Here is a 140,755-nt window from a genome sequence, read left to right as displayed (position 1 = left end):
ACGTGATGATCGGAAGCTATGTTGGAGTTCTTAGATGATGTTATTAGATTCAAGGTGGTTCATGATATTACTACAGAGTATATGTTTGCAGCAAATACAAGTGAGAGTTATGTAAGTTTATAGCATTGGGCTTGTCTTCCTTTTGGTAGACTGGGCATACATTAGCAAAGTTCAAGAAATTGGTTGCATCAGATCCGCCAGGAATAACATCTGGCTCACTTCAATCGACTTCGTCTCATCATGGTGCCTAATATTGAATAACCAGGAAAGTATTGTAAAAATATGATGCACAATACAAGTTGGTCTAGTAATTTAATACTAAGTTCAGATGATGAACGGCAATAGGAACCAACTACGAGAGAATCGTCTATATATATTTTTGCTTATACGATTTCTGTATTGGCATTCAAGTCTTGGACATATACTGATTTAAATTTGCTGTTAATGGCGATCAGGATACATCCATGGTCTCGTCGTGTTTATTGGGATGTCTGTCCTATATATGCACTACGAATTTTGTGGTGTCAAATAATTCGTCAGAGGAGGTTGATGGTGACATCCATATTTCAATTCCGATAATTAAATTGAGTTTGCCTTTTCCTATAATGAGATCAAGTTGGGGTTTGTTGTTTCGACTGAAAGTTGATGGTCAGGATATGAAGTTTGCATGATTGGTACTCTTTGTGGATTGAGAGGTGTTGTCCATGGATACTCGACTCGGTATGGGTGAGGAGCTGGACATTGATACCCCTGGGCCATTGATACCCAGGTGAGAGAATGAGTTCTGGAAAGGTAGATGGGAAAGTGTATCTGATTATGAATAGTGAATCGGTGGACATACAACAAATGAAACCGTGCCATCTTATGATACTGCTAAGTAAATTGCAGATATGTGACTACATACCTTGGCAGCCTATGTGGTGTCATGTATTACATGTGTCAATTCAACTTCTTTACAAGACCCACAAGGCCTCCTTAGTGTTCTGGGGCCTGGGTTCAATCTGATTGCTAATGAAGATTTCCAGTAGGAGATTCTTCACAGGACAGTTTAGCTTGTTTGAACCAGTAATATACATAGACCAGGTGGTCGGTAGAGATAACACTTGTGTACGACATCAAACTATTGAGTCTAGTCCCGTTCGGACTGTGCTGTATGAAGCCAACTTTCATTCATTGAACAGGAATGAATGCAAAAATTGCAATCTGTTGATATGAATGTTGTTCTTAATGACCTTATCGTGATAATCGGACGTAACAAAATAATAAAACAAACTCTTTTGGTCCATTTTCCCCCCTTTTTGACAGGCTTCGTTAATTCCATCTTCTGGAATTTGCTTTCCTACAAGAAAAGTTCTGTCAGTGAATATGTTCCGATCAATAATGAGGCGTAACTGATAAATCAAGGATTCAAGTTTATTCTAATTCGATAACAAATGTCTGCCACGGATGTCTGTCAATTTTGGTATCCGTGCAATTGCTTGTCTTAATTTTTGTCAACCGTATCCAGACTTGGTACAGGCGTTGCTTTCGTGGATATTCAAGGAATTGTCAAAATAACATTGATTTTCTATTTATAATAATTACTGAAGTAGCCGGAACTTTTAATAAGAAAAAGCAATACGAGACCAAAGATTTTTGGAACAGAAACTGATAGTGATCTTAACCTTGTACTCGATATTCTTGAGGACCCTAGGAAACTAATATTCTATATGCAATAACTTATTTCTAGTCAAAGCTCAACACATTTGACAAGCAGGTAAACCAGCCAAAATTAAACGATATACTATGGTTTTGGAATTCTAAGAAGGCGGCCTATAATATACATTAGAAATTTTGTAAGACCAAATGGGTTAAAGGGTCTATATGATGAATTGGTAATCTTTACCAAATACAAGCTTTGGTTTTATAACAAACTACTTGGTATTGATAATCAAATATATTTCTAACTGCCGCTTCAAAAAAATTCAACCAACTTTGTTGATGGAAGGAATAAAATAATACAACTAACTGAGAAAAATGGCAATAGATAGAGATATGATGTATGGATTTAACCAGAGATGGGTTTTCCCCTTAAGTTAACATGTGATGAAATGATAATGAACGAGTGAAGGAAGTGAAAGAGGCCTCCAACGAGAGGTTCTAACGTGGACGAGGAGTGAACCCAGCTCGGGTCCCAACATTAGCATCTCTCCAAATACCGGGAAAATAAACCAATTTGAATCCTGAAAAAAAAACAGGCGATGCTAAAGCAGCACGAAACTAGTTTCAAATCATGAAAACAATCCCCTCGACAGCAACTGCAGTCTCTTGTGTATTTATGATTTCGGTTATGTTCCACTGTCGCATTGGCGTTCCAGCCAAGCGCAGAGCGACAGTGCACCTAGCGAAAAACTACCATGCGCAATGATAACAGCGACAATGCACCATGCGAGCATCGTCAGTGCGTCATGTAACGAAAGTACCTCGGTTAATGCAACAAGATTTCGTCGCATAACGCGCTGTCGCTCTTTTTATATAACCATCTATTCATTAACAATAAATTTGATTATTCATGAATATCATGGTGCTTTTTGCTGTGTTCTGTTTCGTGTTTGGTGTTTATTGGTCAAAGGCTGAATACCAACACATGGATAGGGCTGCCGACTGCAATCCATATGCTAGCCCCAACACAACGCATAATTTTTCAATTTTAACAATGTTCAAAATCACCAGATTACACGAAGTTTTTCAGGTGCATTAAGAACTTGGCCTCTGTTTTTTCTTTTAGCAGTGACTTTGAACTTAAGAACTTCAATTTTAGTTCAGAAATTTTGGCCTGTATCTGAAGTTTTAAGTAAAAACAAACTTCAGAACCTTGATGTCCTGTTAAGTATACATGATTTTAAATCGGCTGAGTTAATCTGTGACTTGATTGTTAAAAATGATATATATTTTTTATAATTCAAGGAAAGAGAATGCAGTCCATGTGCCAAGGGTGAAGACAACAGGGCATGGAAAGAAATCCTTCAGGTTTGAAACAGCCAAGGTGTGCAACAGCCTGCCGAATGAGTTAAGAGAATCACAGAACTTCAATATGGTGAACGCCTGTGATGGTCAAATTACTAGTAGTCCAGTCAATTTAGGGCTTAACTCGGACATAAATGCAAAAGAATTTATTTTTATCGTTGTGCGTGTTATGACAGAAAAAAGTCGACCAAAAACAACTTTTGGGAATATTGGTTTTGCCCTAACAAGGCGAAGAAGAAAAGAAAAACGCTTTCTTGGATAATACTATATATTGGAAATGACTATACATCTATATATGTATAATACAGATTAGGGGGGAAAATATGTCAGGAACTATTACACCAAATAAATATTGCTAAAAAGCATTCAAATGTTGAACATATTGACTGAAATTGTAATTGTATTTTGGTAGACTTTCCCTCTTATGAAGTACATGTAGGTACCGACCAACCAAGAAATAAATTTTGTTGCAATAATGTCCCGCTTTGTGCTTTATTTTGAGTAAATTGTCTGCCCAAAATCTGTAGGTGCAAATTGTGCTTCGATATGCCTTTTTGGTTTTGCTTGAATTACCTGGTTTAAATACCATGTTTGCTTTCAATTCCTAGAGATTTTTTGTTCTGTCTGCGTTTTTAATTTTTTATCTCTCTGTATTATGAACCGAATATAATAAGCATTACCTCATTACTGCATCTGTTTAATTTGATCAAGTTGAGTTTAATGTTAAGATATAATTCTATACATTGAAACCTCTATAAACCGAACACGCCTGGGACGTGAATATTTGTTCGGTTTGGAGAAGTTGATCGAAATTACCGGTCGAATTCAGGATATACTTGGTCGGACGTGTTTTATTCATTGGGATATGCTTTCCTGTTGCATCGCTTTTATCTATTGTTATACACTGTAATAATTTAACTTAATACATCAGTTATTCGTTTATTTTTTAATTAATAACATGTCTGCATGCCATTGTCGCAACAATAGCTCTACAGAGCTGACGTTTACAGTATTGTTATAGCATATATTTTAAGCAAATATTATCTTTTATCTATCAATGCTAAGTGCTGAAAAACGTACACTGTTTAACATAGGGGTCCTGATGAACAACACCAGATTTCTGAAATAATCTCAAAGATGACAGGATATGCAGATTCCTTGACGAGAAAATCTTTAGCTTCCAAAACATTGGTCTCCGTTGACGATGTCGACATCTTACAGAACAAGATCCTAGAGTGATATTGGCGCCGATCATTGGCTTTTTATTGGTTCTATGTAAGACTGATATTTTGTTTAGTTTTCCCTTCTTTCTCCCCTTATTTGATAATACGGATGACCTTCATATAAAATTTAAGAATATCACTCTGAGAAATAGTGATTATAATGGGCTTATCAGATGGTGAGCTAAAACTAAGCATTTGGTTTCAAGAGATGACAGATACTACAGGAATGTTTTGTTCGGCATCGTGATCTCAATGCGAAATATTCTATATCCGTGGGTGATATAAGTTAGACAAGGCGCTTGTTCGTATGCCTGGCGCCGGTTTCATCAACGTTTCTCAACCTTAAAATTGTGTTTATATGAAAGCATTATTAATTATAAGGGGGAAAATAGTTAAAGAACTTTCCTTAAATTCTATACTGCTTTCATTTGAGATTTGTTTCTTGTAACTGCGACTAAACCCGCATTTGACCTAGATTTGTATGCACTGGTGGGTTGGCTTTGTTTTATATTGTTTAACGTCCTATCAACAGCTAGGGTAATTTAGGAGGGTCTCCTCTGTGTGCGAGATGCATGCGTATAGTGTATATGCGTGTTTTGGGAAGGAGGGGTCCAGTTATTTAATACGAGCGCCGTAGGCGCGAGCCGATTTTTTTTTTTTTTTTTTTTGCCGGGTCTGGGGGCCAGCACCTGAAAATATATCACATTTGCAATCATTCGGGATCAGGCACGGATCCAGGATTTTCGAAAGTGGGGTCCTATAATTTAGTGATAATGCGAGCGCCGTAGGCCGTAGGTCCTGACCCCCCTCCCCCTTCCTGGATCCGCTAGTAGGTATATTCGTGTTTGCCTCCTTGTGTAAACACGAAACTGATGTCAACTTTATAGTGCCGACCACATCCAGCAGGACTCATCACCCGGTTACATATTACTAGCGACGGGCAAACCAATCGTCTCACTTCGAATATGCTGTGCGTTAAGCGGGTGTCGTCGATGAAAGAGAAGACGCTTGCCCTTCTGATCTATTTTCTTTATAGTCTCCCTGCAAATTTTGTTCGCATTTTGTCCTCGTTTCATCTATTTAGGGTTTATTTATGGTTTCGTTTGCATTCTTTGTACATATTCCATGTGGTTACCTACTTGGAATGGCCATTGTGTGACATCCATTAGGTACAATATATCACTGGTGTGACGCCTCTTTCAACGTCATCAGGTGGTATCTCTCAGCAGCTTTCGCCAAACGTCTAAGGGTTGCTCTTTCTGCGACTCCTACCGTCTACAGCATCATCCAACAATAAACTCTCTGCAGTCCACCTCCAATGGGAAGAGCCATTCAGTCCAACCTTTGTTACTAAACTTTGCCTTCACCTCGTCTTCTTCTTTGCATGGTCCTGCTCTATTTGGACTACTGTGCTGACATCATGTTGCCAGGCCTCAGCGTTGTCGCAAAGTCTGGGAAGACAAGTTTTCTGTCCAGGTCCACCTTCATCTCCCATGATTGGTCTCTGTCCAAGATAGAAGAGTTCTTTATCGATTTTCCCCTGCTTGACTGTCCTGGTGTGCGGTTCGTCCTCTTCTTTCGTCTTTCCGCCTCCTAGGATGTCGGCCAATACTTCAGTACTTTATCTTATCTCCATTGCTATCTTGCATCCGGACCCCACTGGTTGCAGTCTACAGCTCGGACCCTCAGGGTTACGGGAGTGTCTAATACCGATCTTAGGATGAACGAGATCCTGAAGAGCCCTCTATTCTCCACAATTCTGCCCATGTAAGCTTTCTCATCTAGAGGTTTCCTCTCGTCCATGCACCATGCTTGCCCAGTTCAACAGATTTCTGATTTCGTCTCTCCTCTTCCTTCTGAACTATCTGCAGTCGCTCGCGAGTGTGTGCCTTTTACCACTGCTGAAAGTGTGAACAGCCGACTCCATATATTCCGACGAATGTGTTCCCAATTATGTTCCTCCGTTCTAGCATAATCTTCGCTTCGGTAGTGATCTTTAACCATTTCACAAATCAAGTGTTGATATCCAAATTTGTTTTTTCAATGCAAACTCGTGTTCAATAAATACGAATAAAAGCAACGATAAATGTATGAGTAGTTCAATGCAAATGAACATGTGCTCCAAGTAAGAAGCTCCAGTAATAACGAGTGCAGATCAGACTCCTAACATTTTGTTTGACATAGGCCAGCAGTTACCTACTTTTTGATACATCAGTGCATACCAGCCTCAACTTGCTGAACCAATGCCCGAAGTATGAAGCTTCAGTAGAGATACAGTCGAGACAATTTTCTCTTTGATGTTTGGTTTGTTTTGTTTAACGTCCTATTAACAGCCAGGGTCATTTAAGCACGTGCCAGGTTTCGGAGGTGGAGGAAAGCAAAGTACCCGGAGAAAAACCACTGGCCTACAGTCAGTACCTGGTAACTGCCCCACATAGGTTTCGAACACGCAACACTGAGGTGGAGGGCTAGTGATAAAGTGTCGGGACACCTTAACCACTTTTCTTTGATGTAGGTCAGTGCTTACTCTTGGTATACGACTCACTACCTCACCTAGAACCTACATTAGAAGTATGAAGTGACGCACTTTTCTGTAGGGCCGTAAGACCTGTCGCACCACCTCACCTTGGTGAATCCTTGTATGAAGTATCAGTGACAAGTAGTGTAGAAGATAAGCCAGGACAAGATAAAATGCAAAAGAACAGCTGGACAAAAATGCAAAAACTAGTCCCCTGGTTCCTTGTGGGGGAGTAATGTAAAGGTATTTTTGTCCCTATGTGGTTGGAATGCACACTAGCAAGAGATGATGGTTTAAAATGTATGAAGTTTCAGGACAATCAGATAATTTTTAAACATAGCAACAATGGCCTCATTGTGACCCCTAGTAGATGAAACTGGAACTTGAAAAAGAGATGATGGTTGAGTGTATGGTATAAAGTTTTAGGACTATCAGATATTCGATTTGTCAAATTATTTTTAGATTTTTTCTCTCTTTATTTTGTAACCGTATTCAATGTATAAAGGAGTGAAATTGTTGAATTCTATTGTGCTCTAATGATTTGTGGCAGACGATCTGGTACAATGTTCTTCGAAGCACTATATTATTGGTCATTTTTGCTTTGGTTTGACTGTCCATCAGACATGCTATCCTCCAATTCAATTGCTGATATTCCTCAAGTACAATTGATTTCTTTACACAATGTATATCGGGATCGAAAATTAATTGGGACACAGACAAAATACAAGTTTGCCAGCTCACTTTCAACAAGTTTAATGTCCACAGAAGACACAGCACTTCCAGTGTATACCCATCCCTCCCATCTGTCAGTATAAATAAGTTCATATTGCAGACATCTATCACTTGAAGATGCTTCCTTGAAGGCATTTTTTTCCGTCAACGTTATCAGCCATGTCAAAGTAATCTTGCACCAATTTCTTTGTTTTCCCATCATTGGGGTCGAGTTTTTTCCATGTGTATGATTCATAATCCACCTTCCAGTCCTCACAGAGCTGTTAATCAAAGGCAAAAAAAATCATGAAAAGCCAAGACAAAAAAAGTTTTATGTCAAGCTGATCAATTTCATGCAAATCACCTGTAGTCTTATGATAGACCAAAAATTGTATCAAGTTATACTCGGATTCAAACTTTCATAGGCTAAAAATTGTGATTGGAACTATATTTTGTGCATACACAATTGGAATTCAATATGACTCTGACAGGAATTGATGTACCTAGTGAAATGTGAAATTCTGATCATTTACAATCATCAGCTCTTAAACCGACTTACTATCCAATATTCATTTCATTAACTTATCAACTCACCTCAAAAGCAAGATTGCTTCCCCTCCAAAACCAAATTCCTGTTATATTGTGATCTTTAGCGTCCCCTAAAATGCACATGCTTCCAAAAGAATTCTTGCGCATTTTGTCAATTCTCTGGAAAAATCCTGAAAGTAAATGAAAACACATCAATGCAAAATTCACTGTAGAAAAATACTGATATCCTATTAACCAAATGAATCAAAACAAGCATTTTCAAATCAAAATGGCAACAAAATTATCATGACACATCACCATGCACATTTGCTATCCTAAATATAACATTTACATTGGCTGAAGAGCTAACTCACAATGAGCTATAGCTGGTCAATCAACTCCTGCTTAATTAAATTAGGGTTCACCTGGAGTTCTTGTTTGGGATCAATGCTGATTATTTGTGGCGATACATGTACTTACAAACGACATTAATTAAGCTTGTCAACTTCATGATCTAAACAGCACCAGATATAATGTCAGGAAATGTTACCTTATACACCTGGCATATAAAAGGGCAACTGGAATGAATTGCACTGCAAACTTTGGCCAAGGAGTACAAATGATTATATTAATAACAAGACTAGCTCCCTGTTGAAAGCTTTAAAGATTCTGCCAAAGTTCTGGATTTATCAAAGGTGCTACCTAGTGATGGGCTAACTGGCCCCGTCAGGATACAACAAACACAATCTAGCTAGTCTTGGGCTAATTGCCTGCAGTAGGATACATTGTAAGGAAGATTCCCACATAGTGCTTAGGATTTTGAATTTATGTATCATGATCTTGATGGCACAATGAAGTATCAATATTTCATTAATTAATCGCTTGATATGAAAGGTGCTACATTTCAGATGAAGATTACCTAGTAATTGTGATGGATAGAAAGCAATGGGCTATTTCAGATGAAGATTACCTAGTAATTGTGATGGATAGAAAGCAATGGGCTATTGTATATTTTTTAAACAAAACAGTACCTAAGCTTTTATCATCCTCTGAAAATTTGATCTTTAATTGTATATTATTTATAAATTTAAAGTGGATAAATAATTGCATCTTAAAGAAATTCTGTGCTGTTGACAAACTAGATGGTAAAAGTTTGTTGCATCTTGATTAGGACAATTAGCCCACCCCTAGCTAGATTGTATGAGTTTGTTGCACCTGGCCAATTATCAAGACCGAACAAAATTAATTACTTTGTTCTCAGTCAAATTCATTTTAATGGCAGAAATGAGTTGGGTTTTTTTTAATGATTTTTTTCAATGAAAATCGTTTTTGTCTTTTTTCTCTCACTCTGTTATAAATTAATATATATATCTTCATAATTAAGCACAACTAGTTATTAGCTAATAAAAACAGTTTATTTTACTTTTGAAATTGGTGTTTTCTACCCCAATAAGTGCCGTTCTCTGTGCAATCTTCTGCCATTAAAGCGAAGTAAATAAATCCTGATCATTGACATGCTAACTTTATCTGTCCTACATTCAAATGTGTTTGTGACTAACCAGTATCACTGACATGTGGGCTGATTTTTTAGTTTTTTCTTTTTCTTTTAATTGGGATGACACATTCCCGTTTTTATCATCTTTAAACATATTAAAGTATAAAATTGCAATATAGTCATTTGAAGAAGGAAGCAATAATAAACAAAAAATATTGACATCCATATGTTCACATGTTGATTTTTGAGTGGGAAAAAACTGCATTTTACATTGATATTACCATAGTGGTGCTGACCAAAGCCATCTAGTATTTGAAATTCTTACAATTGTCAAATATGTCTTAATAACTGTTTCCATAAAATATTGTGCATTATACTACATTCATGTTGGTATGTGAACATGTGAACATATAAGGATGGTTTCCAGATATGATTATATTAAGGATTTTTCAATGATGTATTCAGTTAGTTTTGAGACTAGTTTTTTTTCATTTATTATCCTTTTTAGCACTTACCTCTGATAAGATTTGAGGTCATGAAAACCTGTCCAAGTTCATCTTTGTAATTATATTCACAAAACCAAATGGACATGCTTGCAGCATCAAAGTGTTTCCAGAAATATGGCAATGCTTCTTTTAGTGTGTCTTTGTTGGAATATTCTCTTTTGAATTCATCATAGTTGAAAGCTCTGTAAAGAATTTAAAGAAATGTTTACCTTCAATATTCTCCAGCCACATTCTTTTATGTATATATTTACAATCCACCAATATATCACTATGCATTATATAGAGGATTTTACACGAGTGGCTGTCTAGTATGTCATTTATGGAATTTATTAAATGAGTTCAATAACTTGCTATGCTACGAGCCTTTAACGACATATTAAATTACATAGCCACAAGTGTTCAAAGATTTTATGTTTATCGCACAACTCTTATTTATGAAAATATAAGAAAAACATTCAAATTTAATGCTACTTTAAGACAAATTTTGACTCAGCAGGTACTTTTTCTCCATTAAGATAATTGTGTTGTGACATCATATATTTATTGTGATGTCAATGAAATAACTCCAAATGGACATTAATAAAGAACTTACCCCTTAGGACATTCGGCCCAGGGGTCCTTCTTTTCCTTGGGTAGTTGTGGTATATCCTCCTCATCTGCTTCTGCTTCCTCCTTCTGTACAATTTCAAAAAGCTCATTTCAATTCCGTATCATTTTTTTTCCAAAGCAAATTATACATTTCATTTGATCATTTCTTCATTATAGTTGAAATACAGACTGCCATTTATAGCATCATATCAAAGTTGATCTTATCTAGGAATAGGGCATTTCCCTTACAGCTATTCCAGATGTTTTTGTAAAAGACTTTCATTTTAACGTTAAAATTTAGGATTCTTTAAATGTTAATTAGACAAAATAACAACCTCAGGCAGATTTTCTTTGTTGTTGAATTATATTTTTTGTTTTCCATTTTTGAGTTTTAAAAACGGACAGCAATCATTAATTTATTCCCAATAGCTGAGAAGCACCAAACGGCCACCTTGATGTGCAAAAGTCTGTATGTATCATAAATACTCTCGGCAGTTAACTGGTGTTGGTTGAAATCAAAATTCTAATTATTGAAGATAACAAGATTTGCTAGAAAACAACATTGCTCATCGACTGGGTTAAAATTTAGAATTAGTTGTTTAAAGGTAGGTCAAGGTCATGGTTAGCAGGTCCGCACATGCAGTAACAATGGAAAGGTGTTGCCACAAGGAACATGCTTGTGAAATATCTAACAAACCTTTTCTTTCTTTGCCTGTTCCTTTTTGGGCTGTTCCTTCTTGGACTTGCCTTCCTTCTTACCACCACCGTGGAGCTCTGCGTATTTCTTCCCTATAAAAGAGAAAAGTATTGACTATACAATCATAACCACTGACAACTATTTTAACAAATAACTTAAAAGGCAAGTAAAAGACACAAATATTAATTATTAATCCAGCATATTGGCTGGTCTAGACAGGGTGTCGCACTTCTCAGGCTTTTTGTCAATCCAGCAAGTAAACCAACTAGAACTGATCCATGTTTGAGGACTTTTTCTCTCACTTGTTTCAGAAAGGGCCTTTTTTGTCTCATTTTGGAAGAAAATTGGTGAATTGGAAAAGATTTTTTCAGGAGTTAACTGCAAATTTTGTGAATTTGGCTTTAATATGAAATAATTTCAATTGGGAATGGGGCCCATTAACGGCCCCAAAAGCCCCCAATAAAAGCCCTGTCTTTTGATAATGATACAAATTCACAATATATCTTTTATCTAATAGTAAACATACCATCAGCCTCCTTCATTTTGGAACAGAGGGAAAATGATCCGATGATGGACTTGAATTGTGGTTGGTTGATGAGGGTGTTGAACCATCTGTTCACGTTGCCAAATGAACCTCGGAATGATGGATCCATCACCTATGGATTCACAAGAATAAAATTTAATTGGTTTCATTGGTTACTTAAAAACAATTTATATATGTTTTACTAAATCAAATTCATACAAGAAAGTGATTAATAATGAAATAAATACAAGTGATTACTCACATTTTGGTAAGCTAGCATAAGGTTACATGCAAGACTGATGTCGGCTTGGGAGATGCGCTCTCCAACAAGGTAGGTCCTTGTCCTCAAATAATTATTGAGCACAGTCATAGATTTCTTCATCTGCTCTTTTGCCTTTTCAGACTCCTAAAACAAACAATAAAGGTTCAATAGACATGGTTATTTTCAAATAACCCATGTTTATACTTTTTCCAAAAAGAAGTTGGTATTAAGCCTAAGTTCTCAAAAATCACAAGATTTTACAACCGTCACCTCTGTAAGTGGGTCAACGTAAGATTTTTTAACGAACCCGACAGCCTGTAATCCCATCATGCTACTAGCCAGATACCATGAACATAGCCCTGAAGTTAGTCTGTATGTTTTAACAATGACCCCTGTGACCTTTGAAGTAAAAACAACTTTTAACGAATTGGATAGCCCTTGGTTAATCTTATCACATTGCTTTTAATAAAGTTTATTCTGATATTCAATTTACCTGTTTGTTATATGGTGTGATCCCCAAAGCAGGGAACACCCAGGTGCACGACGCTGGGTAAACTTCATTGTCACCAAAGTTAATCCATTGCTGGATCAGGGCCTGGTCACGTGTGTTACTTCCCTGGAGCTGAGCATTTCCAACTGTAAACACAAAACAGACTTCCATGATAACCAGGCAGTCCTTTCCAATCTTCAAAAAAGTCTTACTTTGGAATTTTTGTTCAATTTTTACATGGTTGCAACATTTAACATAATTCATTATAAAGGGATTCAGAAGTATAATATCTAATTAGATCTAGAGCATACAAAATTTATGTAAATATCTTTTCATAAAAGTGCAGACAAAAGTTTGTCATAATACGGTGTCTTAAAAGAAATGCATTGATCAACCTCAATCATGTGCTCAACGTATAACCACAGAGGTGTATTTTCAGGGGGAGATTCAATCCTAAATACATATCCAATAAGTTAACAGGCTAAAGTAGTTACTAAGTACATGGTTTGAAAAACATCACTAGATTGCATTATGTATATCATAGACATGATGTAAAGTTGTAATTAAACTACTTACTAAAAAAATTTCTGTATAAATGTACTTTTGAAATTCTTTTATTTTCATTTAAAAGGTAAAATTTATTACATATCAATCAAACGTATTTTCTTTTTTTAATTTCTGGCTGTCAGACAAATAGTGGTAAGCAACACAATTTTTTATGCATTACTTGTACAAATTCTATAATGTCTGTTTACTTTACCTCCATTTCTTACACGCAAGTCTAGCAAGGACAAACATGCCTTTGATGGAGGAATAGCATTTCAGTTCTTTAGTGTTCTCGTAGCAAATATCTTCAATAATGATAGAATCAATGATTTTTGCCATAAAATTGCATACAAAAGTGTGTCATATAACTGTGTCTTAAAAGAAATACATTGATCAATCTCAATCATGTGCTCAACGTTTAACCACCAAGTTTATTTTCAGGGGGTGATTCAGTCCTAAATACATATCCAGTGTAAAGTTAACTGCTCTATCCTTCAGTCAATGAGTGTATTCTATCTCTACTTTCAGGAAGTGATTTAATTCTCAATACATATCCAGTAAGTTGACAGTAGTTACTAGGTACATGATTTGAAAAACATTACTAGTTTTTTTTATATATATATCATGTTAAGTTGTAAATAAACTACTTACTACAAAATTTTCTATATAAATGCACCGTTGAAATTCTTTAATTTTCATTTAAAAGGTAAAATTTATTAGCATATCAATCAAGCGTATCTTCTTTTTTTAATTTCCGACTGTCAAACAAATAGTGGTAAGTAACACAATTTGTTATGTATTACTTGTACAAATTCTATAATGTCTGTTTACTTTACCTCCATTTCTTACACGCAAGTCTAGCAAGGACAAACATGCCTTTGATGGAGGAATAGCATTTCGGTTCTTTAGTGTTCTCATTGCAAATATTTCAATATTGAACGACAGCATCAATGATTTTTTTCTAGTGTTCAGTGAAATTTTTGCACTACACCTTTAACTGTCTATTATTTTAGCATGGTACAATTGTTATATGAACAAATATGAAAACTACACAGGAAAAAAAGCTTCATTCAAATCACCAATGCCATTTTCATCATGAAGGATGAAAATTACAGGAACTCCGTCAAGAAATATACCCGGTACATTTTTTTCATAATTCTAAAACTCAAGCTCATCCCCCCCCCCCCCCCCCCCCCCCCCCCCCCCAAGACTCATTCCAAATGATTTTTAGCTTTTTTTAAAAATCATTCTCCTTCATTTTTGTTTAGTTTGCAAGTATAAATTTTATAAATTGTATATATTGTAAAGATATGTCAGACCTCTTGTGCCAAGTAACACAAATAAATGCATTACTCTTCATTCAAAATTAATTAGTCTTTTCAATTTACCTCCATTTCTTACACATCAGTCTAGTGAAGACAAACATGCCTTTGATGGAGAAATAAATGTAAAATTCAAACAGGTGTCTTTCTTCTTGCATTAATTGAAAATAGTTACAGATCATCTTTTTTTTATGCTCCTGAAATAGGGTTTCACAAGGTGTTTTAGAATATATAGAACTTTGGAATGAGCTTCTTTGAAGCCTTAATCTTGACCAACTGGGGGCAAATTATGTATCTTACCATATTGAGCAATAGCATTGCTTTCGAAGACGTAGTCACCATTGCTACTCTCAAAGGCTGGAACCTGGAAAATACAGCATAAACAGATTTTCAGAGAGTGAATGAATAATTCAAAATCAATACAATTTTTTTTCTGCTACTACTGAAGTGTCCAATGTAGTGAGGATACTTACCGTATACTAAACTGAAATTCACACACTTAAGGTGTTTTTATGTATTTAAATGCTTCTATCATGTTCATTTCAAATAAAGAAAAATGACATTATGCAAATGCTACCTTTCATGCATGTAACCCTGTATTCATTTTCTTCGAATTTGAAGACAGATTTACTATCGATTATCAGACGTATTAATGTGAACAATTAAAAAATATACAGCTTATTACTTCTGCTTGTCATGTCATATAATAAAGTATACAACATTTTCTCTTCCTTTTGTGTTATTTTTGCACTTCGTACTTTGAATTAAACCAATAAATGCCCATCTTGTATTGTTTTATTTATAATTATATGTAATATATGAAATTATGTGTTGATCGACGTAACCAATGGAAATCTGATGTGAATGACAGCGAACTCATGTAGACAGTAAACCAGTAAGCAGATCTAGACACAATTGGCAAATTGCCTTTTTCATGTTAAAGTTTGATCTATCATGACGGTTTACCCATGCCTTCCTTTTACCTAAACGAAAAGTACTTCCATGCTCTGGACTTGCTTGGCCTGGATGCAGATACAGGTCCTTGCTAGTTATAGCTGCCATTTTGAATGCATACATTCTTGTGGCAATGTTTTCGTACTTATTTTACAATTGTAACCTAAATGTGTTGGAAACCATCATTTCCGTTTGAAGCATTATATATAAGAAGTCTGCATTTCGTTTTGTTTGTCTATATCATCAAAATTAATTTATTATTACAAGGTGGACTGAAAAGTGTGAAACTTACTAAGTCTGTTTGATCAATTTCGACTATAGAACACCACTAGTGCTTTATATATCCAATTAGAACGACAAAATGATTGCCAATACTCAATAGTATGGTGTTGAACAGATGTAAAGTGCTATGTTCCCTTCCAACGCTGAGAAAAAATGTCCTGTGCCCAGGGCCTATAGATTTGGTCCCTGATCTTCCAAGTGCAAAATTTTCACCTTTTTCGTAGAGTAATTAAAATTACAACTTAATCAATTTAAAGACTGGCTACTGTTGTAGCAGAAAGACATTTACTTAAACACTAAAGTAATTAAGCGCCACATGATTTTTCATTAAAATAGTACCTATTGAGAGAATTTGAGACAAACAGTGTGGAATCAAGATCAGTCATATGCATACATAACTTTAACTGAAAAAAGTTTCGGTACCAATTAAAACTTTTTATATACTAATTATTCAATATAGTAACAAGGTTTTCAATATATGTCTATGATGGCTTATAGCTAGAGACCAATATTATTATACCCATATGTCGTCATCTTGAAAGTGACAGTTCTGAAGTTTAGTTTGGACGATATATATACATGTCAGAATATAAACTTTAATGACATTTATGATGAATTCATAAACAACTAAATAGTGAAACTCTTGTCTCAATATCACTTTCTAGTTTCTACCGAGAAATAGTAACGAAACAAGTTGTTCAATACCGCCCTTCAATACACTTTATACGTTTCAACATCTGACGATCTATCCGACATTACAGCGTCGAATACTGAGAAGATATATCTGTCATACAAACCTTTCCCAGGGGAAATTTCTCCAAAAACTGCTTTGTAGTATTGGTTTCTCCCAATTTGAATGCAGGGGAGACCGTAACTTTTGCACCGCTGTATTTGGCAGCGATTAGTGCCTTGTAAGCACGAAAGTTTTCGGGGTACGTGTACAGAGTCTGAAATAAAAGAGTACAAAATAATGATAAAAACCTGTTACTCAAACATTTATTCTTTATTTCTGAAATATGCTGTACTATAAATATCAAGATTGTCTCGTTATTTGGTCGATTGCATGTCGATTGCCACGATTACATACCCCAGTCGCCATTGCACCGGTAGAAAGAGGAAGCGGTAGACTACATCCTGTTTGACTTGCGCAGACTGCAACATTCTATGAGTAGAACCCGGATGTTGGTGTCTGGGCCCAGGGAATCGCAATATATTTTACCTGTCGTAGTAGACACAGCAAGCCACAAAAATGGTAAGATAAGGTTGCTTTTGGACTCAAAGATGGTTCTCATTGCAAAACATAGGCGTACAGTTAATCATATGCGAAATTGTATGCATATCATGTGTGTATGTGAACCGAAATAAGACCAAAAGGTTCCGTTATCAGATTGGAACCGAATCAACTTGTTCATAATCAGTACCGTAGCTCACTCGAGTTGCATATCTAGTTTCTGTAGCTAAGGCTAGTTTAGTGCCCCGAATCAGTTAAACATAAATTCATAGTGATGTCAGAGCTATATCCTTAGTTAAATCAATATACAAATCCTTATAAGTGCCATTTTGTAATACCCACAATACTTCAGCAGCTGTACTCAGCAATGCCATATTATAAAGCCTATAATTAATTAGTATAATATACTGTATTACATAGTGAAGGATCACTTAAAATAGTTATCCTTTTATGACTAAATTTCTGCTATATCGTTGCTCTAATAAAACCTCTGAGCTAATTGGATATAAATTTGAAATGCTAAGTTACTGTATTGGTTTAACATAATAATTTATAAAAACGATGAATGTATATCAACTTGAGGGTGGGATTATATAGTGAGACTGAAGGCTGTCCTCCAAAAAGAGATATTTTACCCCCACCCCCTATGAGAAAAAAACCTCTTTAGAACTGATGACTTGAAAGATAATCAGGGTTACTGGTATGTGCAACCGATAACCAACTGAAAGTGGTTCTGATTTCAATCACTAATCAACTTTATTGGTGAGATTAGATCACCATAATAATTAAGTCATTTTATATCATGATTATATTTTTATGCTCAAACAAGTCACACAGTGGTATATTTCATTCTTCTCCTTGGTGTATTATTTGAAATTAGTTGATAAGAACACATATATTTTTAGCGAATTAAGACGTTAATCATGCCATTGAGAACTAAACCATGTAAATGTGTTTTTTCCTAACATTCTCCCCTTTGGGCTATTCTTAAATTGTATAACATGACAGTGTTCAGTAAAAAAAATAAAGTAAGCAATCAAAATGTAGGGTCGGTCAGGAAACCTTAAACACACATATATTTTTTTTTGTCTTATGATGCTCATTATATATACTATATTATAGATGAAAATTGCAAGGACTGGAAATTATTTCTATAATTACGAACATTTGTATTTTATTTTTCTTCATTGTCAACTTCATTGTCAAGCAAATATCAGTTTGATTCAGTTGATTCTGAAGCTGGCCATGGATAATTAATCTTTAATATTGGACTGATTCCAACCACTTATAGTGCACCGATGGATCGCGGTCACTTTCACTATGATACCAATATCGATCCAAATGCAATTTTACGATACCTATATCGATCCTGTGTCTTGCTCTTGTTGTTTATCTGTTTAATACATAAATGTATTTTCTTCGGAAAGACTTGAATTCAAATAAAAGACATTTGTCAAAAACGAAAGTGTTATCGATTTCCGGGAAACCGGAGCGCTACTCTGAAAGTGAAAGCAGTTAAATGATTAGTTGAGGCCGGCTGCAGTAGGCCAATCAGAATGCGTTTGACAAATACTCGTTCACAACAAACCAAACATTATGGCGAACAACTGGGTAGCTTTGAAATCGCCTCTCGGATCAAAATCTGATGTATGGAAAACGTTTGGCCTTCCAGTGTTTGAAAATGACAATTAAACTTGCATTTACTACAAAAGGTACTTTGTTTTTTATTAAAACAAATAATGTATAATGTTTAAATATTGTTTCTCTATGTATAGTGGTATGTATCGGATCGTAGCTCTAGTATCGTGATACGTATCGGATCAGGGCATCACTGTATCGTCCCAGCCCTAAATTGTCTACTAGCTAGTAGCTGGATGCTACCTCATCAATTTCTGAAGAGATCTCTACTAATCTGATTTTTTTTTTTTTAGTATTTTATATATACTTAAGTACAAAACATTGTACATAATCAGTTTATTGACATGTTTCTTTCTTTTCAGGGAAATGAAAATTCTTTGCCCATGGAGTTATGCTCAAATTGTAAGTACACATGCTATTTCTGTATATTCCTTGCACAAAATAATTGAGTGTTAAGACTAAACATTTAATACAAACAGTTGCATTGGATTCCATAGATCTAGAATTATAGTGAGACTGCCCTGAACAATTTGTGCAGATATAAACCTAGAAAATATATACAGTACCAGGGTATTTGTTTTTTGTAATTAATTGTATTGGTCAGTTAAAGGTGTGAAAATGTTCTTTTTGATATATTGCATGACATTTATAGATGTTTATCTAGAGGAAAAAGCTAAATTATCAATATGGTAAAAGATAAATATTATATCTCCTTTGAATGAAGAGAGAGATTTCATATCGATACTGGTTCTTCAATCCTTGAAATTGGTTCTTAACTCACAAAAATTAATCATAAACATAAACATCATAAACAGCTTTTTCTGTTTCTTCTTCAAATATGAATCATAATTTACACATTACATAAATATAAATGCTTCAATTACAGACAAAGTATTATGAAATTAGATACAGGTAAATTACAGTGAGCTTGACATCAAGGTCAAGGTTAAGTAATTATAAGTGCAAAATATTCTTAGGACACCATTTTCATAAGCAGTTAGTTTACTTTCAAACTTCTATATACATACATGAATCTTAATCAAACATTCATCATTCAGACACGGAATGAAGAGCACTGAAATAAGGAAATGTACACTGACCTCAACCTTAGGTCTTAGGTCATATTAATGCAACTTTTTTAGGACAATCTTGTTTGGTGGCAAATAATTTCTGAACTAGTATATATGTTTTGATGAAAATTTAAGCATACCTTCAAACAAATTTGTTATGACATTCACTACAAAGTCATACATTCACTACAAAGTCAAAGGTCATAATAGTTTGTAAAAATCTTCTTGATAATAACAAAATTTTCCCTTCTATAATGTTTGACCCATTTAAGTGCCTTATCAAAGGTCAAATTAATGTCTCTTCTCTGGTAAAAAAATCTTAAAACATACAATTATATTTAAAAAAAACAATGTTGATTTTTTAAAATTAAAACGAGAAGTCTCTTGACGAAAAGGCACGGTAAATGAGTCAAATATTTTTGTCAATTTTAGATATTTTAAGAGATAAATGTTTTAATTAATTTTATATTATGAACTTAATGGAAATGCTACAAACAAGTGCAGTCAAGGTCAGAAAAAACGATTTTCTAGTTTTTAATTGGTTTTGTATTTGCAGTTGATCCAGATGAGATTAAGAGATTAGGCAAACGTTTTCGTAAGCTTGATTTGGATAACTCTGGTTCCCTGAGTGTAGATGAGTTTATGACTTTACCAGAACTACAACAAAATCCACTGGTACAACGAGTGATAGACATATTTGATACTGATGGCAACGGGGAAGTAGATTTCAAAGGTGAGAATGATTTGATGTGATTGGATGAATTCACTGTTTGTCAAGATTTATTTATGTATAGCTACTTGTTTGTTTTTTTGGTGTTATTGTGCTTGGATTGTACGAATGTATTAATACGAACATAATGCTACATTAAAGGTTTAATCAACTGACCTAAATGGTAAATTGATCTTTGTCATTATGTATTTTGTCACCCTGATTGTATTTGTAGTGTGTGAACATATGACATCATTTCATGCCATTTATTTAAGCATTGATTATAAAAATGTCACTTCATGTTTTGTATAGTTAGTATTGTGTTTTTAAAGAAAACATGTTTCTGTTTCAGAATTCATTGAGGGTGTATCTCAATTTAGTGTAAAAGGAGACAAACTATCTAAATTAAGATGTAAGTAAAAAGTTTTCATTTATGCTTCATCACTTTTAAGTATATATTATATGTTTTTCCCAACATTTAATTTAATAGATTGTAGGATGAACAAAAAAATTGACAGTAACTTCATTTGCTTCAAATTTCATTGTTGAATTATGAAAGGTTCATATTTACAGTTGCTAATGGTTATGTCTTTCAGTTGCATTTAAAATCTATGACATGGACAAGGATGGGTATATTTCCAATGGAGAACTGTTTCAAGTACTAAAGATGATGGTAGGCAACAACCTAAAAGACACGCAGCTTCAGCAGATAGTGGATAAGACCATCATCCATGCAGATGCTGATGGAGATGGAAAAATTTCTTTTGAAGAATTTTGTGCTGTAAGTTTGTTTTTCTGTAATTCCGCAACTGTAATCATTCAGTAATTGGGTTTTTATTGTGGTGACAATAAAAAATATAATATTTTCCTGTTCATATATATATATATATATATATATATATATATGGATGGTCTTTGCCCCCTGTATTGCTGCTTCGATTCCGAATCTGTGGACATACTGCATAATGTTGTCTCTCAAGTTGAAATGCCTCTTAACTTGAAGACTAGCATTTAAAAGCAATTATATAGTCAATATCGTACATTAATGTGAAACTGTTTGAATGAGTCTTAATTACTCAAAGTAAGATAGCAAAATTTAAAAACAAGCCAAGGATGTAGTTCCCATCTATAGAATTATTTCAAGTTCGACTGTACATATACATATTGACAGGATCTTGTGTTCAGTAGCTGTTAAATACTTATACCTATCTTTCTTTATCATTGCAGGTTGTAGGAAATATGGATGTCCACAAGAAAATGGTGGTAGATGTATAGTCTTGTCAAGTCAACATTTAAGACATTTTCATTTTAACTTATTTCCATGACATTGCAATTATTATAATGCTGCAGATGAATCCATCGATTTTCAAACTTTGTTCCCAGTTTGTTTATTGTTCTGAGTATTGGTGTGCGAGTCATGCTGTTAAAAAACGCTGATTCAGTGTCTTGTCTGAGGTCTCTGCTACTTTTATTTGTATACCAAAGAACTTTTATTGTATTGAAAAACTTGCATATAAATTACATATTGATAGAACAAACAAGTTAAGAAATGTTGTTGAATGAAAAATTGATGTAAAAAATTCCCATTTGAACAGAAAGGATGTGTGGTGTATTTGACATTGATCAGTATATAGCCTATTAGCCTTTGATTTTATCTTATCATAGATCAAAAATTTTGTTATATATGGTTTGTATTAAATATTTCATTGTTTGATCCCAAACTGAGATACATATATTCTGATCGGGGTATGATTCCCCAAAGATGACTGACCTCAATCTACCAGCATGTGTTTACGTGAGTTATTTTAGTGAGAGTAATATTGGAGGGTTTGATTTAGTTATGGACATTTCATTAGTCTGCAATATATAATTCTCAGACAAGACTTGAACCATTGACTAGTTCAATATGCCCCTTTTTATAGGGCATTTTATAACTTTAAAGATATTATCCAAAAATAAGTAAACCTGTATGGATTACAAGCACTGCTCAATCTATTATTACAAACTTGATGTTTGCAGTTGTTTTACTTATTTGACTTTTTTTTCGCCTGTCTTTCCAACATAGTTGTACCAAACAAATATTTGACATCCTCGCATAATGGTCACGCCATAAAATGGGGGGATAACCCATTTAGTGTTAGTCAGTATTGCTAGGAACCACCAAGACATCAGAAGACTTGTGCTGATTTGAACACTGTCATTCCTTGTAATTGTGTGCTTTTCTAACAGTGTCTTAGACTGATTTTACGTGTTGTAAAATTTGATCCTTAACCAGTTCCTTCAAGTGTTTTTGCCATTTTAACAAGAAATGACTTATTAAATTGCATGTTTCCTTGTCTATCATTGATTTAACAGAATTGCTGACAGCTTCAAAACTCACTTCAATATACCTGGTGTAAGCAGTATGCAAAGCTGAATTTTTGGAAGCAAATTAAATTATTGTAAAATATTCAAATTCAATATCTGTCTGTCAGTGATCTGTAGACAGACTGTAAGCATTGAATTTAAAATTTGACAAGATGAAATCACTGTCAGTTATATTAGAATATATGTCAATACTGTAAAGAAATATACCTGTACATTGTATTGTGTATAGGTAAAGGGTATTCTGACAAATGTATGTCAATACTGTAAAGAAAGTTAGCTTTTAGCACTCTACATGGTGGGCTTGAAGTGAGGGTAAAATTATATTTATATATATAATAGATATATATACATACAAACTATTTATGCTGTCAAAACAGTACTACAATTATGTATGGGAGTGAATTTTATTGTCTGTTAAATTTTTGTTCTTTTTTTATTTATTACTTATGAAATTGACTTTCATGTGTTTTAATGTTACAAATCTGTTTGGATTGTTACCGTTTTCTTGTTTTGTGTATTCATTTGTTTTGTATGATAAGATTATACCCTTTTTAAGACATTAAAGGTTTGATATATAAGTTATATATACCAGGTACACACTGTCATACACTGTTGCTGTGCCAATCATATAGTGCCACTTTGCATGATCAGAAAGAAGATAGATCCAGCTTGTATAGTTTTAGTACTTGCAAAATATATGGTAGCTGATTAAATCCAGTTTGAACAAAATCATATGGTAAATATCTTGTTTGATTATTTTGAAAAAGTAGATAAATATCACAGCATTTGTATATAGCTGTCCTTATTAAATAGGTTCTCTTAAATATAAATATATTGATGTCATTTTTAGGGAAAATTCCAATGATTTACGAACCCTACAATTTCACTGTAGTTAGGATACCAATACGAACAAAGGCATTATTATCAAGGCTATCACTACCTATACATTTGACCTATATTTCATTTGAAACTGTTAGACTGGTAAGGGCAGGGTTGTATATAATAGAACTTACTTTCGTGTCTAATGCAATGTTTAGTGCACCTCGATCAAGACATAGTCAGGATTTCAGCCGAGAAGATGTCGTGACTAGAAATCATCAAGAGTGTCTTTATCATATGGGATTTATTAAAACAAGTTCAATAATTTGATATGTGACAAGCCTGTAGGTAGGTGACATGTCAAATTGAATAATTTCCTTATGACATAGTCATAAGTGTAAGATTCTATTTATCGCATACACACTCATATTTACCAGTTCAAGAATTTAGTGGGAAACCTCAAATCAATTTCTCTATATATATTTGACTGGTCCTACTTGCATATCTTACAAATTTTCATCTAGTAATTGTGATCAGCATGTTGGCCCTAGTGCTAATCATCAAAAGGGGTCAAATGAGACCTTGAGGAGTTATTTCAAAATTTCACCTTATGTGCATATAGGTTGTATTTTCGAGGTGTGATTCTAGCCTATAAACTTCTCAGTGAGTTAGATAGTGACCAGGTAACATAGACTAGCAATTGTATCATCATATGCATGACTAATCATAAAAAAAAGAATATGACAATTTTCCGTTAAAAATGAGCTGAAACTGTTTTCCTTGTCTAATTTGGTACACGTTTATCACACAGCAGTGTGAAGAACTATCATACACATCTTACTAGTCATCAGTGATGCTTTATAAAATGCAGAGCTAAGCAACAACAGATAACCAATACCTCAAGTACTCTAGTATCCTGATCGGTCATCTTCATGTGTTATTTTTCACAGCTTGTATAAATTTTTTGGTATGTACCTTGTGTTGTATAATGATATATATCTCATGATCAAAACTGATTTTCTGCTTACAACTTCACAGCTTATATTTTTTGCTGCAGTTTGATTTAGTTTTCAACCCTGCTATTATTTTTTGCCACCAATTGTTTATTAATAAACAACAAACTAAACCACCAATTACACTTTTTGTACCTCGAGTGCCTCTTCATCTCGTTCGTCCTATACCTATTATTTGTCACTCCGAGTATGCCAATAAATATGTGGAATGATGACATCACCGTTAATTTTGAAAATTTGATCTGCTAGGAACAAAAGATCTGACACAAATTTAAATACTTTATATATCAAAACAAACTGATAATTCTGTACTTGAAACTTTGGATTTGGTTGAGGCGTCTGTTTATTGTTGCTTGAAACTTAATTTCTTTGTGGTTGGTTTTTGTTGTACGTATTTATTTCTTGTGCTTGTTTCTTGTCATATATCATTTTACGAAGTATGCATCAAAATTCCTAGTATCAATCCTGAAAAATATATGTTGTCATTTGAATTTGAATGACAGAATGTGCAGCTATAGTGCAATACCATACTTGATATGAAGAAAAAGGGCCAGCGGTTCTTGTTCACCTCCAATCAGATTCATGACAATTTATGGTATGCAAAATTTTCATATTTAATTTTCTTTCAAAGATACTGAATTTTATCAATATATGCTCCATCTGATATCAAAATTCAAACTCTTCCGACGAGAAACATAGACCTACGGTACTTTTAAAATTTAACTACCGATCAGAATTTTAACAACTCCTTGATACTGATGGAAGTGTTGACAATCAGTCACAGTTGACTAAAGTTTGGCTACTGTCCATGAAACTGAATTAACTAATAAAATCTGTTGAAGATGCTACAAATAGTTGTCAGTCAGTTGTAGTTAGAGACAAATTTCTGTAACCTTTCAACTATCAACTGGAGCATATATGCAGGTATAGGTTTTACAACACCCCAAACATTACTTAACATATATACTCTGTTTTGATTTTCACAAATAATTTAAGTGAGTTATTCAAAATTGACAGGACTATTACTTATATACTCATGGTTCCTGTCGTTGACCATTGAAGTAATGCTGAATAGAATCGATAACATGTAAGCAGCACCTGTTTGAGAATAGATTAATTTTCTTTATTTTAAGAATGCTTAAAGCAATGTCATCATAAACAATTATGGCCTGAAATTTTGTACTTAAAGATTTTTTACTTCTTGCATGTATTACAGTTGTAGTTTTCTACAACAGTAAAGCTTACTTGAAAGTGTATCTCACAAGGGACAGTCCCACAACTCAAGTATTTGTAGATGTTTCAGTATTCTTTTGCACCATACTCTGGTCTTTCTCAGGTTTGATAATATGTATAACGCTCCAACCTTACTGACATGCAGTGTTCTGAGGCATTCCATTTGTGCATACATCTCTGTCGTCATGTTGTAGTGGTATCAAGTAGAAGCCTACTGATGTATCGGTAACTTCATCAGTTTTATTAGGTCCGTATTATATAGACAGACCTTTTTCTTTTTGGTAAGTGTGTTTGAATGTATATATAAGACATGTAGTGTCATTTTGTCTGCCCCATGTCTCAAATGGTTTTCTCTCTTCTTAATGATATTTAATATTACAGCATACGCATTTTTGATAGAATCTTGTTTCGCTGCGGCTCTCTCGTCAAGGTTCATCAATATTTATTTTTCGCATTGCCATTCTATTAGTATGTAATTGTTATACGAATAATTGCTATCGCCTATAAAATTGTGGGTTTTTTTTCTAAACAATTTAAATGTTTGTGTGTTAACATAACTACTAACCCTTACAGTTTGCATTTAGTTGATATCAGTTGCTGAGATAGAATGCCACTGTGGAAAACCTACCAAGAAATACTACTACATAATTGTGGGTATCAAACTACCCGATACCTGTGGTCATCCTCCAGTGAAAGATGAACCTGTGGTGACGGTACCACCTATACTTGATTGTTGAGAACTTATTTCAATATACGCTATTGCAGTGAAGAAATTTTTTTAATTAAATATCTTAAATTTAAAAAAGTATATCAAAAATAAGTCTGATTTACTAACACTTTTGTGGCAAAATCTAATTGTTAAAGTTTGACTAAAATACAGTTTTGCCTCACTACTGCAAGTCTTCATCTTACTTCTGAACTATGAAGAAATGCAAAAAAAAAAAAAAAAAAAAAAAATTCTACCAAAGAATTAGAATCTAAAGAGAAAACTAGCGTTAAATATTTCAATTTTATGTATGTACAATCTTTATCAAATGTTTTTCATATATAGTTATAGGAATTAAAGGAGGAATACCCGAGTGGTGGTCACGGATTACTTTGACTCACGAAGAATATATCTAGAACATTTTGCATTCTTCACTAAAGGAATGTATCTGTTCTGTTAGAAATATGTATTACCAAGCAGATCATATTGTACTCCATTCTTTAAAACAAAACATAAGATATCAAAGACATTGTGGGTTATGGAACATAGTAACCAATGACAGCTAAGGTTACAGAACATTGTAACCAATGACATCTAAGGTTACAGAACATAGTAACCAATGACAGCTAAGGTTACAAACTCATGTTTTGTACCAGCAATATCAGTATATCATTCAATGTCTTTAACCTTGAAGTCAGTAAAAATTTGTTTTGGTTCTTTTGGAATTTGATATTGTATGTTGAATGTGTTGTTGTAACCCATAATATTATATATATATATATAAACAAATTTCCCCCTTAAATATTTGAAATTGAATAAACATTGAATACTTGACATCTGTTTCCTATCATTTTTAGCTCACCTGCCCTTAGGGCAGGTGAGCTTATGCCGTGGCGCGGCGTCCGTCGTCCGTCCAGGTGTCCGGCGTCAACTTTTCCATTCAAGCAACTTCTTCTCAATAACCAAAAGGCCCAGACACCTAATATTGGGCCTGTAGCATGCTGGGGTGAAGGGCTACCAAGTTTGTTCAAATGAATAAAGTTGACCTTCATTCAAGGTCACAGGGGTCAAAAAGGCTAAAATCTTTAAACGACTTCTTCTCAATAAACAAAAGGTCCAGAGACCTAATATTTGGCCTGTAGCTTGCTGGGGTGAAGGGCTCCCTAGTTTGTTCAAATGAATGACCTTGACCTTCATTCAAGGTCACAGGAGTCAAAAAGGCTAAAATCTTTAAACGACTTCTTCTCAATAACCAACATTCCCAGGGAGTTGATATTGGGTCTGTAGCATGCTGGGGTAAAGGGCTACCTAGTTTGTTCAAATGAATGACCTTGACCTTCATTCAAGGTCACAGGGGCCAAAAAGGCTAAAATGTTTAAAACGACTTCTTCTCAATAACCAAGAGTCCCAGGGAGTTGATATTGGGTCTGTAGCATGCTGCGGTAAAGGGCTACCTAGTTTGTTCAATTGAATGACCTGGACCTTCATTCAAAGTCACAGCGGTCAAAAAGGCTAAAATCTTTAAATGACTTCTCAATAACCAACAGTCCCAGAGACCTAATATTTAGCCTGTAGCATGCTGGGGTGAAGGGCTAACAAGTTTGTTCAAATGAATGACCTTGACCTTCATTCAAGGTCACAGGAGTCAAAAAGGCTAAAATCTTTGAACGACTTCTTCTCAATAACCAAGAGTCCCAGGGAGTTGATATTGGGTCTGTAAAATGCTGGGATAAAGGGCTACAAAATTTGTTCAAATGAATGACCTTGACCTTCATTCAAGGTCACAGGAGTCAAAAAGGCTAAAATCTTTAAACGACTTCTTAATAACCAAGAGTCCCAGAGACCTAATATTTGGCCTGTAGCATGCTGGGGTTAAGGGCTCTCTAGTTTGTTCAAATGAATGAGCTTGACCTTCATTCAAGGTCACAGGAGTCAAAAAGGCTAAAATCTTTAAACGACTTCCTCTCAATAACCAAGCATCCCAGGGACTTGATATTAGGTCTAGCATGCTGGGGGGGAAGTGCTACCAACTTTGTTCAAATGAATGACCTTGACCTTCAAGGTCATGTCGATCAAGTATGCTTAAATCTTTAAATGACTTTTAGTGAATAGCCAAAGTGCAGAGAGACATTATATTGGTGCTGTAGCATGCTTTCAAATAACTGCAGGATCCATATATGAAAAGATCACTGCATTGCAGGTGAGCGATTTGGGTCCCATTGGGCCCCTTGTTGCTTTATACAGTACATACTTTCAAACTGCCATACCTATTTTTCGAGGTATACCAATTTAACACAAACTCCTTGGGATTTATTTCCCAGAAGAAAGGAGATCATATGCAAAGCAAGTGCAAATTCTGTCATGCACAAAATCTTAATCCAGAGAATTTCTGATATTATAGCATATTATACTCTTTTTAAATCATTTCTCAACACTTTTCAGCAAATAATGATTCCCTGCCAAATGTGAAATTTTATACAAAAGATGTACAGTAGGACACATTTATTTTTTTTTAATCAAAGTAAGGCAAATATCAAAAGGAATTACTTATGACATATATTTTGGTTGACTAAAGCTAGCTTATGATGTTCCAGTGACAAGTGGTAGGAAATTAAGCCGGGACAATATTTTTTCTTTCGTTGAGGTCAAGGGTGACCTACTTTTGGTATAGGTATGGATATATGACACACTGCCTCCCTTAGGTGAATCCATGCCCAAAGTTTAAAGTGAGTCCTGTGACAAGTAGTGTAGGAAATAGAATCCAGACAAGAAAGTGCTGAAGGATAGAACGATGTATGGACACAAAAGTAACATACACAAACAGGTAATAGATTTTATTTTTTATGGAGACATGTTAAAACACCAGGAATATTATACTGTTATAATCACAGATTTCAAACTGCCAATCTGATGGTCAGAGAACAATGTTATCGGTGAGATCATATAAATCACATTGACAATGTGATTATTGTACTTTATTGTTATTATGAATATAATGTATGGATAACAAAGAACTTTAATATAGGTAGGTACATGCATAAAAAGCACCATTTCTTAAAAGATATGTATTTCAGTTGCATTGTACAGTATCATTTAATATAACTGCAATGTTCCATGTTTGTAATGGTTTTCTTCACCATTTGATACAGTCTATATTGTAGTTATTTAAAAAACAATATGGCAATTTTGAATACAAATTTAAATACATTCACTAATAAAGTTTCTAATTTCAGAAAAAAGGCAGTATTTTTAACATAATATTGTAGCATTTGACCTACAGATCATGTAAATAAAGGATATGTCAGACATATGTTTATTGCCAATCTGTTAATTTGTCCAACTGTTGTCAATTGGCAGATAACGTTGACTCAAACATGTTTTTATTCCATCAGCTCTTTATGCCAATATTCTGGATAAAGTCTTTCAGGAGAATGTTCTGGATCATAAAAATATACACTTTAACTGTATAGGCTAAGATGCTACAAATGAAGAAATCTGTCTCATTTCTCAATCTAAAATATCACAATTCAAATAATCTTGTGTTATAGTGATATAACACATTTACCTTTGTTATCAGTATGTGATAAACAGAGTATCAAACTCTGTATTACAATCCCAGTCTACTCGCTTCAAAAGGTCTAACATCTTATCAATAATCATAGACTGAAGATTCTGTTTTAAAACAATCAATTAGAATTTAATTTCCATCTTTCAATCAACATGAGAAACATGTAGTGTAATGCATGCATGATTTTAATAATCAAAATCAAATTTAAATTTAATTTTCAATCAATTTGACATAATTCCTATGCTAATTGATGAATAAAAAGTTTGTGTTATTAACAAGTTTCGATATATTTTTAAAAACAAATGTTCATATCAACACCATAACGACAAGTTGGCTCCTTTGCAATTGTAAGGACAAATGGGGCATACAGATTAAATTTTACATTATCTCCTTTAAAAACAAGGAACCGTATTCAATGTTCAAAATCTAACAACAAACAAACAGGTTCAAGCAGAGACATGTACATGTATATCAGACATACACGTCTTTGGTTCAAGGCAGACACATATTTATTATCTACATAGGAGCAAGGCAGAAATTTATCACTAAAATAAAATAATTCTAAGACCCTATTGCTGTGGACCTTGCCCCTGGGATGCATCTATTCAATAAAGTATAACTATTAAGTAAACAATATGAGCAAAAATTCTAAGTAAGTTGGCGCTTGAATTAACAGTGAACAAAAACTTGTGTGAAATAAATTCTGAATAACAATTAAATCAAAACATTTCTAGTTTATAAAATAATTTAAGACGGTATATCTGACAAAATATCCCATCTCTTAAAATACATTTTATCCGAAGCATATACCTGCGTTTAAAACACATACAGATAAAAAACAAATGATGCTGGTTATCAACTCTTACACAAGTAAATGCCTTTTTTGTCACCCGAGACAAAATCTTGTGTTACCTATTGCAATCACCTTTGACCAGCATCCATCAATTACCATTTTCAACTTCAACTGTATAACAAAGAAGGCTAGAGTCATTATATTGGGCCAGTAATATGCTGGAATGAAGAGCTGCCAAGTTTGTTAAAATAAATGACTACTTTCAAGGTCAAACGTGTTCAAATGTGTCATTTATTTAATTGCCTTTTCCTCGATGACCAAGAGGCCTAGGGTCATGACAAACCTTGATCTACACAGGGACTTGGCACGAATTTCGAACCCACAATCAATATTACATGTATCATACACTGTAGTAATACACATAATACAGACCAATCAGAACTCCTTGGGCCTCTCTGGCCACCTCTCTTGAAAGATTACCCGAGATCTTCTGATTGAATACAGACATGGGTTGGGAATGCAGTTATATAAAACATTGATTTTCCATTTCTGATGAGATAGTGAAACATAACTGATTTATTATTTCTTAATATGATGACCTGCTTTTATTAAGTTGATATAAAAGTTTTGGCCACATGATAGATTTTTCTTTTCAAACCATTGGAAATGGCACTCTTTTTTTTTTACTATTATGTATTCTGTATATGACAATTAAAATATTGCCATCATCTTTCTGTATAGAGAGTAGGCTTAACCTGAACATCAGCTTATAAATGGAAACTTTATACATTTCACAACCATTTAGAAACAAGTTATATCAACTTATGATAATCACTATCGTTGGCCCGAAAGGAAGCGTGGATGGGGTCTTTTGGTGGGAGGAAACCGGGATACCCAGAAAAAACCACATATCTGCTTACATACCTCGTAACATATGGCAAGTTTGAAATTCACTGCAGTACAAAATGATGTACAAGATGCACGTATATGAAAAATGTGCTTCATCTTGATGTAATTTGTTTTATCCATAAAATATATATACAAAAATGGAGAACTATGCTACATAGTACCAGCAGATATAGAAATGTTTAGTTAATGTGTACAGAGCAACAAACAAAGTGTAAAGTGATATCAAACAAGACAACATTGAACACAAACTTATTGTAGTAAAGATATAATGTAGCATCCTTTTTAAAACTAACAGTTTCCATTACCAAAAATTCATTAAAAAAAAACCCGTTACTATAAAAGCGGACTAAGTTCTGTGACTATGAATTAAGTAAAGTTTATAATCATACACCAGTAAGAATCACAGGAAAATCTTACATAATTACAATCAGAATTATGTTTTAAACCGATTAAAGAGGCTTGCCCGCAGAGAGATCAGAAAAATTGGCTAATAGAAAAAGATTTTTTACACATGACAGATTGTTGGAATTGTTGAGTTTTTCATTTTATTTTCCGTATAAAACGCTGAAAAGTGATATTAAAACCTCATTTTTAAATATTATTTATTTAATCGTAACCCGCAATAAGTCTAATTTGATTGACACATCAAAGAAACAAGCACGTGCACAGTGCCGCACAGTGATAACTTCAAAGGCAGCGGCGATTTACAAAGAAGATTTGCCGTTATATTCCATACATTTCCCTCTCAGGTTGAGTTTTAAAACGTCTTTTAAATACATATTCTGTAATTGTTTTCAAGAAATAAAGTCGGAAAGCCTCTAATTTTGTCACATAGAAACGTGTACTGAAGTTTATTTAGTGATCGGAGATGTGCCGTTTACCGGTCCGTCTGCGGGTAAGCCTCTTTAATTTCTACTTAGTATAAAAAGAATGGTAGCTGTTATAAGACTGTGTATAATCCTAGCAGTACAGCAAGTAGTATCTACCCAAAACTTTAAATTACAAAAATGAAAGTTCAAGTATCAGAAGTACTTGTTTGGTACCTGAATGTTACTGTGTCTAACAGGAATATACTTGGACTCCAAATACTTAACTGTAGTTGCCAATGGTCTAGGGGAGATAATTAAAATTGTATATCAATAAAACTTCATTATATTGCTTGCTTACCGACTAAAAATATAGTTAGTGGTAGTTTAAGTCACTATTGTTAAAGGAAACATAGAATTACAAAGTAGAATAGCTCCCTCCTAGATTCCTTCTATTAAGTTCACAGGCTGTTCTAGGTGTTATGAACATTCTTATTGAACTCTAGTTTTACCGTTCACACAAAAATCAAAATTTCATCATTATTCAAATACATTTTTGTATATACAGGTACATTTTGGAATAATTAAATCAAACAAAACAGATGAGTAAAAAAGTCATACTTCTTTTTCAAATATTACAAACAGACATTTGGTATCGACTACATAATTATCACTTGATGCATCTTTGTATCATCTTCATATTTTGTATATCTATATAACTGATACTTAATAAATCATAATTTATGTCTCAATCACTGGATTTCCTCTACAGTAATAATGCACTAGTTTCTTCTGCTATATATAGGTCTCTCCCAAAAGAAATACATGTGTTTCTGCTTACCCTTTGGACCTGTACATATAGGTTAGGCCTAAACAAAATAAATGTTTCCGCTAACACTATGGACCTATATATAGGTCAGGCCTAAAAAACAATACTTGTGTTTCTGCTAACCCAATGGACCTGTATTTAGGTCAGGCCTAAAAAATACCTGTGTTTCCACTAATACTTTGGACCTATATATAAATGTCAGGCCTTAAAAACAATCCTTGTGTTTGTGCTAACCCTAAAGATTTCATATTTTTGTGTCTACCCTGATGTTTTTTAGGCCAATTTCAATGAAGAACTATTAAAAGTTAAGATTGCTTGTCTATATAACCTTAGTAAAAACCATTAAAAAATCAAACATTTTCCCACCTACCTACCCTATTTATTTCTGGTACGTTAGTGGAAGCACATGTATTATTTTCCATAGGCCTTATAGGACACAACAAATATGGAACCAATTAGACAAACATTGTGTACATGTAAATGATTATAAAATAAATACAGGGAACAAAAAAATGTAAAACTGGGACTATCACTTGAACAGATGCAAGACATCATGATTAAAAGAAAGATAATACTTGTGCTATAATAGGTATATATATAGATACATGTATCACAAAATTACAGAAAATATTTAAATATATGATTTGACTTCAAATTACCTTTTTTGCAAGGATGTGAATGAATAAGACATAATTATGATGATTGCAATCATCATACATTTCTGTTGAACTAATTTTTTGTTATGACTTATTTAAAGTTTGATTTTTTATTTTAATTTATTCTAATGGAATTGATTTTTTTTTAAATTGTGATCAAGTTGAACAATTAATCAGTGTTTGAATAATTTTCAAGATACAAGGTATTTGAAAATGTGATAAACTGCTTGTGCAAATTACGCTTGTATTATAAAAACATAAACTTCATGAAATAGAAGTGATTTATGCTTACTAGTAATTTAAAACAAACCACCAGTATATCTCATAAATAATGTTGCAGAAATACATAAACCACACATAAAGCTTTCGATCAGTTTCTCATAAATCAAGTACTGTTCACTTTCTTATTCATTTCTGCAATACTTATAAGCAGGGCTCAATGTGGCGCCTATTTTAGTGGCCATGGCACCTTAAATTCAATATTTACGACCAGTTATTGACCTATAAGGTGCCTGCATGGCCACTAAAAAAATTATGTAAATTAGTGATTTGGTTTATCTTTCAAGGGTTACAGTTAGAGATGTTAAACTGATCTAAAGAATTAAGAGGTTTTTTTTTTATAACTTACGACAACTAGACCAGGTGACTAATTTTTCCAAGTGACACCTAGATTTTATGACTTGGTAGCCAAAAGAGGAATTTCAGTTAAGTTTTGCTTTGTTTTAACTTCAAAATCCATAAAAGATTAAGTGCAATTTAGAAATAATAATAAAACATAATGGATATGTGCAAGATATTGAAAATGCAAATACAGTTTATCAAATGTATCAATAAGAATGCAAGAAGAGACAGATATTGACTGCTGTACTGGTTAAAACTGTATGCATAGCAAAATCCAATTTCCCAATCAATTTTGAATTTCAAATTTTCTAAATACATTATATTAATAAAAACCTAACAGGTGTTTCAATGATAAAAATGCACAAAGTTGAATTTGCTGGTATTAGAAACTGGGAAATATGGAGTTCATGGAAATGTATGGAGTATTAATATGTTGGAAAAATTAGTGGCCTTAATAACAATTATCTGCAAATTACAGAAAATTTGGAAAATAATATTCTAAACAAAGTTACACGTTTTGTATTAAATTAATTTCTTCTTCTTTTTTCTTTTTTTTTCAAATGTTACAAATCTGCATTTCAATTATGCGAATGAAGTTTTCTTATCAAGAAATTACCGAAATATATCCAATTAATTTTGTAGATTGTAAATGAAATATTTGTAAGAATCATTCTACTTGTACTATTAATCCAGCAGAAGAAATATTATCCCCTCCCCCTGCTGTCTGTTTGACATTTGTACAGACTAACACAGGGGCAATACAAATCTGGTAGTCATCCTCCTCCCAGCATGACACCGGGCGATCCTCTTGCATGGCTATCCGCTGGGCTGATGACATCGTACTCGTGGAGAAAGACTCATCCATTATAAGTCGAGCCTTCATCAAATCCACAACCTTTGAATCACAGACATGACGGTATGCTGTCAGAGAAGCTTTGGCGGCTGCAGCCATTGTGTTTCTCCAAGCCGACCCTTTGGTTGTAAGTATGGCCTGGTATGCCAGTGTATGTACATGGAGACGTGTTAGTTTACGCTTTCCATCAATTTCTTCTGTGTTCTTTAATTTTTTGTAGATCAATCGCATTTCATCAAGCGTGGATGCTACTCTTGGATAGGCATCTGCCACCAGAGAAATGTTGCCATTGGTCAACATACTGACTAGGTTTGGTAACTCTTGTTCATTCATCCCAAGAGAATCAGAATAAGGAACTACATTGTCTAAAATCTCCTGCATCAGGGTTGCATCAGAAAATGAAGCCATCTCAAAATGGATGCTTGTTTTCTTAGGTGTTTTTATCAGCATATTCTTTAGCTTATCAAGACGTTCCAATCTTTCTCCTGAAAAACAAAAAAAAATGCCAATTTCATTGAATAATACATGTATATCGGGTATACATCTAAACATTTTATCACTCAAAGTTTCTTAAGGATCATTACATTTTGCAGCTGATTTGAGATTCACATTTCTTCTCTGAACATTGCCATGTGTCAGATCTAAGAGACATTTTCTTGTCTGTTAGCCATATAGATTTAGTCACAAATAGTCTACTGTAAAATAACATTTACTCAAGAACCGACACCTAATGTCATCATCATCATTAAACTAAATCAGAATTGAAGAGAGTTCTTTTATTTTTAAAGATTTTTGAAATAAAATAAAAGAACATGTACAAAAGCCATTTAAAATTAACTACATCTCACTACAATATCTTTAAAAATAAATTCTTAAATAGAGATATGGTTGATATTTTTTTCTTATGCATTTCATTTAATATTTTACTATACAGCACCTTCTTTGAAAGGGAAGTTGTCCATCATTTGCAGTCCACCGATGACTAGAACAGATGGATCAAAGTTTGGTAGTTCCTTCTCCAATGCTTCTAATGTCTCCAGGTAAGGGTTACTATTATCACTGTGTACAATCAGCCTACAGAAAAAACACCAGGAAACTAAGTTAGTACGGTAGATCAGAACATGATTTTGTATGGTACATATAAAGCAGTCGATGCATGTCATGGCATGGTAGACAGAGCTCTAAGAGAAACAAGTAATAACATTACTTAGGAGAACTGTCTGTTTCTATCGATGGGTTGATATAGCTCTATCCTCGCATATTATCTATAGTTATAATATGGATTCCCCTTTTATTACAAGGGGCTTAAATCTCAATGTTTCTATATCCATGAACACAATAATAAGTAAGACATAAAATTCTCTGATATTTACCTGTTAGCACGAGGTGCCCGATATTCTCCCCAGGCTTCACCTGTCTTATATTCTAACAACAAGTGGATGTCATTCTCCTCCAATACATCACCTACAACTGTCAGTAAATAAAAAATCTTAGGAAAGTTGACTTACAAACCAAGACAAATTCTATGGGGTCATGATTAAAGTAGGAATATTATCATGATAATTACTAAAGTAAAGGTGCTGAATTTCTTTATATTTCTTACAAGACTTCAGTCTTTATATACATGTACATGTTTCATTTGTTGTTGATCTTTTATTCTATCAATATGTCACTATAGATGGTTTTGTATTTTCAACACTGATTGAAGGATCTTTAATTAACCAAATCTGTGGTAAAATGTGTAGCATTTATCAGTTAGAATCAATAGTATCCCATAAAATATCTAAATAACCTGTTCTATTTACAGGAAATGTTCTGACTCGGTCTCCTTGAGGAAAGATTGTCTACCTAGAAGATCTATATCAAGGCCATTCTGACTGTATGTCAAACCAAGTACACATGTACCTTTATCTCTTTTAAGCCTAAAAACTATGCTAAAAGCAAAAGTCTAGTGTACATAAAAGAAACTTCAGCACATATTCAAACATTACCCAATTAAATAGTTATTACACAATCAAAGATCTAGGCACATAAATGATTTGGTGATTCCATATTTAATCATAAAATATCTATAATATTAATTATTCTTAGTTTATGTTTTAAAAATGTTACAACTGTTCATTATCTTAATTATGAAAGAATACTTTTAAAGCTGCATACTCCCAAATAAGCTAAAATTCTAGTTGCACCAAGTATTAATGGCAATCCAAGATGCTCATTCACGCTCTCCTAACATTAAAATGACCATTGGACTGGACGCTTGACCGGGGGAATCCTTGAAACATCAGTGTATAAAAATAACTTGTCGCATTTATTTTTATGGTGAGATTTGGAACATATCGAGTACATGTATACATAAACTTGCCATTTTGTGATAATCCGCCAATTACATTGTGGTACTAATTTGCAAAGAAACTTGGTCCATTGGACCCAGTTATTATTTTGGGGAATTTCCCATATACATGTACTTTCATAAATATACATTTTCCTCCAATTTTGGATTTAGGATAATTTGTTAGGTATATATTAAGTCTGAAAACTGTAAAGAGGTCAAAATGTAAACATTTATAAACATTTCTTTGGGAGTATGTGTCTTTAAAAAGACACTTTCTATGCATTTTATATAAGGATCATAATAAATGAGTGATTGAAATTTAAACACCACAAATAGTTTTTGCCTACTCTTAACATTGTCTGGCATGGTGTTGATGAGATCTTTTGCAAATCTTGCACCCAACAAGACGTCTGCACCCATGTTTGCTAAACGGCGTGCCATCACTGGAGCATTTCCACCCAGGAAAACACGGTTCCCTGGTAAAGTCTTAGATGTGTCTGTCAGTTCTTTGAAAAGGGTATCATTGCTGACATATCGCCTGAAGAAAAAAATAAAGACATGTGTCATAAAAGGAATTTAATGAACAAAGCAACATCAAGTTCAGAGTTCACAATTACTGGATACTCCAACCAAGGAAAATGCTTGCATTTGCAGGGGTATTAAAATGAGGTGTCTGGTTCAAAACTATTCAAGATAATGAGCCAAAACCCTCATATAAATCTCAACCATGAACTCTGGTTATGCCTTTGGCTAGAAGGGTCCTTGGATTACATTTTGAAATTTCATTTTTCTATTGCCATGGAGAGTAAAAATCAAACCTCATTGGTCCCGGGGTTTTCTTTGTTTCAAATGGAAAACCATTTTTGCTGTCTCTACAAAACTTTGATAAGGAATATAATACATAATACTGACACATAGCCTACATACGATCAATACACGACACCTGTGACACTGGGATACAACTTACTCTGCTGCCGCACCGTGCTCGAAGAAGTAGGCTAACAATTGTGACAGCTCTTCCTCTGTATCCACGGAGTCGTGATGCATTGGTTTGGATGGAGGCTGGATATCTAGCTTCTTAAATAACGGCATTGCTTCTACAAGAATATCCTGACAGCCTCCGAATCCCAACGCTACACGACTTCCAACGAGGGCCACTTTTTTCTCGGCTCGCAGGAGGCCTGACAAAACTTGATACAGTCGATTCTGGTCTCCCTCGCCCGGTTGTGGTTTTGGTTCTTTGCCATACTTTTGAACATACAGATAAGCCAATAATACCGCTAACACCGATATAATCGTTCCTGTCCTGAGAGAAATCATTTTTGTCAGAAATGTCCTCTATCACTGTCTATGAGCTGGCTGTCAAACACGTCGACCTCCTTCTTGACCCGGAAGTTGTTGTCAGGTGCGTTCCATACAGAACTAAAGTTTAAGGATGCACCTTCTAATCGAAGCGAAGGTCGATACAGTGGTTATTTTGTTGTATTTCTGAAATATTCAGACTTGTTTTTGCAAAATACTCGCTTGAAATTGGCTATTTATGCACATATTCTCCGATAACAGCAGAAAAAGCTTAAAATTGCGTTGAGCAGCCCTTTTAAAATGGCGCCGTCAAGTTGAACGAGTAACTTAACGTCAAACAGATACGAATTATGCTACTATATAAATCCCGCACTTAGCAAAAACAACATTGAATGGTTTCCCGTTTAATATTTATGTTTCACTCGTATGACAGAATATTTCGATATTTTCACTTGTGTAGTACTCGTGAAAATATCGATATTCTGTCATACTCGTAAAATATATGTTATATTAAACGGGAAACCATTCAATCACAGTAATCACAGTATGACATCGAGGTAAGATCGCCATGTCATTACAGAATGAGGTTTATCAAATAGAAGGTTATCGACTTCGGATTGGTTGTTTCTTCACTAAATAGATATACATATGGTAATGCACATTTTGTACACTTGAAATAATGTGCACTTATTTACACATACTATTTACACTTGATATATATGTATCTTGACAGTTCCTGGTGTAGAACTTTTCTTTGAATTAAAAACACATTTTCACACATTTCAGTCATTTGTTCTAGTAAGAAAAATCAAGCTGATTGATAAAATAATTTCAAAAGCGGCACTGCAATCACTTTATAAGAATGAAGGTATAAACTTCCGTGGATGGTCCTTCCAATGTTTGTTCAATCTATCCTTGAAGCAATTGACACTGGGGGCTGAAACTACATGTTCAGGTAGAGCATTCAATGGCTTTATAACTCGGTTGCTGAAATAACTGGACACAAGATGTTTCTAACAGGGTCTCTTGAACAACTTTTTCGAATGACCTCTCGTTGCTCTATAGTCACATAGCCTAAATATTTTTTCCCGGTCCAGAACATCAATATTGTTCAGAATTTTGAACACTTCCAGCATGTCGGCCCTTTCGCGACGGTATTCTAGAGTTGGTAAACCAAGTGCTAACAGCCTCTCTGGATATGATTTATCTCGAAGTGATGGTACACGTTTGGTAGATCTACGCTGAATGCTCTCAATTGCTATTTTGTCTTTAACATAGAGTGGTGACCAGATTACAGAAGCATATTCCAGGTGCGGTCTGACAAGGGATTTGTAGAGTCTTACAAAGATATCTTGGCTCATGTAGGTAAAACTTCTGAATATTATTCCAACTATCTGATTGGCCTTGTTAGCGGTTTTCTGTATGTGGGTGTTGAAATTGAGGTTCCTATCAATGTAGACACCTAGATCTTTTTCGCTGTCTACTTCCTCCAGGATATGATCAGTTCCGCTTTGATTTATTTTATAGCTCGTTAATTTTTCTCTGGGCCCCATTTCCATATGTTTGCATTTCTCTGTATTCAGAGACATTAGCCAATCTTCAGACCATCGACACATGATGTCAATATTGCTTTGTAGATGATCCCTTTCTTCTTGGGTAGAGTTTCTGCTGTACAGCTTGGCATCATCTGCAAACAATTTTGTTGTACAGTTTAACATCTCGGGTAGATCGTTGATATAAATCAGGAACATTATCGGCCCGATAACGCTTCCCTGGGGGACTCCTCTATTAATTGCATTTTTATCATTTTGACATTTGGCATAATTAATACATTGATGCTCCTTCCATAAGATATCAAGAAAATGATCCTTAAAATGTATTGCTACATGAAGTCAAAACCTTACCCATAAAAGTGATAATAGCATGCAAAAACAGTTTCTAATTTTGCAACAATGAATGCTCTGGCCAGCCGTTTGGGATTTTACCCATTTAATTCAGATATCTTTATTTCAATTGGAAATCTCTCTATCAATTGATATAATACCGATATATGTACTTTAGATAAAGATATCTGTATTTAGGTAGCCCTATGAAATACTATATTTTCTATCAAATATGTTTTGAAATAAAGATATAATTATTTAAATTTAAAGATATATCATATATCTCTATTTTGAATACATGTATCTCTAATTATTAAATGAATAGAGATCTATATCTTTACTTAAATTCAGATATCTGAATTACATGTATACGTTACATACGTAAAAAATCAAATTATCTGCCGAGTCTGTTTTGTGCAGTTGGAATTTTCGTAAATATTTTATGTCTCTTTGTTTAACACTATATGAACACGATCGATTCATGCATATGACTGACATCAAAAGATACATATTAAATAGATTTCGTGATCATCCATTTTTTCTCCACGTTGAGTTACTTTAAACTTAAAGATCGAAAAATATATTCGAATGCGCCTACACGAAAAAAGAAAAACAACAAAAACGAAAGAATCGCGTGATTATTTTCAACCAAGTAGAAAATATTTTCTGTAGTTAAAATGGAAAAATATTTTTCGTTTAGAAAATGAAGCCCAATATCAGGGATCAATTATTTACTGGGAAAAAACAACGATATCACAAAATATAAACCGGAAGTAAAATGTTTGTGACCGCGGGAAATATGGCCGAATTGACGTGCAGTCAAGAATAAAAATGAACTGAAGAAAATTTTGCTTTATTGGTAAGACATTAACACGAAATAGAGTCAAGCCAATTTGTTGAAGCTCGTGGCATTACTCCTGTTTTATATATGAAATATGAGACCATTTTCTTTACATCTAATCCCCCTGCTTTATGTTATTTTTTCTTCCTGACCTGTCCATGAGGTTTGGATATTATTTGCATGCATGGCGAGTCGGTGACTGCAAAAGGTTATGTCAATTTAGAGCAACGACCACCACACTTGTGATATTCAGCTTTTATTATAATATCACGCAACTGAATCTTGATTGACAGAAAACAGTATGATTTGCCCTGATACCATTACCCTCTGTCTCAAATATACAAACATACATGTGCTATGGGTTAGACAATCAAGCCAGTACAACACACCTCTTAATTTAGAAGTTGCTCTTACTCTGATGCATGTCTTGATACCGTTTAGATAGTTCAGATAGGTTTGAATATTTCCAGTAGTATTTGTCTAGGTTTGTGCCATATATATCGATGTTTAATACCCTACTGGCTTCACACTGAAGTCATCTATCTGTAATCACACCCATCTGTATGATTACTGTTTATGATGGATATGTAAGTAACATCATTTACAAGGTCTGCAATATAATCAACATAAGCTGTTGAATTTTTATTACAATACTGCTACAGGAACAAATATTGTTTTGAATGTTGGAGGAAAATTCACATAGGAAAACCAATGTACCATCAGGTGGAAATCAACTAACCAAACAGATATCCTCTGCTCCCAGTGCATCTCATACCCATGTTCTTGGGGAGAGTGGTTTGAAGCTCACAGTTGATTGCACTCATCATGACGGTACAGTATATATGCATTGTACCTGGTACTGTCAACACGTCATGTTAGTGATCATGGCTTCTGAGGCACCCATTATGTTTATATTACAGGTAGAGTCCAGCCAAGCCGTCACCCTGGATGCAGATGATATGATTGCGGCCTGTTTTACCCAGGATTTTGTGCCCTTTGGAAGGGAGTACAGTCGGCGGCATCCTGGGACATTCCAACTGCAGGTCCAAAACACTGTCAGTGCCGAACATGGGGTGCCACTCCTCAAGTCTTTCCGGGACATCTCCATACAGGAACATAACAAGGTACAAAGGCTACAAATCCTTACAGTTAAACAGATTTCAAAATCATATGATAACAGATTTTCTGTTAACTTTTGTAGAAGTAGACATACACATGTTTGGATTTATCAATAATGTTCAGAAATGTTGTGAATTAGATCCGGTTAATTAGTTGTCTTGGTTCAGTTGGTGTTACTGCATGCTTGTCATCTTCTTGAAATTTGATAAGTTTCTGAAAGGTATATTTATAGACCTCAATTAGACGAACAAATAACCTTAAGCCCTGTCTTTTGGACTATTCATATTTTAAAATTATGATCAATGAAGAAGATTTACTGAAAATTTATGTCTAAATTTAAAGGGATGGAAAAAATAACTGTCTTTTATTGGGGTAGGGAAATGACATTTCACATGCGCTATGATGCCACTCACAATAGCGTAGCATCATCATTTTATGTAGGGCAACCATGTCACAAATTGATGATAGTGCAATGAAAAAGTCTCACAGCACTTAACAATTTGCTGTGTATGTGAGAACATGGGCCTGTACTGTGGACAGGGATATCTCAACCTGAGTGTAAGAGTTTGGCTGTCCATGGAACAGGCCATGTAAGATTCTTTTATTTTCACATACTTCACAGGGGGCTAAAGACAGCTGGCATGCGCTATATGATGCTGCTCATAATTATAATAACGTAACATCATCATTTTACGTTGAGTAACCATATCGTAAATGATGACGTCATTTATTTTGACACACATTCCGAGGAGCATTGCAGGTGGCGCAATGAAAAATTTAAATAAAAACTTATTTGCATGCAAGTATGTGAGAAAAATAATCAAACATGGGTCTGTTCTGTGAACAAGGATATCTGAACCCTTGTGTAAGAGTGTGGCTGGCCAGCACTCGGCAAGCCTCGTGCTGACTGACCAAACTCTTACACTCAGGTTCAGATATTCCTGAATAGACCCATGTAAGATTCTATTAGTCACTGCTACTTACCAGGCACATGTAGTTTGTGTCCTCCAAAACAAGTACTGTTGATTGTAGTGGTGATGAATACTTTCCTTGTATTTACAGAAGGAGCAATGGCTATTCCACCAGATTCCCCATGAGGTAAACCAAGACTTGTGTGATGAAGAGTTGTACTTCAGTGGCAACACTGTTGTCTGGAGCAAGGGGGGACAAAATGCTTCACGATCCATTGTCAAAACATTCACCGTGGACACACCAGTAGTACAGGTAATATCAGGTGGCCACTTTGTGGATGGTGGAATTTTATTTCCAGTTGGAAATGAAAAATAACATTGACATAGAATACCACCTTTAACTGTAATGACAACATTATTCTTAAGTTTTAGGTCTTAGTAAAAAAAAAATGTCATGGGAATTTTTGAGGTTATGTATATTTTTAGCTCACCTAGTCTGAAAGACCAAGATGGGCTTATGCCATACCGTGGTGTCCATCGTTGGTCGTCTGTCGGTCAGCAATATAATTGACTTCATCTTTATGGCCACAGATCGGAATTCGACCAAATTTGTTCAGAAGCATACTTATAGGGTGTGGAAATTTGTGGGGCTGACTTTTTCCGTGGAAAGTATTCTATCACTTATGTTTAATGGCTTGCTGATAGAAGACGTAAAAAACTCTATTTTTCAGGCCTTATGGAGTAACTTCATCCTGCCTGCTTCAGGGGTTCCAGAAGAGACTTCTAGTTTCAGTCCACAAGGTGGAGTCTTATGTATCATTTTTCGAACATTGAATTGACAAAAACATCATTATAAAGAATCCATGATGTAAGACGTATTTAACTCTCAGAGTCTATCTCACTATTTTTTTTATTATTACCGCATTTTTTTTTTTTTTTTTTCAATTTTACTTTTCATTATCAATGTTAACAATCAACATGACTGCAAACGAACCAAATTAACAATATTGCCTTAATGTCCTTGGAGATTTCTATTAGCCTGTTTGTTTAATATTTGGTTTCTGGAGTCCCAAAAGTAATTTGTTGTTTTGTTGTCTCCAAAGCAGGTGAGCTACAGAGTGGTGTTTGTGTGGTGGAGTCGGGGTCGATCAGCTTCTTTGTAGAGAAGGGTGGAGAGTACAACATTGCTCTTCCATTCCAGGTAGGTGTCTCTCATATTGCTCATCCTTCCACACTGTTTCTGCAGCAAGGTATCATAATAATAATACTTTTAATATTTTCCTACTGCTATTTAGTATTTTACAAATAGTTTGTGTTAAGTGATTTCTACTAGAAATATATGCTATGCTATAGTCTTTGGCATGCCAGGAAATTTTCAACATCTTGGCTAAAAATGAAAATGAAAAAAAAAGAAAAACAAAGTGCCGACAAAAATCATTGGAAGGTTTTTAATTTATTTGGTGTATAATCTGAAGCTAATTCAACACATGTTATAATCCTTTTATATCTTCTGGAAAGAACATGAGCATACCAGAAATGTCTGTTTTGTAATTGGACTTGGATCCCTGAGATTCATTTTGCTGTTGGTAAATTGAACTATTATTGTGGTTTGTTGATATTTAAAGGTGGCTAGTACATGGATGATTGAGAATGGACTTCTGTTTGAGAGGACTGTATCACCCACAGAAATAGCTACTGGCAAAAGGTAATGACAGCACAGTGAAATGCCGTATGGGTGTGTTATTTCTAGAAAGGTTGTGACATTTTTTAGTGTTTAGAGGGTTTGGGAGGAGTGAACATTCATCACAAAAACGAAATAATAATTATGGGTTTAACTTTTTAATGAAATTTCTCCAAATGATTTCTTCCTTTGTATTTGTGTTTTTTAGGAATTCCCCCAGTCAGACAACAGTTTTCAGCATGTTACACCCATTAGACGAGGTCGCTCCTGTCATTACAAAAACATCAAGTAAGTTCTGCGTATAGTAGCACCCATTCTATCACCATAATCACCAGGTTTAATACGAAATTCAGAAAACAGATATAGACTAGTGTTTAATTTGAAGTTCTGTGATTAAATCATTTTGTATTGTATTGAGGTGTAAGAGACATAAGGTCTGATACTAAATAGGGTACACTATTTAATGACAAAAAAAGGTGGTATATTCAGTGATGAATATAGTGAATTCGATGATGGATCAGTGCAGTGGCCTTAATTTTAATTCCCAATTAATTTTAACATGCAATAGCTAAATTTGTACAGAATATAAACATTTACTGCTAAATAAGTTTTATAAAGCCAAACTCAGTGCAGTTGATAACTGAATTTTAGGCAATATCATTTACAGCAGGTAGATTGAAGAGTTCGTTCCTACACATTTCTGTGTACTTCCAAGAATTTTCCTACAATAGAACCTGGGTCCATTAGATGAATATGAATTTGTTTGAATTTTACTTTCCTCTGTTTCCCCAATTTCACATCTTGTCCTGTAAAATATTCACAGTTCAATGGATCCTGGGCCCAGATGAAAAATTGTAGGAAAATCCCTGACCTCATTGATAAGTTACAGCTAAAAGATCATGTAAGAACTATGACTCTTCTATCAAGTCTTCTGGATAGATGTTCATCCCTACATAACATAGGCCAACTTGTGCATGTATGTATTCATCTCACTATTCATTCTAGGTTCTGGTGGGTGTCCAAAGATTTCATATTTGACAGACAACACACAACATATCATCTTCACTAGTGTGGAACCTTCGCTGGTGTTTACTTATGACACAATGGTCGGGGTCCACTCAGCCTGGCGGGTCCGGAAGGCCAGGCTAGATGTAAGCTGTAAACACCATTTTCCTTTTCATAATGACTACAAATTTGTACTGCATTCAATATCAAGATATATATATATATAATATATACTGCAGAGGAGTCGGAATTCAACTAAGGGTGCTGATTGTTACACTGAGAGGGAGGGGGGGGGGCAATAAATATTACATTTTCATGGGAAACAAACAAAAAATGGAGGTGTTTTAATTTGATATGACTTGTTAAATATAAGCCTGTTTACAGTAGATTGTATGATCCTTTATTACCTGTAGGAGTGTAATACAGTGTGTGGTTTGCTGGAGAATAGTTTCTACCATCCTGGTGCCATGGCAACACCTATGGGAATGAACCAGTCCAGCTCCAGCCACTCGCGTTTTATTGGTAGTCTGTCAGCCCAGTCTCCGAGCATTTCCCCCATGAGGAGCTTCTCTGGACGAGTTAGCTCCCCTGGTATTGTTCCTGGCCGATCACAGAGCCTCAGCCCTGCTGTCGGCAGTATGGCTGCTGTTAGGTATACAAACTTCATGTGGAATGTTAAAATCAAATTTATCAAATCTATTCGTTAATGAATGGATAATTTCACAAACATAAAATTATCATCAATAGATATACTTTTATATTTGTGTGGGTCATTCCCTTAGATTTGTTAACTTCTATGGGTTCCAATTTTGTGAGTCTATCACTGCATTATCTGTTGTTCTGTCATAAAGTGGTTTTTGAGTAAACAGTATTACCCTTTATGCCTATGTCCAGTTGGTTTGTGTTAGGTCAGTTATGAATTATACAAAGGGAGTATGTGTTATGTTTTTGTGCCGCCTGTTGACAAACGAGGGGGGACCTTGAGAAGCTATTTTTAAGGAGTAAACACACTATTTCGGCGATTCATTCTGTGTCTATTTTCTTGCAGTGTGTAGCTATTGGAAACAAAAGAAGAGCCACAATGACCTTTCATTACACTGTTTGTGATCACTCTTGTAGTCCTGTATATTGACAAATTTTAATGAGACTTCAAATGTGTTTGCATTGGAAAAGTTTATTATCGGTCAAGGTCATTTGCCAAAAATAACATTTGTATTTGTTGTCATCATGCTAGTGGTTTTATTTACTGACAGATTTGATAAAATTCCACTTAGCATTTTTTGCATAATTTCAAATATCAGCATTATTGGTTGTTCCCTTCTTACATTATTCTTACTTTAATACCAGGGGTATTTTTGTGTAGCAGGGAGGTTGGGGTGTGAGCCTTGCTAATTTTTCTCTAGTTTACAACTAAATGTTGAGCTTTAATCCATTTTTAGCATTTTCATATTTCTAAATGCTAGAGGTAACTTTCTATTTTAGCCGTTCCCAGTCTCCAGCCATGGGACTCAATTCCATGCACCGTTTGCTGTCCCCTTCACCCAGTGTGACACGTAGCCCTGGAAACTACTTCCGCACTCCACCTGTGGGATCTCACAATGTGTCGCTCATTAATGAGAGCTACACAGATTGGGTTGAGCCCCTCAAGCCTGAGGTGTGCTTCGAGCACCTGTGGACAGAGCCAGCACCTGCCATTAGGTAAATGATTAGGTGTGCTTCAACCACCTAGGGAAAATGTCCCCATTAAGTGTTGAGATGTAAACATAATCTGCCTCTACTATAATCTATCTATGAAATCTTATGGCAAGAGTGAATCCAGTTTGATTAAGCTGTTTACCTGTCTCGGTATAAGAAGCCTCCCCTTTTTGTTTACAAGTTCATTTTACTTATTTGAATATAGTCTAAAAGCATGTTTTCATTAAGTGTATTGATTAACTTGGATGTATTTTTAGAAACAATAAGTACTGTAAAGTTTTCACATTTCACATGGCTTATATATAATGCAGTTGGCCTAGTCGATCTTAGTTTGAATGCATTAACTTGCATCCACACTGTAAAAATTCTGCAGAAGCAGGTCAATACATTGGTTTGTGCATATTGATAGTCACTGGGTATTTATTTTTGTGCTATTTCATGACTGTGAATTAAACAAAATTAAATCACCCACAAATATTACAGTAGTTATTTATGTTACAGAGATGGGTCTCTAGGGAAGTCATCCAAAGCCTTCCTGACACGTGATCTGTGTGGACAGCAGTACCTGTGTTATGTGATATCTTATAGACAACAGCTGCGGTAAGTATACTCTGAAGTTATTTGAAGAAAATACTGCTGTTAAATACTTAACTAGATTATAGACCTGCTATGAACTTCACACTATTCAATGAATTGAAAAATTGCAGTTCATTTTCATATAAAACCATACCTATTTGATAATTGAAAATTAACTGAATAGTTTCTGTACCAATTTCCAGGTGTGTGAAATTTGAGGAGAGCAATGATCTGAGTCAGCTGATCTTCGGGACGGTGGCAGTCATACCTGCCAAGGATGCCGTCCCTATTGAGGTAACAACCAGCTTGATAAAGTTTGTACTACAATGTTATAAGATATAGTTTTTAATAGCTGATCTTTGGGAAGACAGCATTCATACCACCAAAGATGCCTCCCCAGTTAATGTAATTGGTAGCTAGATCAGGATTACATCATAATAAATAACAGTTCAATGAAAGGATCAAATTTTAGATACAGTTCATTGTGATCATTAGTTGTCATGTCTTCATATATTTTTCCATGTTGTAATATTTAAAGCTGCTCTTATCAAGATTCTTGAATCTTATTCTTGAATTTTAACACAGACAAAAGCTCAAACATGACCAGTGAATTGTGTTTGGAGCTTGTGGACATGTTCCAGTATGATTTGGTATGTTGGTAAAGCTATGTGAGAGGTGTTGTTTGTTACAGAGCCTGGATCTGTTGGTACTTCTGGACCCTACTGGGGCCCTGTGGGTGTACAGTGGAACCACAAAGGTCAGTCAACCTGTTAAATGTACTATATGTTACCTGAGATAAGCCCATGCTTCATTTTTACCTCCCTTCTATGATATTAAGTTTGTTTCAAGAATTGCTCTTTACGTTTGAGAAAATATCTTATTGGTATTGAATGTAATGTAGTTTTAGAATGGATGTATTGTAGTTTTAGTTTGGAAATCTTAAAAACATTAAAGAGTGTAAAATGAAAAAGAAAGTTATATAAAAATAATAATAATTTCGTTGAAGTTTTCAAATTATTTATGAAGTGTAGTTCTTTACTATGACTGTTAATTTAATGCATACTTAATTAAGTGTCAATAGTTTTCAAATAAGATGGTCATTTAATGTAAAATTCTGTTCCTGTTGTAATTTCCCTTCATCTTTTTGCTGTTGTTTACTTTGTTTCAGATTAATCGTCTTCATGTACCTACCCTTCCACTGGGGTCAAGCTCATTGAGTATGCTACGGACGACCACGCCCATCAACAGTCCCAGCAGAGGTGGCTACTTCACCTCCTCCCGACCACCAAGTGCCATGGAGGCTGGTTTTGATGAGGAGGTAAAAATACATTCTTAACAGGGTCAATACTTTTCATCTTTATAACATCTTAAAGGAAGATTTGTTCCGTGTACTTAATTAGCTATGTCACTTTTTTAACTATTTTGTTAAATTCATTATCAAAATCTGCAGTGTTATACAGATATTGAATACTTAAAGATTATGGCCATTCCAGTAAAATATGTCCTACAGGAGGTCTCCAGAGGAAGGAAGGAAATTTGATAATTCTGTGTATGGTGGGAGGGAGTGCTCAAGAAAATGCACTTTCTGAATTAAATCACTGCCATTGGTGGTCCCTGTTTGACAAACCTGAACTTTTTATGCTGGTTAGATATTTCCTGGATTAGCTTTTAGAAAATTCACTATATAATTTCATCTAGGAAATCTAAAGTCTTACTCAGTATTGTCATTGACCACGCCTCCACTGTTTATCTAGAGAAGACATTTTTAACAATCCTCAATTCTACTTTCTGTTTGCCTATAGATGACCCAGATGTCCCCTGTACCAACAGAGTTGGAGGACTCCTCACAGTTTGATGAGTTTCCTATGCAGAGCAGTTTCATACAGGGCATAAAGGATAATGTTGGGGCACGATTCACAATTGTAAGTTCTATTAGATAATTTACTTCAGTAATCAGAATGTTTCTTTCCAAATTAATTTTGTCATTCTTATCCACACCTGCATTTGTAAAATACATTCTTTTCTGTATAAGTATTGCAGATGTTTTGTTTGTCCTACAGGAACTGATGAATAACCACCTGTGCAGGACAACCATGCCCTCCATTACATCTTCACCGGGAAGTAAGTTGCTGTCGCAGTTTAACATTCTTGATGTATGGTTAAGTATCTCTCACTGTATTTGTACCCTGCTTTATAAAGTAGGATGTCTACAGTATTAACTGTCTGTTTCCGGAACTTATCAATTCAGTAAAGAATGATATATACACCATAAGGTCGATCAGTGTGTCATAACAGCATTAGGCCATCATGACCTCTTGCAGATAATGACAAAGTTATTAATAATCAAATGTAATGATGCTTAGGACCTAAGTTGATTGGCAGTGATTTTAGAATCTATGACATTTTGCTTTCTGTCGAGCCTTGGCACAGTCTTTCAAGGAGGCCTATACTAACATCCACAGGTCCATCAGGGAGCGTTACATTTAAAAAATTGATAAACCTGTTTTTCTGCATAATTGAAATGGTCAATGGGACATCTATATACGTGTAATTGCGAACTCCAATGTTTGGTTTCTTTTGTCTACAGTTGAGATGTGTCTGCAGGCCTTGAAGCACATGCTTCCCAAAGACCTGGCCATTTCCATATTAGGGAAATGGTACACAGCCAGAAATACACCTGGGGGACTTGGCAACCAATCAGAATGGAGTTTATTTTCAAAGTGTTTACTGAGCATGATGGGATATGACACCACCCGACTAGCCCTCACTAACCAGGTAATGCTGATGCTGAAAAAGAAATTGGTTAATTAGAACAGACACCTGTTTTTAATGGTTTTAGATTTGGCAATTACATTCGCGATATATATAAACCTAAGCTTTATTTATTTTACAACAATTGTAAAACATGTTTTATAAACTTATTGATCACTCTAGTTGGTCCTATGTACAAGGGGGTCTTACTGAGCAAAATATGACTTTGTTACTACAGTGGCACCTGACCAACTCACTTGTCCAATGTACAGGTTGAGTATAATGATGTATTGATATTGATGAGATCTTTAGAACACAGAAACATTGTAGACTTACCTCCACTGTCTGTTTCAGCATGAGATGGACACATCAATGTCTCCCGTTGTGGCAGTCAAGAGGCCAAAACAGTCTGACCAGGGGTCCGAAGATGTATGTAGCAAAACTTCTGTCCAGTTTCAATCTCTGTGTAAATCATTAGAAAGATATTTTTCTCTTGTTTTAGGCTAAGTTCGTAAACCATCAAAGTATTGCATATGTCAAATATGGCTATTTGACTTAATTTTTGAAATTGACTGCATTCTAAGCATAATTAAAAATAACTAATCAGGATTGGATATTAAACAATAGAAAGGAAGTCATTCATTTCTTATAATCTTGACAATGATGTAATATAATAAGATTTATTTAGAGTTAGTCACATTGCCGAAGTTTGTGTAAACATCTATAAAACATGATCTTGACCATTGATTACTTACTGTGAATGTACAGGACTGGGAAGGCCTGCTGTCTTCATCCCACCACCTGTACACTACCCAGTGTATGGACCCAGTCCTGGGCTTGGCCCCCTGTACGTCTATCCCTGATGCCACGTCCTACTCTAAGCCCTGTGCCATCAACACCAGTGCCACTCTGTTCCCTCACATACCAGCTGTCCTGATGGGACTGCATCTTATCTACGAGGTAAATATCTACAAGCACATTTTGATAGGAAATTTGTGAAATTATTGACATTTGACTTTATAACAATCATTTAATTATTAATCATTCACAAGAAATGGCCATAACCTTTCCCCCAGATATGACAAAAATTCACAGAAAATGGCCATATGTTTTCCCCCAGAGATAACAAAAATGTTATAGACCAAGACTGTATAGATGAGTTTCAGGGTTCAGACCCTGAATTTATTCTCCTGTAAGTTAATGGACCATTTTATATTGTATCTCGATTCCATTTTTACTTTCCTTGTTATTAACAGGAGATGAAGCTAAACACACTGCTAATGGAGGATGTAGAGAAACTTGTTCCCCTCCTGTACCAGATAGCTAGGTATGTGAGTTTTACTGAGGAAAATGTGATTCTTGTTTATAGAACACAGTACTCTAGGTACAGAATGATTTACCAATCACACCGACCGATACATAGATAATTAACCCAATCACATCTACCGATACATAGATAATAAACCCAATCACACCTACCGATGCATAGATAATTAACCCAGTCACACATGCCGATACATAGATAATTAACCCAATCACACCTGCAGATATATCGATAATTAACCCAATCACACCTGCAGATATATTGATAATTAACGCAATCACACATGCTGATACATAGATAATTAACCCAATCACACCTGCCAATACATAAATAACTCAGTAGTTTCTACATTGTTTCAGTGACTTAAAGTGCACCAACTACACAGATTATTACTGTAGGGACTTCCAGCACCTGTTTGATGCTGTAGACGAAGTTAGCCAGGTTACTGAAGGTAAGATTATTATCATCCATGGTTTGTCTTCTCCATGCAGTAGAGATGTTATTATTGAAAAGAATATAAATGTTCCTCTCTTCTTCCAACAAAGGCAAACAAAGTTTGATAAAGATTTTTCCAAAACGATTAAAGCTTTGCAATTTATATTATTAGCTGTTACAGTATGTGATGCATTTATTGTCTCAGGTGCAACAGAATCATGTTGCTACACAGGCATTCTTTTTCCGCCAGCAGCATCATTATTTATGTTGAACTCCCAGTTTAAAAATTACAAGTGCTATTCATCACCAAAACTGTTTTAAAGTTATTATATAAGCAAGTGTATCTCAACACATGGTTTCTATTGTGATTTAGCCCATACTTGACAGTTGATTAGGCTTTGTCAATTAATTGTACAATTTCAGAGTTTTCCATTAAGCTGGGAATTGAGCTTAATTTATCTCCAAAAATCATGTGCTGTATTAAACCAAACTTGGAATATACTTACATCTATGCATAGCCATCCTAACACACATATATGGCCATCCTAACATGCATTTAAGGTTCTGAATTTCCTTAACAGTTAACTGTTAATTGGACTTTGTAAAAATGTAGTGTTCAAGTTTTCCGTTTAGTTGAGAATTGAGATTAATTTCTCTCTACACATTTTATCACAACTGAACCTAGATTATACTTAAATCTGTGCATGTCTATCTCAACGCACATTTCAGATTATGAATTTCTTCTACTGCAGTAGTTAAACATTAATTGGACATGCCAGAGATACAATTACAAGTAATTCTAGTCAGTGTTTGGGCTAACATCCACAAACAAAAAATGTACAAAGCTGGGTAGTGCAATCATTAGAAGCAATTTGATTATTTTGGTAGGGGATACAGGTAATATTGTCTTGTAATGAATTTCGTAGGATAACCTTTGTATGATGACGTCCACAAATTTGGCTTGATTAAAAGGATAATGTATTTTGAGACTTCTGTCCATACTTATTAGTCCTTTATTGGTGAAACCTGAGAGACTGCAGGTTTCTCTCCATTCGTCCGTCTTGTACGTACGAATATATAATGCCAAAGTTTGTCAGTGCTCTAGCGGCTTTATTTTGTGAGGGATTTTGATTAAATTTCACACAATGACAAGGACCATAATATTTCTGACAAGTTGGAGTTTCAGGGATTTTTGGTCAAGGTCACTGTTACTAGTTTTAGCAGGGGTTGGTAGGGGACATGTATTTCTTTAGCAATATGCTGTATGCTTATTTATATTATATTTTGGCAGAATATATGACTGAAATTAAGAATATTTAGAAAGAATTGATGAGACTTCTCAGCTTTAAGTCATTGTGATGTGTTATTTGCCTTTGATTACAGATCACCTCCACAAAATGGTTTACCCAGGAGTATTCAGTCAATTTGTGCCCTCGGTATTACAATGGCTCCAGTCCAACTTAAGGGGAGACGATCCAGGTTCACTTCCCTACATACCTGGTGTCTGTAACAACATAAAGAATGTGATATCGGTAAGGCAGAAAATGATGTGTTAATGTTAAAGAATGTGATATCGGTAAGGCAGAAAATGATGTGATAATGTCTTATGAAGAAAATAAATTGAAATATAGAAAATAAAATTTAAAGGAAAATGTGTCCTAAATGATAAATCTTCTTTTTGTTTTCACACTGGTATTACATTTTATTTTTGAAATTGTTAATGATGATGGCCAACTAAAACCTGTAAAAACAACTCATAATAATAAATATACTAGAGTGTTACGGTAAGACCAATTTTGTTATTCCCCACAGCTGTATGCTTTGTTACTGAAGAGGGACCTAACTACAGAGCAGGCCATAGACAAATGTCTACGACGCGTTGCTCCGGCAGGTAAATTGGTTTATAAATAACTGTTAAATAATTTTTATTTACCATCTTTATCTAGTAGTCAATACTTTTTTGATATGCAAGTCCACACACATTTTAACATGGAGGTTATGAATTGACGCTCTGGGATTATTTCAGGATAAAGAGTGTAGATATGATAGGTTTGATTTATAGTTTTTGAAAAGAAAAAAAATATATGTGTAGCATTGCTTTTGTAGAATCAGAATTGTTGGGATTGCATGTTGAATAATTAAAAAAAAAAAATCAAACTCTTTATTTTACAACAATTGCAAAACAAGTTATATCAGCTTATATTAATCACTATAAATGGCCCAGATGGAAGCGCGCAAAGTATCCTGAGTACCCAGGGAAAATCCACATGGGGTAGGTGACCACCTAGGTGAAAGGCAAGTGTGTTACGAATGTACTACCCGACCACTCATACTTATTACGATTACTTTTGTATTAAAGTGACTATATATTGTAGTTACTTACGTTGGACTCTCCTCTGTTACAGGTCACCGAGCACCCACCTGTGATTTATCCATGTCCAGGAGTTTCTCTAGAAGCTTCTCTATATGTGTGCCCAGTGCCAGTGTGCCGGAGAGGATTGTCCTGTATATGACAGAAATCGGTTAGTTATAATATGTCTGGCTGGTCATATCACATATTATAACTATTTATGGTTTCTTTTATTCCCTATTATACATATTTCAAGATAAGACAGTCCGAATTCATCACTGTTTTGGATAGCTCTGGATAAAGGTTAGAAGCGATAGTTTGGTTTAGTCTTGCTTAATGTCCTATCAACAGCTAAGGTCATCAAGCCTTTATCAGTAAAATTAGACATTGACCAAAACATATTTATGTAGTCTTCAGATTAATAGACAGGTTTTTATGAAGATTTATATACTGTATTTATCCACAAATAAACTCCTGCCCACAAATTAGTCCCCTTCCTCAATTTCAAAATAGTAATTTAAAGATAAAGTAGATGAAAAAATAAGCCCTTCTCAACTTTAATATTAAACCTTTATGTATTAATTGGGAGGATGCTTATTTTAGGATAAATATGGTATAGCGAAAAATAATGTTGACTGATTTCTCTCTGAAGTAGACCGGTGAACATTAAAATTTGACATTAGATGTTTGTACACTGTATCACTGTAAGAAATTCCTGTAATATTTGCACCATACAGGTATGACCAATCAGGACCTGGAATACTTACCTGTGGGTATCTCTCTTCCTTTACGGGAAGCCATCTTTCACTGCAGATGTAACGCTCCTTCTGATTGGACAGAACAAGCATACACATTGATAGGTAAGCATGTACTCCTCTATGTAAACAATGTGAAATGTAATGCATCTATTGAATTACCTGACTCGATGAATCATGAAAAATATACGGAGGAAGTCTTCAACTCACATTACTCTTCAAGTCTTCATGAAAAGACCCAGATATTGACAATTCTACTAGGTATTGAAATTATAAAAATTATACTAAATTTGAAAGAGTTTTCATTTCTTAGTATTTTCCAAAAGTACTGCTCTGCTTATGATTGATGTAAATTTTCACAAAGACAGCTTACTTACGGTCCTGTGTTTGTAGGGAGACAAGACCTATCCCAACTACTTGGGATGGAAAACAAGAAGCCTCAGGCTCCCCCTGGAATTTACACCAAACAGCCACACACCCAATCTAAACATTCAAAAGAGGAGGAGGATGGTATGGAACATATGGATGAGGAGGTAATCACTGCTAATCATGTTCAGGAAGAATTCAGCAGATGATAGTCTACATACATAAATCTGCTCAATATCTTTATCCCTTTTCACAATAAATATAAGCATAGACTTCACACAAGTGTGAGGTATACGTGATAATGCTCCAAACAAGATTACCTTTTTGGATGTGTCTTCTGTCTTAATCAGAATCTGTTTAATCCAGACTTGATTCCGTTCTGACAATGATAATAACTGGTACACTCTACAATGTGTAGCCCTCTGGCCAGATTTGGTTACTTCTGGGATGCCAAGTGAAAAATGCATGCAGTATATGTTTAGAGAAAAGATTGATCACTGTTGACAGTGAATTAACTTTACAAAGGAACTTCATGCAAACTTAAAGAATGACTAGCTCTAGCAAATTACAAACCTCAGGGGGATGTGTGTTGTTCATGATGTGTTCTCGGAATAATAACATTCTTTTTTCATGGCTATCTATCTACACCTTCTGCCCCTTCCCTTAAAATGGCCAAAGACATGTAGCATTTTCCCTGTGTGCATCGGTCTATCACCTATTCATCAGACTCCACTTCCATCAATATGGGATAGGGGCATATGCTTAAAAACTTTCTTTAGTTTTTTTATGGAAATTTATCTGAACATAGTGTGATGAACCACAGAATCTGAAAATAAAAAATAGTATTTATTTTATATTTTTCATTTTCTTTCAGTGTTATTGATTTTTACACTAATTGCTGTTTTATAGTTGCTGAGACTGCGGTTCAGTGAGGATCTACGGGTACAGGAGGTGCGAAGGTTGTTACAGTCATCACGGCCAGCTAGGATAGCCCTTGTACAGCGGCCTGAGGTCAGGTGGGTAATCTTCAATGTCCAGCTAGGATAGTCCTACAGCACCCTGACCCTGAGGTTGGGTTGGTTCATCTCCAATGTCCCTTTAGGGTATTCCTTTCCCAGAGCCAGGAGGTCTGGTTGGTAATCTTTAAAGTCTAACTAAGTTACCCTTGTACAATGCCCTGAGTTCAGGTGGGTAATCTCCATTGTCCCTCTTGGGTATTCCTTCTCCAGAGCCTAGAGATCAGTTGGGTCATCTCAAATGTCCTTCTTGTGTATTCTCTGTCCAGAGCCTAGAGGTCAGATGGGTAATCTCCATTGCCCAGCTAGGGTATTCCTTGTCCAGAGCCTAGAGGTCAGATGGGTAATCTCCATTGTCCCTCTTGGGTATTCCTTCTCCAGAGCCTAGAGATCAGTTGGGTCATCTCAAATGTCCTTCTTGTGTATTCTCTGTCCAGAGCCTAGAGTTCAGATGGGTAATCTCCATTGCCCAGCTAGGGCATTCCTTGTCCAGAGCCTAGAGATCAGATGGGTAATCTCATTGCCTAGCTAGGGTATTCCTTGTCCAGAGCCTAGAGTTCAGATGGGTAATCTCCATTGCCCAGCTAGGGTATTCCTTGTCCAGACGTAGAGGTCAGGTGGGTAATCTCTATTGCCCAGCTAGGGTATTCCTTGTCCAGAGCCTAGAGATCAGATGGGTAATCTCCATTGCCCAGCTAGGGTATTCCTTGTCCAGAGCCTAGAGGTCAGGTGGGTAATCTCATTGCCCGGCTAGGGTATTCCTTGTCCAGAGCCTAGAGGTCAGATGGGTAATCTCCATTGCCCAGCTAGGGTATTCCTTGTCCAGAGCCTAGAGGTCAGATGGGTAATCTCCATTGCCCAGCTAGGGTATTCCTTGTCCAGAGCCTAGAGGTCAGGTGGGTAATCTCATTGCCCTGCTAGGGTTTTCCTTGTCCAGAGCCTAGAGGTCAGATGGGTAATCTCCATTGCCCAGCTAGGGTATTCCTTGTCCAGAGCCTAGAGGTCAGATGGGTAATCTCCATTGCCCAGCTAGGGTATTCCTTATCCAGAGCCTAGAGGTCAGATGGGTAATCTCCATTGTCCAGCTAGGGTATTCCTTGTCCAGAGCCTAGAGATCAGGTCAGTAATCTCCATTGTCCAGCTAGAGTATTCCTTGTCCAGAGCCTAGAGGTCAAGTGGGTAATCTCCATTGCCCAGCTAGGGTATTCCTTGTTTAAGGCCTAGAGGTCAAGTGGGTAATCTCTATTGCCCAGCTAGGGTATTCCTTGTCCAGAGCCTAGAGATCAGGTCAGTAATCTCCATTGTCCAGCTAGAGTATTCCTTGTCCAGAGCCTAGAGGTCAAGTGGGTAATCTCCATTGCCCAGCTAGAGTATTCCTTGTCCAGAGCCTAGAGATCAGATGAGTAATCTCCATAGCCCAGCTAGAGTATTCCTTGTCCAGAGCCTAGAGGTCAAGTGGGTAATCTCCATAGCCCAGCTAGAGTATTCCTTGTCCAGAGCCTAGAGGTCAGGTGGGTAATCTCTATTGCCCAGCTAGGGTATTCCTTGTCCTGAGCCTAGAGGTCAGGTGGGTAATCTCTATTGCCCAGCTAGGGTATTCCTTGTCCTGAGCCTGGAGGTGAAGCATATGCTCTCTGCAAGTATCACTTGCATCTAGAATAGTTCTTGTTCAGTGCCCACACTCTAGTTGGTACCCGCCATTGAGCTACTTAAATAGTTCTTTAAGGCTTACTGAAAAAAAACTTGAATTTGATGCACTGAAAACTGTATGAACCTTGAAGGGTCAATTGTCACATGTGACCATAGTGACTTCCATTTTCTAATCAAGGACAGGTCGAGGGAGAATACCTCTGATCCCAGGATAGCTTTTAAATGTTAAAGCCTGAATCATTAATTAAATTGATATTTTTTTTATTTCATTGCAGTGATCACGATTTCATAGAGGAACAAGAAAAACATCTGTATTCCATATGTATAAGGACCATGGCCCTTCCTGTCGGCAGGTAATATATGTACAAAGGTTTTTTTAGTGTGATCCAAAAAGCAAGTGAAATTAAGATAAAATATAACATTCACAGCATTAAACTTATATGCACATTTCAAATTATTCTTTATCAGATATGTTTACCTGCATAGCTACTCTGTAGATTCCTGTTGGTAGAAGATGACATTAAACATATAAAAACTTGATTTTATTTCAGAGGAATGTTTACCTTATCAACATACCATCCCCTACCTACAGAGGCAATCCCAATCCCAAAACTTTGTCTGACAGGCAAAGCACCACCCAGGTATGTCATATGTTTGTAATCAACAGTGTGCTCAGCCATTAATACTATATAATATGCAGAAAAAAGTTATTGCATAAAAAATCTAGTTTGACTTGTCACTGGTTTCTCATTGACTAGGATCCTGTGTACCCAAGATGTTTTATATACTGGCACATTTTGTAATAAAAAAATGTAATTTTCAGAAATGCGACTGTAGACCTCACTCATATTGACACTCCAGCCAATATGTCGGCTTGGCCTCAATTTCACAACGGTGTGGCAGCAGGACTGCGGATAGCCAACTCCTCACAGGTCGACACCACTTGGATCATCTACAACAAGCCTAAAAGTAATGAATTCACCAACGAGTATGCTGGCTTCCTCATGGCGCTGGGTCTGAATGGTCACCTCAACCTTAATACTCTCAACATCCACGATTACCTCAGTAAGGTAGGCTGAATACACATCATAGAAAGGCTCAATAGTTTAACACTATGGATGTGGGAACTTTGGCATTGCATTGATTCTTTTATAACCATCCTTCTTTGAAAAGAAAAGAAAGAATAGCCTACAATTCAGGGTCAAAATTGAATTTAGAAAATTTTGTTGCAAGTGATATTATTATGTTACAATTCAATGATGAATAAATTATACTTGCCATTTTGTGAATGTCCATCATATAGACCAACTGGTATAGTTGTATAACAAATATAATGGTAGAACTGAAGACACTATATGTATGAGGTAAACACAGTGACAAGTAAATGTTTGTAACCTGTGCGTGATTGTTGTATTGTATTTGACAGGGCCATGAGATGATTACTGTAGGACTTCTTTTAGGAATGGCTGCAGCAAAGTAAGTGTTACTCATTAAACCACTAGGCCAGTGGAATGTAATTTTAGGGAATTCTGAATCCATTGAGTTCAAATAAACTTTGTATATACATGTATATGTATCTGAAATGCAGCACATTCCATTTGATATTTTATAGCTGCAAAATATATTCAGTTGACAAATTATCAATTCAGGTGATTTATTTATGAAGTTAACTATTATTTTCACTATTTCTCAAAATATAAATAATTCCTGCTGCACCACTTCGTCCATCTTGAGCAGTCTTCAGTCAGCGACGGATGTTACGTTGTGATTGTGGGCATTATAACTGTTGTTATATGAAGTATGTCAATTTTGGTAAAAAAAGATTATGTTTAATACAGGCGAGGTACAATGGACTTGGCCACGATGAAGTTACTAAGTATCCATGTACCAGCTCTACTACCTCCAACCTCTACTGAGCTTAACGTTCCTCACAACGTACAGGTAGCTGGAGTACTGGGAGTGGGGCTCGTGTACCAGGGTACAGCCCACAGACACACTGCAGAGGTTCTATTGTCAGAGATAGGTAAGAAGGGGAGTACTGGGAGTGGGGCTCGTGTACCAGGGTACAGCCCACAGACACACTGCAGAGGTTCTATTGTCAGAGATAGGTAAGAAGGGGAGTATAGGGAGTGGGGCTCGTGTACCAGGGTACAGCCCACAGACACACTGCAGAGGTTCTATTGTCAGAGATAGGTAAGAAGGGGAGTATAGGGAGTGGGGCTCGTGTACCAGGGTACAGCCCACAGACACACTGCAGAGGTTCTATTTTCAGAAATAGGTAAGAAGGGGAGTATAGGGAGTGGGGCTCGTGTACCAGGGTACAGCCCACAGACACTGCAGAGGTTCTATTGTCAGATAGGTAAGAAGGGGAGTATAGGGAGTGGGACTCGTGTACCAGGGTACAGCCCACAGACACACTGCAGAGGTTCTATTTTCAGAGATAGGTAAGAAGGGGGAGTATGGTGAAGGGCGATTGTGTACCAGAGTACCACTCATATACACACAGGGGAGGTTATATTGTCAGTGTTAGGTAAGAAGAGGAGTATGGGGAAGGGGGATTGGTCGTGTACCAGAGTACCACTCAAATACCCACAGGGGAGGTTATACTGTCAGTGTTAGGTAAGAAGGGGAGTATGGGGAAGGGGGATTGATTGTGTACCACTCAAATACACACACGGGAGGTTATACTGTCAGAAATAGGTTAGGAGGAGTATGGGGAAGGGTTCGAAGCTCGTGTAACAGAGTGCAGCCATCAGAAGTACAGTGAAGGTTCTACTCTCAGAGAATTGTGGGTGCGAGGAAGGGACTATAGATAAGTAAGGAGGAGTATTGTGGGTGCGGGGAGGGGGTTAGAGATAGGTAGGGTGGAGTATTGTGGGTGCGGGGAGGGGGTTAGAGATAGGTAAGGAGGTGTATTGTGGGTATTGGGAGGGGGCTATAGATAAGTAAGGAGGAATATTGTGGGTGTGGGGAGGGGGTTAGAGGTAGGTAACTTAAGGAGTAGTATTGTGGGTGCGGGGAGGGGGTTAGAGATAGGTAAGGAGGTGTATTGTGGGTATGGGGAGGGGGCTCGTGTACACTGGTACTGCCCAAACATATAGTGGAGATTCTACTATCCTTCCTAGAATTAACTGGGAACGACCCACACAGCAGAAGTTCTTTTGGTCAAAGATTGTGAGGAGGGATAGGAACCACCTTTTGACTGTCTAGAGATTGGTGAGAGGGGTAGGGACCACCTTTTGACTGTCTAGAGATTGGTGAGAGGGGTAGGGACCACCTTTTGACTGTCAGAGATTGATGAGAGGGGTAGGGAACACATTTTGACTGTCGGAGATCGGTGGGAGGGGTAGGGACCATATTTTGACTGTTGGAGATTGGTGGGAGAGGTAGGGACCACCTTTTGACTGTCAGAGATTGATGGGTGAGGTAGGGACCATGTTTTGACTGTCAGAGATTGGTCGGGTTGTAGGGACCAAGTTTTGACTGTTGGAGATTGGTGGGAGGGGTAGGGACCATGTTTTGACTGTCGGAGATTGGTCGGAGGTGTAGGGACCACATTTTGACTGTCAGAGATTGGTAGGAGGGGTAGGGACCACATTTTGACTGTCAGAGATTGGTAGGAGGGGTAGGGACCACCATTTGACTGTCAGAGATTGGTGGGAGAGGAAGGGAACACATTTTGACTGTCAGAGATTGGTGGGAGAGGTAGGGACCACCTTTTGACTGTCAGAGATTGGTGGGAGAGGTAGGGATCACCATTTGACTGTCAGAGATTGGTAGGAGGGGTAGGGACCACCATTTGTCTGTCAGAGATTGGTAGGAGGGGCAGGGACCATGTTTTGACTGTCTGAGAATGGTAGGAGGGGTAAGGACCACCTTTTGAATGTCAGAGATTGGTGGGAGTTGTAGGGACCACATTTTGACTGTCGGAGATCGGTGGGAGGGGTAGGGATTATGTTTTGACTGTTCGAGATTGGTGGGAGGGGTAGGGACCATGTTTTGACTGTCGGAGATTGGTCGGAGGTGTAGGGACCACCTTTTGACTGTCAGAGATTGATGGGTGAGGTAGGGACCATGTTTTGACTGTCAGAGATTGGTCGGAGTTGTAGGGACCAAGTTTTGACTGTTGGAGATTGGTGGGAGGGGTAGGGACCATGTTTTGACTGTCGGAGATTGGTCGGAGGTGTAGGGACCACATTTTGACTGTCAGAGATTGGTAGGAGGGGTAGGGACCACATTTTGACTGTCAGAGATTGGTAGGAGGGGTAGGGACCACCATTTGACTGTCAGAGATTGGTGGGAGAGGAAGGGAACACATTTTGACTGTCAGAGATTGGTGGGAGAGGTAGGGACCACCTTTTGACTGTCAGAGATTGGTGGGAGAGGTAGGGATCACCATTTGACTGTCAGAGATTGGTAGGAGGGGTAGGGACCACCATTTGTCTGTCAGAGATTGGTAGGAGGGGCAGGGACCATGTTTTGACTGTCTGAGAATGGTAGGAGGGGTAAGGACCACCTTTTGAATGTCAGAGATTGGTGGGAGTTGTAGGGACCACATTTTGACTGTCGGAGATCGGTGGGAGGGGTAGGGATTATGTTTTGACTGTTCGAGATTGGTGGGAGGGGTAGGGACCATGTTTTGACTGTCGGAGATTGGTCGGAGGTGTAGGGACCACCTTTTGACTGTCAGAGATTGGTAGGAGGGGTAGGGACCACCTTTTGACTGTCAGAGATTGGTGGGAGAGGAAGGGAACACATTTTGACTGTCGGAGATCGGTGGGAGGGGTAGGGACCATGTTTTGACTGTTGGAGATTGATGGGTGAGGTAGGGACCATGTTTTGACTGTCAGAGATTGGTCAGAGTTGTAGGGACCAATTTTGACTGTTGGAGATTGGTGGGAGGGGTAGGGACCATGTTTTGACTGTCGGAGATTGGTCGGAGGTGTAGGGACCACATTTTGACTGTCTCAAGAGATTGGTAGGAGGGGTAGGGACCACATTTTGACTTGCTGATGTAATGAAGTAATTGTAATATTTTCAGCGGTTGCATAAATGAAATGTTAAAACTGATTTAACAGTGTGATGTTTATTTTGTTTAGGTCGACCTCCGGGACCAGAGATGGAGAACTGTAATGATCGTGAATCCTACTCCCTTGCCGCTGGCATGGCTCTAGGTCTCGTTATGTTTGGGGTGAGGCTAGCAGCATGATTTAATATTCTTTCTGTTGATAAGATCCAGGTTACAGTACCTTAACAAAAGGGAGGCCTGCTGACCTGGTTGCTGTGTTAGTTTTATCAGATTTGTTAGATCTCTCTGCCGTACTCTATTAATTGAAAATATGATATCAATATTTTACTCTAAATAATACTAGTCGTTGATGTTATTTCTGTAAAGATAAAAGATTTGTGATGTATCCTTGAATCTTAGATTTTGTATGTCTTCAATACCAGTCATATGTTCACTTCTCCTAATTTTTTCGTTTGATATGGGCAGAGAGGCAGTGAGATTGTGGGAACCCCAGACCTAAGTATGGCAGACACACTGTATCACTTCATGGTGGGCGGACATAAACGGCCACTGGTAAGCTACTACAGAACAGTATGGAACTGCAGGAGGAAATCTGGCAAAGATGGCTTGACAAATGCCATCTGAAACAACAGATCTTGATTCCAAGAAATATTAGTTGTTTGGATTTTAATTTAGGGAGTTGTCAACTTTCATTCTGATCAGTAGGTCACATGGATGTACCATAAAAGTTTGCATGTCTAAAACATGCTACTTTTCAGTCTCACTAATTTATAATTTTTGATTAATCATTACAGATTGTGTGGCTCGATCAATTTTGAAAGTTAAAAGGAGAACTTTTTGCAAAAAAGGCCAGATTTGGATTTAGATAATAAAACTGTACAATACTTAAAAAAAAAAAGAAAATACTGTGGAACATTTCTTGATTTACTTTCTTTTAAAGAGTGGGCCCAATAAAGAAAGGTACAAGTCACCAAGCTGTCAAATCAAGGTAATGTATTGAGACTAAAAATAACAATAATATAAATGAAGCAGATTTGTCCTCCAGATGTGCCTTTCCTTAAAAATAACTTTTCCTAGTATATTAAAATCTGTCTAATCTCCCTGTCAAGTTGACATTGGCTATTGATAAAAATTTGATTATGTCTCTAGTACATAATAACATAAGGATGAAATAGCATCTTTACCTCCTACAAAGAATGTCTGTTATATAATTATCTCCCCTTGTTTGTTACAGGAGGGTGACAGTGTAAATGTGGATGTGACATCTCCTGGGGCTACATTAGCTCTTGGCATGCTCTACTTCAAAACCAACAACAGGTGAAATAACAGACAAAAGTCTTTGTTTATAGGCCAGAAAAAAAATAGTAATGAAATAATTAGTCAGAAAATCAATTAAGGGCTAAACAGGTAAAACATTACTTAACAAGAAAACTCAAGGCTTGTCAAACAGAAACCACCAATAGAAATGAATTTATTAAAACAGTACTATATCATAAGACACATTTTCTCCAGCACCCACCAGGTATAGGATTTCCTTATTTCTGGAGACTTCCCATTGGATATATATTTTACTGGAATAGCTTTAATGTTGCTCTCTGACAAGAAGTGAAACTTAATGTACAAGGACCAGAATGGATACTACTTTTAACAATTTTCTATTTATTAATATTAGTCCAATTTTGCCCTGCATTGAAGAATTTAGAAATAATTTTGTTACACTTTTCCTGTCCTACAGTGCTGTAGCGGAGTGGTTGATTGCATCTGATACACAGTTTATGCTTGATCATGTCCGACCAGACTTTCTTATGTTACGGGTAAGTTTAGATTATTTTCACATCATGTCAGATCATATAATTTTACACTTATTAGTCCCTTACTGGTGAAAGCAGGGGGACTATAGTTTACATCCCCATCTGTCTTGGATGTAGGTACATATATGTACACAATGTAACACAAAGTTTGCCACCACTCTAGCGGCTTCATCCCTTCAGGGATTTTGATCAAACTTCACAAAACAAGTTTTAGATTTTTTGGGTCAAGCTCAAGGTCACTGCTGCTATTTTTAGTTGGGCTGGTAGGGGACATCCAGTATTAAGAGTTTACATTTCATTGATTTGGTTTTCAGACACTGAGCCGTGGACTTGTCATGTGGGATTCTGTAATACCAACGTTTCAGTGGCTAACTGGTAACTTGCCTCCGGTAAGTCCTTATCTTGCTTATGTCAAGTCAAAATTTGCGTAATTGTTCCAAATCTCTGTTATATTATAAATTATACTTCTTGGTGAATCAGTGTTTTACAAAATAAGATGGTGAATCAATGTGTTTGAAACTGTTTAATGTTGAATTATTTCATTAAAGAAGTAATTTTATTAATTCAATTACCAGCTGACTCAACTTAACTTGTAAAATATCAAATGGCATATACAGTTTAAAAGCTTGAAGATGTGCTCCTTTGTCAGGCGGGTCAAATAAACTTAGTATAGATATTGAAATGAAATTTAATGTTTTCCAGATCATTCAGAAATATGCATTTGCCCAAGGGCATGTCCAGGATGATGACACACCTGTGGACTTTGAGACGATGAGGTATAGTGTGTGTTTGAGATTAAATTTTGGAGAAAAAAGAAGAATTTTCAGTTGTATATGACTGGTTATTTTATGACATACGTTGACATGAAAACCTGTTTTTAGGAAATTTATTAATTTTGTCAAAAAATAATAAAAATGAATCACGCTTGTCATATGTTTTACAATGTAAGAAAAAATATATGTAATATTATATGTAATATCAACTCTTACCAAATATGTGTTATGATGTAAATTTAATTGTAAGACTGACATTTGGACATTAAGAGGATGCCTGTATGTATGAGTAATTTGTTCTTACATCAGCTACTTTACAAATGGCCACTTAAACATGATGACAAGATTAATAGTCAATCAATTTCATTCAGTATTTTTAAAAGAATAGGATCAACGAAAGGCTAAAAATCTATACTTATATCCTCTATTCAATATCATGTTGTAGCCAGGCGTACTGCAATATCGTGGGTGGAGGATGTATGGTGATTGGTCTGAAGTTTGCTGGGACAGCCAACAAACAGGCATTTGATACTCTGGTGAGACATCACATTTGTCTGGTTATTAATTCAACTATTAAGTGTCACAAATATTTTTCATAAGATATGAAGCATGGTTAGTTTCAGAAACTTTTTATTTTAGATTGATATAATATAAAATTTAATGGACTCTTTCATTTTAAATTCAATAGTAAGTGTTGTCGATCATATTTATGTAAATTGCCAACATTATACTTAAATGAAGAATATTTAGATAATTATGTCTTTGTCTTCTTGGTTGTTTGCAGAAAGAGTGTATGCGTATGTCTCTGGATATTGTGTCCTGTCCAAGTCATGTAGAACAAGCTGGGAAAATCACAGTTGAGAACACGATGATGTCCATTCTATTGGCCCTGGCTATGGTATGCATTCTCTGTTCGGACTTCGGAGTAAGATGGCTTTTTAAAATAGATACTTGCAATCCTCATTAAAAAAAATGAAGAAAAAAAAGGTTTGAATACCTTACAGTATAGCTGAATGTTAAAAAATATGGATGCTCTGCTACAGATTGTTGAACTTTGATACATAAGGGAGACCATTGATTAATGTTTATACCCATCTTAGCTTGATTTACTTCTGAACTGTACGTTGTATTGATCTGTTTTAGGTGATGTCAGGGACGGGTAATCTAGAAATCCTTCGTATGTGTCGCATGTTACGGGCTCGTGTTGGTCCCCACAGTCTAGGGGTGATGTATGGCTCGCACATGGCCATCAGTATGTCCCTGGGGCTGCTCTTCCTAGGTGGGGGCAGGTAAGTCTAATGTTTCCAGGAGAAAAGATACATGTTCTTGATAGCATGAGATATGAATCAATTGTAGAAGTGAGGTGCCCAATTATGTTTGGATTTATTTGTGATTTAAGAACATTTTAAAATCAGTTCAGTTTAAAAAGCTTCTTGTTCTTTTCCTGTTAGATATAAAATTGTTTTAGATTTTTTAAAAACCTCTGTTACATTAAAATACATGTCCCAGTGTATCTGTATCTCAGGTACTCGCTGAAGACCACATCAGACTGTATAGCCGTGATGCTGTGTGCTTTCTATCCCAAGTTCCCAATTCACAGTAACGACAACAGGTGAGCATTGAATGGCCTCATATATACCCACATTTGTTTCAGTCAGTAATTATCAGGATAGCTTATATAAAATAATATGGCCATTTATCATATAGATTATATGTATTCCACACAGATGCTTGAAGATTTGTCTATTTTCAGCCAGCCAGTTTGTATTTGGGTATAGGACAGGTAAAATATATAGATTATCTTTATATCATAACTCAAGTAACAGGCATACAATGTATTTTCAATGCTTCTCCCTATTGTGGGAAGACATATTTTTCATGGCCAATTGTGTATGACATCACAATAGTGTTACCCATAAGTTACAAGGCTCAGTTGTGTGTTAATTGTATGTTCGCCATATCATTTGTACTAAACAACAACATTACACAGTTAATGGCCTCTATTATATGATACATTTGGACGTTGTTCGTGTAAGAATGGAGTGACATTGTTGTGTTGAAGGTACCATCTACAGGCCTTGCGTCACCTATATGTGATGGCTGCTGACCCTCGCCTTGTCCTTCCTCGCGATGTAGACACAGGACACCCTTGTTATGTACCTATGGAAGTCAGATTTAAGGTATGAATCTTAAGAGAGCTGTTTGTAGATTGAAACATTGGTTAATGGAGATTTTCAATCAGAAATACTTTGATACAATTGAAGCAAAATCATGCCAAAATGCCCTGTGTTGTGTACATTGTAAATTAATTTTAGGTCTGTGGTCAAATTTTAGGTCTGTGGTCAAAGGCATTACAAGGTTTTTGAAACATGGAGTTAAGTAAAAAGAAATCTCATTCATAATCTTTTGCTACACCTATGAATGCATTGGAAAGATCCCTACATCCAATGTGGGTTAATCTTGGTTTAATGACATGCAAGTAAATGCTAATGCTTGTTTAATGTATTTAAGTGCTAATCCTTGTTTAATGTATTTAAGTTTTAATTTGATTGTTTCAGGATACAGATGTATACAGTAATGTCTCCTTCAATACATCGGCACCCTGCCTTTTACCAGAACTGGATGTCATAGAAGAGGTAAGCATAATTAATATACATAAATATTGTCAATATGTATGAAATAAATACCAATGCAAACTATTTTCATTGTATCTAATAGTAGATGTATGTGTTTTATACTCTGGAGATCAATAGATTTCTATATGATTTGTAGGTAAAGATAACTGGACCGCGATACTGGCCTATAACATTCCATCTGAACAAAAACTGGAACAACTTACAGTAAGTAGACATCATATTGGGGCATCTGTATATCTGATTCAGTACTTGTGTTTTACTATGATAATAAACAGTCTGACAACACTTTGCACTGTTAAGGTTAGGCCTATTATAGTAAATTATCTACCAATGGGAGGAATAAAGGTTCGTGAAACAGGAAAAAGTTATTTGATTCACACAGTGCCATTTCATAAGCCTTTCCCAGCACCAACCATGCATAGAATTTTTTTTTTTTAGAGTCCTTCCATAGGACATATATTTGAATGGAATATCCTTTTAAACCAAAGAGCTTTAAAAGGAATCCTAGTAGGTTTAAATATATGTAGTACTTAAATATTTAATCTATCTCATTAATTGTGTTACAGACTGGTGTTACAAAACAACGGTACTTTGTATGTCAAGCAGCGGGCAGGTCACTTGTCCTATGTAGAAGATCCAAAGGTATTTCTCAAATGCAACATTGAAGATTTTATTGCATGGTTGTAGAAAAAATGTCATTCCATTCAAATATTGATTATTTGTAAATCTATTGTCACAGACTGTTTAATTAATTTATTCATAGAAATAAGCTGAAATGTTTTTGTTGTTATTAGGGTTACAGAAGTATGTTGGCCAAGTCTTTGACCAGTGACCACTCAAGTCATTCCTCAGTAAAGGTAGGTGGACAATGATGATGAGTTTTATAGGCTCTGGTCATTTCACTTATACATGTATTACGTATATTTCTTCACACCTGTACATGTTCTGTTCCTATGAATTAAAAACAAACTTCCAGTGAACCTACTGTTCTCTTTGAAAACAGGAATAGTCTGATTTTGGAGGTTTATGGTCCAGAACATAGCTTTCCAAGTATACACCATATCGTAATTTTTCAAAACTTTATATAATTATTCAGGTTACAGTAAGAACAAAGAACACAAGGCTTGCTCCAATGGGAAATTATATTACAAGATGTTTACTATACAAGGAAACTTTGAGAATTCACACTGAATGCAGTGTAAAAAAAAAACCATCACCTGTTCTACAAGATATAGCTCTTTATTCATTTTTCATCAGAAAAAAAACAAACAGATAACTACCATGAAAATAATGAAGATATTAACTTTATATGAAATAAATGCCTATCACATTTCTGCTTATTCATACAGGTAGTTTCATAGGCAAACATGTTTTGGTAACATATATGTTCTGTGGTTTTATGTTTTTGAAAGAAGCACTAGAATTACAAAAAAATGTTGACATAATCTTGCCCATCAAAAATGTTTTCAGGATTTGATACATTTATAATCAGTTCATTTCTTGAGATGATGGTTTCCACATTAGAGTTTTCCTTGTGTTGGTTTGGTTTTGTATCGTGTTACTACCCGCATATTTTCAAATTGAAAATAACAATTTTTTTGTTCCAGCCTGATGTTGTGAAAGCCTTTACCTCAGACCCGAGACTGCTTGCTCTGACAGAATACTTCCTCAACACAAAGAATATGAAGGTACATTACATAGTATATAATGGAAACCATAATTTGCAAATTAGTAAGAACTTACTTCCTAACTCACACAATTCCTGATGATAGGAGATAGTATTGTATGTGATGTCTTGTTATGGAAGAAAAATCAAGATAGAATTATTTACTCTTGATGTCAAATAATCTACATTTTAATTTTTTTGATATTTTTGTCAACAGGATGTAGATTTCCTTCAGATCTTGTCCTCCATTGTGTATGAGTGTGTGACAAAAGAAAAGCCAGAATCGATTCCTTCCTATGTAGATCTCCACCAGGTAAGTATAGTTTACACTGCTGACATGTCGTCCTACACAGGTGTAGACTTCACCTGTTGATAAGTTAATTATTCACCTATTGATAAGTTAATCAACACCTTACTCATCTGTCCATTGCCTACAGTGAAACCTATATCAGTTACATGCATATACCAAAATAACTTTGTCGTAATGTAAAGTAATGTAATGGTTAAGAATCCAAGGTCATTATTGTTGCTATTAAGATTTCAGTTAGAATTGTAGTAACACCTGTCTTTGCTTGTTTTAGTCACTGGATCGGACACAGTTTGGGATGAGGACAGCTGGAGTGTGTCAGCTAAAACTGGTCCTCAGTTACTATGGCAGCAGGTTCTGTCTGGGTGACAGGGAGACGACATCAGAACAGTTGCTGAAACTGGAATTTCTCATGGCTCTCAAGTCAAAGCTGGAAAACATTCTAGACAGGTGGCAAACAGGTGAGTCATGGAACAAAGCTGCAAAAAGTGTTAGTGATTTTATTGAAGTGTAGTTGGCATGAAAATGCATCACAAATGAAATTTTTAGACATCTTTTGTTGAAAATATAACTTGGCTTGTATTCATTGTCAGCAGTTCATCTTAAAATTATTTCTTGAGATTTCCTTATCATCATATGAATTGCGGAGTAGAGAGTAAAACGTTTTTGACTTGTTTGGAAATTTTGATTGTCTAATTGTTTGTGATGCAGCATTATATCTATAATTTATATGATTCAATTTATCTGTGTGCCTATTAGCAACAGCAATTAATTCTACATGAAAATACATATACCACAGTATATAATCTAATCCTGGTATTGCACTCTGTTACAGACAACATGGACTTGTTGGTGAAGTACCTACAGGGAGAGGTGCTGAAAGGCCAAGAAACCTCACGCCTTTCCGCCTACCTGTCCTGGTTCGAGATTCCCACCCCTGCACAGATCTCCAAAGTCATTGTGGAGGGTATGTTTGGTTTGCTTGTAGTCCCATTTATTCGTTAATTTTGTCTTTAAATTTCGCTTTGTTTAAAAATCCAATTGAATTTTTAGGTCACCTGAGACAAAGTCTCAAGTGACCTATTCTAATCCCCTTTTGTCCGTCGTCGTGCGTCGTCCGTCGTGCGTTCGTAAACAATTTACATTTTCGACTTCTTCTCCAAAACCCACCAACCAAATTCTATGAAATTTGACAGGAAGCTTCTATGGCTAAAGGTCAACCAAAATTGTAAATTATATGGTCCCCACCCCCCAGGGGCCTGAGGGGCGGGGCCAAAAAGGGTCAAATTGACTAAAACTTCAAAAATCTTCTTCTCTACTCTCAGATATGCTGGAATCAAACATTCTTCATAGATGGAAGGGTCTTAAGGTGCTTTACCAAATTGTAAATTTCATGACCCAGGGGTTTCACGTTTGTCCCTGGGGAGGGGCTAAACTTTACTATAGTTTATATAGGGAAATCACATTTTTGACTTTAATTGATTTTATTTCTATTGGAATTCATTCTAATTTTGTAAACATTGTCAGCATGGGATGACAGTTTGATGGCATGCACATGTTGGCCCTGACTGACCTCCAGGGGCTGATGGGTGGGGCTAAAAAGGGCCAAATTGACTAAAACTTCAAAAATCTTCTTCTCTACTCTCAGATATGCTGGAATCAAACACTCTTTATAGATGGAAGGGTCTGAAGGTGTTTTACCAAAATTGTAAATTTCATGACCCAGGGGTTTCACGTTTGCCCCTGGGGAGGGGCTAAACTTTACTATAGTTTATATAGGGATATCACTTTTTTGACTTTAATTTATTTTATTTCTATTGGAATTCATTCTAATTTTGTAAACATTGTCAGCATGGGATGACAGTTTGATGGCATGCACATGTTGGCCCTGACTGACCCCCAGGGGCTGATGGGCGGGGCTAAAAAGGGCCAAATTGACTGAAATTTCACAAATCTTCTTCTCTACTCTCAGATATGATAGAATCAAATACACTTCATAGATGGCAGGGTCTGAAGGTGCTTTACCAAAATTGTGAATTTCATGACCCTGGGGTTTCACGTTTGCCCCTGGGGAGGGGCTAAACTTTACTATAGTTTATATAGGGATATCACTTTTTTGACTTTAATTTATTTTATTTCTATTGGAATTCATTCTAATTTTGTAAACATTGTCAGCATGGGATGACAGTTTGATGGCATGCACATGTTGGCCCTGACTGACCCCCAGGGGCTGATGGGCGGGGCTAAAAAGGGCCAAATTGACTGAAATTTCACAAATCTTCTTCTCTACTCTCAGATATGATAGAATCAAATACACTTCATAGATGGCAGGGTCTGAAGGTGCTTTACCAAAATTGTGAATTTCATGACCCTGGGGTCTCAAGTTTGCCCCTGGGGCGGGGGTAAACTTTACTATAGTTTATATAGGGAAATCACATTTTTGACTTTTATTTGTTTTATTTGTTTTGGAATTCATTCTAATTTTGTACACATTGTCAGCATGGGATGACAGTTTGATGGCATGCACATGTTGGCCCTGACTGACCCCCCGGGGCTGATGGGCAGGGCTTAAAAGGGCCAAATTGACTGAAATTTCAAAAAATCTTCTTCTCAAGACTGAAATAAGGTGGAATCAAATACTCTTTATAGTTTGAAGGGTCTTATGGTGCTTTATTGAAATTTTAAATTTCATGACCCTGGGGAGGGGGTAAATTTTACTATAGTTTATATAGGGAAATCACATTTTTGACTGATTTGTTTTGATTTCTATTGGAATTCATTCTGTTAACATTTTCAGCATGGAATGAAAGTTTAATAATATGCATATGTTGGCCCTGACTGACCCACCCCTAGGGGCTGATAGGGGGGGGGGGGGGGGGGGGGGGGGGGGGGGGCAAAAAGGGTCAATTAAATAAACTGAAATATTTCAAATCTCAGGTGACCGTTAAGGCCCATGGGCCTCTTGTTGTAAAAAGTTTGCCTATTTATCAATAGGACAAAATTGAAAATTAATAGGACGAAAATCAAAATTAGTTTGAAGTTTATTTGATACTGTGGAGTGATATGTTCTTGACTGTAATTGTTTGTATATCCAGGGGCTCCTACACTACCAGTGCTGTGTGCGAATCTACCCCAGCTCTCTGTGGGGACTGTGATGAGAATCCTTACCGCCTGGCAGGCAGCTGTGTGATACACTGAAGCAATCTTGTAACTATCAGAAAGTCTGGAACTTGGCAGCATGATTGAAGATGCATTTAAATGACCATATGAGTCATATGGTCTATAAGCTGACAAGTCACTGATGTATATTAAGGACAATAACATGGTCTTAACATGACTTGACAACATGGCAAGAATTTTAAGGTCATGTGACATTCAGGTGGTCTGTAAGATGACAGAATGCTGCAAGAGTTATGGAGTCATGTGACATGTGGTCTGTTAATTACATGACAGGATGATGCAAGAATTATGGCGTCATGAGGCATTTGTGTGGTTCGTGAAGTGGTTGTTGATTGCCGTGTGATATAAGAGGATGTGGCCATACTACAGAGGATGTGGCCATACTACAGAGGATGTGGCCATACTACAGAGGATGTGGTCATACTACAGAGGATGTGGTCATACTACAGAGGATATGGTCATACTACAGAGGATGTGGCCATACTACAGAGGATGTGGTCACACTACAGAGGATGTGGTCACACTACAGAAGATGTCACACTACAGAGGATGTGGTCACACTACAGAGGATGTGGTCACACTACAGAGGATGTCGTCACACTACAGAGGATGTGGTCATACTACAGAGGTTGTGGGTGGCCATACTACAGAGGTTGTGGGTGGCCATACTACAGAGGATGTGGTCATACTACAGATGTCTTTCAGTATTCTGTTAGATGTATGGAAGAGGCAGTCGTGTAAGTTTATGATATGGCAGAAGGTTTCCACATAATAAATAGAGACAGTTATGTAAGCCATCATCAACTTAAAGAGGATTCCTCAGACAGAAATCTGCTAATGTCTACAAAACAGGGCAGGCAAAAGACTATTACAAAACAGGGCAGGCAAAAGACTATTACAAAACAGGGCAGGCAAGAGACTATTACAAAACAGGGCAGGCAAGAGACTATAGTATAGTGTTCATTCTTCATATATAAGACACACTCAAAAAGTGTTGTAACTAGTGAGAATCCTGTGCCTAAGTATTCATACCTTTTGTTGTATGAATGGGAAACAGATACATAGCCTTGGCACAGTAAAGTATTCATTTGATTGTGTTGTGATACCAAACTCCCATTCTTACATGTTATATTTTAGTTAGTGCCAAATGGTTTCTTCAAATTGAAGACGTTTTAGTTTTTAGCTTGCTATGACAGGAGCTGTTGTCAAATATATTTGTATAGGTAACCTTATTGTTTATCTGGAAATTAAAGTATTAAATATAAAAATAGTATGAAATAAAATTTGGTTTAATATTGCAATAAGCCTGAACAACATAAATATGAAAAACATACTATGATAATGATATTGTTTATCTGGAAATTAAAGTATTAAATATAAAAATAGTAAGAAATTTGGTTACAATAAGTCTGAACAACATAATATGAAAAATAGACTATGATAATGATATTGTAGAAGTTATCAGTAATGATTTTCTTCATGTGGTTGTATTTGTCCACCCCAAATCAAACAATCACTGAAACACACACAAGATGAGGAGGGTGATAGTTTGCCAGTGTCATATTAAAATACAGAGATCTATAACAATATGTTCAACTGAGCATAGAATCTTGTTGTATTTATGAAATAAACAAGTCATATCAAAACTTTATTTATTGTTGTTTGTAGCTCACCTGGTACAGGAGGTGAGCTTAGTGCCATGACGTCTTGTCTGTTGTCATCAAATTCGACAATGAAAACATGTTTTTTCCTGCATCAAAAATTGACAAACACCAGTTTAGATAATCATGAATGTTGCTCCTTCTGTTTGACATTTCTTTATCACACTATATTATGGTAGGGAATCAGTGTTTTAATTCCATGAAGGGGGTGGAGCATATAGTTTACTCATGTCCGTCCCGTCCCCTGTCATGTCGCATCCCCTCCTGTCCCCTCCCGTCCTGATGCAATGTAACTAGCTAATAGTCAGGAACTGCTGAGGTTTCGGGTGTCGGTAAAGTGGCAGCAGGAGTATTTATGTCTACCAGACATTTTCTAGTTCCAGAAAACACTTTATCAGAAGAAAGGTACATTGTATGAGGTAATCCAATGGAGTAGTTATGACCTGTTACATAAACATCAATAGTTAGAAAAGTTTGAAGAATTATCAGGTAAAGGAGACTCATTGTTACATAAAATGGGGATTTGACCGCTAGCAACAATATTAGTGTCTCCTTCCCAACAGATTTTGACCAAGCTTGATCAACAGCATCCTTGGATAAATGGGATCAATGATGTCAAAGCAAATGGGAAACCTAGGCAATCCCTTAGAATGGATTTTTACAAAACTTGATTTGGAACATTCTTTAAGATCACCCTTGAGTTTGACAAGAATGCTGATGTGACGGAGACGGAAATTGAAGAGTGGTTATTAAAGGGTTCTCAATGTTTCCATTTTAGAGCTGAGGCCCAGGAAAGGAAACAAAGATTTATCAAGAGATTTAAACAAAAACTTAGCAAGAAAACGAACAAAACACTTTGAATGTCCAGAATGACAACATATTTCCATTGGTTTTCCTCTGGATTTATTTTCCTATTTGATTGACAAAAGACAAAAAAGAAAAGAAAACCTGACAATTATCTGAAGATTATAATTCATCTTGATCTTTGTGGGGGGAAAATGTAAATGTGCTTCCGTTTAATATTTTCTGATTAGTTCAGTCAGCGATTCACCCACAAGGAGAAGTGTGCAAAGCTTTAGATTTTAATTGTCATGAAATTCTAAACTTTAAAAAAAAAATCTCAAAGTTTGTGTATAGTAACTCTGCTTCATTGTCTTGCCATCAATATGTTCTAATGATAATTGTCTTGACCAAGAACCTGTGACCTGTATTATTCAACCCTTGACCCAGGACAAGGGACCTCTATTATTCTACACTTGACCCAGAATCTGTGACCTGTTTTATTCAACACTTGACCCAGGGCAAGTGGCCTTTATTATTCATTAATTGACCCAGAACCTTAGACCTCTAATATTCAACACTTGACCCAGGATAAGAGGCCTCTATTATTCATTACTTGACCCAAATTGACCCAAGACCAATGACCTCTATCATTCATCACTTGAAAGAGAACACATGTCCTCGTATATCCAACACCTTGCCTATGACCTGTGGACTCTATTATCAACACTTTACCCAGGATCTTAAGCCTCTATTGTCCAACACTTGACTCAGACCTTTAGCCTCTATTGTCCAACACTTGACCTAGGACCTGTGACCTATATTTTCCAACAATTGACCTAGGACCTTTAGCCTCTTTTGTCCAACTCTTGACCCAGGGCAAGTGGCCTCGTTTATTCATTACATGACCTAAATTGACCCAGGACCTCTGACCTGTATTATTCAACTCTTGACCCAGGATAAGAGGCCTCTGTTATTCATTACTTAACCCAGGACCTATGACCTCTATCATTCATCACTTAAAAAAGGACACATGACCTATATCCAACACCTTGCCTATGACCTGTGGACTCTATTATCCAACATTTGACCCAGGATCTTTAGCCTCTATTATCCAACAGTTAACCTAGGACCTGTGACATCCATTATCCAACACTTGACCTGGGACATCCATTATCCAACACTTGACCTGGGACATCCATTATCCAACACTTGACCCAGGACCTGGGACATCCATTATCCAACACTTGACCTAGGACCTGTGACCTCTACCATCCAACATTTGACCCAGGACCTGTGACCTCCATTATCATTCGACCTAGGAACTGTGACCTCTACCATCCAACATTTGACCCAGGACCTGTGACCTCCATTATCGTTCGACCTAGGAACTGTGACCTCTACCATCCAACATTTGACCCAGGACCTGTGACATCTATTATCCAACATTCGACCCAGGACCTGTAGCATCTTGTATCCGAAAAAGTCGTCGTATTTTGTCACTTCTTTTAAAACAGAAATGTATACCACACTCCACGACGGCTCCCTCCCGCCAATTATCAGAGCAGCTAACTACACCGAGCAAAAGAGGGTAAAACCCAACCGGAGATCACACCATCACGGCCAATATAGATTGTTTATTTGGCGTGCCAATGAGGAAATGAAATCGAAGGCATGCTGCGAAATGGAAAGTGAAGTAGGCCAATTGTTATGGCAGGGTCAAGTCAACCATGCCAAAATCTGATCCATTTCCTGTTTAATATTCTGCTTCTTTAAAGCATGCAGTACACAACTTTATAATCAGTATCATTTTATCAGTTGATTTTCCGTTGTGATATGGAGTCGGAACTATGCAATAAAGATTTGAATTGTTATATCTTTTCCCTTACAAAATGGCTCACGAAAGAGGAATCACATTGCCATCGAGAGATTGAATGCAAAATTATTTGCCACTTCAACTATTTCCGTTTTAAATAACATCGCGCGACAACCGAGAAGAAAATCGGGCAAACACTCCATTAGGACATGCGCGTTATCCATCAGCATAAAACACAAGTTGGAAAGTTACTGGCCGTTCTGTACGTTTTAAGAACTCTTTCTTATTACGGTTAATACTATTGTATCAAATATCTTTTCTGCGAGCGAAACGGGTGGGAATAAACCCGGCCAACCTATAAAGATAGAGCGTCTAACTAGCGCATTGGAGAATCCGGAACTGGAATAAGAAAGCTTTTAATATCTGAAGGTATGCATTCATTTTAAAAAAATGTAATCTACTGCAATCTTGCGTCTAAGACTGCACGGTATTAGTTAACTTACACTGTCGTGCGCAAGTGCAGTATTCGTACCACTTTGCTTTCATTGTATGAATTGAAGAGATATTTAGATGAAAAGATACCTCATGAATGATATCTTCTGAAGTTTATACATATCTCCTTTTTTCTTTTTCTTTATAATCTTTTGTGAAATAATGACTAACATAGCTTGCCCGGAAATGTTTATATTTTAATAGCATAATGACAAAAACCAAAACCAAGATTTAAGTTATAAAACCTGAACCTGCCCAGTTGTTAAATCCCTTCGTTCCCCTTCATCATCCGCCTAATATTGAAGGTATACATATGTGTCGGGATTTGTGCCAAATTACACACATTGATCTTCATCACTTAAATATGTGTCTCTTCCCCTAATATCCCATCCTTAATGCCTGCATGGCTGGTTTCGGAAATTTCTCTGTATCTGTATCTTGTACGTCTTCAGAACCCAATTCTGGTATGAATAACGACGGGATTTTTTTTTATTTGTCCGTGTTGTCATTATTCTTCTTCGCTTCTATTTTATTTTATAAATATTTGAAGCAGGGATTTTTTTGGGCCATGTCCCTGATCTAAATAAATCCTGTTATCAATTTATTTTAATCTTGTACATTATCAGCAATTTTGGTAGATAGCCCTGGCAGCCCAAACACCTCCCCACTGAGCAATGTAACTGTGATAATTCTAAAATAAAACTGTTAGGACCTAACACGCCAATACTATAATATCCCGTACAGTGCCAGTTAATTGCAGTGATATGATTTAGAAACCGAATTGATTAAATATATTATGCTGTTTCTTTGTTGCAAGTTTTCGTTTCGTTGTTACTGTGTTTTATACCGATGTTTGACGTAATAACTAATAATAGCTCAACTGAGCTAATTTTTCCATTTTTATGCCATACATATGTAGTCTTTGAAAAACAGCTCATTTTTTAGCGTAACACAGGCTTTTGCTGGCATAATTAGCATCAGTCCTAAAATGTCTTTATAAAATAAAAACTTGGCCCCGACCCTCTAATTTACAATTCACCCTCGGCAACTAATCCGACCGTGTCGTTTGCCTCTATTGTAATTCATATGGCGTGTAGATGAATATTTCCCGCCACGTTGTCATTTTACCGGAAGTACTTGCTCGTGTTATTATGTCACGTGACTCATCAGAACTGTCAGAAAGTTCCTAGGCGAGAGTAGGTCGTCTACTCCTGTCCCAGCATCTCTTCGTTTCGGAGTATAACCAATCACATAAGTCGATTTGTGTTCTGAAGAATTTCTTCACATGCACCGAGCATATATGGTAAATATATAGGTGTTACTGCAAGAAAAATACGTCATTTCATCTTTATAATGGAGGCCTCGGCTTCAAAGGGAGGGGGCTGCTGCTGTTTTAGTGATGGGTGTCCGACGGGAAAAACAATACCAAATTTCCCCTGCGGACAGTCATAACTGATGTCTGTAATGGTTGTTGAGTGACATTTTACGTAGGTATATACTCCGAAGAAATTAAATGCTGGAAACTATAGTCTCCATGGCATGCACGGTTTACCTCCCAAACTACCTGTCTGAGACAGGTTACTCATATTACGGAGCTGCTATAAGCTAGTGAGTGACTGATAATCTTATACTGAAGAGTCAGAGTATTAACATATTATAACAATAACTGACATTGTGTTTGTCTCTGTGGTTCCGTGAACATGTTATCCACTATCCCAAGTTGCCTCAATATTACTTTTTTTCAACATTACTGCAGCTCCCAATTCAATATCTCCTCACCTTGGTTTTGTGTATAGTGGTAGTTAGTTAAAATAGGTGTAGGTACAGGTAAGCTGCCTTCATGACTGCGCTTGTTGCTAGGTATCGTCTGTAATAGGAAGGAGTAATGAAAAATACCCTGCCCGTGCCGGCTTCCAACTAGTGACCTCTCACTCTCATGGCAAACATCCTACCACTAGACTAAAGGGAAGTACCCGCTAGTCTGAGCTTGTAAGATGACCTTGTACTCTCTACTTTTACAGTCGGTATTGGTAGACTCTAGGCCGTGTATGATTATGCAGGATAACTATACATTTTTGTTTATAAACAAATGTCGTTTAGTGACTCATGCAGCTGTATGTTGCTTGGAATAAGATGTGAGTGTTCAGCCCAAGGTCTCAAACTAGTGAAGAGACATGCATACTACTGCTTAGATTAAAGTAAATTTTCCACTAGCATGAGCTAGTAAGGTCACCTTCCATATTATACTCTAACTTTTACACTGACTCGCTCATTCACAAAATTATCATTACCGAAGCCAACCACAATCATGGGCATGGCACCAAATCTATAATAGGAAGTAGAAATGAGAACCCAGTTTATCTGCACACCAGGCCTCAAACTAGTGACCTCTCTCTCTCTCAGTTGACATCCTACAACAAGACTTTATGGAAATTCCTGCTAGCCAGAGCTAGTATAGTCATGATTAAAGGTGACCTAGCTAGCTTCCATGATACTCTCAACTTTTCCACTAACTTCTCCCTCCTTCACAAAGCCATGGCCCCAAATTAAAGACCACCACAATTCTGGTCATTGTACCAGAAAGGAGTAATGAATAATACTCTGCAAACAATGGGCCTCAAATTTACAACTTCTCTCTTGTTGAGCAAACTACATCTAAGAGAAATTCCTGGTAGGCTGAGCTAGTAAGGTAATTTATACTCTGTACTTTTACACCTTACCAAAGGTATTTAAACTAATCTAATAATGTTATGATATAGCAGAGGTTGTGGAAACTATGATACTGACACTGTTGGTAACTTTGCCTTGTGCAAGATAGTACGTTACCCCACTATCCTTCAATCATTTTTATTATCTTAAAACAATTTCATATATAAGTACGACCAGCATCAGGAAAGCCTACTGTGTCAGGCTGAAACTAGGAATATTACGTCCACAGCACAATCTGAAAACATTGCCGAATTCTCCTTTTTGAAGACCATTTCCAAACCAGCTCCCTAAACTTTTCCAGATATTTCAATTTACATACATGGTTGAAAGGTCACAAATCAGTTGATTACCATATTTATTCTAATAAATGTCCCAGAAAGTACATGATATTCTGCAAAGAGGTGATGTTAAATAAAACACAAAATTCCTGACTATTGTTCATCTGGTACATAAATGATGATGATTCACCATACTGGGTCAATATATGATTCAAACATTTAAAACAATTTATCAGGTGTTATCATCTTAAGGTATTTACACACATGCTTGTAAACAGGTAAATAGAATGACACAAGTTTTTGAGTTTATCCACATTTTAGACTACCATCATTCAGATCTAGATGATCATGATAGGCTATTTAACTTTGCTTATTTGTCTTTGCTTATTTGTCTCTGTCCATAAACAATCCATAATATCACTCTTTCTTTAGCAATACTGGAAGGATATTTCTCGAACTAAATTTATAGGTTTCCCATGGTCCCTTCAGTTTTGAGCCTGATTGACAATTTAAACTAAATGACCAAAAAAGAGTCACCTTTGATTTAAGCTGCTGAAATTTTTATCGCCGTTTCATGAGAAGTACTAGAAGGTTATTTTTCAACTTGATATGTAGGTTTTGCATGGATACTTTTAAGACTGATCTCAAAACAAAATGGCTGATTGGCAGCCATCTTGGATTTTAGTTGAAATTTGTTAATGCTATTTCAAAGAAAGTTCTTGATTGATCTTTCCCAGATTTCTTATGTTGGTTACCCCTGTTTCAAAATTATTAAGAAGAAGAGAGGAAAGGTGAGAAAAGGTCTTGTTTTACATAGATCCAATAAAGATCAATTGATTTTTCTGGGAGCTATTATATACATATCAAATATATTGTTTTAGTAGTATTGATTCAAAGGATTTAAATTACACTTAAGTATTTTATTTTCAGTTGCTTGCTAAAGCACGGGGAGGCTTTATGCTTCATGCCAGAAGGTAAGTCTTCTGCTGACTATCTCCGACATGGATCAGGTCCTGCGTCCACCACACCTTGGTCTTTCCATCCTGGCCGCAACTTGGAAGTAACCCCTTGGAGTGGTAATGGCTCCCCCTCCAGGGACTCTAGTTCTGAATTGCCAACACACCAAAACAATGCGCGCATACCTGACCATTATCTAGAATCAGCACCACCCTTGTTCTCAGCTTTGGATTCGGCCAACTTTTACACAAATTTATCATTTGACCAGCTTGATTTAGACGAATCCACATCAGTAACAAGTCCATTTTCCATCCCTATCAGAAGGCGTGATTCAAGTCCAAATTATGGCCTTTCTCCTTCATCTCTCCTTTACAAATACTCCAACATTGCTGGCATGCCAGAAATGGATAACAGAACAGTGTTGTCATCTGTTCATGATGAGGCAAACACAATAAACTCCACAACCACAGCAACAACTCATACATGTAAGAAATCAAGTTGTATTGCAATGTCTGAGCATTCGACCATCAGGAGCCCCGGCCAGGGAGCTGAATGTAACCTGACGTCAGGTTTTCCTATTCATGATCATATAGCACAGATGACAGCCACAAATCCAAGCCAGCCATACAAACCCACATTTACGAAGTCGCCAGGTTTTGACACAGCACACTTTCCAACGGCAGCTGATGCAATATTTCACATGCATGCTTGTGATGACCAGTCATTTGCCGACTCAGTGGACAATCTCACCCTCTTTCAGCATCAAAATTCCAGCATTCAAGATATGGACACTTTAGATACTGCGTACCCACAAAGTGCACTTCGCAAAGTTGCAGAAAATTTTCAATGCGACAAAAACAGCCTTTTCCTTCCAGTACAAAAGAAGCCCGATGAATCTTCCTTCCCTTCAAGTATGAAACAGGATGGTAATTTCCAGCAACCATTTTGTTCCAATGTAGATGATATTGGCTCAAATTATTTTGACAGCTTCTACGACAACCCACAAATGTTTCCTGTAAGTTCTTCTGATTCTGGTACCATCTTTGGACAGCAAGCTATGAAAAAGAATTACTGCTCTGAAACAGACTCGGCCTTGTTGGATGTTTTCTTTCAGGAGGATTCAGATTTGATGTATGATGATAGCAGTCAAGGTTTTTCTATGAAAAACACCATGGATACCTCTGGGTATGAAGATGGTGATGTTGATAAACAGGATGTTTTTCATGGAAACAAAAAGAATGTTAGGTCTGCATTGAATCAGCATGCGTCCCGTCCAACAAAGCTACAGACAGCAGAGTCTACTAAAGTGGTAGCCGAACTGCTGGCAGGACTGCTTGATGATGTTGATGTTCCATACTACATGAATGAAATTGAATCTGGTGTAACAAGCACACCAGATGGGAAAGAGATCTCTTTTCTCTGTGAACCATCTAGTTTGTCAATGACAAACTCATGGATTCCATCAGACGAGAAAAATGGTCAAAGGACAGACAGAAATCAAGATGTTCTGGAACAGGGATTTGAGAACAGGGGCCAGCAGGCAGAGAATAGTGAAATGGTATTCAGCCCTAGTTGTCCAGATTCTAATTCTATTGTATCTTCTATTTCTTCATCATTTCCCTGTCATAATGAAACTTGTGAGAGTTTACACAAGGCTTTGAGGCAGCCACCACCTCCTCCCCCTCCACCACCACCTGAACTACCCCAAATGTCGGTGACAAACATGTCCACTCATCCTCAGGCTGTGGCAGCTAATGTGGAACAGGATAATCTACGAAAGAAGCTGGCCAAGATCATGTAAGTGTTTTTCAATCTCTGGTTTATATTATGCTAATTCCTCTTTTTTAATTCAAAAACAGACTTTTCTGTCAGAGAGGCAAGATTGATACAATTGGGTACTGCTCACCTGACACATTCAACAAAATGTATGTTTACATGTGCCTGTTAATATCAATGTAAAACTCTTCTACTTATGATGTAATTCTGGCCCAAATATACCGATTCATAGACCAAAACTTTCATGAAATAATTGGAAACTCTCTGTAGATGTATTATTTAGTTTTACATGTGTAACCATCAACTGTTGATGCCTATGCTTTAGATATTCTATATTATTGTGTGATTACAGAGAGGAGGGGAGGAATGTTGAGAACAGTCTGACTCTTGTATCACTGCACCACAACCAGGTGATTCCCCTCATACAGGAAGGACCTTGGTAAGTATAATAGTCATAAGTATGCAGCATGATTAGTGTGTTTTCACCGTTTTATATTGATATCTTTACTACAACATAACTAGGTTTATTCACCTTCTTAATGGTACATATCTTTTGACATATATTTCGGGGCATTTCATTAACATATTTCAGGGCACCTATGTTTTTAGCCCACCATCATCAGATGGTGGGCTATTCAAATCGCCCTGCGTCCGTGGTCCGTCGTCCGTCCGTCCGTCCGTCCCTCCGTCCGTCCGTAAACAATTCTTGTTATCGCTAATCCTCAGAAAGTACTGAAGGGATCTTTCTCAAATTTCATATGTGGGTTTCTCTTGGTGCCTAGTTATGCATATTGCATTTTGAGACCAATCGGAAAACAACATGGCCGACAGGCAGCCATCTTGGATTTTGACAATTGAAGTTTGTTATCGCTATTTCTGAGAAAGTGCTGAAGGGATCTTTCTCAAATTTCATATGTAGGTTTCCCTTGGTGCCTAGTTATGCATATTGCATTTTGAGACCAATCGGAAAACAACATGGCCGACAGGCAGCCATCTTGGATTTTGATAATTGAAGTTTGTTATCGCTATTTCTGAGAAAGTACTGAAGGGATCTTTCTCAAATTTCATATGTAGATTCCCCTTGGTGCCTAGTTATGCATATTGCATTTTGAGACCAATCGGAAAACAACATGGCCGACAGGCAGCCATCTTGGATTTTGATAATTGAAGTTTGTTATCGCTATTTCTGAGAAAGTACTGAAGGGATCTTTCTCAAATTTCATATGTAGGTTTCCCTTGGTGCCTAGTTATGCATATTGCATTTTGAGACCAATCGGAAAACAACATGGCCGACAGGCAGCCATCTTGGATTTTGACAATTGAAGTTTGTTATCGCTATTTCTGAGAAAGTACTGAAGGGATCTTTCTCAAATTTGATATGTAGATTCCCCTTGGTGCCTAGTTATGCATATTCCATTTTGAGACCAATCGGAAAATAACATGGCCGACAGGCAGCCATCTTGGATTTTGACAATTGAAGTTTGTTATCGCTATTTCTGAGAAAGTACTGAAGGGATCTTTCTCAAATTTCATATGTAGGTTCCCCTTTGTGCCTAGTTATGCATATTGCATTTTGAGACCTATCGGAAAACAACATGGCCAACAGGCAGCCATCTTGGATTTTGACAATTGAAGTTTGTTATCGCTATTTCTCAGAAAGTACTGAAGGGATCTTTCTCAAACATTTTTGCAAGTTCTCCTTGGTCTGTAGTTCTGCATATTGCATCTAATTCTTGGGACTAATAGGAAAACAACATGGCCGACAGGCAGCCATCTTTGATTTTGACAATTGAAGTTTGTTATCGCTATTTATCAGAAATTGCTGAAGGGATCTTTGTGAAATTTCATTTGTAGGTTGCCCTCTGTGCCTAGTTATGCATATTGGATTTTGAGACCAGTCAGAAAACAACCTGCCCGACAGGCAGCCATCTTGTATTTTGACAATTGAAGTTTGTTATCGCTATTTTACAGAAGGTAATGAAGGGATCTTTCTCAAATTTCATATGTAGGTTCCCCTTGGTCCCTGGTGTTGCATTTTGGGACCAATCCGAAAACAACAGACAGCCATTATCGCTAAATCTTAAATTTTATATATAGGTTCCCCTTGTTTGAAAAGTACTAGAGGGCTGTTTCTGAATTTACACAGATTAGTAAGACTTAGAGGAAGGGAAAAGTAGAGAAAAGATCAATCTGACATGGAACCTATAAAGATCATTCAATGGTGGGCGCCAAGATCCCTCTGGGATCTCTTGTCATTAACATGTTTCAGGGCACCTATCTTTTCACTTGAATATTTCCGGGCACCCTAGCATTTCACTCAAAATAAGATTAATATAAAGGTATAATAACCCTTAAATAGGGTTACTTATGATGTTGAATGAATTTTTACCGATGACCTTGGCAACCTTGTCAACACTTCACTATAAAGTTTTGTATTTAGATCTGTTGCTAAAAAGGTCAAACTTGAATCAAACTTGGTATGTAATTAGATCACAAATAATGGACATCTAAACACAGCCTTAATTTACGGAATATCATCTCCAGAATGTATGGTCCTGTGATTCTAGAAATTAGAGGTGCTGGGAATCTGGTCTTTGAAATTTTGTGTTAAAGCTCATTTTCTTAAAATATCGATGTTATTTTAGGCAAACATGAAATATGGCTTCACTTTAGTATGGATATCTCAACACACCCTACAGAATACATGCATTTTTAAAAGTTTTGTATTGCTATATTTTGAGAAATTTATATAAAATCTAAATTTTTGCTTCTCCAATTGATTTAAAAATTGGAGAATAAGTGATTTGTTTAGCAATGTATCAATATTTACACATGTCTATAATGTAAGCAGTACTAGTGTGCTTCTATACTAACAAGTAGAGTTGTTTTTTTGTGAAAAAATGCTGAAATTTTGGTGAATTTGAATTTTGGAGTTTGCTTAAAACATACAATACTGATAAATCAGGACAGGCCGAGACATTTAGCTGTAATTCTTGTGTTAATATTTATGTTGATTCTGTAGCAATAATTTTGAATTATGACATGCCATACATAAACTACATTTGAGTTATCTGTTGTTGTTTTTTCCCCATTTCAGCTGTGGACTTGTGGCTTTAGCAATGGCAAAAGATTTGATGGAGAAAACTGAGATTTCCTTCGAGGATATTCTAGCAGTTAGCAAAGCCAGAGGATATACAAACAAAGGCGAAATGTTCTCTGGTAGGATAATTCTGTTGAATTTGATAGAATATATTATATTATTTGAAAAAAAATCATTTCAATATAAATTGATGAATTGGTTTATAATCCAGTTGCCTGCTAATTATCCCAACCATACACAATAAATAAATCATTTTCTTGAAAAAATCATATAAAGGTTATTGGGACTACTACCCATTAAAGTGAGATTATATGAAACTTGACAGTAGCATATTATGACCAGTCACCTTTGACATACGTTATTTCAGCCTTTGACATGGGAGCATTGGCAAGAGAGGTGTATGGTTGTGAATGTGAAGTCCTGGACATGGAGACAACGGGATCCAGAGAGCTTCTACTGCGCCACATGGTGGGAGGCAACATTTGTCTTGTTCCGTATCCTTACGTCATCTGTATAGTTGAACACTCATTGATCCGCTCTTTGTTTATATGTTAGAAGTTAGAAATTCACCATCAGGACCCCAAGAGTTGAAATTGACAGCTAAATTTTTGTAGACTTAAAATATATTTCTATTTCTTTTTAATTTTGTCTGTCATGCAACTTTTATTGAGCAGAGCTACATCATAGGAATCAAGAGAGGAAAGTTGAAGCCAAATAAGGCTGTTCATCTATCCAAGGCAATATGCTGTATAACAACTGTCAACATCCTCTGTGCAATATGCCTGTATGCACATTCCAATTGCAATGACTTTTCTGGGATCATAAGTCAACCGACCAGTTTTACTGATTTACAATTATCCATTTTTGGCCCAGTGCTGAACTTTCGCTGCTGTACAGGGTTCTGTAAACATCAAAATGTTTTCATTAATTTTTCCTTTTGCAAGGTATTATCCTTAACTGTCCAAGTTATGATGCAGATGCAAACCATGAACCTTGTATGAAGCAGGGACATAAGGCACATTGGACAATTATCACAGGTACAGTTTATGATAAAGCTTTTACAAGTATACAGTTACAACAAGAAATCACAGATTTATGTAGAAAACTAATGCAGTGAAAGCTCATTTAAGGACGTTTTCAAATTACATTGGCGGGGTGCCAATATTGGCACTTTTTTTTCAGTCCGCTTATTTTTCTCTCTGTGTCTTGTATTTGTCGCTTCAGTAATACGACCACCACGCTATTCCATATTACGACCAGTTTTGACAGTCCCAAAGACCACTAATTAATGTTAATTGACCCCATGATTGTGACCAGTGTGACAATGGTCACACTTCGCTGGTGTACAGTGAGCCGTGAATAGCTTATCACATGTCTGACATTCTTTTATACTCCCTTGCTTGTTTTGACATCTCTTCTCTCTGTTTTCAAGGGCTTGCACAACTAAATATTTTACTATATGTTATTAATGTTATTAATAGTGACTCCATCCCTTCATTCGCTCATTTGAAGTTCAAATGATGGGAAATATATATTGAATTAAAGTTAAATACCTGATAAATGATATTATTATATAGGTTAAATGTCAAATTAGAGCACACAGGCGCTCGAAAGACAATAACCCTGACATTTACAGTGCACTGGGGAATTCCCGCCTTTTTACACCTCAAATCCTACACCTTTGATTTTCCAAATTTCAAGACCCTACTCTTTATTCTCGTATATAGAAGTACCCATTTCATATGTTATGTACTCAGGAAAACAGCTACACACATTAAGAAACACATTTTCTTCAGGGACTTGGTTCAGGGGAAATACCAACTGATTGGCTGATTTAGTTGTGCGAGTCCTTTCAATGGATCAAACTCTGAGAGTTATTTGTCCCCTATCGTTGACACTATGGAGAGACTATAGCTTTCCTCTCCAAAATTTGTCAGTGCTCTAGCAGCTTCATTCCTTGAGGGATTATGAATAATTTACTATCAGACTTCACACAATGATAAAGCACCATAGTATCGCTGACAAGTTTCAGGGCTTTTGGGTCAAGGTCACTTTTTCAGGGGAGGTCAGTAGGGGACATTACCCAGTATGGTTGTTCAACTTTATTTCAGTATTTTAATTCTTAACCTGCGATATCCTCTGTTAGATTTTGACAGATATTATTGAGACTTGGTAGAACTAGCCATAACACATAGCGCTGGTTTCTGAACAGCCTTTTGATTGAACAATTCTTGTTACAGTACATCATAAGACCTTGATACAAGAATCTATGTCACTTTGACATCAATGGGCGGAACTCTTATTTCGTAAGAATATAATTTAATGTAAATTGAACAATGTAAGATGAAAAATGTCCAATTTCATTTTTGTCGAATCATGAAAAGATCCCTTTTTAAATTTCAGGAATTTTGTTTGTTATACGTTCATCTGAGGCTGCCCAGCTTCCGAACGACTTTGTTATAGATGAGAATATACCACAACTGTTCCATGTCCATAGTAAGACTTCCTCAGAAACACTACAACACATACTACGCATGGCTGACCGAGACAACATCCTAGTGTATGGAAGACAAGGCAAAAGTCGTCACACAGGGCTGTGGTCATTAGGGAGACTGCTGACCAGCAATGCCAATCTGCTGGAGGTCAGCTCCCAGAGGGTTGGAGAAAATGTGGAGGAATTTATCCTTCCGGAAAATGGCATTGTTCAAACTCTTTGCAACAAGATTGTTATTTTGTATAAGTGAATATAGTGTTTTTTGTTTTATTTGGTATTTAGTGTGTTGTGTGAGTGAGTGAATTACAGCGAGCACAGCTAGAAAGTGTAGTTTTATCCCTGTGGGGGTAAGGTCAACTCAGACCTGCATGGCTGGTAAACACTGCCTGTTTAGTTTTACCCCTGTAGGTATAAGGTTAACGTGGGTATAAGCTTAACTAGCCATGTATGGCTGGTAAACACTGCCTATTTACCCCTGTAGGGGTAAGCTGAACTCAGCCCTGCGTGGCTGGTGAACTCTACCTTTGTAGTTTTACCCTAGTGAGGATAAGGTTAACTCAGCCCTGCGTGGCTGGTGAACACCACTAGTTTGGTTTTACCCCTGTGGGGGTTTAAGTTAACTCTGCCAGTTTGGTTTTACCCCTGTGGGGGTTTAGGTTAATTCAGCCTTGTGTGACTGGTGAACACGGCTCGTTTGGTTTTACCCCTATGGGGGTTTAGGTTAACTCAGTCCTGCGTGGCTGGTGAACTATGTGTAGTTTTACCCCTGTGGGGCTTTAAGTTAACTCTGCCAGTTTGGTTTTACCCCTGTGGGGGTTTAGGTTAACTCAGCCTTGTGTGACTGGTGAACACTGCTCGTTTGGTTTTACCCCTGTGGGGGTTTAGGTTAACTCTGCCAGTTTGGTTTTACCCCTGTGGGGGTTTAGGTTAACTCAGCCTTGTGTGACTGGTGAACACTGCTCGTTTGGTTTTACCCCTGTGGGGGTTTAGGTTAACTCAGTCCTGTGAGGCTGGTGAACACGGCTTGTTTGGTTTTACCCTAGTGGGGATAAGGTTAACTCGGCCGTATTTGAGATCAGTAATGGTTTTAGCTGCATGATGAACAGGAACTTTGCTCTGTATATAGCTCAAGAATACCCAGTGGAAAATGCTTAATCAAGAAGGTTTTCCAAAAGTGTCACTTGAGTCTTATTTTTCTGTTGTTTTTTCGGCCATTGTTTCCACATCATGTCAGTCCATATATCAGGCGTCTATAACAAAGCCATGTTAAATTGTGTATCCTCATGCAAACACTGTCCATTGCGAACAATTACATGTATTCATAGATTTTGAAAGTATTATTTTTTGAAATTATAAAATTTATAATAATTTTTTTTAAAGTTGTTTACATATTTTTGAAAAGTAGTTGATGAAGTTTAAAGATGAAAATAGAAGTTGCAGAAATAATCATTCATGTTGAGCCAACTCATATTTGAATAATTGAGTGTTAAATATTTGTAATGACCTTAATTGGCAAGGACGCTGTCGGATGCTATTCTGAATCATTCTAGTGTTTTCACGGAATATTAGTTTCATGGACGTTGTTAAAGTTAAGGTGTGTACCCGAGTTGATGTTCTATTAAATTTACTTTTTACTTTGTCTGCATTTCATATACATTTTGTTTACAATCATAGTTGATCGTTAAATAAACAATTATATCTGCTTCATTCTGATGTTAACAGGTTACCAAAGCAGTAATTTCACATTTTTGTGCGGGGCAAAAAAGACAGTTTGATATCTGTATGGGGTAAAAATAGAGATAAGTTTTACATCTATTTGAAATATATTTAAGCAAAGTTGTTATCTTGGAAAGAAGGCTATTTAGTTTCAATATTTTGGTCCATTTTATTTGTGCCTATAAACCATTTGCTGGGCATAATATGTAGTTAACTTACTACAAAAATCCTGTTCATCAGCTTTTGAAGTCAAATGTCAATTAAAATCTAAGTAGGATTATTCTACTGATGCTATTGTGAGTTGTTAATGTTAATATATGTTTCTGCATGATTCTAGTTTGGGTAAAATTTCTCAATTTCCACATTGTAAAATGGGTTTGGCACAAAAATGGGTTTGGCACAAAAAAAGAAAGAATTATCTACCTTTACAGAGCCCTGAATTGTCTATCTAAACTTATTATTTTGTCAAATAACTTAAATTAACCATTGTTGTATCTTTATTATCATCCCTCGTATTAATAATGTTACAGATTCAAGGAATTCAACCCATGCTTATTTCTGTCCTCTATGAACTGGTGATCAATGACTGATCCAATGTGTCACTATTAACTTTACTATATACAGAGAATACTCACTCCTTTTTTTTCTCTGTCATATTATTTTTTCAGTCATTGGCTCCTAATATATCCAGATTTTTCATTTTTTCTTTACAATTGTAACTTTTCCATTTTTTCTTTTTTATTGTTTTTTTGTCACTGATCCAATTTCCTTTCTTTCAAAGAAAATTGTGATGGCTGTTGTATTTATCACCTGTGTGGTAAACAATCTGAATATGGATGTTTATTATGTTTAAAATTTTAAAATGTTAATTTTTTGCGCACAAATCCAAAGTTGAATATATTTATTACTAATATAAATTTAAAAATTAAGTTGATATAGATTTAAAACAGTTATAACTTTTTTTTCAAAGATGACAATTCGTTGTGGTTTGTTGAATTGAAAATGTGTATCGTAACTTCAGGATACTTGGTGGTAAAGTTTATGCAAGAATCACTACATTTAGATGTACTAATACTAGACTTTAAAGATGTTAATGTTGTTAAAGTTTGTATTGGATATTGTTAGTTTTGTTTCTAGATTGTACCTGTTATTGAGTATAAAGTAAATATAATTTGTTGCCTGATTGGACTTTATCAACTCAATTGGGAAAGTTACCATTGATATAGCAAAGAGTACAAATATAGTTTTAACCATTTTGTATTCTGTATGATACTGGCATTGCTACATCTCGGAGAAAATAAACCTATACCAGTATTGTTAGATGGTAAATGGTTGTTGGAAAATGTTATAGATCAGAAAGTTGTTTTTTCCAGATGCTATGTTACAGAACATCATTTGCAGAAGTTGTACGATATGTAGTTTTAGTCATTGATATTTTTTATCCAACGTCTTTAGGTATGTATACCATAGCCTAAAATACATATATCACATTTGTTTTTGATGTAAAGGACGTTCATCTATATGTATACATCACTTATATTCGCCTGCTGTAACTACTATGTGTAGTGAGGGTCATTGTTGGAGACATATTTATGATCACACACTTATATATAATGTGTGTATTTGGGTAATGTTGTATTGGTTTTTGAACTTACACTGTTGTGTATTGTAAATTTTGTAGTTTCTTGTTTTAGTTGTTTGAAAGTAATCCTAGACCTTAACCTGTTTTGCAGTTAGTGATGTGCTTAGTTATTCCATTTGGAAAAAAAAAAAGTTCACTTATTTACGACGATAATGTTTCTGCTTCTGATTTGTTGTTGATATTATCTTAACCATTATATCTACAGTATCTAGTATGGATAAGATTGGTTGATGAAGTGTAGTGCTTTGTTGTTGCTGAACTCTGCTGAGGTTTTGTAATTTTGTACTTTATTAATTAAGTAACACATTTAAGTTCTTCATCACATCCATTTCCTGAAAAAAACCAATTCATTGAAATATTTTCTTCACCTAATTGATAATGAATCATTGCATAATCATGTACTTTGTATATACTACTGCTTCCCAAGGTATGTTCCAACATCAATTTGAAGGGAGTAGTACAATTATGCAGCAATTGATAAAAAAAAAAGCAGCTGTTTTTCATTAATGGTATACTGCAGTGTCCTAGGGAATTTTGGGAAAGTGAATTTTGTTCAGAAAGTCAATTTATTATGTACTGTCTTGACATAAATGTGACACACAACCACGGACACTTTGAACAATAGAACTGTGATGAATAATGAGAATATGGAAGGTAAATAGCTAGTCAAGGTGGATTCAGAGTTTGTTACCGGGTGACTGCATGCCATGAAAAAAAAAGGTTTTTGTAGATGGGATGGTTATAACAACAGTGCTGTTTTAACACCTACCAGTTAATATATGGTTGTATAGTCAGGAGGGGTTCAGATTATAGATGTAAAAGATACAATGATGAGGATTCAAATAGATAATACCTGGTGTGGGTGTAAATGAGGGGGGTTTCAGGTGAAGGGGAGGGAGATCAGGTTGTATCAGAAGGAGAAAATGAAGATGCATAATATTTTGATAAATTTACAGTTTAGTTTTGGGTTTAGACTAAGTTAGTATAAGTTACCGAAGCCTAGTGAAGGGTTTATAGAGGTGTTCAGTGATTATTGGCTTCCGGTAGGAGTTAAGACAAAGAGAGGAGGTTAATATTACTGAGCCTTTAATTCAAGGGCCATATGTAGAGTATGGAATATGTTGCACATAATCAAGAGGCATTTTAAGGATATCTGAATTCAAAGTGTACACAGTATTGTTACAAGTGTTGGGGGGGGGGGGGGGGGGGGGGCAAAAAAAAGGCTGGAGGTTTGTATGAAGCATCCAGAGAAAAGAAGGGGGGGGGGGGCAAAAAGGGTTGTATGGTGTATGGGGGAGACGAATGGGTTGTTAGAGGTGTGGGGTAATTGAAAAGGTATGGACGGGGTTGGATAGGGGGGGGGGGGGGGGGGGGGCGGGCAATGGAAGGCTTGAGGAGGGAGAGGGGGCAACAAAAATAGTTTTAGGTTGTATGAGGTATTGGGAAAAGGTTGTTGTGTTTGGGTGGGCAGAGAAGGGGGGGGGGGGGGGGGGGGATCAAAGGATTTCATGAGTTTGGAGGCAACAAAAAAGTGTTGGGTCTTAGAAAGTGAGGGCATTGAGGAATCCTTGTCTGTAGTCTTAAAAGACATGAGTATGAGGAAAAGAACTCTTTAAATTTTCGGGCTGTGGGAGAGGTATTGTTGCCAAGGTTTGGGATAAAGAATTAAATATTAATATGGGTGGATATGAAATTGGATTCCAATGTTGGGGATTGAGGTTGGATTCGTTGAGTTCACTTCATGCAGCATATTGTGTGTACTTAGTTAAATTTTAATCCAAGTTAAATTTTAATCCAAGGTCTTCCTAAATCTAAATTCTTCTTTTTTTTCCCGTCACTTTGCTTTTTGAAGAGATATACAATTTAACTTCATTATCTCAAATCTGATGGGACCTTGGAAAAGTTAGGCATGCTTCCAAATTTATTTAAAGGTTGACATATGTTTGGTGACATTACTAAATGATAGACAGAAATAGTTTTTTTGTTGTAAATTAACAGTAAACTTTCGTGATATTGGAACTTGAGGATATAGAGAGCAATTGAAAATGGGAAAAAAATTATATACCTGTATTAAACTGAAGGATATTTAAGATGGTTCAAATTATTGAAAATTTTACTAAAAAGATAAAAAAAAAAGGCATTTTGGCTGGGACTAGAAAAACTTTAATGAGGTCTCTCAGTTAGAGTTCAAGATAATGAAATCAAGTTAATTGTATTTAATAAAAAAAAAAAAAAAAAAAACTAAAAGTTGATCATTTGTTTCTTAATATTCTTTTTAATCTTATATGTGCATATGTCATATAAAACAAATATTATCTGTACGATTTTGTTATTTTGATAACCTTTAGTGGTTGTATACTGTATATGCCTCTCTTGACCTCTAAAGTAATATAAAAAATAATTGGTGGATGGTGCAGATCTTAGAAAATCACCAGCTTTGTGTTCCTAGTTTATATTTTATTAATATTTTTTGAAGTTTCAATACATTTCTCTTGCTTATAACTAAATTTGAATTAAATTTTTTCCCCATTTGATTTTATGGATAATATCCCTCAGAAACGTAAAAACCTGTTATTTCTGAATGTTTTCCTTACGTTTGATCGAAAAAGTTCTAAAAAAATTGTTGTTCTGATAAAATCTTTATATTGTCAGCGTAGTTTTTATGGAATGTTCTATGCAATAAAAAAAATATTTTTGGAATTTGAGATTGAAGTCCTGTTATTCATTATGCAATGAATTTGTTTGTTTTTGTTTAACGTCCTATTAACAGCCAGAGTCATTCAAGGACGTGCCTGGTTTTGGAGGTGGAGGAAAGCCGGAGTACTCTTGAGAAAAACCACCGACTTAGGGTCAGTACCAGGCAAATACCCCACTTTGGTTTCGAACTCGCCACCTAGAGGTGGAGGGCTAGTGATAAAGTGTTGGGACACCTTAACCACCTGGCCCTTATGCAATGAAGAGATAGTACTAATACGTAAGATTTGTAGCTGCATTAGCCAGCTCAGCCAGACACGCTATTCAATATTGAATTTCCTTCACCTGGGTGGCAAGGTTGGTCAAATCTTGTTTGCTGTCATCAACAATTAAATTTTGTATTATTACGTTACAGCAGACACCAGGGTTTTAGACTGGAGGTATTGCTTTGCCAATCATGAGGTCATAACTTTTCATTATCTATGAATTGGAAAAGTTAAAACTAAGACAGTTTTAGATTGAAGCTTGTGTTTTGATCCTTAGGTCTGGAGACTAGACACTATAATTGCTCTTAAAACTAACATTTTGTAAATTGATTAAAGAATGAATGCCAATCATATTTAACCAAAATAGGCTCTTTAGACTAGGCCCTCCATGGTAATGGGTCAGTGATATAATTTCCTTATGCTTAAAATTTAATTATAATAATTTAAGTTTTATTTATATCCAAATGCGATATCCAGGGGTAACCAGCAATTCTCAATTTTGATAAGCATGTAATGAAGAGCATTTCATTCTATTATTATAGATCTGACCATGGAACTCTGCTCCCTGTGCCCCTTGGATACGTTAACTAGTTATATATTTTGGGGGACTATACATTTGCATTGTGTCTGTGCATCCTACCACAGTTTATCTATGCCGTTTCCATTTTTGCGGTCCAAAATGTTCGACCACTTGGACCGGTGTTGTTCATTTATGAAATAAAGACGGGCCTGGTGATTTTATATTGTTTTCAGACAAATCTTGACAAAGACTCCCAAGGCCTGTATTAACATTTGTAGGTCCTTCAAGATACTGTATATGTTTGAAATATTGCATTCAAAAACTGACAAACCAGTTTGTCCGCATAAATGAACAGGCCCCTTGTCTGGGCTTTATCTCCTACACTTTGCTGAATCTTCATATTTGGGACCTGAGTGAGGCAGTGTGTTGTGTATAAAAAGTAGGTCAGTATGACAAACTTGAAAGAAAAAGCTTTTCCAAGCGCCATCTCCTACACTACTTGTCTTTGGACCTTCATACTATGTTCATGGGTTCACCTTGATGAAGCAGTCCATCATGTTCCAAAATTAGGTCACTGACCTACTTAAAAGAACAAGAGATCCCAGAGGGATATTGGCGCCCACCATTGAATGATCTTTATAGGTTCCATGTCAGATTGATCTTTTCTCTACTTTTCTCTTCCTCTAAGTGTTACTAATCTGTGTAAATTCAGAAACAGCCCTCTAGTACTATTCAAACAAGGGGAACCTATATATAAAATTTAAGATTTAGCGATAATGGCTGTCTGTCGGCCATGTTGTTTTCGGATTGGTCCCAAAATGCAATACCAGGGACCAAGGGGAACCTACATATGAAATTTGAGAAAAATCCCTTCAGTACCTTCTGTACAATAGCGATAACAAACTTCAATTTTCAAAATACAAGATGGCTGCCTGTCAGCCAGGTTGTTTTCTGACTGGTCTCAAAATCCAATATGCATAACTAGACACAGAGGGCAACCTACAAATGAAATTCAGAAAGATCCTTTCAGCAATTTCTGATAAATAGCGATAACAATCTTCAATTGTCAAAATCCAAGATGGCTGCCTGTCGGCCATGTTGTTTTTCGATTGGTCTCAAAATGCATTATGCATAACTACGCACTGAGGGAAACCTACATATGAAATTTGAGAAAGATCCCTTCAGTACTTTCTGAGAAATAGCGATAACAAACTTCAATTGTCAAAATCCAAGATGACTGCCTGTCGGCCATGTTGTTTTCCGAATAGTCTCAAAATGCAATATGCATAACTAGGCACAGAGGGTCACCTACATATGAAATTTCAGAAAGATCCCTTCAGTACTTTCTGAGAAATAGCGATAACAAACTTCAATTGTCAAAATCCAAGATGGCTGCCTGTCGGCGATGTTGTTTTCAGATTAGTCTCAAAATGCAATATGCATAACTAGGCACCGAGGGAAACCTACATATCAAATTTGAGAAATATCCCTTCAGTACTTTCTGAGAAATAGCGATAACAAACTTCAATTGTCAAAATCCAAGATGGCTGCCTGTCGGCCATGTTGTTTTCAGATTAGTCTCAAAATACAATATGCATAACTAGGCACCAAGAGGAACCTTTATATGAAATTTCAGAAAGATCCCTTCATAAGTTTCTGAGAAATAGCGATAACAAACTTCAATTGTCAAAATCCAAGATGGCTGCCTGTCGGCCATGTTGTTTTCCAATTCTTCTCAAAATGCAATATGCATAACTAGGCACCAAGAGGAACCTTTATATGAAATTTGAGAAAGATCCCTTCAGTGCTTTCTCAGAAATAGCGATAACAAACTTCAATTGTCAAAATCCAAGATGGCTGCCTGTCGGCCATGTTGTTTTCCGATTAGTCTCAAAATTCAATATGCATAACTAGGCACTGAGGGGGACCTTTATATGAAATTTCAGAAAGATCCCCTTATTAGTTTCTGAGAAATAGCGATAACAAACTTCAATTGTCAAAATCCAAGAAATAGCGATAACAAGAATTGTTTACGGACGGAGGGACGGAGGGACGGACGGACGGACGGACGGAGGACGGACCACGGACGCAGGGCGATTTGAATAGCCCACCATCTGATGATGGTGGGCTAAAAAGTTAGTCTTGCGGTATCTCCTACAATAAGAATTTGTCACTGGAACTTCATACTTGGAAAAAGTGAAGCAGTGTCATGCATCAAAATAAGGTTACTTTGACCTCCATCAAAAAAATTATCCATGTCTGATCTCTTGCACCATTTGCTTCTGTAACTTCTTCCTTGGGACATGGATTCACTTGCTTTGAACTTTAGAGATTGCCTACTAAAATTAGTAATATTCCTGAATTCATTCACATTCATACCATCAAATGCAATTATTGAATGAGAATGGTCTGTTGGACCTTCCTTCAGTATTAGTTCCTATACAAATTCATCATCAGTGCATTCTTGGCATATAATTTCTAATCTGGTTGGGGATAGTAAATTCATGGAATTGTCTTGTTTTTATTTGGACTAAACAAAGTGATCTTGGTTCTAAAGGTTCCGAGAAGTATCAAATGTTGACGGATGCACGACAGACAAAAGGTAAGCAAGTAGGGTGACGGACAAGTTGAGGAACAGATATTGCACCATGGCATAAACCCACCGAACCTTTGGTAGCTGAAACTACTATAAAATCAAAATAATATGACAAAGAAAGCAAGTATTGGTTTTCAGAAAAATTTATTCCTTTGTTGGAAAAAGTTCTATTAAAATTGACCACATTTAACACACTGACAATTATGGTACACATATTTGCAACAATGAAATCATAGAAAACTTTCTTCTCAATTTAAAATTCATAAAGGAATGTTTAAAAATTCTTTCATTCCAATTCTCTTCCTAAGTATATTTCTAGACCATTGTACAAAGCATCTGTTTACATTTGAGTACAATACATCACACACGAATTAAAGACATTAATATACCCAAGTAAAACCACTGATAGTGTGGAGGAGTACATATGTATACCCCAAATTTTTGTTTTAATCATATACTAATTCTTCATTGATAAAAAAAACACATCACCAAGCGAAATGATAAAATAAACAAGAGATCCCAGAGGGATCTTGGCGCCCACCATTGAATGTTCTTCATAGGTTCCATGTCAGATTGATCTTTTCTCTACTTTTCTCTTCTTCTAAGTCTTACTAATCTGTGTAAATTCAGAAGAAACCTCTAGTACTTTTCAAACAAGGGAAACCTATATATAAAATTTAAGATTTAGGCACCAAGGGGAACCTATATATGGAATTTGAGAAAGATTCCTTCAGTACTTTCTGAGAAATAGCGATAACAAACTTCAATTGTCAAAATCCAAGATGGCTGCCTGTCGGCCATGTTGTTTTCCGATTGGTCTCAAAATGCAATATGCATAACTAGGCACGAAGGGGAACCTACATATGAAATTTCAGGAAGATCCCTTCAGTGCTTTCTGAGAATTAGCGATAACAAACTTCAATTGTCAAAATCCAAGATGACTGCCTGTCGGCCATGTTGTTTTCTGATTGGTCTCAAAATGCAATATGCATAACTAGGCACCAAGGGAAACCTACATATGAAATTTGAGAATGATCCCTTCAGTACTTTTTCAGAAATAGCGATAACAAACTTCAATTGTCAAAATCCAAGATGGCTGCCTGTCGGCCATGTTGTTTTCTGATTGGTCTCAAAATGCAATATGCATAACTAGGCACCAAGGGGAACCTACATATGAAATTTGAGAAAGATCCCTTCAGTACTTTCTCAGAAATAGCGATAACAAACTTCAATTGTCAAAATCCAAGATGGCTGCCTGTCGGCTAGGTTGTTTTCCGATCGGTCCCAAAATGCAATATGCATAACTAGGCACCAAGGGGAACCTACATATGAAATTTGAGAAAGATCCCTTCAGTACTTTCTCAGAAATAGCGATAACAAACTTCAATGGTCAAAATCCAAGATGGCTGCCTGTCGGCCATGTTGTTTTCCGATCGGTCCCAAAATGCAATATGCATAACTAGGCACCAAGGGGAACCTACATATGAAATTTGAGAAAGATCCCTTCAGTACTTTCTCAGAAATAGCGATAACAAACTTCAATGGTCAAAATCCAAGATGGCTGCCTGTCGGCCATGTTGTTTTCCGATCGGTCCCAAAATCCAATATGCATAACTAGGCACCAAGGGGAACCTACATATGAAATTTGAGAAAGATCCCTTCAGTACTTTCTCAGAAATAGAGATAACAAACTTTAATGGTCAAAATCCAAGATGGCTGCCTGTCGGCCATGTTGTTTTCCGATCGGTCCCAAAATGCAATATGCATAACTAGGCACCAAGGGGAACCTACATATGAAATTTGAGAAAGATCCCTTCAGTACTTTCTGAGGATTAGCGATAACAAGAATTGTTTACGGACGGACGGACGGAGGGAGGGACGGACGGACGGACGGACCACGGACCACGGACGCAGGGCGATTTGAATAGCCCACCATCTGATGATGGTGGGCTAAAAATAAGCAATTAGATCGAACTGGTTTGAAATATTCTGGATATTTTAATCAAGCCTAAACACTGCCAAAGAGAATGTGGTTATGAGTTTTCCGCTGTGGTGATTAGACAAATTAAAATGGGAATGCCTATATTTTTAAAACAGTGTATTTCTCTTGTTTTCTGGTCTTATTCCTGTGATAATACAGGTAGATACATGTAGTTACTGATAATTACTTTGGTATGCTTGAGTATATAGACATTTATTTATATACTGGAGTACACAAAGACATTCACAAAACCTTTCTAAAGACACCGACTGTTGTGAAAATGTAAAATCCTAACAAACATTCATGATAGTTGATATTTGATGAGGAGTAGATATTTATGAGAGTTTGATTTGGATGTAGTACACGAAGACATTCAGGGTAGTGGACATTCAATGGAGTACATAAGACATTCACAAAAGTCAACATTTAATTAAGTGCAAACGTACGTTCATGACAGTGGACAATGGATGCAGTACACAAAGACAATCATGACAGCAGACAAGGGATGGAGTACAAAGAGATGTTCATGACAGTGGACAATGGATGGAATACACAAACACATCCATGATTGTGGACATATGATGTAGTTATATGGCGACATATACATTCATTGAACATATATATCCCTCGTAAATCGGACAAATTTTGACAACACCTTTATACAATTTACTATAAGGTATCCCATTGCTGATTTGAAGAACACAATTTCTGATATAAAGGGTAACAATAAAACCATCAAAACAGTTGCCTACCTCAAACCTCACATAAAACGAAAGTAGACATATGATACAATTTGTTACTGATACAGTTAACTTGAGCAAATACAACAACCGGGTATTAATGTAATTCTGTTTTCCAATGATTAATTGGTATTTATAAGACAGTTAATGTTCTGTGTTTAAATACAGCAGTCCCACGAATTATAAATACATCCTACATCAAAATGACAAACTCCAGTTGAAGAGTTGAATTTCTTTATCATATCCACTCCTTCAAAGATGTTTCCCTTCTCAAATCTAATGGAAGTAGCCCAAGAGTTTGCAATATCATCACTAGAAAGTCAAGACTTTGGCAAACTAGAGCGACAGGAGGGCATTAGGTAGTACCACATCATCGCTTTAATGTAAGTGTACGAGACTCCGGGACGTCAGTGTTAATTGGTTTATATACTTACCTATTCCTGGTTCAATCTACAAAGAAATCTTGTACAACAAGAGGATTATTTCTGTTTGATATAAAGTAGGTCCTACACTCAATCTGTTTGACCATTTTCCTCAGTATGAGATATAAAGTAGGTCCTACACTCAATCTGTTTGACCATTTTCCTCAGTATGAGATATAAAGTAGGTCCTACACTCAATCTGTTTGACCATTTTCCTCAGTATGAGATATAAAGTAGTTTTTGTAACAACCATAAATTATTTAACCACACAAGGAGATGAAGGAAGTGGATAAGTGGAAAATAATATGAAAGTTGGTTTCTGAACATCAACACATCAGCGTGCATTATCAATAAATTTGCATACATTCAAAATTGTTACATATTTTCATGTTAATTTTCATTTAAAATTGAAAATAATTGTTTTAATTTAAAGTTTGATGCTTACTAATTATTTTTGATATATGTATATAAATTGAATAATACTGCAAAAAGAAAACTTGATCTAAAGAAATTCTGGTCAAATTAATAATAATAATGAAAACAAAAAATTGCCAATATATAAGATGTGTTTTATCTTAAATTTACAATACATATGGTGTGTTTCCATAGATTATCACACAGAGTCAATTAACTTCATTAAGTAACAATAATCCATATATACACAATAATGATACAAATTATGTCTAACATGTAGACCTAGTCACTTCCCCATCTTTTATCCCAAAAACTACATACAGACAGTTCCCTTCATATACCCTACAAAGTTTATCAAATGAAGTGTACATTCTGTAAGCTTATCTCTCCATTTCTTTTTTTTATATTAATAATTTCTCTAAGTTTCATTCCCTTCCTAATTTTAGGCAAACAGAGAAGTCCCCACCCCCTTTTATTTTGGGTAGCTAAATTCAGATATGCCTGTCCAATCCCCATCATCATTCATCCACAGCATCGTGCACCTCTCCTTCCTCTCCCTCCTCCTCATCCTCTGCCATCATTGCCTGAGTTTGTTTTGCACTCTTGGATATTTCCGCCTGTGTATCCCCCGTGTCCATCTTGTCAAGCTTCCCTGATGTGTCCGACTGCTCTACTGTCCGCTTATCCTTATTTTCCTCATTATTATTACTATTACTGTTTGTAGATTCAGTTCGTAGTTCTCCCTCTTCCTCTTCTTCCTCATCCTCTTCATCATTGTAATTAATTTCCACCCTAGGTTCAGTGCGATCCCTTGCTTTGTCGTCCCTCCTTGACGCCCCTACCTTATGACTGTCCCTCCTTCCCCCAGACCTATCCCCTTCCTCCCTACTTCTCCTGCGGTGCTTACCTGCCCTACTGTGTCTGTCATCCTCAGCTACACTATCAGACTTCCTGCGTTTCCTTGGTATCTCCCCATCCCTACCCCCTCTATGTGAACCCCTCTGTTCTAACTGTCTATGCAAGTCTACCCTCTCCCCACTAGACTTCCTACGCCTATTTTCCTTATCTGTGTTTCTGTTCCCCTCCATGGCCCCTTCCTCCTCCTCATCCCCTTCCATGTCGGCTTTTCCACTTTGCTGGTTCTTGGCCATCAGATCTTCAATTTCGATCTGTAGTTTCCTCCGTCGTTCATCAATCATGTCTGTAGCCAAAATATAAGCTTTCATTACTTTGTTTTGAAAATCTGTCACACAATATGTCAATATTAAAAAGAATGTGGCTTTCATAATAAACGTTCAGAAACTCAATCTATGAACATATTGCATTATAATTGAATTATATTTTGAAGCAGGTATAAATCACTTCTCAATTGTATAATTTTGTTCCATATAGAAAATTTTCTACCAGGTATGTTACTATGCTCTGTATCACTCACCTAGACTGTCGGTGTGAACGCAAAAGTACATTTAATACACAAATAGATAAAACACTGAACAAGCCTGCCGCTGTTAATGTATTCATGTTGAAATCTGACCCCAGCTAGCAATCAAAAGGATGGAACCCTCAGAGATAAAACCGAACCGTGAGCCAGAAGCAATCCTTGTATCATGATGATTCTAACTTTGAGACAAGGTACCCAGAATCAGGGATGGACCCCTTGACAATCTTGATTACATGTTTACGTATCTCTTCCTACACAGCATTATTTGTCAGGGACAAAAAAATGTCCCCAAGAGCAGGGTTGTATACCCAACAGCCTGTCCTCATTGCATGTGTCACTTATCAATATCGTTAAAAATTATGTGATATTTCATTGAAAGAATTTCAAGGAAATTTATGACAATCTTTCCTTGGTAGCTACTAACCCTACAAACCAAATATCATAGTCCTAGGTCTTTCAGTTCCTATTAAAATAGATATGTTGAAAACATTGACAGTTCAGACATGGAGCTTTCAAACTTATCCGGTAGATCCATTAAGGGATTTTTACTTAACTAAATAAAACTTTAGCTTGTTTGCTCCGATTGATCACTTCTCAATTAACATACCTTCCACATATTTCACGGTCTCCTTTCTTTTTCCCTCTAATACTGCATCCATTGATTTTGGAAGGTAAAATATGTGTGGTTTGGCTTTGGTGTGAATAAAATTTTCTAATTTGCGCGTCTCCTTTTCCCAAGCATCATGCTGTTCAAAAAGAATAATTTTGATTATAAACATACATTTTTGATATTTAAAGAGAGTAAATTTGATTATAAACACATGTACATTGTAACTGCCAAAGTTAGTGCAATGTCCAAACATTGTTGGACAAAAGATGATCTGGTAAAAGTTGATAAAATACAGACTCTGATCTCAGATAAAAAAAAAATCAAAAAATAGGAAATTATTTATGTTGCCTGCAATGGAGATTTCCCTACAAATTCTACAGTATACACAACCTACTATTTCAATAAGTTCCATTTTATATTCCAGACGACGAATTTTGGCTTGTTGCTGTTTTCGCTCAAGGAAAAGCTGATGACGTTCTCTGAGAAGATCCTCCTTTTCTGATATTGCTTTTTCTTCCAACTTCTGTTCAATCTGTTTTCTTTGAACTTCCTGTAAAAAAAAACAAAAAAAACTAAACAATAATTTCTATTTCTCCCACTATTCTGAGGTAAAGGAAGGCAGAGTACACTTCCTGTTTAAACATATGGAGCCACATTCGCTCCAGATCAACTTAGATTTATAGGCAAACTCCAAAATTCACCAAAATTTTAGTACTTTTTCCAAAAACAACCAAAAACACATCAAATTGATAGTATGAAAGCACCATGTATACATTACAGACATTATAAATGTTGATGCATTGCAAAACAAATATTACATTTTGCAAAATCACTAATTCTAAAAATCCACCTAAATATGTCATCTATCAAACATGTCAAAAAAAGACTCTTTCTGAAAAGTGAGAAGGAAATACATCCATTATATCATAGAATTCATTCCAATTTGTCAATCAATTGTAAATTCTGGATGATATCCCATAAATGAAGACAAAAATAAGGGTTAACTCTTTTAAACCATGTTGATGGACAAACATGTATTAAGATACATACTAGTATCTGAAAATTTATTTCGTGTATCTAAAAATTTATTTGAAAACTTGATGATTTAATATAGTCACTAGTAATGAAGATATACCAGAAAGATAGACACTAAATGCTAGTGGTATTATAACAGGGGGGCATAAAATAAACAAATTATAACTGTCAATTTGGTATGTATATCTCATTTAACAAACCTTATCTTCAGTTTCCTTAGCTTCATCTTTGAATTTTCTCAGTGTTCCCAAAAGTAAGCCAAACATTCTTCTATTTCTGAAAATGTAAATAAAACACAAATAATGTCTTGTGTTATGAATTAAACACCATTTTAAGCCTTTAAGTTTTGTATGCAATATGGATGTGGCCTCACTCCTTTCACTATTTTCAACAATTATGTATTTGCATTTAATAGAAGATTTCTTGAAATTCTATGTACCTGGCAGTTCCCTTCCTGTCTGAATTCTGTTCCTCAATGCTGGACTGGCGTGTCCTGGACTCTTTAGGGGTAGCAATCACTGAGGACTGGATAGTGGGCTGAAAAACAGACAATACAATATCAAAGCTTCTAGTTCACATAACATCAAACTAACTTTTTAATACATTTTTGATTGTTTCAGGTATGCTTTTTTCCTTTAACTATATGATTTATCACCAAGCCACTTGTGATTTCATTGCATTTCAGAAAATCTTACTAGGTTTTGCATATTTATGAAATTAGGCAAATGGCAAAAATAAACAGAATATATGTATCATGCTGATAACATCTTACAACTGACAGACAAGATGAGATCCATTTGAAGAGATTGAAAATTCATCAGTCTGTTTGTAACACTTAAATGGAGGCCAGCATGGAAAAATTGCAAATACTCATTATTTATACTCAACGTTCCTGTCAGAATTATCCTATTGGCAAGTAGGATAATATTTGTGCCAACTTTTCAATTTGAATTACCTAAGAAAGAAATCTAGTATCTGTAAAGTTGAAAATGCCTGATCCTCTGTTCCTCCCGATAACGATAGAGGAAGCAACACTATCCTACAAAGCCTTCCTAGTGAAGTGTTCCTTTCACTATCCTTATTCCTACTCCTTGGTGACACCATCTGACCTACTGTATTTTTTGGAGTGATTTGGTGTTACAGTTAATGTAGTGTAGATCATCCGAATCTCTGCCATCCTCCCAATGACGTCATCAATTAAACACTTGTACCTACCTTGTTGGGTAGATCATCCTCATCCCCACTATCCCGTCCTCTAGGTGGACGTCCTCTGCCCATTCTGTGCATAGGAGCAAGCCTGTTGAATATAGACCGCAGAACATCACAAGTGGCCTTAGTGGGAAAACCAATAATACCCTAACACTGCGTAGTACTTTATAGTATACAATGAGAAGCGTGCTAATAAGGTAGGCTGAAGAGAAAGTTTGCTAATATTAAAGAATTAGTGGGGTTAAAATGGAAATCCTTCTGTGGCTCATGAGAGGAGACTGGATCTCACTGCCCAAGTCTGAGGCTTAAAATATAATACATGTGTTTTCACATAACATGCCAGAAATAAATAGGGTAGGTAGGTCGGAAAATCTTTTCTATTTTTGTTAAAAGTCTACTATGGTTACAATAGACAAGGATTCTTGACTATAATACACTTAATCCTTTCTTGAAAATAGACCAAAAAACCCACATGGTAGGCACAAAACTATAGGGTCTATACTAGAGTTAGCGGAAACACAGTTATTTTTTTCAGTCCTTATCATGAACATGAAAAGAAACGTCAACAATTTTTCAGGTTAGTGCTGTTGTAATAACTTGCATTTATGGCAAAAATGAAAGTGTAATAATGAGGTGAAAAAACACAGCTCATTTGGCCAGTTTTTGCAAACTGAACACAGACTAGCAAGTGACATCAACTTACACACTGGATTATTTTAGTATGAGAAACAGTATATCTGACAAACCAGGGATCACCACAATTTCAAAATGATGGGTGGAGGAAATTTTTTTGACAATTTTTTCTGAACATGCACTTTTGTGGATGTCATGCAGCAACGCGGTGCGACGTTTCGAGAAACATCATCTATTATGACATTAAGAATAGAGATTTAATTGTGTTGTTTTATTTATTTCTAATTAAATATGCATTTTAATCATTTGCTCACTCTCTGACATATATATCTTGTAAATTAAAACAAAATAACAGCTTATACCATAACTTGAAAAAACTACAAACATACATTCCTCATTTTGACAATCATAAATTTATTTTCACAAAACCCTTTCAATCTCAACTCCAACTTGCTGTTCTTCAATATAACAACATTGAATAAAACAAACTCAAATAGCATCTTTTAATGTTATAAATATGATAAACATTCACATCAAGATCATAATGCATTGTCAAGTATTATAAGTTAAAACATTTCAAGCATAAATTTAATAAATTGCAATATAATATTATGATATCAGTGAACATATTAATAGCAACTATTATATCTATGATACAGCATCTACAAATCAAACTAAATAGCAACTTTTACTGGACATAATATCAGAATGTATAAGAATATATAAAGTATTTAAAGCAATGCACAAGCCACAATATAATTTCAATTAAGATATCAATTCAACACAGTCACTATAATTTTCTCCTGAAATAGTCCTCATTATGAACAATAGATGCCAAACACAATTTGTCTCTCCAAATGACATGGGCATTCTGCTGTTGCACAGTCCCTTCCAGAGAGAAGCAGCTTTCTTGTAGGGAACTCCCTGGGTAAACATCATCATCAGAGAGTTCAAAATCCTCTGAGAGAGCCTGTTCCTGCTGGTGGGAATAAATAAATAAATAAATAAATATTTTTGAAAAGCTTAATGAATCTTATTGTGGTCATTACCATATTATAATTATGAACTTCGTATTCCTACAAATTTGTAATAAGCAAAACAATTAAAACCATCAATAAATCTATGGGGGGGGGGGGGGGGGGGGGGGGGGGGAACCCAACCAATTAATTATATTTGAACAAATATTTGTATAATCAAATTAGTACATATTAATTACAAATGTACAGTGCTAATTAACTTATTTTTATTTAAAAATAATTAAAGAAAATAAAATACCTAGATAACACTTATCAAATAACAAATACAGAGATTTAGGAATGATTCTGAGATTATTTATATTATTGGACGTTTTGAGATCGTTTTGGGAAGGGAGATCACTCTAATAGTACTTTCTAAAAATAGCACGTGACAAGAAGACCTATGCACGAGATATTTATTATTTATTAGATTATTATCATTATCTATCAAATCAAATAAGGGTTAATTTTAAGCTTACCTTCGTCATCTTCATACACAATCCATGCGCATTTCTGTAGCTGTAGCTGGCGCGATGTATCAAAGATTTCAGTCTGTTGGCTGCAGGTTTTCTATCGGTTGTCGCGATCGCATCGTGATGATCATCAAACGCATGTCGTTCACATGGTGTTCCAAAAAAGGAGCTGATGCTCCTCTCTTCATGGTGACATTGCCGTGAAGTTTTCAAAAATGTATCCATGCTTCTCAAACATCGGCTTAGGTATTGATATTATCAGTCTGATTATCCCAGCTAAATATTAATTATTGTGAAAAAAAAAGAATCTTGTCGGACCGTCGGTTTTTCCGATGTCGATGATGGTAACATTTTCTCTGATGTCCCGATCGACTGAAACCATACAATCACATCTGTTCGCATGGTCAGAACACTACACCTTCTACTATTTATTAATTATAACCATCGATAGGTGTGATCAAGAGATCAGTCGACCGTATCAAAACATAACGGTGAGGCACCTTACCGAGATCGTCAATTAGGCCTAGTTCACATGTAAAAACAGGGGCCATAGGTAATGAGTATCGGACGCTATAGTAACGGGTCAGTTTTCTGCTTGAAATCAGTACAAAATAGGGGTGTTGGGTAACAATTACATGCGTGGCGGATCGAGTGAATTTGGTTGTGTAAGCGTGGCGGTACCCAGCTAAGGGTGGCGGGCCGCCACGTTAAAACAGGCAATGGTGATCACTGCAAACATATATAACACACACATTCGACACATTGATATCACAAAGAATACATTGCTACCTTCTCACATTATCTTAAAAATATTACGATGTGGTGTTTCTAAAATACATACCTTGAGAAAGCGCCTCCAATGACTCTTCTCTTGGCTTGAACATCCTCATCTGGGCCCCACCTAAAATAAATGTTAACAAAATTAATTCTAGAAGTCAAATCAGCCTTTTTCTGAAGTCTGAAGAGTTAAAACATACATATCTTAAGTTGATGTCTTCATTTTTAAGGGTCGAAAATCCTTGGAGAATCAAATTTCAAGCGTTAGCTGAAACCCCTAGGCTGCACAGGTCTACTTGCAGTAAATCTTGCATATGGTGATTATAAAATATTCATATATTTTTTTGAAATAGAAAGATTAGGTATAGATGATCTAAAATAGTGCTGGTTTTGAAAACCTGGTAAAACCTTGATAAATGGCATGGTGAATGTATGTAATTAACTGTTTTAAGACCATCATCAGGGCATCCAGTTGACCCTTGACTTTTAGCAATTTCAAAAGTCAAATCACCTTTTCTCAGAAATATGAAGGGTCAAAACATTATCTCAAATAGACATGCTCCTTCAAACTCAGGAGTCAAATCTGATTTTGGGGAGTCAAAAACATACTCTCAAGGGTCTACTGGATGCCCTGATCATTGGCCAATATCATGGTTTCATGAGGTGAAAGATGCACCTATACAAGTTAGCAGTAGTTCAGAAATGAAGATCTTGCAATGACAAAAAATGCATGGCAAAGACATATAAAAGTAGTTTATCATAAACAAAAAGATGATGAAAATCTATGTCACATACCTAGCCTGTAGAAGCAAACGCTCCCTACCCCTTCCATCAGGAACAGCTGTCACACGCCTTGTTGAGGGTCTAAAACAATGAATATTACATAACATGTATTATAATTACATGTAGGATGAAGATCAGTCTGATCAAAAGTAGAAAAGCGAGAGTCTATACAGACGGAATAAAACACTTAGCGGTATATGGGTGTTTTGGGGTAAATATCTCATTTAAAGGTAGGTGTTATGTCACGCCCGATTTCATTGTATTTGCACCAAAATCTTAGCGACACCAAACATTGTCGAAGAATTCCTCGTTTTCATATAGAAATGTAACAGGAGAGGAGAAAATGTAGCGGCCAGACCGGGGTTCGAACCGGGACCTACGAACACTAGCCGGATGCTCTACCAATTGAGCTACCTGATCACCGATGATCGACCCAGTCCAGTCCCGCTACACACCTCCCTCCTTTTTTTTCCAAGTCTTCGCTCTCGAAGACACACAAGACCCTTATACCACCACCGTGGGTATTTTAGTTGGGCGCCAATTTTGTAACAGGAGAGGAGAAAATGTAGCGGCCAGACCGGGGTTCGAACCGGGACCTACGAACACTAGCCGGATGCTCTACCAATTGAGCTACCTGATCACCGATGATCGACCCAGTCCAGTCCCGCTACACACCTCCCTCCTTTTTTTTCCAAGTCTTCGCTCTCGAAGACACACAAGACCCTTATACCACCACCGTGGGTATTTTAGTTGGGCGCCAATTTTGTAACAGGAGAGGAGAAAATGTAGCGGCCAGACCGGGGTTCGAACCCGGAACCTCCGAACCTAGCCGGATGCTCTACCGATTGAGCTACCTGGTCGCCGATGATCGACCCGGTCCAGTTCCGCTTCAGAAGTGCACATGGTGTCAGGGCCAGAGGAAACCTGGGCTAATGTCTTTGGTAGCAGATATATGTTTGAATGTGTAGGGGTGTGCACATGCTTGTCTTGTTCTGGAGTCAGTGGTGTGGAGGATTTTGCTGTAGTGTATGGCTTCATGTTGTAGAGATGGATTTGTTTGCTGTACATGTCTTTTCATATAAATCCAGGAGTCCATATAACCAACCTTCTGTAGACAGTTCTTTAGTCTGACGAAAACATTAGAGTAGGCCTAGTGTACCGTAGTGAAGAGAGTAGTCTATCACACCAGACTGACAGCATGCAATGCCATGCATATGGCTATTGGTCATATGACTGATAATGCTGGAATGCAGGTATGAAGGTTAGATATTCTTCAGACCCTCAAAAGCCTACCAAGCCGAACTGTAGACAGTTCTTTAGTCTGACGAAAACATTAGAGTAGGCCTAGTGTATTGTAGTGAACGGAGTAGTCTATCACACCAGACTGACAGCATGCAATGCCATGCATATGGCTATTGGTCATATGACTGATAATGCTTGAATGCAGGTATGCAGGTTACATATTCTCCAGACCCACAAAAGCCTACCAAACTACAAAACTACCCCCCCCCCCCCCCCCCCCCCCCGGAAAATTCCCAACCGCAGAATGATAATGTAAACGAAACAATTTGTATCTAATAAATGCAAAAAATAAACCTTGGTTCTGTTGGATCTCTCCCTGTTAGTTTCTTAATGTTATCGTCTACATCTTTCAAGCTTTCTTTCGCTTTCTCTAACTCGTCTTGCAACGCCGAAACTCCACGCACGTCAGCCATTTTAGTACTAGGTAAAATTGAAAATAGTTTCCTGGTCGAAAATATCCGGAATTAAATATCGGTGACCAAATTTTACGATGCTTCTCAATATGTGGTTGTTTTTCTGTATATTTAACAACTAATTTAATTTTGATTTATTATCTGAATATAATCTACAAGCGAATATGGATACTTCTAATGAATCTCTAGTACAATACTCAGTGATCATCCAGTTGTGACATGGGGCGCGTCGATTTACCCCATACTACATGCGAAAATCGGAATTTGGACATCATTAGGATATTTATTTACATAACGATTAACATTTTGTAATGATAAAAATGTATTAATTTTATGAATCAATTATAAGTTGTTATTTGACATATTAGAATTCAATGATGAAGAAACGGGACATTCCGGATATAATATGCCAAACTCCTACTTAAAAATTAGACAATGAAATAAATATGGCAGACGAAGTTGTGTTTGAGTATCTGCACATGGAAATGATAAACTATTTATACAGAACTGCGGAGAAGATTGAACACGTAACATCATTTATTATCTATGGATTCAATATACATTCAAATGGATGTAAAATGTTCAGCTAAACCATTTTGGAAGAAATTATTTCCTCATAATTTGTTTCATAGTCTACATAACGTTAGATATCATGATGACCACACACTTGGTACTTCAGTATTTCTGTACATGTATGCTTACAGCAGCTGTCAGACAGTAGTTATAGATTGAATGCTATTGTGATGAGAGTCAGGGTGTGATGCTGATGCTGTTCACACTCCTTTATCTCTAGGGGTGTGTCGATGAGAATGTCCAGCTATAGGCGTTTGAAGTTCTGACTGCAAACTGAGATATAGATTCTAATACCATATAAAAAAAATAAGGGTATTTACTATAAAAAAAAAGAAATGTTCTTTTTTTATAGTAAATACCCTTATTTTTTATATGGTATTATAACTCAGTTTGCAGTCAGAACTTCAAACGCCTGTGGTCCAGTCTGATGTGTGGGTTCACGGTTGTGTTGATGAGAATGTCCAGTCTGGTGTGTGAGTTCAAGGTTGTGTTGATGAGAATGTCCAGTCTGGTGTGTGGGTTCAAGGTTGTGTTGATGAGAATGTCCAGTCTGGTGTGTGGGTTCAAGGTTGTGTTGATGAGAATGTCCAGTCTGGTGTGTGAGTTCAAGGTTGTGTTGATGAGAATGTCCAGTCTGGTGTGTGGGTTCAAGGTTGTGTTGATGAGAATGTCCACGCCCTGGTGTCTGGGGTGTGATGATGAGAATGTCCACACGGGCATCTGGGGTGTGTTGATGAGTGTCCACACTCTGGTATCAAGAGTTTGAGTGTGATGATGATGATGATGATGATGTCCTCATGATAACTGGAGCGCCTGATGATAGTGTCTTCACTGGTGTCTGGAGTGTGTTGTCATGATGGCCATGGTGTCCACGGTATCTGGAGTGTGTTGATGATGCCAATGTATCCACACCATGGTATATATCTGGAGTGTGTTGATGATGGTATCTGCATTGTAGTATATCTGGAGTGTCTTGATGATGGTGTCCACATTAAGTAATCAAGAGTTTGAGTGTGATGATAGGATGTTCATTCTCTGTACGTTGTCTGGTATGTGTTGGTGATGGTCTCCCATTCTGGTATCTGGAGTAGTGTGATGATGGTCTCCCATTCTAGTATCTAGAGTGTGATGATGATGGTCTCCCATTCTGTTATCTGGAGTGTGATGATGATGGTCTCCCATTCTGGTATTTGGAGTGTGATGATGATGGTCTCCCATTCTGGTATCTGGAGTAGTGTGATGATGGTCTCCCATTCTGATATCTGTAGTGTGATGATGATGATCTCCCATTCTGGTATCTGGAGTGTGATGATGATGATCTCCCATTCTGGTATCTGGAGTAGTGTGATGATGGTCTCCCATTCTGGTATCTGGAGTGTGATGATGATGATGATCTCCCATTCTGGTATCTGGAGTAGTGTGATGATGGTCTCCCATTCTGGTATCTGGAGTGTGATGATGATGATCTCCCATTCTGGTATCTGGAGTAGTGTGATGATGGTCTCCCATTCTGGTATCTGGAGTGTGATGATGATGATCTCCCATTCTGGTATCTGGAGTAGTGTGATGATGGTCTCCCATCTGGTATCTGGAGTGTGATGATGATGGTCTCCCATTCTGGTATCTGGAGTAGTGTGATGATGATCTCCCATTCTGGTATCTGGAGTGTGATGATGCTGATCTCCCATTCTGGTATCTGGAGTGTGATGATGATGATCTCCCATTCTGGTATCTGGAGTGTGATGATCATGATCTCCCATTCTGGTATCTGGAGTAGTGTGATGATGGTCTCCCATTCTGGTATCTGGAGTGTGATGATGATGATCTCCCATTCTGGTATCTGGAGTAGTGTGATGATTATCTCCCATTCTGGTATCTGGAGTAGTGTGATGATGGTCTCCCATTCTGGTATCTGGAGTGTGCAGATGATGGTCTCCCATTCTAGTATCTGGAGTAGTGTGATGATGGTCTCCCATTCTAGTATCTGGAGTGTGATGATGATGGTCTCCCATTCTGGTATCTGGAGTGTGATGATGATGGTCTCCCATTCTGGTATCTGGAGTGTGTTTATGATGGTCTTCAACTCTGATATCCGGAGTGTACATGTACTTTTTGATATTGTCCAAGTAATTAGTATCAAATATATGTGGTTGTAACTGATGTTGACTTACACATCTTCAATACTAATGTATTGGAAAATTTTCATCAGTATTTTGTGTTGAAATTGAATAAATGCATGTTAAAGTTTACCTGTTTCTGCTTTACAGGATCATTGCATATCCAAATTAGAGTCATTGGGATTCCGTGTAGGCCAGAGTCTCAGCGAAAGGTAAATATTACTTGCTTAGCATTCAGATTTTGTTTTCCTCAAGAATTAAGATTAAAAATTGAGAGGTGAGGCTGTTGTTGAAGGCTGAGTCTGTTTAAAGACAAACAAAAGCTTTGGTTGTCATAGTTGTTTGTTATTATGGTGCATGTAATATAATTATTGTGAGAGGAAAATTATGAATTAAACTTAAAAATATAGGCATCACATTTAATACGAGGTATTTTGTATTGTTTTCCAGGTTCACAAAAGACTGTTCCAGATTCAAAGATGAGCTTGATACAATGAAGTTCATATGTAAAGACTTTTGGAATTCAGTTTATAAGAAACAAGTAGACAATCTGAGGACAAATCACCAGGTAATCTGAACTATTTTGAATTACCTCCCTTCATTTATAAAATCTTTCCTGGTCTCCAATTGCAACCAAATTGAATACTATAGCTTGTGACAAGCTATCCACAATTGAACAATTGATTGTGCGCAGTATTGATCTCTAATTGATTCATTATATTTTTTGATCATAATAACAGTATGACTAACAAGAGTGATGTATTTAATATTATACTGTTAACTTTTACCTATCCCCTACTCCTATAGCATAAGAGACTGCTGGTCTGCCGATTTATTATCTGATGTAAATGTTGGAATACCTATCATCTTATATAATTACTCTAACTTTACCTTGGTGCTCTTTACATATCTCTTTTTAACCTTTAACCTTTGTACTTGTTTTTGTCTTCTTTATACAAGTATGATAATAAGTTACATTTTGTTGTAGGGTGTGTATGTTCTTCAAGACAACAAATTCAGATTCCTTACCCAGATATCTAGTGGAAAACAGTATATGGATGCAGCACCAAAGGTATCAAATGTGGTTAATGAAACTGATTAAAGAAAATTCACCTGCTGAAAGTTAAAGAAATGAGACTGCTTATGATCACAGCAAGGTTACCTTAGTACTATAGTATTTGGTTTTAGTAACCTGAATCTGCATAATGACATGATAGCACAAAGATATTGTCATAATAGTCTGAATCTAATGGAAATCTTTATTCTTTTAATTTGAAATACTCACTGATTCACATTTCAACTTTTCTGCTTTTTAAAGAATCTTTGCTCTCTGCTAACAAAGTCAACATCAGCCTTTAGGTTAAAAAAAAAAAAAAAAAAAAAACAAGAATAAATCAAACATCATTTATTGGGCTTGTGTATTTTCAGTACTTAGCCTTCCCATGTGGGATGATAAGAGGAGCCTTGTCAAACCTAGGAATAAACTGTGTGGTGACCGCTGAAGTCAGTGCAATGCCAGCATGTAAGTTCAGTGTTATGTAAAGTATAAAGTGATCGCAAATACATTGTAGTACTCTGATTTATCATCTCAGAGACATATCATTCTTCACACAAAAACTAGGCTGACTCATAGACCTGAGGTCTATTTGATGCAGTTTAAGATCAAAAGATGCATAGTAAGATCAGTGTTGTGTTATGTAAATGAAAAGTGGATAATTTAATCTGAGAATCAGAAGGGTACCACAATGTCTTTACTGTAGCATGAAGTGACACTTGAGAAAAACTGTGTTGGACACATTAAAAACAACATACAAACAAAAATAATAAGAAGAACATTACAAACCTGGGACATTTTTCGTCGTAATTCTTAGGATCTACATCCCTTCAGCATATATTATGTGTATGCTTACATTGGAAAGTTGTGACAACCTTAGAGATGAATTTGTTTGTCTGACTTTTCCACATTGATGTTGACATTGATGTCAATTTTTTTTAGTTTCATCGGGATATGAACAAAATTTTGTTTGCAAACTGTATGAATCCGCATAGCGAATTCTTACAGAAGTTTGCAAACAAAATTTTTTTCATACCCCTAATCTATGAGACTAAAAAATAATTGACATCGATGCTTATGATTTACTGGTTTTACTGATTTTACTGGTTTTATATGGAATTCTTTTTGTAGTATGAAAAAAAAAAACTCAACCAATCAGAAAGCCGCATTCTGCATACAAAGAATGGAAAATTAATTATACATATATAAAGTTGTTTTGCTACTATGTCATATGCATGCTGAAGTTCATATCACCAACCTGTAAACATATCTTTAGTCTGACGAAAATATTGATGGAGTACTCTTAATGAACTAAGTAATGAGTTGATAAAAAGAGGATGGGAACTACAATGTCTTTGCTGTAAACAAAAAAGAGAACAACAGTCCAGACCAGTAACATTTTCCTTTGCCTGGATTTATAGGATCTCCATCCCTTCTGTTTATATGTGTGTACATAAAGTAAAAAGTGTTTTAGTAAGCTTTACCTTTAGTTTTTTTTATGTTTTACACAAATCACTTTTGGTGGTGCCTGGATACAAATTGCAGTTCTTTTTATTAGTAACATGTAGGTAGTATTTCCTGTCAGGTGTGCTGAAGGTTAAGTTAAGGTGTAAGGAGATAGATAAGTAATTTATTATTATGTGTGTAGATGTAGGATAATTAGTAATATGGACAGCTTTGCTTTTGTTTTCAGCTTGTTTCAGTATTTACATAATAGGCCTAGCAAACTTCAGGCAGGCTCCTCCTTTATATATGTGTCAATTATGATGCATGTCATTTCGTCGAATTAAAATAAATGTATGTATACAATTTAATGTATAGTGTTTTGTTGCCATTTGATTAATAAGCCTGTTATTTCAATTTCTTTCAGGTAAATTTCAGATACAGATACAAAGAATTTGAGACTCAACAACACCTTATTATTTTAATTTGTGATGAACATGTTATTGTTGGTATTAATAATGAACAACTTCCAGACTCTTTTACAGTGTACAAAGGTTTAACTGTATATACTGTATTACTGTATAACAAGAAATCTTCATGTGTATATACTGTATTACTGTATAACAAGAAATCTTCATGTGTACTTTTTTTTGTGGTCTGGTGCTTTCAGATTATTTTGTGTGTACAAACTTCGGTGGTTAGCCCATGCAACATTAATACAACAATAATGCATAAAAAATGTTCATTGTGCATTTGTATTTGTATTTGTGGTTCCATAGCAACCATGAAAGCAAAACAAGTCTATACTCAATGAAAGTGTCATGTTATACAGTAGTACGAAACCCACTGTTAAATTTGGGTCCATTCTATAAATGTCTCTTTATATAAATATTGGTACCTGGTTCTCCTGGTACAATACAGAAAATTGTGTGCTGCTAGAGTTCAGATCGTGAAGTATTTCATTACTGATAATGATGATTATTTGTGTCCCCATGGTATGGAATAGTGTTCCCATTTTTCTACTTGTACACTTTTTAACAGATTAAGCCTTTCTGCAAAAGTGTGAAGCAAATATGGCCAGAATGGTAGAGACCAGTCTTATTTTTAGTACTCGTTAATATTAAGACCAGTCTAATAAGTCTAACCAGTCTAACCAGTGAGCACTGGTTTGATATTAACATTTTAGGTAGGATTTTATTTAATCATGTATGTTTGAATGTCTTAGATAAATATTGTATAATTCTTAACAAATGTCAAATGTAGTAAAATATATTGACACGTGTCTAGATCAAACATCAGTTCAACTTGCACTGTGTTCTGGTTCCCAAAAAAACATTCCAAAAACACATACTAAAGTCATATATAGATGATGGGACCTAATTGTAAATCAAGTGTTTCATTTCAATGCTGTAAATGTGGAACTATTCATCAAATAGTCATGAACTACAAGTATTATACATCATGAAAGATACAAAGCAAGTCAAGTCAATATTCTTTATTTCCATGTCATATACAAATGTATCATAATTTCTTTGAAGTAAACAGCAAATTTATGCAGATATCTAATTATAACTGGGTTTAAAAAGTGAGATATTTAACAGATACCCTGGACAGTTAATGATATGTAATAATCAAGTTTTTTAAAAAGTTAATACCATGTACATTAAATATTTCTAAGAAATAATAGATAAGTCAATGATAATATTTCCGTCTAGTTTTACTTCCTAATGCAATTGACTTTTTCTAGGTTTGAGCAAGTCTGCTCAATGTGCAACACCTAGTAATTCAGAAGTTGAAATACTGTCGTAAATATACTCATAAAAAATAAAATGATCACATATGCATGCTATCTATAAAACAAAAATAGAAAAAAAAATTATGTTAGATCAAAATCATGGGAAGACAGCTCTAATGAAATAGTATCAGATTGATCCCTGGGTATCAAAAAAAATGATAATGTCAAAATACTTAGTGAAACAGGACTATCAAAGTGATATACATCTATTAATCACACAGACTGCTACGTCTTCTCAACAAGTGATTTGCCTGTGGAATTAGCATATCCTCATAGGTCATGCGATTGCCATGAGATCATGCATAGAGTACAATTGGATTGCACTCAATTTGGATTGAATTGCAAGTCGAATCGAAATGTATGTACTTGTGTAACCTTTAGTCTACACTCAAATGTTGTTTGAAAAAAATGGTATCTGAAAAATACTAATGCTTTCATGTGTATTATGATTGATAATAACTTTGTTGGACTTTGTGCCAGTCAAAGTTTTATCTGAATGTCTGATGTGTTTCCTCTTACACCAAACCTTTCTGTCGCACTGTGAGAGATTTGTTTGGGCCTATACCCGACATTTACCTCAAAATATCTTAATTCTAGTGCAGTGGTCAGAGGAACGTCAGTTTACACTGTGGAAATGACATTGCTATCTAGTCCAGAGATAGTTATCTTAGAATTTCAGTATTTGGTCAGCGTAAGTAAGGCATTGTGTCTACACAAATTGAAATGATTTTTGATACAATGAAATTATAGCATTAATGTACTACTTTTGAATTCCTTAAAACTCACAGGTAGCTTATTGTTAATTTATCTGTTGATGATTGGGATAAAAACAATAAGTGATACCTGTCTGACCAGAACTGATTGAGGTTGTCATAAGAAAAAAACTGATAGTGTTGAACCAGTAAATGTACATGATGCAATGTATCATTGAGTTGAATCAGTTATTACGTGTTACCGATGTGTAATGAATACAAAATATTGCGTATGAGGAAGTGATATATTTATGTTTGAATGTTAGAAGCTTTGATTGTGATATTCAGGAAGAAAGATGTAATTATTGGAATGTCTGAATTAGTAAGTAAAAGAAACATGTATGAAATGTGCAATAAATATGACTGAAGTGTATGGGCGTCTATCTACTTGTCATTGACAGCACACATCCTGTTTACATTTAGTCATATGTTAATTAAAGGCACCTGTCATTGGTTGATGAATTAACAAATAGGATGTTATGTGTGAGAAAAAAACACTTCTTTTTTTGTGTGTGTGTAAGTACATAAATACTTGGGATGAATCATTCATTCCTTTTATAATGAAGCTTTTATTATCGATCATATCCTTAGATAATGATATATATTCACAATGAGTTACATGTATATACAAAGTGTGTTGATGTGTTGATATGAAGATCTAATGCATTTTCAGTTACGTAAATTGTGTATAAGGCACTGAAACTAAATTTAATTCTTTATAAAAAAAAAACGGTATCACTTTAAACTTTCAATGCTACAAATGTAACACCCGAGATTGCTAGATCCAGGTTTTTCCCACTCGATGAATTTCGACGACCATTATCATAAGTAGTCAGCGAGAGCCATTCAATGGTAACGATTACATGTAGAGACCAGTGCTATTTCTAAATTTAAGTGCACAAATATTTAAATATATATTAAAATTTCATTTTCACTTTACAAGATAGGGCGGTTCAGTAAAATAAAGATGTTTGAATGTAATGTAGTTTCGCCTTTGTGCATTCAATAATAATGATAAAACCCAATTACAAATCCTTGTTGCTTTTGCTTCTTATAAACTATATAAAAAAAAAAAACAAACAACATTAATTGGAGTTAAATCATGTTGTGTCGTTACGCCTCGGTATGAATGGATACTGCACCATCACAAGCCGGAAAAGTAAATAAATGCCAGTAGGGTTTAACGGGTGTCAATTCCTTTGAAAGTCCCGACAATGAAAGTCTGACGTGGTTTCTTCTGTCTCGGAATCAGAATCGTCCAAAGAAACGGTTATATGTAGAGATCAGTGCTATTTCTAAATTTAAGTGCACAAATATAATATATATTAAAATTTCATTTTCACTTTACAAGATAGGGTGGTTCAGTATAAAAAGATGTTTGAATGTATTGCAGTATCGCGTTTGTGCATTCAATAATAATAATAATAATAACCAATTACAAATCCTTGCTGCTTTTGCTTCTTATAAATGTCACAAAACACAAACACGAAATGTAAATGAATTTCAGAAGGGTTTAACGGGTGTCGGTTCCTTTGAGTCCCGACGATGAAAGTTTCATATGTGTGTGACCTCGTTGTTGTCATTGCCACTGTTGGCCTTGATCTCTGGCGTGGTTTCTTCTGTCTCGGAATCAGAATCGTCCAAAGAAGTACATTTTTCACAACAACACATATTCATCACTCTGTCGACTGGTTCCAACGATCGACAACAAATAGGTAAGAATTTCCAATCCTGGAGCTTTGTTGGTAGAATGGAAGGTTTCTTTGCTTGTATGATCTTGATTATAACGATTATGATAATCAAAGTAGCTACCGGAATAAGAACTCCCGCCATGACCTCCCAACCAGCCACAGATAAAGCGAACACCATTAGGGGAAGCAAGAAAAACATACAGATCAAGTACATAACGGAAAACCATCTATATTTTGACGTTTCTTTACCCAAGAACTTTGCTAAAGGTATTGGAATTCTTAAGAACGGTATAGGATAAAAAAGAAGAATTCCAGAGAGATTGAAGAAGAGATGACAGAATGCTACTTGTAAAGGGTTTCTCATCTTGTTCCCGTCTTGCGCAAGTGCCGCGAGGATACCCGTCGTGGTTGTTCCTATGTTTGAACCCAATGTCAGGGGATACATTCTTTCAAGACTGACAACGCCTACTCCGACAAGAGGCGTCATAGTGGATGTGAAAATAGAACTGGACTGTACTAGGATAGTAAGACCACAGCCAACAATGATAGCGAGGTATCCTGTGAAATAGCCACAACGCCCAGGAAACTCGTAGTTGATGAATCTCTTTATAACTTTCCGTATTTTACCTTGTAATATTGAATTCAGAAGCTTGACGATTACAAACAGACAGAAACAAAGAAGAATAAGAGATGCAACAAGTAATATGCCGCCAATCTCATTGTCACTCAGAGTGGTGTCCTTAAAGATGTACTCGCCTGCAATAAATAAATACAGCTTATAAATAAAATGAGAACATTTACATCAACATTTCAGAACAGATGTATGGATTTCATATAAAAACAACATTTATGGTTAATTAAGAACGGATGGAACGAGATCAATAATAATAACCTACATATATATGTTAATTAACCGAAATTTACACTTTTAAATATGGTCCTCGCATATTTACACAATTCATGTGAAAATACTTTTTTTTCTGCATTGCCTCGGTTATAAGCATTGTGTAATACCAAATTTGTAAAGTATTTCGCAGTATACGAAATAAAACAAAAGTATCGTCGTTGATACGTAGCTCGCCTCACACTATATCGATATCCCTCGCACTAGAATTAGATGGTGAGTTCACCAACTGGAAACTATATTGCAATACATGTATACTGATATTTCAATAAAATAATTATAGAATATTGCCATAAAAACATCCAAAGTAACCCTGAAACCATATATCGGAACCATTGTACAATTTAAGATGAGTTTACTGATATCTTTCAACTTTTGCTCGGAAACAAAACTTTTGACTTTACCTAAAAAGTAATGTCCAAAACGTTTTTAAAAAATAAAAACAAAATAGAACTAGAAATTGTTTCGGAACAATTTGATGGGCTTTTCACTATTTAGCATAAATGACCTAAAGGCTTGGTATTTACAAACATAAAAAAAAAACTATTTTAGAACACTTGATAGGTCATCCACATTCTAGTTTTGATTAATCTGGCATCTGAGATATTACATTTCAACAAAGGAGTGGACGAAGGGAAATAACTCGTACAGCCTTGTACGAGTTATCTCCCCTCGTCCAACTAACGTTATATCTCAGATGCCGTTATATATCAGATGACAAATTAATTCAAAATGGCGTTCCGCGTTAATGGTAAACGTTACCGAAACACCAAAAAACATGAAAATCATCAGAATAACATTTTGAATCATACTTAACTTTCTTTTTTTGGAAAAAGATTAAAAAATGAAGATTTTCTAAAAATAGACTTATTTGACCCCATAGTGAACGCTTTTATTTGACCTCTGACCCTAAAACTTTTAGTGAGTAAAAGCTAGAGCCAGGCATTAACTACAAATAACATAATTATCCGACCCCTGTAAAATGAATACATTTTTAATTATGGGCATTTTAAGCTTTTTAATACATGACGTCATGGCAGCTATCTTGGATTTCAAATCAACTTAAAAAATAACATAACTTGGCCAGGACAATCCAAGGATTATTTCAGCTAAGATTGAGCTGAATGCCACTTGTGGAACTTGAGAAGAAGTTTAAAATGTAAAACTATTTTTAATATAGAATATATAGGGGGAAATTCAAAATGGCGTACAACAGAAACCGTATGTGTCACAGAAAAACTGAAAACGTCAAATTCATCAGAATGACATTCTACATCATACTAAAAAAAAATTTTGGAAAAAGATTAAAAAATGAAGATTTTCTAAAAATAGACTAACTTGACCCCCAGGCGAGCTTTTTTATTTGACCTCTGACCTTTAACTTGTAATTTTATAAAAGTTAGCCCCAAAGGTACTGTAACATAATATCATAACATGACTCTGGTTTCTTGAATACTTTTCGAGTTATGGCCATTTTAAACTTTTGAGGTATGACGTCATGGCGGCCATCTTGGTTTCTTGACCTACTTGAAGATGTTGCTGTCACCCCTTCAACTCATGCCATATACAATAGGCATAACTGACTTGGCATACCTTTTACCATTTTGCCACAACTTGTGTGACAAAATAAAATGCAGAAGAATAATAATAATAATAATAATAATAATAATAAACAGAACAGAAACAATAGGTCTTTTCACCACTTAGGTGAAAAGCCCTAATTATCACTCCCGAGAGTTATTTCTAATCCTTAAGGCCACCCGGAATCCAAATATTACAACACCAGTACAATTGTAAAGGAGTTTGTCTTTCAACACTTCCAAGCACTAAATATCTAGAAACCAACGCTGACATCGACAATGGCAAAATCCGGTAGAATGGCTTATCCTTCTAAGATTTTCTGATGAGAAGTCCACTCATATAGCTATAATACAACTGAGGATTTTTTTCTTTTGTACTATAGAAGGTTGTAATATTGGGCACGACATATTGAATGGTTTGCGAACTCGATTTTCACGGTTATAAGTTTTGTATGATGTGCCGTGCATATACAAGTTATGACCCTGGGTTTAGTTATACTTGTACGCTACGTACACGAACCTATAGAACACGTGAAATACAAATAGTATATATTTTGTTAAGTGGAGTTTAAAAAGACCACTTTTATAAATAGTTAACTTAGTTTAAAAATTCACTTTAAAGAGTTAACTTGAAATGCCAAAACAAAAACGCACCGGTTTAGTACATGGATGTACCTATTTCTAAAAAAAGTTGCCAATTTGACATCTGATCTCTCAATTAAAACTGTGTCCTGCGAGAGGTTTCTTCCCAAATTGCACAAAACACATATTGGTGTATAGTTAACATATACTTCGTTCCTGTGATTTTTGGTTGGATGCATTTGTTTATCATGTTTGGCACGTGGTTGATTAAATTTATCAACTAGTACTTACATTCCTTCACACATATCTTTTTTGACGATAATATGTAGCTTGTTCCATTTGCAAATGTTTCATTAACATTCTTCAATGTTTTCGACTTGCAGCAAATTTTCAACAAAGTATCAACGTCTTCATTTTGTGCAATCTTTTGAATTCCTTTCTTGTCGACCTACAACAGAACGAGAGGAACGTCACAATTACGCACGCGCATTAGTGTGTATCATTGCCGAAACTGTTGATTAAGTATTCATAAAATACGAACAATATAGATAAACATGAAGAACCAGACAGTTCTTCCGGAAATGTAGGCGTCTTCTGCTTCATCGACGACACCCGCCATACAAGGTCAAATTCTCAAAATGAGAACTAGAATGATGACACCGGAACCACTCTGCGTATCAACAAACACTGCGCACGTCGACTTCATATTGCACTAGGAAATAGAATATTTCAAACTGAGGTCATGAAGTCGACCATAAAACATGTCCATGGTCATTATCAACCTGCATCTATCGAAACCTTATGTTGTTAAATATGTTTTAAGAAATAATGATACATAACAGTATACGTACCTGAATAATTCGCTTTGTGAACGGCTTCGTTATCACTTTCAGGAAGTCTTTCTTTCCGTCGGCGTACGCTTCCAGTGCTAAGCTGTTCACGGTAAGCTCGGACAAATGATATAGGTATCCTGGAACAAATTTTAAATGGGATCAATTTATATCGGCGTAAATAAAACACAATGTATTTGACAACCTAAATAAAGTTATCTTAGAGACTGGTATGCTTCGAAAAGGGGACATTCTTAAGCCTTCCTTACATGAACGAATGCTTAACTCAAGGCCAAAAGTGAGCCATTGTCATGAGAAACAGTAGAAAGAAGAAAGTAGAATCGAAAGAAGAGAAAAGATAGTATCCTTTATTTGATAGTCTCTAAGAATCGTGTAGTTGGTCAGCAAGTGCGATTCTTACACCCTACCTGCTGGCCATGATTACAGTGTACTTTTTAACTGGGAGACTTTAGGCTGAATCTTTGGTCACCAACTTTGTCTTTATAAATACAATGTTTATTAGGACGTTACTTTTGTGTATCAATCTCACCTGTAATGACTTCCAGTGGTAAGAAAACTATCACTGTCATCCAATTGAACATGTCGTGGACGGTGGCCCCAGCAAATGCCCGACGGAACTCCCTCCTACTCGTGATTTGTCCAAGAGCTACGATCGTATTGGTGACAGAAGTACCAATATTGGCGCCCATCACAATGGGGATGGCTGTTTTAACCTCCAAAACTGGCAACATGAAAACATATTCAGATGTATAGATCAATAAGCTCGTTTCTTGTTAATCGATACTTGTATGAACTATGTCAAATTAAATAATCTTGTTAAACATGTCTTTAACATTAGAGATTTCTTTAGAAAATAAACAATATCCCAATTACATGTATAACTGATCAAATTTTGTTATTGATGTAATCTCCTTCTTTACTCAAGGTTTGATCAAGTGGTTCATTTTGATTCATCTTTTTATTTAATTGACATCCAATTCGGATGTCTACACGTTTCGCCCATCGCATCACTGACGAGCCTGTGAAGGTCGAAAACAGTTATATGGTGCAGTTTCATATTCACTTGCCACTGTTGGGCAGTCCTTTGTAATGAGTACATGGCTCAGGATGAAGGAAGTATCTAAATACCACTTTCTTTATTAGATTTATTCTTCTGCTGTTGTCAAAATCATTTGACGCACATTATGTTGTTTGCTTGCAAAGCTCCGACATTCAAATATTTCATAAATACCATACAAAACAGTTCAATGCTTAACTATGAAAGGCTCAAGACTCGTATCGAGATATAACCACTGAAGTTTGACTGAATAGAAAGTGTGTTAATACACCTATAAAAATCATATCACTAAAAAACTGTTTAAAAACATACATGTGAACAACATATACACATCATTTAAAAGTATTCATTCAAAAATATATACAGTATATAAAATACGTGTGGAATTATCTATATAAACTGCGCCAAACCGCTGTTTAGTTCTTTACTTATTCGTTAGTGATTATGAAGGCCTAAATAATGAGAATCCAGAAAGACAGTTGAAAGAAATGAGCATGAACAAATACAAAGACATAGATGGTGAGGCGCACTTATCTAGTTATAGATATGGCTTATACATTTTGATATTCTATAAATTACGTGAGTATGCTCTAAATCACAGCCACTCTTCATACGAATTTATATATGCTGTGCACGGCTTGGGGACTTACGCTTCCCGCCCAGCAATCTCAAAGGAATGAACAAAGGCACAAGAGGTGGTCTTTATCATGAATTTACACAACATCAATGTTACGTAAATATGGGAACTAGGACATAGACGTCTATTTAAAATGTACTAAACAGGTAGAATGCGTTCATTATCGATGGTTCACTTGATGAATACCAAATTATTTATTATGGATATATACGTTGAATATAATCGTAAACCACATACTTCCAGCCCCTACAAGTGAAACCACAATAGATGTGCTGGTGGAGGAACTCTGGACCAGCACTGTGGCAAGAACACCGATCATCAAACCAGTCACGGGATTCTGAAGGATCGCATTGTTCTGGAAAACCTGTCCAGCCGCTTTACCTGTAAAATAAGCAGCTAAGATTATCGTCGACATTATAGATAGATGAGGAATTAAACATTGAATTTAATAGCCAATATGTGGTTAATGAATGTGTAAATTATATATGTCACATAATTAATGTTTGTACTTTACCGTTCTGCGAATGTAGAGAAACATCTGTTCGTAAGACATTAGATAGAGGTTTTGTTAAAGCTACAGAGGACAAACCATGGATTACTCCTCACTGCAAGTACCTTTATAGTGAATACCGGAAAGCTTTGGTGAATTTTAATAACGAAAAGTCTGATGAAAATCAACTCGGACTGATAACTGCAAAGCGTAATTACAAAAAGGTAGCATGTAAACTAAAAAGGGAGTATAAACGGTATGAAGGAAATATGTTGGAACTTTTGAAAAAACGCAATCCTAGACAATTGTTCAAATTATTTAAGAAAAACAAATCGAACAAAATTAACACAAAAGGCGTAATTGAGAATTTCATTGTTCTTATAGTATAATACAGTACTATGTAACACAGATAATACATATGTATGTAATGTGTATTGTGTTCATTATGATAGATTAATTGTCCTCGTCATTTGACATAGACGACTTTTATCTACATTTTAAAAATCTTATGGATGTCAACAACGGCGAATGTTCAGACCTACCCGATATAGACATAAAACCTTTATACGAAGATCTTGATTGTTATATTACAGCCCAAGAAATTATTAAAGCTATCAATAATTTGCATGTAAATAAGAGCTGTAGTCAAGAAAGGTTGTGTTAATGATAGTAACAATTATCGTGGTATATCTATCGTAAGTTGTTTCGATAAATTATTTACTACTCTTTTAAATAACAGAATTATGGAATGGGAGAAAGAAAACAGTATTCTGACAGACGCACAATTCGGATTCAGAAGGGGGAGTTCTACAATAGATGCCATATTTGTATTGCAAACTTTGATTAATAAGAAACTAACAAATAAGGAAAGACTTTACTGTTGTTTTGTAGATTTTCGAAAAGCGTTCGATTTTATAGATAGAGGAAAATTATGGAGTAAATTGATTAATTATGGGATTCGGGGAATTTAAAAAAAAAAAATCATGTTTTCATTATACGAAAATGTGAAAGCATGTGTTAAACTTAATGGCCAATTGATTGAGTACTTCCCGAATAGGACGGGACTCTTACAAGGGGAAATATTGTCACCGGTACTGTACTCAATATATGTTAATGATTTTAAAATGAATTTCATTAATGGTAATTGTTCTAGTATAGAGCTAAAAATGCTTTCTTGTTAATATATGCTGACGACACGGTCCTATTTGCTGATAGAATCATGGAAATACAACAATCTGAATGTAGATACTGTAGTATTGTTAATAGTTTCAAATACTTAGGTATGTTTTTTAATTATAATGGAAAGTTTACAAAAACACAGAAACATCTTGCAGAATAAGGTAAAAATGCATTGTTTTCGTCATCATCTTCCTTTAAAAATCATTGTTTGAACGTAGACACATACTGCTAAGTTTTTTATTCACATGTAAGCAGTATACTATGTTAAGCAGCCGAAATTTGGGGATTGCACAAAGCAACTGATATAGAAAGTGTATACTTAAATTTTTGTAAGAGAATACTAAAAGTTAGAAAATCTACAAGTAATGACTTAGTATATTGTGAATTGAGCAGTTTACCTATGTATGTTGTTAGGAAATTAAAAGTTTTTAAATATTGGTTAAAGCATAAGGAAACGGATAACCAAATTGTAAAAACTTGTTATGATGAGCGGGTGAACGGAAATGACGAGAGGTTAAGTAATATTAAGAATGAATTAGCATTGCTAGTGCTCGAATATATGTTTGACACAACTTCGCTTTCCAAATAATAAAACAGAGGTTAATTGATATTACCAAGCAAAATATACTAGCACGAGTATCTGTCTCTCCAAAAGGTTTATTATACTAACATTTGATAGATAATTATTGTGTCCAATTTTTTCTTCGTAAACTTATTGATGTTAAATACCAACAAATATTTAACCAAATTTAGACTGTCATGTCACCAACTGAATATTGAAGTTGGTAGACACCTACTATTCTACGTATAAACAGAATTTGCAACAAATGTAACTTAAGACAGTGCATATCTAATATGTAACACAAATAATACATATTGTATGTAATGTGTATTGTGTTCATTATGATAGATTAATTGTCCTCGTCAGTTGCCTTTCATTGATTTAAATTTTCTACATTTGTATTTACTACTCAATACAATATTTTTTTCGGGTTTTTGATACTAATATACATGTTTATATTACTATATACATATATCGATGGTTAGTTATGGCAATAGTCACAGTAATATAGCATTTGAAATTGATTAAATTACCACTACATGTAATTAAATTCATAATAAAATATAATTATTATGTTTTATATTACAAAAGTACGTTGATCACTCTCCGTTTTACATGTATTCGTATGATGTATCTATGCATAATCACATGCTGTTATTTTCACCTATAGGCCGAAAGGCCTACGGAATAAATAAATGACTGCGAGCCTTTACGATTCTGTGAGAAAGGACAAACTGTTATGTATTCAAGGAACATGTGACTTTAGTTTCCATTAAGGGAATACTTAATTACACATGCGAGTAAAAGACTGAGTCATAGACGTTACCAGCACTGACTGGTCATTGGTTTTCAAAGCTATGAAAACATGTAATCATTTGAAAAATACATTTCCAACGTGGTCTGGTCCATGAATGTAACGGACTTAATTTCATGTATATGTTTACAACGTCCGACGTAATTGTAGTAGTTATTTTCAACACATGCTCCAGATTTAGAGAAAACATTTTATTGCACGCATGACCATAAGGTCTGCATATAAATTCTTATATAGACATATACTTACCACCGAGAAGTCTGAATGCCGAGCTGAGAAAATCCAAAGAGCAAATAAATAAGTAGAGGAATGCGAGGAAGAAGATAAATTTGAGGAAGATTATGAAAAAGAATTTGCATCTATTTTCCTCCTTCTCTTCGACATCCTGTAAATAAGAAAAATGACATTGAACTATGATATATCTAAATTATACTAAAAAAAATGTTTTTGAGATTCTAAAATGGCTTTGCAGTTACAAGTAAAAACAATGTTCAAACAAAGATGGCGGAATATTCCCGTAGCGGATTCTAACAGAAGTTCGCAAACAAAATTTGTTTCATACCCCGATGAAACTAAAAAATTTGAAATCAACGCTTATAATTAATTTTTGAAAATGATTTTCTAATTTCAAACATGTTTTATGTACAATTTTACTGGTTTAAATGGGATTCTTTTTCTTAAATCAATACGCAACGTCAATTGTCGTATTGTGACGTCACATTTTTCGCGCCATTCTCGGAATTTCTTTCATAGAAGAATGAAAAGAATTTTTCAGCCAATCACATTTTAGTATTTACCATGAAAACAAAGAAAAATTAATTATATTTATATGTTTTTTATCTTGATGTTAGTGATACTATAGATATGGCTATCTTGATGTAAGTAATAATATAGATTTGTCTATTTATACAAAAATACGGAAGCTATAAAATGATCGCTTCATGTCATCTCATGCTGAGCATTTCCGACATTTCATATTTTTTCCAAACTAGACGTTGTTGTGGGGAAATGTCGTAAACTGGATTGTGGACATGACGAATAACGGCATCGGTGCATTGTATATAGGTGATGTATATCACTTTAGCCGCGGGCAATATATATCTTATCTGTACCTGTCCGGTATGTAAACATTTATGTCATATCTATAGTGAATAATTTACATTGGTTTCCCACTTCCATGGCATATATATATACGTCTTTTGTCGTTGGGATCGTATACCACAAATTACTGGAATATAAAATGGAATAAATTCCTGTATCATTTGGTTTAGTGTTCACTACAGTGCACTGAGTACAAGTCTACTCCGTTACATAAACAATAATATGTACCTTTCTCACTTAAATGTGTTTGTATTAAATCTTAATTTATTCTGACAAATACTGCTATGAATTTTCTGTGAACAAGATAGAATTAGCATGTTTGTATTTAGATGTAAACATGTCTTACCTTGCTCTCGTTGTCTCTATCCTCCAAGTCGAAGGTGTTAGCCGCCATTGTGGTGTACTTCTGAATGCTTCCTTCTCACACGACACATGCTGCCATGGACTCATCACAGGCTCCCTCAGGCTATTTCGTCCTGACAGATGACACAGATCTTCTGGAAATTCCGGAGGAACATGTGCTTCAATTAAAATATATAGCTCACTTAAATGACGACTTGCGGATATTAACATGTTCTGAAGATTGAGATATACATTTTATTTATTATCATTTTTATTTTCATATATAATTTTAACTTAATATGATGTATCAAATAATAAGAAACACTACAAATCACATATATATAATTCCATGCTTAACGACGACGGTATTTTCACCTGACAGATGACATAGATCTTCTCGAAACTCCAGAAGAACATATGTTCTAATTAATACATGGCAACATGCGATACACACAATGTATGGAGAACTTTTTCACATACTATGAACCCTAATTACTTTTATTCTTAAATTCGACGTCACATGGTCAAGTTTCATCACCTGCTCTACGCACAAAGATACCCGTAGAGATTGACCCCATCATATGTGTCCTTTCCAGGGTTAGATAATTTGAAACGAAGACTTCAATGCACGATAACCCTAGTATAAACAAAAACGCAAGTCTAATTCAAAACCGAGATTAAATAAGGTTTAATATGAACAAAATATAGAGATTCACACTGATATAAATACAATGTATATAAATACCGTATGCAGCGACCACGAATTTGTGTGACCTATTCCTAGCCAAATTGAGAAGTTATTCTGAAGATGAATAAGCCTTTTTTTGTGTTAAAGTGAGTTCTTTTCACAAAATCAGGTGGGATAAGGATATGACTGAAAGTGAAATGCTGCTTATTAATATGCATAACTGACAATTTCGGAATATATGGAAATGCTACAATTGATCAAAAATCATAACAAATAATAAGCAAGCTTCTTCTTTTCAAAGCAAAAAATTGATAAAAATCTATATATATTTTTAAAGATATGACAAAAACAACTGCTAACTACTTCTTGTGCGTTATAATTTCATGACCTTGTAAAGCGGCTTTAAACGGTCACCGTGTCGACCAATCTAAACGCATTTAGTTTATTCCACGTGTGGTATAAAAAGAATGTTATTCAACAGTTGTTATGCTTATTTAACGCCTTTTGAGTTGAGTAAAACCCGCCTATTGTTGTAGACATCTTCTAAATTATTCGACGTTTGGATTTAAAGCTAGGGTGGTTATTTGTTATTATGCAACGTGTATTTGACATGTTCTGACCCGCTAGCTACCATAATAATGCGATGTGTATTTGGCAGTGTCCGACCTGGTAATTACCATAAAATGCGTTGTGTATTTGGTATGTCCCGACCCGCTAATTACCGTTATAATGCGATGTATATTTAGCATGTCCCGACTCGCTAATTGCTATAATTACGCGATGTGTATTTGTCATGACCTGATCCGCTAATAACATTCACAATGCGATTAGTATCTAGCAGTGCCTAACCCGCTAAGTACAATAAAAATGCAATGTGTAATTGGCATGGCTAGACCCGCTAATTACTATTGCAATACGATGTGTATTATCTTGTAGTGTCCAACCCGCTGATTGCCATTATAATGCAATGTGTATTTGGCAGTGTCCGATCCGCTAATTACTATTATAATACGATGTGTATTTGTTATGTTTTAAGTGGTTTCTGTTGTATCGAAACACCATTATATATGGCATTTTTTGCCTTTTTGCTAGTGTGTGGTTTTCAAACACCTTTCTATTAAAGTCAATTGTATGACTAAGCAGGAACTAGAATTGTCGACTCTGACGAGCCACTCCTTATATTACCGCATTCATTTGCATTACCCCATAAGCCACATTGACTAATCATATAGGTTTTGTCAAAACCATTGTAAACAAAACTTATCACACGGTTTTGTCACTTTTATCACAGAGTTTCCTGGGACATGGTTGATTCACTTTGACAATAAAATTACCTACCTTTGTTATACTGTAGGTGTAACGACAGATGAGCCTTGTGGCTATGATTCATTCATGTGATTAACAAGAAGGTACATGTATATGTTTGATGCATTTGTGATATATAGAGTGAAAGTTAGGTAATGAAAAGGATATAAGACATTCACTTTTTAAATTTTTGAACAACATTCCAAACAATCTGAAATATTATGAGCGTGTTTGAACCCTTTGAAATAGAAATATACTGCATTGTATAAGTGTAGTGTACACATTGTGCCATGTTTTTAGATTTGTTTCTCGATGCTTGATACATAAACAAATATATCAAACAATACTGAACGAAATTATATCACTTCAATCTCATGCATAGTTTTTAGACATCCTTTTATTTGTTTGTTATCTATTTATTTTCAAAAAATCAAACGAAAGCAAACACGCTGCATTGGATTAACTGTCAGCGTGGATTAAATCCCTTGAGTCCATACTTCTTAAAAGATATTCTCGTTCAACCAGACTCTTGGTGAGTGTATATTTAAGGATTAAACTGTCTTTTAATGCTTATATTTACATTCCCGACATATCTTTTGTTATTTTTGAAAATTAAAATTGAGATAGCATAAAAAATGCCAATATTCAACGACTTCGTCAATGGGGTTCGACAAATGGAACAGGCTATTTTTTCAAAATTCATTTGTCACGTGCAGATTGGCAAACAAAAAAGTGCATTGAAATAATACGAAAAAAACAGTCTGTTCAATTCTTTTTATTATTGATGTAGCAATTTCTTTTTGATATTTTTTAATTAACATAAAAAACGACGTAGTCCTAAGCTTTTTTTTCATAGAGCCTTGATTGTTACGTTAGTTACAAGTAGTTCCGGCGGGTGAATATATTCATGCGCGGCACGGATTGATGTCAAGTTTTGGGTATCAATTATGCTCACATAGACTGCAAATCTTTTTACTTGGTTTATATCGTGGCTTTGCCACCAAAATGTAAATATTATACCTAAAATGTAACAAAGGTAACAAATCTATCCTCTCCTGTAAAGACTTACATTTCCTGCTTGTTAAAAAAGGAACTTAGCTTGCATGGTAACCAGGGTAACCCTACATACACATTGTCCCGTTTTTCTTAAGACGAAATACTGACCAATCATTTCTTTCAAAATACTGGATTTAATACATTTAGATTGATTCCTTCTATTCAAATCTTCACAAGAATCCTTATAAACAACGTTTAATTGATAGCACGAATAGTTATAGCTACAAAGTCAGTATATCCAAATTTCTTCCTTGTATTCTTACAAACAATCAAATCAGGAGTCCATTTAGGAATCTTTTTATCCCAGAAGTGGAATAAATGGGATGTGAATTTTGAATAATTCCAAAGATGTTTTGAAACACAGTCGTTCTCTTGTGATGAGATATATAGTACAAAGTTGTGTACGGGAGCGTATTTCGTCAAACATAAGACTATATATGACCCATAGAAAATACAATGAGGATGAAATAGCGAGAATGATTGAATTCCTAATCGACAATATCTTTTTTGAGTTTGGTGAAACTATTGGCATACCCATGGGAATAATCTCGTTGGCCGACTTTCCTGCTTCCCCTACCTACGATATTTACAGACCGACAGACCGACGTGTTGGATGCCTTGTGGTTCTCACCACATCTATTTCTCATTTCTATGACCTAACCCGCATTTGTCCATACATTGTGTATTTGTCTAATGGGTGTAGTCGATGACGTGGAAGACGTTTAAGGTTCAGGAATCTTCATTAATAGCTATATATTTTTTCGTATATTGAATTGTGGTTTCGTTATTATGTCGGCATGATAAATATTATGTCAGTATGGTTATTATTATGTCTGTATGACAATTATTATGTCTGTATAATAATTATTATGTCTATATAATAACTATTATATCGGTATAATAACTATTATGTCGGTATGACAATATCAAGGCGGTATGATCAATATTATATTGGTATCACAACTTTTATGTCGGTATGATAACTGTCCAAAATACGAACAAGTAACAATTGCCTTCAAACATGTATTTAGCAATAGATATAATATGAATCGGCCAAAAAAGCATGTGCAAAGGTGTTTCTGAACTATTCCATTATTCAAAGGGATTAAACAGTGGCGTGTCAAGTATTGACCATTGAAGGAAGATTTGAACAGGGTTTATTTGAAGCCAGATTTGCATTGGATATCGCAATACAAATACTGCTAAATAAAAGTGATTACCATATACGAGGCTGGTTCAACCACCGGGGACAGAGGAGCGAGGCCCCAAAAACGGAGCTTAGCTAAAACTTTTCTTTAAAACACTACTTTTCCTTAATAACTATTATGTCGGTATGATAAATATCATGTCGGTTTGATAACCATTTTGTCAGTATGATAATTATTATTTTGGTATCACAACTTGTATGTCATTATCATAATTGTTATGTCGGTATGCCAATATTAAGGCGGTATGATGTCTTTTGGACAGTTATGATACCGACATAAAAGTTGTCTTACCAACATACTAGTTATCATACCGACATAAAAGTTGTTATACCAATATAATAACTAGTATGTTGGTAAGACAACTTTTATGTCGGTATCATAACTGTCCAAAAGACGAGTAACTATTCAAAGGGATTAAAAAGAATAACTAACAAGTATTAAATAGTTCATTGTAGTAAATAATAGAAATGCGATTTCCTCTACCTTTTTCTATTGTGAGATGAAAAACAAATCATTTAGAAATTAAGTATTGACCATTGAAGGAAGATTTGAACAGGGTTCTGTTCAATATTTGAAGCCAGATTTGCATTGGATATTGCAATACAAATACTGCTAAATAAAAATGAATAACTTATATGAGGCTGGTTCAACCACCGAGGACAGAGGAGCGAGGCTCCAAAAAGTATCCTTTACTCTAACATATTATGATACCATTTCTCGTTAATTAATAAAATGGGTCACAGACTAGTGTGAGTCCTCTCTGAGTTTTATTAATAGATGTATTAACCCTTGTATATAGGCCAAGGGAGCCATACGCCATGGTCCGTGTAATTACAGTCCTACCATGGCTACAGCTGTCGTTGGGAAAATATTTTAAGAATGTGTGTTAAATTTTCCCTCCATATTGAGATTTTTTAAAGATTCAACTTTCTACCACTTATGACTTTTTTATGTTCAAATTTATTTTTAACACATCTCGTAAATTTACATATCGCAAGAATCATCTGAGGTAATGATAAAGGTTAATCCGAAATTGATGGAAGCATCGGGGGTGTGTGTACTTAAATATATCCAATTTGTACTTTAATTGGGTCTCATGACTAAAAAACCACCTTAAAGTAACAGATGTGGTAATGAAAAAGATTTTTAAAATAAAGAAAAAAGAACCGCTTAATAGAATAGGCATTGTAGGCAGAAATCATAAATAGACATTCAAATAAACTATCATCCTAATTGTAATATAGTTTTACACGTGAAAGGGGACAGCATTAACTATTACAGGTGATCTAAACTAGGCTAAAATCAGTGTGTGTCAGGTGACCTAAACTAGGCTAAAATCAGTGTGTGTCAGGTGACCTAAACTAGGCTATAATCAGGGTGTGTCAGGTGACCTAAACTAGGCTAAAATCAGGGTGTGTCAGGTGACCTAAACTAGGCTAAAATCAGTGTATATCAGATGACCTAAACTAGGCTAAAATCAGTGTGTGTCAGGTGACCTTAACTAGGCTAAAATCAGTGTGTCATGTGATCTAAACTGGGCTAAAATCACTGTGTGTCATGTGACATAAACTATGCTAAAATCAGGGTGTGTCAGATGATCTAAACTACGCTAAAATCAGTGTGTGTCAGATGACCTAAACTGGGCTAAAATCAGTGTATGTCAGGTGACCTAAACTAGGCTAAAATCAGGGTGTGTCAGGTGACCTAAACTAGGCGAAAATCAGGGTGTGTCAGGTGACCTAAACTATGCTAAAATCAGGGTGTGTCATGTGAATTAAACGAGGCTAAAGCCAGTATATTTCAAGTGAATTAAACATAGTTAAAATCTGTATTCATCAGGGGAATAAGATTAAGCTAGAACCTGTGTATATCAGGGGAATTAGATAAAGCTAAAACCTGTGTATATCAGAGGAATTAAATAAAGATTAAACCTGTCTACATCAGGTGAACAAAACAGAGCTAAAATCAGTGTGTGTCAGGTGACCTAAACTATGCTAAAATCAGTATGTGTCAGGTGACCTAAACTATGCTAAAATCAGTGTATGTCAGGTGACCTTAACTAGGCTAAAATCAGTGTATGTCAGATGACCTAAACTAGGCTAAAATCAGTGTATGTCAGGTGACCTAAACTAGGCTAAAATCAGTGTATGTAAGATGACCTAAACTAGGTTAAAATCAGTGTATGTCAGATGACCTAAACTAAGCTAAAATCAGGGTGTGTCAGGTGACCTAAACTAGGCTAAAATCAGTGTATGCCAGGTGATCTTAACTATGCAAACATTTTGTGTATTTCAGGTGAACTAAACAAGGCTAAAGCCAGTATATTTCAGGTGAATTAAACATAATTAAAACCTGTGTATATCAGGGGAATTAGATAAAGCTAAAACCTGTGTACATCAGGGGAATTAGATAAAGCTAAAACCTGTGTATATCACGGGAATTAGATAAAGCTAAAACCTGTGTATATCAGAGGAATTACATAAAGAGTAAACCTGTCTACATCAGGTGAACTAAACAGAGCTAAAGCCTGTGTACATCAGGTGAACTAAACAGAGCTAAAACCTGTGTACATCAGGTGAACTAAACAGAGCTAAAGCCTGTGTACATCAGGGGAATTAGATAAAGCTAAAACCTGTGTACATCAGGTGAATTAGATAAAGCTAAAACCTGTGTATATCACGGGAATTAGATAAAGCTAAAACCTGTGTATATCAGAGGAATTACATAAAGAGTAAACCTGTCTACATCAGGTGAACAAAACAGAGCTAAAGCCTGTGTACATCAGGTGAACTAAACAGAGCTAAAGCCTGTGTACATCAGGGGAATTAGATAAAGCTAAAACCTGTGTACATCAGGGGAATTAGATAAAGCTAAAACCTGTGTATATCACGGGAATTAGATAAAGCTAAAACCTGTGTATATCACGGGAATTAGATAAAGAGTAAACCTGTCTACATCAGGTGAACTAAACAGAGCTAAAGCCTGTGTACATCAGGTGAACTAAACAGAGCTAAAACCTGTGTACATCAGGTGAACTAAACAGAGCTAAAGCCTGTGTACATCAGGTGAACTAAACAGAGCTGAAGCCTGTCTACATCAGGTGAACTAAACAGAGCTAAAGCCTGTGTACATCAGGTGAACTAAACAGAGCTAAAGCCGGTATATTTCATGTGAATTAAACAAAGCTACAACCGGTGTATTTAAGGTAAGGGGCAGTAAACAGAGAACTACCGTACTGGAGTATACATATAATAAGGGGACATGTTCTTACCGGGAAGTTACATCAATGCCTGATGTTTTTCCTAAACGTAAGAACACCCACATGTTCAAATTTAGATTTTGATGAATGTAATGTGACC

At 35.8% G+C, this 140,755-nt stretch overlaps 8 protein-coding genes and 1 long non-coding RNA gene across 9 annotated transcripts; 4 read left to right on the top strand and 5 right to left on the bottom strand.

The window, feature by feature from the left end:
- Positions 1-7,484: 7,484 nt before the first annotated feature.
- On the bottom strand, positions 7,485-16,830 carry LOC117323666 (elongation factor 1-gamma-like). The gene is made up of 11 exons (XM_033878997.1): positions 16,739-16,830; positions 16,449-16,598; positions 14,716-14,779; positions 12,551-12,693; positions 12,058-12,201; positions 11,799-11,928; positions 11,273-11,364; positions 10,580-10,662; positions 9,997-10,169; positions 8,053-8,177; positions 7,485-7,739 (listed from the first exon to the last, which is right to left on the bottom strand). The coding sequence occupies exons 1-11, from the start codon at positions 16,748-16,750 to the stop codon at positions 7,587-7,589; spliced, it is 1,269 nt and encodes a 422-aa protein (XP_033734888.1). The 5' UTR covers positions 16,751-16,830; the 3' UTR covers positions 7,485-7,586.
- On the top strand, positions 16,812-27,271 carry LOC117323667 (calcineurin subunit B type 1). The gene is made up of 6 exons (XM_033878998.1): positions 16,812-16,903; positions 18,883-18,922; positions 20,147-20,323; positions 20,652-20,711; positions 20,896-21,080; positions 21,527-27,271. Exons 1-6 carry the CDS (start codon positions 16,901-16,903, stop codon positions 21,572-21,574), a joined length of 513 nt encoding a protein of 170 aa, XP_033734889.1. The 5' UTR covers positions 16,812-16,900; the 3' UTR covers positions 21,575-27,271.
- Positions 27,272-34,405: 7,134 nt separating this feature from the next.
- LOC117323665 (ADP-dependent glucokinase-like) lies at positions 34,406-39,127 on the bottom strand. Its single transcript, XM_033878996.1, has 5 exons — positions 38,775-39,127; positions 38,155-38,345; positions 36,846-36,942; positions 36,410-36,546; positions 34,406-35,957 (listed from the first exon to the last, which is right to left on the bottom strand). The coding sequence occupies exons 1-5, from the start codon at positions 39,125-39,127 to the stop codon at positions 35,287-35,289; spliced, it is 1,449 nt and encodes a 482-aa protein (XP_033734887.1). The 3' UTR covers positions 34,406-35,286.
- A 2,604-nt stretch (positions 39,128-41,731) lies between these two features.
- Positions 41,732-76,515, top strand: LOC117323663 (anaphase-promoting complex subunit 1-like). Its single transcript, XM_033878994.1, has 53 exons — positions 41,732-41,851; positions 42,754-42,957; positions 44,015-44,176; positions 44,595-44,664; positions 44,970-45,064; positions 45,489-45,568; positions 45,753-45,832; positions 46,550-46,695; positions 46,963-47,201; positions 48,032-48,247; positions 48,746-48,844; positions 49,024-49,114; positions 49,512-49,577; positions 49,989-50,138; positions 50,623-50,742; positions 50,881-50,941; positions 51,408-51,595; positions 51,926-52,000; positions 52,340-52,531; positions 52,828-52,898; positions 53,255-53,346; positions 54,714-54,862; positions 55,143-55,221; positions 55,736-55,852; positions 56,418-56,540; positions 56,829-56,968; positions 57,711-57,817; positions 59,743-59,820; positions 60,019-60,108; positions 60,291-60,537; positions 60,894-60,943; positions 61,306-61,490; positions 64,567-64,658; positions 64,962-65,048; positions 65,437-65,484; positions 65,731-65,813; positions 66,232-66,310; positions 66,622-66,696; positions 67,010-67,083; positions 67,526-67,616; positions 67,865-67,978; positions 68,224-68,369; positions 68,606-68,692; positions 69,143-69,260; positions 69,639-69,716; positions 69,853-69,920; positions 70,283-70,358; positions 70,511-70,573; positions 71,324-71,404; positions 71,600-71,695; positions 71,964-72,150; positions 72,525-72,656; positions 74,785-76,515. Exons 2-53 carry the CDS (start codon positions 42,793-42,795, stop codon positions 74,877-74,879), a joined length of 5,793 nt encoding a protein of 1,930 aa, XP_033734885.1. The 5' UTR covers positions 41,732-41,851; positions 42,754-42,792; the 3' UTR covers positions 74,880-76,515.
- On the bottom strand, positions 51,499-52,427 carry LOC117323664. Its single transcript, XR_004531791.1, has 3 exons — positions 52,327-52,427; positions 51,908-52,031; positions 51,499-51,607 (listed from the first exon to the last, which is right to left on the bottom strand). It is a non-coding gene; the product is annotated as an uncharacterized LOC117323664 (long non-coding RNA).
- Positions 76,516-80,784: 4,269 nt separating the features above from the next.
- Positions 80,785-95,491, top strand: LOC117323662. Its single transcript, XM_033878993.1, has 8 exons — positions 80,785-80,921; positions 83,536-85,359; positions 85,691-85,777; positions 88,436-88,557; positions 88,806-88,932; positions 89,405-89,475; positions 90,842-91,817; positions 91,923-95,491. Exons 2-7 carry the CDS (start codon positions 83,570-83,572, stop codon positions 91,180-91,182), a joined length of 2,538 nt encoding a protein of 845 aa, XP_033734884.1. The 5' UTR covers positions 80,785-80,921; positions 83,536-83,569; the 3' UTR covers positions 91,183-91,817; positions 91,923-95,491.
- Positions 95,492-103,073: 7,582 nt separating this feature from the next.
- Positions 103,074-113,619, bottom strand: LOC117323661 (pinin-like). The gene is made up of 9 exons (XM_033878992.1): positions 113,497-113,619; positions 111,913-111,981; positions 111,182-111,241; positions 108,225-108,306; positions 107,449-107,546; positions 107,210-107,285; positions 106,369-106,524; positions 105,972-106,110; positions 103,074-105,124 (listed from the first exon to the last, which is right to left on the bottom strand). Exons 1-9 carry the CDS (start codon positions 113,613-113,615, stop codon positions 104,442-104,444), a joined length of 1,482 nt encoding a protein of 493 aa, XP_033734883.1. The 5' UTR covers positions 113,616-113,619; the 3' UTR covers positions 103,074-104,441.
- A 432-nt stretch (positions 113,620-114,051) lies between these two features.
- Positions 114,052-121,722, top strand: LOC117323659 (trafficking protein particle complex subunit 6B-like). Its single transcript, XM_033878991.1, has 6 exons — positions 114,052-114,142; positions 116,456-116,517; positions 116,756-116,873; positions 117,294-117,377; positions 117,734-117,827; positions 119,230-121,722. The coding sequence occupies exons 1-6, from the start codon at positions 114,062-114,064 to the stop codon at positions 119,259-119,261; spliced, it is 471 nt and encodes a 156-aa protein (XP_033734882.1). The 5' UTR covers positions 114,052-114,061; the 3' UTR covers positions 119,262-121,722.
- LOC117323658 (sodium-dependent phosphate transport protein 2B-like) lies at positions 120,283-133,272 on the bottom strand. The gene is made up of 7 exons (XM_033878990.1): positions 133,144-133,272; positions 131,946-132,081; positions 128,889-129,032; positions 127,487-127,678; positions 126,958-127,076; positions 126,398-126,554; positions 120,283-123,796 (listed from the first exon to the last, which is right to left on the bottom strand). The coding sequence occupies exons 1-7, from the start codon at positions 133,189-133,191 to the stop codon at positions 122,904-122,906; spliced, it is 1,689 nt and encodes a 562-aa protein (XP_033734881.1). The 5' UTR covers positions 133,192-133,272; the 3' UTR covers positions 120,283-122,903.
- Positions 133,273-140,755: the final 7,483 nt, after the last annotated feature.

Source organism: Pecten maximus, chromosome 3 (genome assembly GCF_902652985.1).
Source record: "Pecten maximus chromosome 3, xPecMax1.1, whole genome shotgun sequence".
NCBI classification, from domain to species: domain Eukaryota; kingdom Metazoa; phylum Mollusca; class Bivalvia; order Pectinida; family Pectinidae; genus Pecten; species Pecten maximus.
This window is presented reverse-complemented; position numbering and strand designations above follow the sequence as displayed.

What these genes read in the sequence shown, in the direction of transcription:
- LOC117323666 (XM_033878997.1), bottom strand. An exon ending in TCACACCATATAACAAACAG is followed by an intron (nt 12,202 to 12,550) that starts GTAAATTGAATA and finishes TGTTTGTTTTAG; the next exon opens with GAGTCTGAAAAGGCAAAAGA. An exon ending in GAAGCAATCTTGCTTTTGAG is followed by an intron (nt 7,740 to 8,052) that starts GTGAGTTGATAA and finishes TTTGATTAACAG; the next exon opens with CTCTGTGAGGACTGGAAGGT.
- LOC117323667 (XM_033878998.1), top strand. An exon ending in CATGGAGTTATGCTCAAATT is followed by an intron (nt 18,923 to 20,146) that starts GTAAGTACACAT and finishes TTGTATTTGCAG; the next exon opens with TTGATCCAGATGAGATTAAG. An exon ending in CAAACTATCTAAATTAAGAT is followed by an intron (nt 20,712 to 20,895) that starts GTAAGTAAAAAG and finishes TATGTCTTTCAG; the next exon opens with TTGCATTTAAAATCTATGAC.
- LOC117323665 (XM_033878996.1), bottom strand. Translation starts at nt 39,127, where the DNA reads ATGATTTCTCTCAGGACAGGAACGATTATATCGGTGTTAGCGGTATTA. An exon ending in CGGGCACCTCGTGCTAACAG is followed by an intron (nt 36,547 to 36,845) that starts GTAAATATCAGA and finishes TTTTTTCTGTAG; the next exon opens with GCTGATTGTACACAGTGATA. An exon ending in CAACTTCCCTTTCAAAGAAG is followed by an intron (nt 35,958 to 36,409) that starts GTGCTGTATAGT and finishes TTTGTTTTTCAG; the next exon opens with GAGAAAGATTGGAACGTCTT.
- LOC117323663 (XM_033878994.1), top strand. Translation starts at nt 42,793, where the DNA reads ATGATTGCGGCCTGTTTTACCCAGGATTTTGTGCCCTTTGGAAGGGAG. An exon ending in CTATGGAAGTCAGATTTAAG is followed by an intron (nt 69,261 to 69,638) that starts GTATGAATCTTA and finishes TGATTGTTTCAG; the next exon opens with GATACAGATGTATACAGTAA. An exon ending in AACTGGATGTCATAGAAGAG is followed by an intron (nt 69,717 to 69,852) that starts GTAAGCATAATT and finishes TATGATTTGTAG; the next exon opens with GTAAAGATAACTGGACCGCG.
- LOC117323662 (XM_033878993.1), top strand. Translation starts at nt 83,570, where the DNA reads ATGCCAGAAGGTAAGTCTTCTGCTGACTATCTCCGACATGGATCAGGT. An exon ending in CAAAGGCGAAATGTTCTCTG is followed by an intron (nt 88,558 to 88,805) that starts GTAGGATAATTC and finishes ACGTTATTTCAG; the next exon opens with CCTTTGACATGGGAGCATTG. An exon ending in GGCAACATTTGTCTTGTTCC is followed by an intron (nt 88,933 to 89,404) that starts GTATCCTTACGT and finishes TAACTGTCCAAG; the next exon opens with TTATGATGCAGATGCAAACC.
- LOC117323661 (XM_033878992.1), bottom strand. Translation starts at nt 113,615, where the DNA reads ATGGCTGACGTGCGTGGAGTTTCGGCGTTGCAAGACGAGTTAGAGAAA. An exon ending in ATTGGAGGCGCTTTCTCAAG is followed by an intron (nt 108,307 to 111,181) that starts GTATGTATTTTA and finishes TATATTCAACAG; the next exon opens with GCTTGCTCCTATGCACAGAA. An exon ending in GACAGGAAGGGAACTGCCAG is followed by an intron (nt 107,286 to 107,448) that starts GTACATAGAATT and finishes TTACATTTTCAG; the next exon opens with AAATAGAAGAATGTTTGGCT.
- LOC117323659 (XM_033878991.1), top strand. Translation starts at nt 114,062, where the DNA reads ATGGCAGACGAAGTTGTGTTTGAGTATCTGCACATGGAAATGATAAAC. An exon ending in ATCTGAGGACAAATCACCAG is followed by an intron (nt 116,874 to 117,293) that starts GTAATCTGAACT and finishes ATTTTGTTGTAG; the next exon opens with GGTGTGTATGTTCTTCAAGA. An exon ending in AGTCAGTGCAATGCCAGCAT is followed by an intron (nt 117,828 to 119,229) that starts GTAAGTTCAGTG and finishes AATTTCTTTCAG; the next exon opens with GTAAATTTCAGATACAGATA.
- LOC117323658 (XM_033878990.1), bottom strand. Translation starts at nt 133,191, where the DNA reads ATGGCGGCTAACACCTTCGACTTGGAGGATAGAGACAACGAGAGCAAG. An exon ending in TTCACTTGTAGGGGCTGGAA is followed by an intron (nt 127,679 to 128,888) that starts GTATGTGGTTTA and finishes TCATGTTGCCAG; the next exon opens with TTTTGGAGGTTAAAACAGCC. An exon ending in TCACAAAGCGAATTATTCAG is followed by an intron (nt 126,555 to 126,957) that starts GTACGTATACTG and finishes GTTCTGTTGTAG; the next exon opens with GTCGACAAGAAAGGAATTCA.